This window comes from Pongo pygmaeus, chromosome 9 (genome assembly GCF_028885625.2).
Source record: "Pongo pygmaeus isolate AG05252 chromosome 9, NHGRI_mPonPyg2-v2.0_pri, whole genome shotgun sequence".
NCBI lineage: Eukaryota > Metazoa > Chordata > Mammalia > Primates > Hominidae > Pongo > Pongo pygmaeus.
The window spans coordinates 94581802-94725980 of NC_072382.2; the positions used below are offsets into that span (position 1 = coordinate 94581802).

General features: G+C 37.6%; 2 protein-coding genes across 4 annotated transcripts; both read right to left on the reverse strand.

Moving 5' to 3' along the window:
* Positions 1-9541: 9541 nt before the first annotated feature.
* SLC36A4 (solute carrier family 36 member 4) lies at positions 9542-64695 on the reverse strand. 3 transcript variants are annotated; one of them, XM_054439294.2, is made up of 11 exons: positions 64470-64694; positions 52109-52232; positions 50849-50939; positions 49237-49325; positions 48130-48225; positions 47245-47329; positions 34625-34852; positions 32520-32618; positions 28432-28601; positions 19778-19947; positions 9542-14205 (listed from the first exon to the last, which is right to left on the reverse strand). In XM_054439294.2, the coding sequence occupies exons 1-11, from the start codon at positions 64522-64524 to the stop codon at positions 13898-13900; spliced, it is 1515 nt and encodes a 504-aa protein (XP_054295269.2). In that variant the 5' UTR covers positions 64525-64694; the 3' UTR covers positions 9542-13897. The 3 variants fall into 3 exon arrangements, with proteins under 3 accessions (XP_054295269.2, XP_054295270.2, XP_063527395.1); XM_063671325.1 differs by having other exon boundaries at positions 13044-14205; positions 19791-19947; positions 64470-64695; XM_054439295.2 differs by lacking the exons at positions 52109-52232; positions 64470-64694 and having other exon boundaries at positions 49266-49325; positions 50849-50900.
* A 29314-nt stretch (positions 64696-94009) lies between these two features.
* LOC129007914 (ATP synthase subunit ATP5MPL, mitochondrial) lies at positions 94010-94186 on the reverse strand. The gene has a single exon (XM_054439296.2). The coding sequence runs from the start codon at positions 94184-94186 to the stop codon at positions 94010-94012; it is 177 nt and encodes a 58-aa protein (XP_054295271.2).
* Between the last annotated feature and the right edge of the window lie 49993 nt (positions 94187-144179).

The following is a 144179-nucleotide window of genomic DNA, read 5'->3' on the forward strand; positions in this document are numbered from 1 at the left end:
TGCATTGGACCTCCATTAATGGAGACCAATAGAGAGGAAAGGGAACAGGATGAAATTAACAAGAAAGATACAAAAGAGAAGGATGAGACAGCATTTTAAAACTTAGGCCGCCAAAGGAGGCAAATTCTCTGCTGGGAGAAGCTAATGGAAGCGAGCATGAGGACCACCATTTCATTCTGCTGGTGCCACCCTGTGCTCCCACAGAGAAGGGTCGTTAATTTAAGCCAATGACAACTATCCAGCTTGGAAACCATAGGCTGAAACTGGAAAACCCCAGAAATAATGGAGCATAATTGATGGGAACTAAAATGATCATGGAATCACCTCCTAAGTTTGATGTTTTTCAAGTGTGAGCAGATAACTAAGCTAAAGCAGTGATTGATGTTGAAATTGAGCACAAAGGAAGAGGGCTTCATCTGTGATTTGGAGGGATCTGCATCCTATTCTAAAGGTTTCGTTGCTTTCATTTTTACCCATTATGTCCAGAGATATTTATTCTAACATTGTATTAGACTATGGGTTTTACTTAAAAACATGAAATTTACAGTAACTGTTTACTTACAGCCATATCATAATTATATTTTTTGTGTGTGTAGAGATGAGGTCTGTGTTGCCAAGGCTGGTCTTGAGCTTCTGGCCTCAAGAGATCCTCCTGCCTCAGCTTCATAAATTGCTGGGATAAAAGACATGAGGCACTGTGCCTGGCCCATAATTAAATAATGGTATTTCAACTTCCAGAAGTTAAGTCTCTTTAAGTGGGTATGGAAACTCAAGACAGCAAGTTTAATGACTGACTTAATCCTTTTTTTGTTTTTTTTTTAGACAGAGTCTTACTCTGTTGCCCAGGCTGGAGTATAGTGGCACAATCTCAGCTCACTGCAACCTCTACACCCCAGGTTCAAGCAATTCTTCTGCCTCAGCCTCCAGAGTAACTGGGATTACAGGCACCTGCCACCATGCCTGGCTAATTTTTGCATTTTTAGTAGAGACAGGGTTTCACCATGTTGGCCAGGCTGGTCTCTTGACCTTTAGTGATCCACCCACCTTGGCCTCCCAAAGTGCTGAGATTACTGGCATAAGCCACTGTGCCCAGCCTGACTTTATCCTTTTAATGAAAAATGATAAAGTGCTGTATTCAGAAGCTGTCAGTACTGCACTATTATTCTTTGCATCTGTTCCTCAATTCATCAAATGTTTATTGGCACCTTGCTGTGCTTTGAAGGACTTTTTAAATTTATTTCCATGGCTGCATTTCCTGTATGCTTGCTTAATTTTGTCAATTAAAGTTTGAAGAGAAAAAGTGCATGCAAATTTCGGTATCAAAATACATGTGAGACACCATTTCACATTCCTCTCCATTGCCAAAGTTTCTCCTTTCTTTTTTCAAATGTTAAAAGCTGAATGGACCAAATTCCTTCTACCTTAAAAGAATTTTTTCAATTGGCAAATAATAATTTTACATACTTATGGGGTACATAGAGATTTTGATATATATTCTCTCTAGTGATCAGATTAGGTAGATTAGCATATCCATCATCTCAAACACTTATTGGTTCTTTGTGTTGGGAATGCTCAATACCCTTCTAGTTATTTGAAATACATAATATGTTGTTGTTAACTATAATCATCCTACAGTGGTATATGGCCCTAGAACTTATTTCTCCTATCTGTAACTTTGTATCCTTTAACAAATATCTCCCTATCCCTCCTTTCTCCCTACCATTCCCAGCCTCTAATATCCTCTGTCCTACTTTTTACTTCTATGGTATCACCTTTTTTAGCTTCCACATGTGAGTGAGAACATGTGGTGTTTAATTTTCTGTTCCTGGCTTATTTCACTTAACATAATGTCTTTCAGTTCCATCCATGTTGCCGCAAATGAGAGGCTTTCTTTCTATCTTTTTAATAGTATAATGTAGTCCTCAATTACTGTCTCTTTTTAGGTTCCCATATTGAGCCTGCTTGGTTTGGATCACAGCACTAATAAGATCAGCATCTCATCTGTTTCAGTCTCTCGAGTCATTTTCTTCATTAAGGGAATGACGGGAGGGAATGTGTGAGAAGAATTTCATTGTCTGTTAATTGTGTACCTGATTCTGGCTCTCTAATGCTGATGACTGAAAATGTGTGAACAGCTCAGTCTGAGCCCATCGCTACTAACTTCTCAAACTTCTTCACCAAAGATGCCTCTTAGGATGGCAGAGTGCAAATGTGGGTTCTCAGGATTCTATAGTATAACTTCAACCGGAATCCTTAAACTCAAAGTTTCTTTGAAGTATTAAAATTCACATGCTTTTTGGATCTTAAGCAATAGCATAATTGATTTTTAATATAAAATAATATTTCCTCTTTCTGGGCACACAGACTCTATTTCCCAGTCTCCCTTGGAATTAATAACATAGGGCCATGTGATTAGGTTCTAGGTAACAGGAAGTGGTTAGAAGTGATGTACCCTTCTTCTAGGCCTGGCCATAAGAGCTCATGCATGATTGCCTGTGCTTTTTCATCATCTTCTATGGGGGCCCTAGAGGCCACGTGTTCAGTATGGTAGTGACACAGGTGTAAAGAGCCAGGATCCTGCATCCCTATGTGGAGGCAAGGAGCTTGATAATACAGCATATTGTGACATAAGAAAAAAATAAACTTTTATTATGTTAAGCCACTAGGATTTTAGGGGTGGTTTGTTACAGCAGCTATATTAATTGTCATGATTAATACATCATAAGAACAATTTTTTTCTATCAGCCTTATTCATCAAGATGCAGTTTCATTAATTAATTTTGAAAATGGGGCTGAATTGAAGAATGTTGAACAAACTTAGTGTCTAGGAAACTTCTCTCCTCTTTCTTGCTGTTGAAATAGTTCCAGTCCCAGACTTACAAAAATACGTGGATACCAAAAATAGGGTTTTTTTTTCCCCATTTCTTTCTTTTTTCACAAATATCAATGAACTCTATCAGGGTAACCATTGAGAGAATATGCCCAGAATACCGTGGGGCAAAATGCAATATTTTAAGTTTGGGTTGAAATTTTGGCAAGTGAATCTTCTTATCAAAAATAAAAATTATTTGCATCCTTCTGCAGATTTAGAAGGTTTCTGACCCACTGCCCTTCTGTCTCAATATTAAAACATGATGACTGATGATGCAATTTATTTAACACCAGTGTAATCATTTCTATTACTTACATATTATGTCTCAAAAGATTAATCTTCCTCATATTTGTTTTCACGAAATGCAAATCCTAGGACATGTAACACTCCCACTCATGCACCTGTTCTCAACACATTTCCAATGTCCCTGGACACAACCAGGAAAAACCATTTGAGGGCGATCTTTCACCACATTCAGGCATTGTGTAGCCTAGACAATTCCCAGACTCATTCATTCCACCAACAATCTCTCATCAGCAACAACCTCTCATATTTTTGTTATCCCCAAACCACTTAGTACTTGTTAAGTGGACTCTTGGACCATTAAGTGAACAGAAAGAGACATGATATGTATTTAAATTATAAAAACTGAAGGTAATATTAAAGGTAAGAATAATTGTTTTGTGTCATTGGAAGATGGCTGATCTCACTGTTAACCTTTCACTAGGTTTTTGGCTCAATAATTGAAGCAGTAGGTTCTACATGCAGTATGTTTCTTTCCTGCCTCTTTATTGCTACTAAGTTAAATAATTCAAAATTACAATGATAGGCCATTAGGAATGTCAGCAAGTGATTGAGGGCTTCATCTGATAATTCTGTTATCAGAATGTTATCTCAGTCCAGCTCAAACATGGACAGGGAATGAATGGAGAGATTTATGAGTGAGTAGTACCTGGAAACCTCTAAGTCCACAATGGAATCAAAACCTGGAAGTTTGATTGGTTTTACTTGGGCTTAGGAAAAATTCCTAATCTACTCATTACATTGCACTCTGTAGAGCATGGGTCCCATGGCCCATTAGGAACAGGCCACATAGCAGAAGGTGAGCAGCTGGCAAGCATTACCACCTGAGCTCCGCCTCATATCAGATCAGCAGCAGCATTAGATTCTCATAGGAGCGGGGACCCTATCATGAACTGCGCATGCAAGGCGTGTAGGCTGTGCGCCTCTTACTAGGATCTGATAATGCCTGATGATCTGAAGTGGAACAGTTTCACTCCAAAACCAACCCCCCGCCCTCATCCGTGGAAAAATCATCTTCCACAAAACTGGTCCCTGGTGCCAGAAAGGTTGGGGATCACGCTGTAGAGCAATTCTTTATGCTCTATTGTGGCATCTTGATGTATTTTTTAAGCATCCCCAAGATTTCATTGTTCTGTTTTCTCTAATGAGAAAGAAAATAATCAAATACTGGGGATAAGTCAAATTCCTAATGACTGAGGCATTTGTTCCACAGCTTGTTTTGTTTTGTTTTAATCCTGACCCTTTATCCTCATCATTGGAAATTGGCAAAAGTTTATCCCCGAAGTGATAAGTTCTGGCTTGTCAAGATAATTAAGGCTATTGCTGAGATACACTACATTTGAAGTGACAGAAACGGTCCTTACTGGCATTATCAGTGTCATGGAGAAATTTTCCCATCCATGATTTTTCGGGTCCTAGGATGTTTCCCTCTGGCAACCTACATTTTTTTCAGAGAGGAAAAAATGTATCCGTAGTCACTGCCCATCTTCTGGCAGAATGTGTTGAAAGGTGTACACTCAAGAGCTGCAAGATGATCCAAATTATTATTTTCACTATTTCCTTGAACATCATATTTCAGTCAGGAGATACTATGGTAGACTGCTAGTTAACCTCTGAAAACCAATTAGTGTGTGGATTTGCATTTAGGGGCTACTCTCCTAACCTTGTAATAATCTGGGCCTCTGTCAGAATTGAGTACAACACATCTTTTCCCATCTATGTAGTGCCTCCAAAGCAATTTTAATTTTAGAAAATATCTTCTCCTATGGTTTGGGTTTTCTGTATCATAATAACCAGAAGTCATTAAGCAGTTTATACAACAGTGGCTAAAAAGCGAAATCTCTGCCAGTATGCATTTGATGAGAGCATCATTGATTATGTGTGATTTCCAGCAGTTCGTTTCAGTATAATACCAGCCATTAACACTGGGTGGCTAGTTTTCCAAGTGTATCCTAAAAAGGGTGATCCAGATCTGTTTTTGCTGTGCAAAGTGTTAATATTGATGCCTCGTCTTCTTCCAGTGGCAAAATTTATCTGTTTTATACTGAAAAGTACTAATACTGGTTGAGGTTTTTGTTTTTTGTTTTTTTTTTTCCACAGAGCACACTCTGCTGTATGTGCAAACAACATACTTGAGCAATGTCTCATGAAAGGCAATGTGCTGGAGCAAATGCATTTTCAGTTACATAATTCCCATTTCCAGATACTGTGATTCTTGTTTTTTACTTTCTGAGCTATTTCTATACAATGGCCACCTTGGCCAGGCCACATTTCCCAACACATAGAGATTCTCATTCTTGCTTTGCATTGAGTTGGGTTCTGTTTATGACATATACCAGAATGCACTCAGACAATAGGTAGGCTCTCAGAACAGCCAGAGAATGCCCTCTTTTGTGAGAAGATCCACAAAAAACTACTGAATAGATGATTCTTTTACAAGCAGGGAAACTTTAGGCATCAAAAGTTTAGAAACATAGCTCTGGGTGTTATGCTTTTGTCTTCTTAAGACAGAAAAGGATCACTTGCAGTCCAGGTTACATCTAATTTTACAAAGAATGAGTAGAAAGTATAACTGATTTATTTCCAAAATTTAATCTGCTCATGTAACATATAAAAACAGAAAGGGCTATGAGGGTTTTTAATCTTTTCCTTCTTACAGACTTCACGTACATTACTTGTGAATATGTTTTTAAGATTTGTCTGATTCAAATGATTTTCTGTAAGACACTCAGATGTGGATGTCTTTGCTTGACAGTATTGTAGCCTGCTGAACTAGCATACAAAGTGGAAAAGGTCGGTCACATTCATTCAACAAAAAGACACGGGGGCAGAGGACAGACAGCACAGAAAGCATGGCTTTGCCCCTGCACCTGACGATTTTAAGTACCAGAGCTCTAACATGGGCTTTTCTGTCAATTCATTCATTCATTCAACAAAATTTTTTGAGTGTCTCCTATGTGCCTGACATTCTTCTAGGCACTGTATTTTCAGAATTGAACATAATTGATCAAACTACCTTACTCATAGAGCTCATAGTGTCTAGGGGAGGGCAGAGAAGAAATGAAAAAAAATGAAGGAATATGTAACTCACTCCAGGTACAGGTAAGGTTGTATGTGAAGGCTTCCTAGTAGAGCCTCCTAAACTAAATCTTAACTAAGAATTGACCAGGAAAAAAATAGAGGAGGGAGAAGGAAATCATTTTAGTATGAGAAGGTTCTGGAGTCATGCAGATGAAACAGAGTGTGTAGTGTGCTTGCGGCGCTGGCAGCAGTTTAGTGTTGCTGTAACTTTTGGGGTGAGACAGGGAGTGAGGTCAGCTATGGTACCACATTAAAGAGCTCAGTCTTTGTACAGCCAAGACTGGAGAAGACAATAGATTTAACAAAGTGACAAGATCAGATTTTCAAGCACTTATTCTGTGCTCTTGTGGGGTACTGCTGGGTGTGGGAACTACAAAGATAAGACACTACAGGTCCATGATCTGAAGTGCTCACTTCTGCACTGCCCACCCACCTCTTTTTTTCTTTTTGGTCTACTTTACTTTCTTATTCGACTCTAGACCTGCTCTCCCTCGATCCACACCCAGCACACCCTTCCTCTCCCTTCAGTGCAAGTTGGGCATTTGGTGGCCAGTCCCTATCCTTTTGCACAGAGATCCAGCATGGAGAATGACAAAACTATTTCATAACTCCTCGGCAAGGCTGACATATTAGCTTTAGTTTCTATCATCAATACCTGCTAGTCCCGTGATTCATGGCACCAGAAAACTGACGACCAAAAGACCCAATTCCCTCACATTTTAAGCCATCAAACAAATCAACCTTTACAGGGAAACTTGAAACCATATCTGTTCTTTAAAAACCAATGCACAACAGACACATAAACCAATGGAACAGAATAAAGAACACAGAAACAACACCACACATCTACAACCATCTGTTCTTTGACAAACCTGACAAAAACAAGCAGTGGGGAAAGGACTCCCTATTCAATAAATGGTACTTGAAGAACTGGCTAGCCATATGCAGAAAACTGAAAGTGAACCCCTTCCTTACACCATATACAAAAATTAACTCAAGATGGATTAAAGACTTAAATGTTAACACCTAAAACTATAAAAACCCTAGAAGGAAATCTAGGCTATACCAGTCAGGACATAGGCACAGGCAAAGATTTCATGACGAAATTGCCAAGAACAATTGCAGCAAAAGCAAAAAATGACAAATGGGATCTAATTAAACTAAAGAGCTTATGCACAGCAAAAGAAACTAGCATCAGAGTGAACAGGCAACCTACAGAGCAGGAGAAAATTTTTGCAATCTATCCATCCGACAAAGGACTAATATCCAAAATCTACAAGGAACTTAAACAAATTTACAAGAAAAAAAACAACTGCATTAAAAAGTGGGCAAAGGATATGAACAGACACTTCTCAAAAGAAGACATTCATGTGGCCAACAAACATGGAAAAAAGCTCACCATCACTGATCATTAGAGAAATGCAAATCAAAACCACAATGAGATACCATCTTATGCCAGTCAGAATAGCAATTATTAAAAAGTCAAGAAATAAAAGATACTGGTGAGGTTGCAGAGGAGTAGGAATGCTTTTACACTGTTGGTGGGAATGTAAATTAGTTCAACTATTGTGGAAGACAGTGTGCAATTCCTCAAAGATCTAGAACCAGAAATACTATTTGACCCGGCAATCCCATTACTGGGTAAATACCCAAAAGAATATAAATCATTCTATTACAGAGATACATGCATGAGTATGTTCAGTGCAGCACACTTCACAATAGCAAAGACATGGAACCAACACAACTGCCCATCAATGATACACTAAAGAAAACGTGGTACGTATACACCATGGAATACTGTGAAGCCATAAAAAGGAATACCACCATGGAATGCTATGCAGCCATAAAAAGGAACAAGATCATGTCCTTTGCAGGGACATGGATGGAACTGGAAGCCATTATCCTCAGCAAACTAATAAAGGGGACACAAAACCAAACACTGCATGTTCTCACTTATAAGTGGGAGCTGAACAATGAGAACATATGGACACAGGGAGGGGGAACAACACACACTGGGGCCTGTTTGGGGGTGGGGTGGGAGGAAGGAGAGCAGTAGGAAAAATAGCTGATGCATGCTGGGCTTAATACCTAAGTGATGGGTTGATAGGTGCAGCAAACCACCATGGCACGTTTACCTATGTAACAAACCTGCATATCCTGCACATGTACCCCGGGACTTAAAACAATGCACAATCTTTCCCAAAGAAAGTTTTCTTCCAGAATTCATAAAGAAAGGTTTCTTTGGGAAATGTTGTGCATTGGTATTTAAATACCAGAGTAGTACCTTGTTCTACCAATTAAAGTAGTACCAACCATCTTTATTTTTTTTCCTCCATCAAGTACCCCACAGGGCTTTTCATTGCAATTTACGTGCACCTAGTCCTATCTCTATCTAATTTGGTGTGTGTGTGTGTGTGTGTGTGTGTGTGTGTGTGTGTTTTGCCTTTGTGTTCCTTCTGTTGCTTGCCAGAAGCACATACCACTACTAAGGCTTTATAAACTTCCTGTCCCTAAAACCATTTCTCTCACATTCCTCTCACATTCCTCTTTTCACTAGTCATTTAAAAACAGTAAAACCCATTTCTTTATCCTGACACTATGGTTCCATTTTCCACAAATCTCCTTGTCTTGGCCCAGAAGCATATTTTGCAGACCTGCTAAAATTTACGTATTTTTTAATTTCCCAAATTATCAGTCCTCAGTATACATTTGTTGTAATATAATTGTCATTGTATTCTAAGTTATCGTAATTTATGATCCCCCTCTTGCTGAACATGTAGGTTGTTTCCAATTTTTCACATTAAAACATAATGCTGTAACACACCTTTAGGCATAGCATCTCTCTTCTGTGAACTATGATGTCTTTATGCTAAGTTCACAAGAGCAGGATTGCTGATGTGAAGGTATAAATATCTTTATGATCTTTTAATACAGGATTGGCATAATGCTTTCCCAAAGCATTAATTTTGTAATGCAAACAAAATGATTGATACATATTCTTGACCTTACAAAAGCAGTAAATCATGAATGCAGCATCTGCAGATGGCTCATCCTGCATTCATGCTGCAGGAAGTTCAGGTCACAGTTTTGAGTGTGTCCTTTCATTTTTAATCAACTTCTGCTCTTAAAACTTAGAAGTACACAGTATCAACTTCCAGCATAACAGAGAATTAACCATAAAGACTGCTTAAAATGTTATTATAAGAATATTATACTAGTGCCATTTTTAGCTTATGACACTTATCAATGTCATTTAACCTTAGAAAAATGTATCTAAAAGGCAACTGCAAGCAAAATATTTTATTGAAAATTCAGAAAAGTTACAATACTTTAAGACAGCATTTTTCATATTCTGTTATAAAGAAAAATGTTAAAGAATTGACTTGCGCACTATGATATTTAGGTTTCATGCAAACTAACAAAATCATTTTGAAAAACAAAAATCCACCCACAGCTGAATTTATTCAGGGTGTAAACATATATTTTCCTATTTGTTATCAAGAAAACTCTAATGAAATATTTTTAGAGTGTTCTTTTCAAAACAGCATCTTTCTGGACCCAATTTAAATAGTAATTTAGTATTAGTGTCTAGTTCACATAGATTACTGATTTGTGTGTGTGTCTGCATATACTTGTGCACACATGCATGTAGGAACTAGCTAATTTTAATATGAAATTTTAAGAATCAGAGTGATTTGCTATTTCACTTATCATAGGGCAATAAATAGCATTTCTAGCCATTTCTTGAGCATGTTTCCTTATCTCATAGGTCAAAACCAATCAGTTTCAGAAAGTTTAGCCTAGTAAGTGCCAATGGCATAAACAAGACTAACCATAATGCTGCCAAAGTATTAACTATTACAGCCAGGAATTTAATGTTAGGAAGTATATTACTATACTTTTCAGATCCAAGTTTCTCAAATTTTCTTATTAACGGAAGCTAGGTGAGCCAAAAAGATCAGACTCATTTTTAAAAAAGTTATTATTGTATATTATCGATGTTCTATATGTTAACCAAATTATTTTATTCCTCAACAGATGGTATTGAGCCACTGATGTTATTTAAATAATTTTATTTATTATTTACACTAGCTCTATTTCAAATCATCTTCTCCCTTTTAAATGAAGAAAGAAGTGAGGTCAAGACCTAATTTGTGTATACTGTCAGTAAACAGATCCAATACTCAGATGCTGTACTGAAATCTATGAGAAGACATAAGTAAGCTATAGTAAGACTTGTGCCTTGCCACAGCTAGAAATGGCACTAATACTTTAATATTTCAAGTAATATTTTATAGTATTTTGCAGTTAAAGAGATTTTATGTAACTACTATGAAACTACTAAGATTGGACACTGTTAGGAAACTCAAAACATGCACATTGACATACAACGCTTGTAAACATGTAAGTGCATTGTCTAGGCAAGATGCAGAAATCATTTTAATAAAGGAGAATTTAGTGAGAATATGACTAAATATAATGTGGCATTTGCTAATAGACTTGTTTCATTTGGTAACATCATCTAAACTGGTTTTTAACCAAGAATACGCTGTAGCTCTTATTTTCTTAATTGTAAAGAAATCTGGCCATGTGGGGAAAAGAAGTCCCTCTGAAAAAAACATCTGAGAACCAGTGTTTTGACAAGTTGACTCCGATACTGATGAAACTCTTGGGTGTAAGGGAACAGTGATTAACTGACTTGGAACGGAGTTCATTAGAGGTAAATAAAGCTTTCCTTTCTTCCCCCTCAGTAGCAGAAAAGGCAGTCAGGCAACTGATTAACTTTAGGGAATAGTTCTTCACTGTGGTGGCTGACAAAATGCTGAAGTCATTTTAGTCACAGTGTGATGATCCAAAAGCGATGAGATACAAAATTTGACAGGTGCAATCACTCTCATTTCTCCAGGCTCCCAAAATAAAAGCAAGAGCTGGTATAATCGAAATATCGTCTCCAAAATCTTTAGGAAATTTTACGACTCATTAAAGCTAAATTTTCAGAGAAAAAATTACCCACTGGTTATTTTTGCAAATAAAATGCATCATCAAATACCCTTAATAACAATACATTTAAGCTTTCCATCTAAATAGTGTTTCTTGTTGAGAATTAAAACTTTCTTCCTTTTTAGGCCCTCTTCTGCAATTCAACTTTTTCTTGTATTTAAAGTATTCATCATTTATTGAATTTAGTACTGGATGTTGATTCACCATTCTTATTGCTAAAGGAAGCCTGGTTGATAATATGCTCAAGATGAGTTTGTGCTGAATTTAAAAATTATTTATTGCTATGATCAATTTTATTCAAATTTCATTGCATTTGATGAATTCCATAAGGAAAATAAACAATGGGCCAAAGTGTAAAAATTAAATAACATAGACTAGAAATATTATCTGAAAACAGGTGACAAAAACCTAATGCTGCTTCCTATTAAATAATAATTTTCGACTCATTTTATATCAAGCTATAAAGTTTTTTAAACATCTAATTCAAGACTATACAATACTAGTTTCAGTGAAGATTCCTTTTCCTATAACTTCTTCTGCATTCTCTTAGTATGACTAAAGGCTCAGTGTAACAGAATTGATATAAAAGTATCTCAAAAAATTACTGTTGATACCTAATGTGAATGGTTAAAAAAGTTTTGATTCTTATGACTTTGTACCAAAATAAAGCTTCTGATATATCTTTAGGATTGTATTTGATGATCAGTTAATGATATAAGCAAAAAATACTTGAACTAAGTTAACATTTACATATAAAAATAGAGAATATATACAACTATAGTGATCTTGATGATATCTTCAAGTATGGTATACTAACAAACTAGAGTATCACCAGCCTGGGTAAACAGTTCATGTTTTAAAGTATGAATTGTTTTTAAAGTCAGAAGACAATTCTATTCTTAATAATTTTCATTTTCCCCACCAACTGAGAGATTCTTTATCTTGGTTAATAACTTGAAAAATATGGAATAATTAGAAGTTATTTGTCTGAAAGAAGCCTGGAGTGTCTCAATATTTAGAAGGGAGTTTATTGATTTTTTCTAAGCATGAATCTCTTCATGGTTTATGATTCTTGTATATATTTTTTGTTGTTTTAGTTTTTAAGAGTTGGGATCTCCCTGTTAGGCTGGAGTGCAGTGGCACAGTCATAGCTTACCACAGCCTCAAACTTCTGTGCTCAAGGGATCCTCCTGCTTCAGCCTCCTGAGTAGCTGGGACTATAGGTACACGCCACATCAAGCTAATTTTTTTTAAATTTTTATGTTTTATAGAGTCGAAGTCTCACTATGCTGCCCAGGCTGGTCTTGAGCTCCTGGCCTCTCAACTGATCCTCCCAACTTATCCTCCAGAGTAGCTGGGATTATAAGCACAGACCACCACACCTAGCTGATTCTTTTATTCTGCTCATAATAAATAAAAGGCTGTGATAAGAAAAGCCACAGGGCTGGAAAGAGTCCACAAATCCTCTGTTTTCTGAGGTGTCTATTTTCTGCCATTCAGGAAGATGGTATCTATGAAATTCAGGAAAGGAAGGTAATAATAAAAAAAAGCTCAAGCCACAAATAGTATAGCTGGACACACATCTTACTAGCCAGGAGTTTCACCAGCAAGCAGGCTCTATTCTGTTTTAAAAGAACATAGCTTCTTTCTCTTGCTAAGGTTTATATGGCCACAGTGTAGGCTTCTTGGAGTTCCCTGATTTTCTGCTCAGGTCACATATACTATTAAAAATCACACATTCATTTTCAAAGTATTAAAATATAATGAAATAGATTCAACACTAAAATTAAGCTGAACATAATTTATTCTTTTTCTTGGACATGACGTGAGAAATAAAACATCCTGGCCTGGGAGTCAGAAGATTACGTTTTCTTGATCTCAAGGCTGAGTGGTCTCGACCAAGTTAGTTAACCTTTCTAAGCCTCCTTTTCCTCTGACGAAAAACAAGGGAGTTGCACTACATAACTTTTAAAGTCCCTTTTCAAATTTCATTGAAACACTAAGTCATGATCTTGAACAGTGCCTCTTGATTATGAAGATCAACTACCATTAGAGTGTAAAATTAATTCTAGTGCTTGCAATTTTCTGATGCTTATGTTAATGGGAGTTTTCTAAACTTCCAGGAGCTAATCATTAGAATTTGGCTCACTAATAAAAACATAATTGAGATTTTTTTTTTTTTACATTATACATAAAGTTTACTTTGGCATTCACAGGGATGATCTGGAGAGAGCTTTTTGTTAAACATGTTCTTATTTTATTCTCTTATTGTTGAAATCCTATTCCCTTCTCAAGTGAGTGGCAAAAGAGTAGCATAAAACAGAGGTATCCTGGTTAAGCTATTTCTTACTGAGATAAAAGAATAATAGAAGTATTTTTATTCTTTAATTTTTTTACATTTTAATTTTTTCAATTTTCAGAACTTAATTTTTTGAAACTATTGCTAACACTTAAAAGCAAGGATTTATCATAGGTTTACCACTACTGGTAAAGAGTTACGATTACTTCCAAAATATTAATATTGTGCCAAAGAAAACAGAGTTTGTTACCATTTTTATGTATATAGCAATGTATTTTACTAGTTATCTTGATAATTTTCAGAAATGAGACAAAAATAGAAGACTCATGATTCTGCTTTTGCTATTTCAAACCAGATGTTAAGCATGTTGAATTCAAATGTAGAGAAGGACTCTGTGGAGTGCCAACTACAACTCTGGGAGTAGGATAAATAATTTCTTCAACGGTTATATATGTACCTAATAAGAAGCCAACAACTCCAGTGAATGCTATAGAAATATTTTTCAGGACCATCCATATATTATAATGTTCCTTAGAAAATGTAAGAATTTCAACCAAAGGTGGCAGGATTAGGGCCAATGTGCTGCTGCTCACAGCTCCAACGAAGGAAATCACAATGTCTAAACGAGGAATAAGAATTGCTCCGGCACCTAGAAAATGAAAATACATTTATTTTTCTTATTTAAATGTTTGTTACTTACATGAATATTAAAAGTAGGTATTTTCAATACTGAAAGTAATTACTAAAAATAATTAATGAAAGTTGAACTACTAAACTATTGCTTGTGAAAAAAATCTGCCATATTTTGTTCTAAGCTAGAGAGAGACAGAAAGACCAAAATAGTGAGTGACGTTTCCTAGACTTTCACTTGTCAACAGTTTCTTATGTAAACAACTTTTAATTTTTTGCTTTAAAATTCTGGGCAAAGAAGTTTTGATAGTTTATTTCCAGAGCATTTGCATTACTTTGTCTGCCCATACAGCTCAATAATGCACAAGACATAGAGTGGTGGGACATAAATAAATGAGAGAGAAGAGATAGCTATTCCTTAAAGTAGAATTCCAATTAATCAAAATAGAAGGAACAATGGAAACAGAAAAGCATTAAGCAAATACCACAATAATCACTGGATAGGAAGAGTCACTGATGAATGCTGAAATTAGTGGGCAAAAACTGAATGAGATCTGGATAGTTACAGAGTTTCAAAATATCTTCTTTCAAGATACTTATTAATTATAAAAGGAAAACTAGTACCTTTACAGTGGAGAAATATGTCAACAGACCACCTTAACCAAGTAAACAAAATTAACATCACCAATAAGACACTGATACTATGTGATACACTGAGAAGTGCACAGCATCACTTCTGTGAGATTCTTGTTAAAAATGCTTAACTTCAACCTAATCACGAGAAAGCATCAGAAAAACTCAAATTGAAAGAAATTTTACAAAATTACTGACATTTTGAAAGTGTCAAGGTCAAGAAAGACAATGAAAGTCAAGGACAGTCAAGATTGGAAGACACAAATGAGTATGACAGCTAAATTCAAGTGGGACCATGGCTTATGTCCTGGACCAGAAAAGGATCTTAGTGGGAAAACTGGCAAGATTATCATAAGGTCTATAAAGTAGTTAATAGCATTGTATCCATGCTAATTTCTTGGTTTTAATAGCTGTACTGTGATTATGGAAGCTGTGAACATCAGAGGAAGCTGAGTAGAGGTTTATGGTAACTACTTTCTTTTACACCCTTTCTGTCTAAATTACTTCAAAATGAAAAGTTAAAAAAAAAATAGTACTCCACTATTGTCAGAGATTTCCAAACTGTTGATGAGTTTTCTGCAAGTTCTGGTCTGGCACTTTCTTGATCTTATCAAAATGCATCAACAGAAGATTTGCAAAAACTAAGACTCATATTCCTTCTTTATTTGTCCTTAAATGTTTTGTTAAATGATTTGTTGAGGGTTTGGAGTTGCCACCAGAAATAACAGCTGTGTTTGCTCATAGACAGGCTGTGACAAGTACATCACCACTGCCATCGATGACGATTATATCACCACATTTCCTCTTTGGGGACTCCAATTGTGGCATGTGTTGGAGACACATATATTCCTGTTAGTAATTTAGTTTTCAGTTTGCAGTACACTGGTTTCTCTACTTCTTAATTTTCAATTTATGACGTTTTATTTTTTCCTTTTTCTATTCTTTCTGTGGCTTTCAATATTTTCCAGGAGGTTGTGGGACCAATTTGGAACTAAGTTCCCCCCATATTCCTCATATAACCAGAAGTAATTATTTATCATTCTGTATTCAAATTATTATGAAAACTAAAGCCCTAAAAACTGTTTTGAAATTATAAACGTAGCTTTACATCTATAGGGCTGAAGTGGCATAACCCTTTATAAATGAAATAATTGACTCTAAAGAAGTAGAAATAACTAGCTCTAAAGACCTCGAAAGTAGAAATACTTTATAAAGTAGATTCTTCATCTAATAGATGCTTGTTACATACATAGCCTTTTAACTTTGCTCTCTAGGGAGCTATAGAGCATAACTCTCAAACATAGTTAGGACCTCTCAAAATTCATTGAACATAATCGTTTGTGGAGACATGTTTGTTTCACCTACTTATAGTAAGTAGTAGTATAAAAGTGAGGCCAGACAAATATGACCAGAATCTTGCCACCTGAAGAGGCTTTCAATTTGGAATCCATTTTTCTTTATCTACAATCCAAGCTGTCACTAGTAAATCAAGTGAAATACTGTTGGAAAACTATGTGGGGGAATACTATAGCATTTTAGAATTTATAGACAAAATTTCCATCTAGCAAACAGTTTTAAGTCATGAAGTATAATTCTCATCTAAAATCTGTTTAAAGTCAGATTTTAAACATTACATTACCAAAAGATATTTGCTTGTAAAAATGGCTTGAAATATGCTATTGGTAATGTTATTAGTAGACAAAGAAGAGAGGTATACATACTTTTAGCCAAACCCAACATATATTAATAAAAACTCAAAGCAGAGTTTAAAATAAGGATAGTTTTATTCATTACAAATACTGTCATTTACAGACAGCTATTATGAATAGATCTATTAAGTACTAATCAGACTTATTCAGTATTTACCAAAACGATATATAGCAAGAAAAAGAATGTATCCTTAGAGCATAAAGTTCCCTCTGATATTAAAATAAAAGCCTATTTAGGTCCATTATTTGCATCTGAAGGGTAAATGCAGATACATCAGAACACAAAACAAAGCACTTGATATTACAGCACCAAAAACAAAAATGTGGAAAATAACTTAGCACATTAATTTTAATTATACAAATAGTTAATAGTGCTCTCCACATACCTACTGACTCTAAGACAGGATATCAGGAAATAGAATGGTACTTTTCTAGTCTGCAGAGGCAACTAACTTAAATGAAGGATTTTAGTGGGTTTTCTCTACAAACTACTAAAGATGTATAGGTTTTGATACTTATATAGTCATAGTCTACTATAGATTATAAAAACAAGGACTTTTTAAAAATTACAAACAGTGGCCGGGCGCGGTGGCTCATGCCTGTAATCCTAGCACTTTGGGAGGCTGAGTGAGACAGGTGGATCACGAGGTCAGGAGATCGAGACCATCCTGGCTAACATGGTGAAACCCCGTCTCTACTAAAATTACAAAAAATTAGCTGGGCGAGGTGGCGGGCGCCTGTAGTCCCAGCTACTTGGGAGGCTGAGGTAGGAGAATGGCGTGAACCCGGGAGGCAGAGCTTGTAGTGAGCCGAGATCGTGCCACTGCACTCCAGCCTGGGCGACAGAGCAAGACTCTGCCTCAAAAAAAAAAAAAAAAAAAAAATTACAAACAGTAGGAGGATCAACAAATTAGAGAGTAACAGAAGTAAATAGTACTTAGTATATTTTGTTGATTCAATTCATACACAGAATTGAAACACCGGTCTCAGTGTTTATTCTAATACATTTAAAAATGTAATGGCTCATAGTATAGGTTTACTCTTAAAAGGTATTTATGTCCATGGTAACCTTTGGCTGGTTTCTACCCTCCCTCCTCCCTCACTTGTGAGGTGCCTATATACCAGGTAAGCACCTAAAGGGAACACGCAGGAGGAGTCTGAATCATTTCTAAAGTTTTTGAATTTCACTAAGAAGATATTTTGAGATCATGATTCAAATGCTAAATGGATACTTGGACACAACCAACATAATCCAAGCTGATAAGTCCACTTCTTTAAGGACTAATACAACAAACATGGATTCAGTACTTGTAAAGGATTATGGAACATTGAAAGACATTCAATTTTCAATGCAAATCAGGCTGAGCCTCATTGCTAGTGCTGCTGCACAGCCTACTCTACGAACATGATGAGGTCCCACCAACTGTCTACACACATTTATCAGTAAAATGCACGCCCCCAAATCTTTTCAAGTGCTTTGGAAAACAGAATAAAAAGCAGTTTTGCCACGAATATCAGTTGGCTTTTACTTTAATTTGGAAGGATATGTGCCAAAGACACAAATGAAGTTCAGTGTCCAGTGATGTGTCCCAATATAGCAGAAGGAAATATTACAGTTTTTGTTCCCTTTCTCCAAGGCATATCCCTTATATGGATGAGAAGCTTTAATGACTTTTAACTAAAGAAAGCAGCAGCCAAGAAAAGGCTGCAGTTCTCTGTGCTATGAACTAAGCCCCTGGCTTCTGGAAACAAACTCATGGAAGCAGATGTGGTGTGGTCTGTGCCTCAGCTGATTCATAACTTCAATACAACAATGCCAGCCAATGTGCAGAAATGGGTGAAGTTATAAGGAAATCCTAGACTCCTTTTCCCATTGCCCTCAAACTCCTTTACCTAAATTTCCATTACCAACTTTAAAAGACAATATACTTTCAGAATAGAATTGTCTTACATCTATTGATAAAAACTTTTACTGAAATTAGTCTTTTTATTTAGTCATTACCAAATTGACATTACCATGTCAATAAAATAAATGTATAAAAATATTTCAAAATGTCTTAAAATATCTTTTTCCTACTGAATGTTTTTTTGTTAGTCATCAGAGTGTGGGCTTATTGACTTCATTTGTTAATATGATTTCTCTTATTAGTGATATAATTCATTTAAGTAATTACTTTGAAAAATACATTTTATCTACTTTTTCAGCTTTGCATTTCCCATTTCAAACAAAATGTAATACACTCAATTCTTTAAATCTAGGCATGAGCTCCATGGCAGGCTGCTCAAATCAATTTATTGAGTTGCCCCAAATTTCTAGCTGTATCATTCTAAATAGTGCAAGATGTTTATTAATATCTTACACAAGGAATTTCCAAAGCTGCTTGTTCTCCAGAACACTAGTAATCTGGTCCCTGGTATCATTTTAGGCAATCCCAGTTTAGTTTGGTGATGTAATCATCTGTATATTTGTAGTTACAGTAATGGTTACAATAATGATCATAACTTCCAGCTATTAATACTTTGTTAATATTATTTCTAACCCCACCAAAATGCCATAAGGAAGTTTTATCTTCATTTCACAGTTGAGGAAAGAGGGGCTCAACAATGGCATGTAACTTGCCTAAAGACACCAGCAAGTAAGTGATAGGCTTGACTTTGAATCCCCAGATTTGTCTGACTCCAAAACTTACATTCTTTCCACTACACCGAACTCAAGCTCCCTTTCCATGAGTCTCTACTATGAATGCTACCTTGAGAAGACATTTTATGATGAAGAGTCTTAATAAGAGATTATATACACTACTTCAAATAATAAGAAAACAAGCCACTAAAATTATGAAAGACCAATACAAGTAAAATTAAAACACTTTCCTGTAAGTAGTTACAGAGAAGTAAACTGTTAAAATATACAAAAACAGGAATGAAAAACTAGAACCAAAATAAAATGTTTAACAAAAATGGAAGGGGTCCCATGTACGTGTTATTTTAATCATCAGTAATGTAATTTTCAAAATAACTTCATTAGTTATTTTAAGTGTGATAGGATCTGGTTTGTGTTCTTCTTACGTAGTAGTAGAAAAATAGAATTTTAACCGAAAAGTAACACAGCTGGGTGAATAAAATTGTTTTAAAAATATTGAAAAATACATCTTATGTAGCTTTCATTTTAAGAAATTACATCTTATATAGCTTTCATTTTAAGAAATTCAACAATAAAAAATTATGATATAAATATATAATGATACTTACAAGTAATACTAACCAAGAAGGATCTTATCCCAAATTCACAGATTTGCTTCCATTTAGTATGAAATTTGGATGTGATCCCAGGGATAATGATCTCTGCTGGAACATAGAACTGAATTGAATATGTCACAAAAATGCCAAAGGAATACAGAATTTTCACTGATTGATATAACCTGTTGAAAAAAATTTTCAAAATTTAGTCATTTTTAACGTGAATTTAGCTTTCCTCCTTTATTTTTAATATTAAGATAAACAAGAAATCCAGAATACCAAATTAGGCCAGAACCTTACTAACTAAAAATGCTTGTTTATAAAAAAGGCAAATTGATCTCTAACTAAATTTCCAGATGATACAAGAACAATTCATTTTGACAAGACTGGAAAGCTTGAACATGCATGCCAGGGTTTGGGATATATTGGCAAAAAGATTTCACTTTGGGATAAGCCAATATTCTGAAGGTTAGACTCAGCCCCCCAAAGAGCTAAAGTTTTCTCAACTTTATTTTTAAAAATTGAGCCTACTATATGTCTTACATCCTGAGTCATACCCTCACTGATCTTTACATAGAAGAAAAACTCACATTAAACTTAAGTATAGTTCTTGGGTGAAAATCTTTGGAGGTATGTCATTAGTTGCAGAAATGTCATCCATCTTAAGTCTAAAAGCAGGCATCTAAACAGTTTCAACTTGCAAAGTTCTCTAAATTACACATACAATCTATGTTTAAAATTACATTAAATAAGAGACAGAGTTGCTGGGTAAGGTGGTTGTTATTCTTTTGTGCAAATTAACTTATCTCTTTGATATACAGTGCTTCAAAACAGCACAGCAATTTTCAGTTTTATAAATATCTTTAGATTTCTATATTATGGATAACCTCCTGTCAAAACTTCGCATGCATGTCTTGATAAAGACTTCAGTAACTTTCTTAAGCCCAGAAAAAGAAGACTTTTTAAACGTTGATAATGACATGAAGAGAAAACAGAATTGTAGGACCTAGAGGAAGGAACATTACGGAATCCACTCTTTTGGGTTGCAGAATAATAAAATTAATATGCTGTATTTTAAAAAACATTTTAATATTTTATAACATTCAAAAGAAAAGCCCAACCATCTTGCATTTTTTAAGTAACAAAGCAGAGACAACACTGTGGGTTCAGTGTGCTGCAACATCAGGGCAGTGATTAACACATATGTCCTCTTTCAGCAGAAACATCTTCCCACAGTTTTCTCATTTAAGAGTTCTACTTTCCCACCTAAAATTCCCATGCACAGGAAAGAGTGTTTTCTTTCTCACAAAAAAATGCAATCATTTTAAAAGGATTATATTCTACTTTTGGTATATAATGTCAAGGTATATAAACCTCGACATTAATGAAGCTTTAAGTATAAATGTACTTAATATATAAGTATGCAAACATCGACATGAATGGAGCTTTATTTCTGATGTCTTAAGACTTAAAGTAGTAAGGATTTTTTAATTCGACTTTTAAAGTTCAGGGGTACATGTGCAGGTTATATAGGTAAATTTGTGTCATGGGGGCCTGTTGTACAGATTATTTCATCACTCAGGTATTAAGCCTAGTACCCATTGGCTATTTTTTCCGATCCTCTCCCTCCTCACACCCTTCACCCTCAATAGGCCCCAGTGTGTGTTGTTCCCCTCCATGTGTCCACGTGTTCTCATCATTTAGCTCCCACTTATAAGTAAGAATATGTGGTATTTGGTTTTCTGTTCCCATGTTAGTTTGCTAAGGATAATGACCTCCAGCTCCACCCATGTTCCTACAAAGAACATTATCTCATTCTTTTTTATGGCTGCATAGTATTCCACGATGTATATTGTACCATATCTTCTTTATCCAATCTATCACTGACAGGCATTTAGGTTAATTCCGTATCTTTGCTATTGTGAAAAGTGCTGCAATGAACAAAGGTATGTACGTGTTTCTATAACAGAACGATTTATATTTCTTTGGGTATAAACCCAGTAATGAGACGACTGGATCAAATGACATTTCTGTTTTAAGGTCTTTGAGGCATCGCTACACTGTCTTCCACAATGTCTTGAACTAACTTATACTCCCATCAACAGTTTATAATAAGTGTTGTTCCTTTTTCTCCATAACCTCACTAGCATGTTATTTTTTGACTTTTTAGTAATAGCCATTCTGACAAGTGTGAGATGGTATCACGCTGTGGTTTTGATTTGCATTTCTCTAATGATCAGTAATGTTGAGCATTTTTTTTTTTCCATGATTGTTGGCGGCATGTATGCCTTCTTTTGAGACGTGTCTGTTCACATCCTTTGCCCACTTTTTTTTGTTTTTTTTTTGAGGTGGAGTCTCACTCTGTTGCCCAGGATAGAGTGCAGCAGCTCAATCTTAGCTCACTGCAACCTCTGCCTCCCCGGTTCAAGCGATTCTCCTGCCTCAACCTCCCGAGTAGCTGGGACTACAAGCGCCCGCCACCACACCTGGCTAATTTTTGTACTTTTAGTAGAGATGGGGTTTCACCATATTGGCCAGGCTGGTCTCAAACTCCTAATCTTGTGATCTGCCTGCCTTGGCCTCCCAAATCCTTTGCCCACTTTTTAATGAGATTCTTTTCTTATAAATTTCTTGAAGTTCCTTTAAATGCTGGATATTAGACCTTTGTTCGATGCCTAGTTTGCAAAAATTTTCTTCCATTCTGTAGGTTGCCTGTTCACTCTGTTGATAGTTTTCTTTGCTGTGCAGAAGCTCTTTAGTTTAATTAGATCCCATTTGTCAATTTTCGCTTTTGTTGCAATTGCTTTTGGAGTCTTCATCATAAAATCTTTGCCCATTCCTATGTCCAGAATGGTATTTTCTTCCAGGGTTTTTATAGTCTGGGGTTTTACATTTAAGCCTTTACTCCATCTTGAGTTAATTTTTTGTATATGGTGTAAGGAAGGGGTCCAGTTTCAGTCTATCCCATATGGCTGGCTGGTTATCCTAGCACCATTTATTGAATAGTGAATCCTTTCCCCATTGCTTGATTTTGTCAGGTTTTTCAAAGATCAGATAGTTGCAGGTGTGTGGCCTTACTTCTGGGCTCTCTATTCTGTTCCATTGGTCTATGTGTCTGTTTTTGTCCCAGTACAATGCTGTTTTGGTTATTGCAGACCTGTCTTATAGTTTAGAGTTGGGTAGTGTGATGCCTCCAGCTTTGTTCTTTTTGCTGAGGATTGCCTTGACCCTTCAGGCTCATTTTTGGTTCCACATGAATTTTAAAATAGTTTTTTCTAGTTCTGTGAAGAATGTCAATGGCAGTTTAATAGGAATAGCATTAAAACTATAAATTGCTTTGGGCAGTGTGGCTATTTTTATGATATTGATTCTTCCTATCCATGAGCATGGAATGTTTTTCCATTTGTTTGTGTCATCTCTGATTTCTCTGAGCAGTGTTTTGTAATTCCTGTTGTAGAGATCTTTCACCTCCCTGGTTAGCTGTATCCCTAGGTATTTTATTCTTTATGTGGCAATTGTGAATTGTGGCAACACAATACCATTCACAATTGCCACATAAAGATTTGGCTCTCAGCTTGACTGTTATTGGTATATAGAAATGTTGATTTTTTTGCACATCGATTTTGCAGCTTGAGACTTTGCTGAAGTTGCTTATCAGCTTAAGAAGCCTTTGGGCTTACTATGGGGTTTTCGAGATATAGGATCATGTCATCTGAAAACAGGGATAGTGTGCAGATCTTGCAGTTCTTCCTACTTGGATGCCCTTTGTTTCTTTCTCTTGCCTGATTGCTCTGGCCAGGATTTCCAATACTATGTTGAATAGAAGTGGTGAGAGTAATAAGGATTATAAACAGTCTCTAAACTATGGCCAAGCAAGAAGAGATTCAATAGTATTCTGCTATAACATATTTATCATACAAGAGTAAGAAGAAATTTAAAAGCTGAATAAAAACAGATTTGAAGATACACATCACAATTAGGAAGGAAAGAACTCCTTAGAGCTAACAACATTTAAAACTTAATTTTAAAAATTAGCTAAGGATGTATTTCTCAGCTTGAGGCTTAAAGGTTACTCATAAATGGTCAAGTTACTGAATATATACCACATAACTGAAAGACACGTGTTTCCTATACTCTGATATGTAACTGTGGATAATTAAACAAATATTCTTGTTAGTTTATTAGTTTAATAAAAGGACATTCCTTTTTCTTAATTATCTTTTCACTTATTTTTAAAATGTGGTAATAATATATTTAATATTTTTTAAAATAAAATAAAAATACATCATTTTGCATATAAGTACTATTACTTTTTTATTGACAAAGTTACATCGGCTAAGAATCTGGTTATTATTAATATCATTAATTATATGCAAATATTACTATTTGGTGTTACAAAGAGTAAAAAGGGAAATAAAATAGTGTGGCTCTTTTACAAGTTGGTATATCTACTAATCAACCAAAGAATAGTTATATAGAAACAAGAGGGCATCTTTAAAAAGTGCCACAGTTTAATATGAACTGTTTCACTCCTACTTCTTTTCTGTTTCAAGAACCCACTTATTTCTATGTTTGGAATCTATATTTTCAATCACTCTAAACTATTTTTCTCTACAACTTTTGTATAGCTATCATCACAACCTTTTCTTCATTTTGGTTTTAAGCAGCATCTATTGTAAGGCTTCTTTTGTACTACGTTTTAGAAATGAAGAACGTTGAAAGGAAAAATCTACCCAGTAAACCCTCTTTCTAAAGAATAATAAACTTTCTTAAAGTCACAGGAATTTGTTTTGAGGGTACAAAACATCAAACAACTTTAAACAACATTTAATGTACATTAAAAGGTCTTTTAAAACTCCTCGCTGCCAAAGCTCCTAAGAGTTACAGATTGTTTAATTCTTCTCTGTATATCCCTTCAATGCACTTAGTATTAATAGGTGATTGATACTTATTAAATATTAATTATCAAAATAGATATGGTTAGGTAATTCTTAGAAACTACAACCATTCAACATGACAAATATTAATAGCACTTCAAAGAATAAAATGATTTATGCTTGGAAACAAAATCTATTATAATGACAGTAAAGAATTTAATACCTTAGTAAAAGACAGAAATGTATTTTTAATAATTATTTTTCAGCCAATATATTGAATCAGATTATAGGGAGAAAACAACTTAATGTTCCACTGAAAATATTAGTTTTGAAAACATAGATTATCAAAATTTATAATGCTTTTATTCTTTTCCCCACATTGGCTAATAAGTCAACCTTCAGGTATGAATAACTTAAAATTTTTTAAAAACCAACTTGGGAAATAAGTTGTTGACTGCTTCTCTGTCTCTCAAGATTGAATACAGAAGCTACCCTTAGAAATAACCTGGTAAGGCACTTTCCCTCTTAGATCCTTCATGATGCTCAGGTTGAGAATCTTGAGGATTTAGCTCTGTCAAGAAGTCATCTTAATTGAGAACTATCTGCAATCCTTGCCAAGAGCCTCATCTCATTCTAGGCTAAAAAATAAGACAACTATGGTTATGTAGCATTTATCACTAGATTGAATGCCTTGAACTAGTAAAACCTTTAAAATACATTATTTACTTCAAAAGCTAAATGCAATACATGTACAGTATTACTCATAACTAATTTTCAAAGACCACAGTTCAGAAAGATTAAGGGTAATAATAACTCAGAGCTTCTCTAATCCATACTTGCTTTATCCTATGGCCTCTTTCTAATTCAATCTTTTCTTGCAGAAATAGCCCTAATATACTCTGAGACTTTGCCAATTTGTACCAAAAGCCCTTTACAGCTTTTCATAGCTAGTAGCCATTAGTTCTCTAGGATACTCTTGTAACAGTCATTGGCTTTCATACTCCGCCAATAGAGTACATTGCACAATCTCTAACTTTCGAGGCCTCTCGTGTGAAGCACAGGAAAGAAGTGAAAGACAGACTCATATATAGTATATTAAGAAAGAAATCTTAAATATAATCCCATGATTATTCTAGTCCAAATTTCTCACTTTACAGAATGCCATGACTGTAAAAAGACAAGCAACTCTTCTCTTGTATCCCTCAGTTGTGACTATTATTTTAATTGTCCCACAACTGCAGAGTCCACACAGAAACAGACTATAGGCTGCATAAGGCATATCTCCACAGTGCAAAGGCATTAACCAATGCAAGTTCTCTAAAGGGAAATATGTGTCTTGACTGGCTTTCCTGTTTTTTTCCAGATTTTTGTTGTTTCTTAGGATACTTGTACTAGGGTTTCCTCTAATGAAAGGTGGTGTCTAGCTAGACTTCCTTGAATAGAAACTATGATCTAATGGTCCCTTTTAAATCAAGAGTCTCAACTAGTTCCATTCTAATTGGAAAGTCACAGCAATTAGGAATAAGGTCAGATGTAGAAAGGGGCTGTGGGAAAAGGGAAGGATTAATTGGAGCTACTGCAGGGACAGTGTCACCCTCCAAGATTGAGTTGTGAATACCAAAAGCATTCTGTCTTATTCTCGCCCACTATTTCTACACCACATTCTTATGTGCCTGGTAATACAAACCTTTCAATGTGAATGTGCACACACTCCCACTTTGGAAACTTCCTCCCTAAAATATTCCTTACGTGCTTTTGTAAATAAGACCGGGAAATAATTTTGACATTATTTCCATGTACTTTTTATATTTGACATTAATAATAGTTGTCAATTTCTAAAATGATTATTTTTAAGATTTAGTCAAAATATTATTGTTATTATTAATATTATTGAGACAAAATGTCTCTCTGTTTCCCAGGCTGGAGTGCAGTGGTACCATCACAGCTCACTGTATAATCAACCTCCCAGGCGCCAAGTGATCCTCCCACATCAGCCTCCCAAATAGCTGCGATTACAGACTTGTGCCACCGTGCCTGGCTAATTTTTAAATTCTGCGTAGATTTGGAGTTTCACTATGTTATGCAGGCTAGTCTCAAACTTCTGGCCTCAACTGATCCTCCCACCTTTTCCTCCCAAAGCACTGGGATTCCAGACATAAGCCACCATACCCAGCTCAAAATATTCTTCTAAATGAGGAAAAAATATCATTCTATTTTCCAAACATTGTATAGTATTTGAAAAGATGAACTTACTACCATATTTTTTAGCTTGATTCTCTTATACTAAGCTGTTTAAGCTTATAGTTCATTTAGCTTCGTTTAATATTATAAAAAAGAAACCAAAAAGCACATTTGAAGGCAACAAAATTATATAATTAACTATAAAGAGTTAATAAAATAAATGCTAAATAACCATATATCTTATTTGTAATAATGACTCCACCTTGAAATATATTTGCAATATTTGAAACATGTTTCCATTTTGAAATACATTTATGTTAGCTAAAGTTAAATTGTAATTAAAAAATACAGACACACCACATGTGTGCTCCTTGTGCAATCTGGAAACTATCCTAAGTCTAAACTAGAGCCATTTGCTCTGTCATAAATGGCTTCCTACAAACATTTGTCCTAGCTACATTTTTGACTCCAATAAATGCCCGGGATTCAAATGACTATTAAATGACAGACAAATTCTCACCAGGAGGCCAGTCAGAAGATGTAATTTCTGCTGTTGTTGCTTTTTCACTAATATAGTAAGACATTTAAGATTACACAGATTTTTTTAATCCAAGTAGCTAATGTAGTAGTGTGACAATAATTCAATCAGTGATTCCAAATTTATTCTTTGCGTATGTGAAAACTAAGGAGTTACCTTCCATCTTGTAAATAAGGAAGTAAGTCTGCATGGTAATCACTGCCACTATCTTTGAAAATTTTCCAAAGACAAACCTCTGGAAAAAGGAAAAATCATATACATATGATGCTTCATTTAGCAGGATATGGTCCCAATATGAAAGAGAACATTAAGATGATGCACCATTTTGTTTTATTATTTATAATGTGTCCCAACTGTGTTCTGAAAGGACTTGGAAAATATACACTATGAAGCTGACCAAAACAGCAAGGACCATAAATGATGTAATCTATTATTTTATTAGGAACCGTGAGTGTTTGGTTTTTTTGGCAATAAGGACAAGTATTAATTTTTTTATTAAAACGTGTCTATATTAAAATAATCCCTGTTCTACTCTTATACTTGACTTGGATTTGGAAAAAACTCCAATTTTAAATATTTTTTTAAAAATCCCACAAGAACCCTAAGTTCATATTTGGTCTCCTTCGAAGATTATGAAAAAATTCCAGATTGCACAAATAAATAAATCACACTAATTTTTTTTTTTGTTTTGAGACGGAGTTTCACTCTTGTCACCCAGGCTGGATTGCAATGGCACGATCTCAGCTCACTGCAACCTCCGCCTCCCGGGTTCAAGCGATTCTCCTGCCTCAGCCTCCTGAGTAGCTGGGATTATAGGCACCCGCCACCACGCCTGGCTAATTTTTGTATTTTTAGTACAGACAGGGTTTCACCATGTTGGCCAGGCTGGTCTCGAACTCCTGACCTCAGGTGATCCTCCCACCTCTGCCTCCCAAAGTGATGGGATTCCAGGAAATCACAGTAAAAATTGTAAACGTTTAAACCATAAATCCAAGAACACGCCTTTATCATCAAACAGTGGTACATTATAAAATATATAAACTAATATTGACAAATTCATATACACCTACCATATATCTTGGGGAAGATTTAAAGTTATGCTGCCTTTGATTTCATCACGGAAACACATATATCCTAAAGTAGCTAATGTTACATACAAAGTTGTAACGATCCCCATGCCAATATTCAATGCTTGAGGGAAACGCTTTGATTCTTTCATTTGGTTTTCCAGTGGAAGGACCTAAGAAAAGAATACAACACTGTTTTTAAAGGGAATACAAGTATTTAAAAATAACAGTGTCTCTTATACATACAAATTGGTTGTTTATAGCCTATACACAAATTTTTTTCCTTTAAAACACATGTAATTGTTGAAGTACACTTCCATTGCTATATATTTATACCACCTACTTTAAACTTCTTAAAAAGATTTAAACTCATCTCTTGGCAGGCAAACCTGTTAGTTTTTTTTAAATAACCTTTTTATTTTGGGATAATTTCAGATTTACAGAAAAGTTACAAAGATAACACAGAGATCTCCCATATACCCCTGACCCAGTTTCTCCTACCATTAACTTTTTATATTACGATAGTACATTTGCAACAACTAAAAATCAATATTGGTACATCACTATTAACTAAACTGCAAATTTCATTTGGATTTCATTAGTTTTTCCATTAATATCCTTTTTCTGTCCCAGAGTTCCATCCAGGATACCCACAGTGCATTTTGTCACCATGCCTCCTGTCTGATCATTTCTCTATCTTTGCTTATTGTTCATTATCTTGCCAGTTTTAAGGAGTACTGGTTTGGTATTTTACATAAAGCCCCTCCATTTAGGCTTTTCTGAGGTTTTTCTCATGACTGGACTGGTATTATAGGTTTTAGAGAAGGATAACATAGAGGTGAAGTGCCTGTCTCATCACACGTTATTAACATTGTTTATCACTGGTGAAGTTAATTTTCATCACTTGGTTAAGGTAGTGTTTGCCAGGTTTCTCTATTATACAGTTACTTTTCTTCCCTCTCATCATACTCTGTTTATTGAAAGCCAAGTCCCTAAATCCAGCCCCTTCTCTGGGGAGTAGGAGGGGGATTAGTTATATTGCCTGGAGGGAGGAGGGTTTCTAGGATTCTCATGTATGTATGTATGTATGTATGTATGTATGTATGTATGTATGTATATTAGCATGACCTTATGTATTTTTTTTAAATATTGAATTATAATCCAATATTCTGTTATTTGTTTTGTTACTCATATTATTCCACCTTTGGCCATTGTAAATTCCATCAGGTTGGCTTCTGTGTCCCTTTGACTTGCCTCCATTCTTTCGTTTCTTGAACATATTCTTACCTTCTGACGCTACAAGATGCTTTAGCCTCATCTTGCATTTCCTTGCTTCAGCCCTAAAATCAGCCATTTCTCCAAAGAACTTTGATTCTCTTGTAGAAAGGTATTCAGAAATGAAGATCTGGTATTTAGAAATCAAGATCTGGGTGTGTGCTTGTTGATACTGGGGTATCACTGCTTGCAGCCCCTCTCAGGAGACAGAACTAGGAAGTATATGCATGTATACTAACCCATGTATACACACATATCTGTAACTGGTTTTACATCTATCCACCTGTATCTACTGTCTGTCAAATTCAGTAAAACTAATAATTTTTATTTTATTGAAAAAGAACCTTTAAAGAAAATAAGAAAAGGCTGACTGAAAAACCAAGTTTTTAAGGCAAATCTTCAGAGATTGTAACCATAAAATTAGGCTATACAGTGAAAGACCTAAGTAACAATAATAGCAAGTATTTACTGGAGTGTTTATGATATGCCAGGTATGATTCTTTTTTTTTTATTATTATTATACTTTAAGTTTTAGGGTACATGTGCACAATGTGCAGGTTAATTACATATGTATACATGTGCCATGCTGGTGTGCTGCACCCATTAACTCGTCATTTAGCATTAGGTATATCTCCTAAAGCTATCCCTCCCCCCTCCCCCCACCCCACAACAGTGCCCAGAGTGTGATGTTCCCCTTCCTGTGTCCATGTGTTCTCATTGTTCAATTCCCACCTATGAGTGAGAATATGCGGTGTTTGGTTTTTTGTTCTTGCGATAGTTTACTGAGAATGATGATTTCCAATTTCATCCATGTCCCTACAAAGGACATGAACTCATCATTCTTTATGGCTGCATAGTATTCCATGGTGTATATGTGCCACATTTTCTTAATCCAGTCTATCATTGTTGGACATTTGGGTTGGTTCCAAGTCTTTGCTACTGTGAATAGTGCCGCAATAAACATACGTGTGCATGTGTCTTTATAGCAGCATGATTTATAGTCCTTTGGGTATATACCCAGTAATGGGATGGCTGGGTCAAATGGTATTTCTAGTTCTAGATCCCTGAGGAATCGCCACACTGACTTCCACAATGGTCGAACTAGTTTACAGTCCCACCAACAGTGTAAAAGTGTTCCTATTTCTCCACATCCTCTCCAGCACCTGTTTTTTCCTGACTTTTTAATGATTGCCATTCTAACTGGTGTGAGATGGTATCTCATTGTAGTTTTGATTTGCATTTCTCTGATAGCCAGTGATGGTGAGCATTTTTTCATGTGTTTTTTGGCTGCATAAATGTCTTCTTTTGAGAAGCGTGTTCATGTCCTTCGCCCACTTTTTGATGGGGTTGTTTGTTTTTCTAAAAGCTCTGCATGCAGCATCTTATGCAATCCTCACAATAACTCTTAAGAGATGTTAAATCCAGTATTTTTTCCACTTTTCATATAAGTCAGTCAGTTCCATATGGAAACATGAACTGTTAATAGCAGCAAGAGGGCAGAGAACAGTTTGGATGCCCTGGAGATAATCCAGACCGGAAATATGGGCAGTGGCCAAGAATGGTGTCAGTGCAGCAAGGGAGAAAGAGAAAGAAATGAACATTTCCTGAGGCCTTCTGTGTCATGCAGCATTATAGGTGTTTTATGTATAGTCTCCTTTATGGAATGAATTTGAGAAATATAAAAGAGTCGTCAACATGCCTTAATTATTGATTGAAACAGGGAACCAAGGACAAAGTAAAAGGAATCACTCCAGTGTTTCAAGCTTAAGCAACTGAAGATAAAACAGAAAGAAAAAGGAAAATGAGAAAGTAAAGCTGGTTTTAGATGAGAAAATACGTGTCAGACTTTGGAATTGTTGAATTTGAGATTCAGAGGAAATGTCAATAGTTAACTAGTGCTCATCAGTTAAAGACAAACATGAAAATCTGCAGTTACGTTTGCAACAGCAATAACTGTAGCTGTGAAAATTTGTAAGAATTTGGGAGAATTATCTAAAGGAGAATTCACAGAGAGCAGAAACCCAAGTAAAATGTTATAAAATTTTATTTTAGATCTATTTTGTCTGGGGTTAATATAAATAGATGTTTACAAATGGTTTTGCTCCCATACCAGATCATCGGACTATGAAATATAAACTATGGAGCAAAGCAGACAGCAAGATTCTATTTTCCCCAAGTCTACAAATGTTAGGCTTTAAATAAACTGGGAGCTACCTGAATGGAAATATTTAATATCTTAGAATCCTCAGAATCTTTGGAGTCTCTCTTGGTATGAGCTTTATAACACTGTTTCTCAAAACAAACATTATATTCATAAAACTATAGGGAGAATTTACATCCAACTTTTTATATAGCAGTGATTCTGCAACTATTCTGATTACCTTCAAATAATCTCATTTATAAAATATGCTTCAGATGTGCCTGAGTATGTGGGATATAGATTTTTTTTAAACTGGCCTTGAGTTAATAATTTTTGAAGCCAGGTGACGTTACATAGGAGTTCATTATACTACTCTCTAAATTTTGTATAGGTTTGAAATTTTCCATAATAAAATGTTAAAAATGATCTGGCTAATTTCTTCATTTTATAGATAAAGAAAAAGAGAAGTAGAGAGCCTAAGTGGTATGTCTAACATTAAGTTCTTTGTTAGTGGAAGGACTAAACTATAATTCTAATCTATCACACCAAATTGGAAATCATGTAAAGAAAATTGAAATAAAAAAGAAAAATATGCAATTTTAAATATAGGTAGGCTATATAAATCATTGTGTTGAATTAAGATTTTAAAAAATAATAATAAAGACTAAATTCTTACCACTCCTATGCCTTCAAAAGCAAATACAGCAGTACCAAAAAAGAGTGGGTATTTCTTCCAACCAGCCACTATTGGAAGGTTGTGGGGATCTGGCATGTTCTAAAGAAAGGAAGAAAAAAAGAAGACCAGTTACATCTTTACTTATTCTAAATAATTTAAAAACAAAAGAAAAATCATATAATTTTGAGCTTCACGACAGCAAAGTGTTATAAAATTGAATAATTGTTTCAATAAACACTTAAAGCATCCTATGTTAAATGTAGCCAAGCTGTTAGGATTTCACTGCCAAAAGCAATTGTTTCCCTCATGCTCATACATTCCATCTGAGCAAAATGCTCCTGATTACCTGCTTCCACCTGCAAGTCCCAGGCTGTGAACACTAGGTATGGCTCCTGCCACAACAGGAAATACATAAGCACACTCAAGGCCTAAGCTGAGAGCCATATAGTCAAGTTATCAACCACTGCTGCTGGTGCCCAACAGAAATTCATTCTCCACTCTATTTTCATTGCTCTTTCAGTTCTCTAAGATACCTGGTTCCTGACACTGGCTTTCTACCTTATAGCTCTGCTGCTGCCCAAAACAGGTTTCCTTCTTGTTTCAGTGCTTTTACTATTTGATTTGATGGTTGTCATTACCCTTATTATTTGAATATATATGTCCTGACTCTGGCTTTGATTGCTTGGTCCTGACTCACAGGCTTATTCCAAATCTCACCATCTGGACAAAGTACACATTGGCTCTAAATGGCCACTTCTTCCAGATACCCCAAGTCTGGTCCCTACTCTTCTCACCATCTTACATTCTCTGCTTTGCCTGATTGGAAGCAGAATTCAAGGCCAAGTAAAAAGAATGAACAAAGCAACTGAAGTGTGAAAGCTCTAGGATAATTTGGGGAATAGAGAGGTCTAGAACATCTGAAGCATAGATAGAATTGTGTGATATACTGGTGATACATGTCTAAAACCATATACTGGGTTTAGAATGAAAGGGTATTACAATGTTTGGCTCATTCAATACTAAACTATTATTTAAGGCAAGCAGGATGCTATTTCACTTCTCCAAACAGCAGCTCATGCTGTTCCTTCTATTTTGGGAACCTCCTTTTCCGCTTAACTGAATCTTACATGTTTAGCTAAGGGGTCATGAACTCCTGAAAGCCTATATGAACTTCCTGTCTGTTTCCTCCCACTCAGTGCTATAAGAGGAACTACAGCTTTTGAAATTCAAAGAGGAGGGAAATGAAACACAGATCCATAATAAGAATTTTTAATAAATTGCTAATGAAGATTTTACAACAATTACCTTGGAAATAATATATAAGATTAATTAGATCAGGAGTGACTGGAACAGGGATTCTCGACCTTTTTTGTGTCTTTGACACCTTTGCAAGATGAAAGCTATACAACTGCTTAACAGCAAAACACATACATACATACATACAGAAATACTAAATCTTGCAAACTATTTTAAGGGATTTGAAGAATCCCTGAATCCCATCAATAGATTATTTTAAGGAAACTGGGTTAAGAATTCCCAGACTATGGACAATGAAATCAGTTGATGTTATTGCATATACTTCAGATAAAGGGATTACAGACTAGTGTAGTGGCAGTGGATTGAAGCAGTGGCAGCAAATAAAAGTTCAGAAGTGAAAGGAAATTATAGAATTGCATATATATATATATATACACACACACACACACACACACATAATATGCATCTCTTGTGATTGGCTCAAATTTTAAAGAATAATACATTTAATGAGTACCTGGTTTCATGTTTGGCACTGTACTAAGAACACAATCCTAAATCTCATAACTCTAATAGGGTAGGTATTACTACCTTCTGAAGCACTGTCACAAAGCCCAGAAGCATATTTACCAAGATTCAAGATCTGACCACAAAGTCTGTTTAATCTCTATGTCATATACTTTTCTAACTCAGCAGCATCCCCCTAAAAGAAACCAACATTTACTGATTGTACACTGTGTGCCACATATGAAGTAGGGGTCTTTGCATATCATTACTTTTACCTCCACAGTAAACAGAATTTTACTTACATAAGAAAGATAAGAACTTAGTTAAAAACTTTTTATACTTACCCTGACAACATACTGGTAAATTATCACAAGACTGACAGCCATGGAAACGTTGGCAAGGAATGAAAGTACAAATAGATTCTTTAGTTCACGAATGAAGACCAAAAGAATTATAAATGGAAGAAAGCAAAGCATATATATCCTTAGGTCAACACTTCTTCTCTCACATGGATTTGATGAATTGGTACTATTCGAAATAAACACTTTACTCTCCAGGAATCCTTCATGAACCTATATAGGATTACCAGGAGAATAAAGAAGGGGGAAAAACTTCCATCAACTTACAATCATAAAACACATGTACAAAGAAAATCACAACACATATACTCTACAATAAATTCCTATGATATATTTTAAAATATTTACATTTACATTTTTTCAAGATACTCTGGTTTCCTAGAAACATATGTATCAAATGTAAGGATAACTGACGTAAGATAATCTTGAAAGGTAATTTCTTTTATCATACTGTAAATATAAAGTTCATTAGAAAATTATAATGATAGATTTGCTGATGTATTCTGAAGCTTTGTGACTATCATGTTCATGGTACCTCGAAAGGCTCAAGAATCTCTTTTTGAGATCATCAAATTTGGGACCATGCTTGCCTAGGATGGCCACTGAGTAGTCTCCTCTAGCTTATTTTCTTCAGATAGGAAACAAGCTCCAATGATCTCTTAGAAATATAGTCAGAGCAAAATTTTAAAATTATAGCCTAACCTTAAAACTCTTATAAAGCAATTATTTATAAATTATCATCACTATCAATAAATATTTATTAAAAATCCACTACATTCATGCATAGCAATATGGTAGACAGTACATAAATTTGTGCTAGAGCAAAAACCTTCACAAGATAAATCAACCTTATATTAAAACTTATTCAGCCATTCCTATAACCCAATTTTCAGATTTCAAAACAAGTATGATTTACAAATATGATTTACAGTCTCCATATATTAAAAACTATCTCTGATCCAATTAATCACATAACACTACTTACTAAAATAGAAATGAAATTATAGAGGACTTTAGAAACAGTCTTAAAAATTTATAGCAGAGGCAGATAATACTATAACTAGAATACCAGTGAAAACTTATTTGCCCCAAAACAGTGTACCCTCCTTCAAACACATCAATATTGTCGAGTCTCTGGATACACACACTCTAAAAATTCTTAAGACCTTGTAATAATAATAGCTAGTGTTTTTTGAGTAATTTCTTTGTATCAGGTACTGAACTACATGCTTTATATACAACATCTCACTTAATCCTCAAAATGACTCTCTAAAGTAGATGGTAATATTAATCCCAATTTATAGTTGAGGAACCTGAGGCTTAGAGAAATATATTTTTTAAACCTTGCATAATATCAAGCCAGTAAGTGGTGGTTCTAGGATTCAAACCTAAGCCTGTGACTCTAGAATTAGCCTGACCAAAATACTGCAACCCAGAAAGGAGGGCCCTGCCCAAGTGGCCACCTGGCCTCCACTCTTACATATCTCTCTCTAAATGTAGTAATTAAGAGGCCAACAAATCAGAAGATTAAAACACATTTCTGATGTAACAATTTAAGTGTTTTTTCTACTTTAGTCTTACATGTATAATCTACCATAAGCAATGTTTAGTGTCAGTATAAATGTACACATCATCTTAGACTGTAGAGAATATATCTATTAGATTTTTGCCCTATACAGCCAATTTATAACTCATACTGGACTAATAGACTCTCAAGTTGCACCATTTAAGAAATGCACAGCTCATGACTATGTTGTAACTGACCATCAAAACTTTACATTTTATTTTCTATAATCTGAAATAAAAACAAAATTGGGGATTTACATTCCTTGGTTTTTACAAACGTATTTGATTGTTGATTTAACATTCTAGTAACTAAATTAGAGCCAAATACTTCTCATGAAAGCAGTATCTCCAATAATTAGATTAGATAATGATCAAAGTAAAGCTCTAACAAGGATAACTGGCAAGAGAAACGCAGTAATATAACCAATATTTTAAAGGGCTGTTTTAATTATTATTAGGTGCTTGGGAATTTAAAATTAATTCTATCACAAACATAGTATTTTAGCACTTTTGGCAGAAAAGTGGTTATAAAAATTCTGAGGATTGAAAAATAAAATAAAATAAAAATGTAGATACATACCTAGAGCAAGATTCAGGTAAACATTTGAGTCCTTTGGTGCCCTCTAGAGACAGAGATTGGCTATCTAATAGGACTTCCTATGATCTCACATGTTTACCAAAATGTAAAACACTGAAATAAACATTATAAAATAAAATTACTAAATTCAGTTGTTTCCATTTGAGCTCAAATTTACTAAAATCCACTACTTATTAACTTTTCAATGATTCTGTAATTTAACAATTAAAATTCCAATGGCAGATTATGTTCGTCAGTAAAGCCAAATGCAGAATTAAAGTTATAGTACCCTACATTTGTATAACTTTTACATTTTACAAAGGCTTTCATAAACCTTTTGTCAGCTCAGCCTCACAATAAGTTTATGAGAAACAAGGGGATATTTTGTTACTATTCCCATTTTACAAATAAGGAAACTGATGCTAGACCAGGGATAAGCAAGGTTTGCCCAATATGTGAGTTAAAACTGAGAAAGCAGAGATTTGAACTCCTATCTTCTGATTCTACAATCAATGATCTTTGATATTGCTACATTTTTTATTTGTAATACTGTATTCCTTCCCATTCTCCATGCCTACATACCACTATTTTATCTGTATGAGATTTTCTAGAGTATCTTACAGTAAGAACAGAGAGGAACAACTGTAACCACTAAGGACTAGACTCATCAGAAGCACTAGGATTCTTTATCCCCTACTGATTGTACATAAAGACTTAACGGGACCAAGAATAGTCATGTGGCAGTTACATAGCAGGTTTCTACATTTGTGTGGCAACTAAACCCTTAATTTTGGGGGTTAATAAAATACATTTCAATTTCATGTAGACTAAGGGGAGGGTAACAATCCTATGGTTTTTAACTATAACAGTAAGTAGCAATTGGTAAGGTTTAATCAACTAGTGTGTCTACTATTGTATAATGCTATCAAATGTAAAAGAACACCTCTGTAGAGAGTGAAAATCTCTGATTGCATGCTGCTTCAGTGACCATCTCAACTACTTTCTCAAGCCTGACTGCCTTTTTTTTTTCCATGTTACTCTTTATGATTCAAAAGGGCTTTTACCTTTCTATCTACAGCAGGCATTCTCCTTACCTCCAGAGAATCACTTTTTCTACCTGATCTTCTTAGGACATGTGCAAAGTTGAACTTTTCCATTCAACCTCAGAAGCATCTGATAATATTTCATAGGAGAAAGTCACCAATTCCAAGCTTATAAGCATTAATTTTATCCACCTTATCTACTCTTTATGTCACACAAACACACTCACAACTAAAATCCAACAAGACAATGTCCCGTGGGGTGATGAACAATTAACATATCGGATGTGAGAGATCTAGGTTTCAACCTAATTCCATATGACTTAGGGCACACTACTCATGTTTTGTGAGACTGCTTTCTCATTCATAAAATGAGCATAGTACTTACTTTACAGAGTAGTTATAAAGATTAAATAATGTATATCATGGTTTGTAAATATAAAATCATAAGGCATTATTAACATTATTCTTAAATTCAAATAGAGCTTGTAACTCCTTGAGAAGATAGGTATTCAAAAAGATACAGTACTACCATGTTGCACAACCCTAGAAAGGCATAATTTCTGTCACATTATATATAAATAACTGGTAAGATGGTATGTCTTATCAGTTCTTGTTAATAAAAAGCCTCTTAATGGAGTTAGGAGTCCTAGGAATATGCAATTTATAGAATTAAATATTTGTAAAATCAAAAGGACATCATCTATAACAAGTAATGCTAATGGAAGGACTGATGCTTTATTTTGATAAACAATATAAACAGGACTCTAATTAACTCTAATTACTGTTACTCTTTTCTATGTCCTCTACAACTCCCATGGCTACTTGCTCTCGCTAAGTAAGACCTTTCACTCTATTCTGTAATCACAATACATATGAGGGAACACCTGTGTCTGATCGTTTAGATTACAGATTTTTCTGCCAGAAAATGTGTATAAGAACTTAATTATTTGCAAATATCTAGTAAAAGTTAGAAGAAATAGTTTAAAAGTAGGATATTTTGAAAAAAAAAATAAAATGAGGGTAGAAAGAAAAACTACAGGCTGGCTAAAACGGTCAGCAGTTACAACACTAATCTCTTGACACCATTCCCTTTTTTAAAAACATTTTATTATTTTATTTTTCCATAAATTATTGGGGTACAGGTGGTATTTAGTTACATGAGTAAGTTCTTTAGTGGTGATCTGTGAGATCCTGGTGCACCCATCAACGAAGCAGTATACACTGCACCATATTTGTTGTCTTTTATCCCTTGTCCCCTCCCACTCTTCCCCCCAAGTCCCCAAAGTCCACTGTATCATTGTTATGCCTTTGTGTCCTCATAGCTTAGCTCCCACATATCAGTGAGAACATTCAATGTTTGGTTTTCCATTCCTGAGTTACTTCACTTAGAATAACAGTCTCCAATCTCATCCAGGTCATTGTTAATTCATTCCTTTTTATGGCTGAGTAGTACTCTATCATATATATGAGATACATATACATATCACAGTTTCTTTATCCACTCATTGATTGATGGGCATTTGAGTTGCTTCCACAATTTTGCAATTGTGAATTGTGCTGCTATAAACATGCACGTGCAACTACCTTTTTCGAATAATGACTTCTTTTCCTCTGGGTAGATACCCAGTAGTGGGAATGCTGGATCAAATGGTAGTTCTACTTTTAGTTCTTTAAGAAATCTCCACACTGTTTTCCATAGCGACTGTACTAGTTTACATTCCCACCAACACTGTAGAAGTGTTTGCTGATCACTGCATCCACACAAACATCTACTGTTCTTTGATTTTTTGATTATGGCCATTCTTGCAGGGGTAAGGTAGTATCACATTGTGGTTTTGATTTGCATTTCCCTGATCATTCGTGATATTGAACATTTTTTCATGTTTGTTGGCCATCTGTATATCTTCTTTTGAGAACTGTCTATTCATGTCCTTAGCCCAGTTTTTGATAGGGCTGTTTGTTATTTTCTTCCTGATTTGTTTGCATTCATTGTAGATTCTGGATATTAGTCCTTTGTCAGATGTATAGATTGTGAAGATTCTCTCCCACTCTGTGGGTTGTCTGTTTCCTGACTGTTCCTTTTGCTGTGCAAAAGCTCTTTCGTTTAATTAGGTCCCACCTATTTATCTTTGTTTTTATTGCATTTGCTTTTGGGTTTTTGGTCATGAAATCCTTGCCTAAGCCAATGTTTAGAAGGGTTTTTCCAATGTTATCTTCTAGAATTTTTATAGTTTCAGGTCTTAAGTCCTTAATCCATCTTGAGTTGATTTTTGTACAAGGTGACAGATGACGATCCAGTTTCATTCTCCTATATGTGGCTAGCCAATTATCCCAGCACCATTTGTTGATAAGGGTGTCCTTTCCCCACTTTTTGTTTTTGTTTGCTTTGCCGAAGATCAGTTGGCTATAAGTATTTGGCTTTATTTTGGGGTTCTCTATTCTGTTCCATTGGTCTATTTGCCTATTTTTATACCAGTACCACACTCTTTTGGTGACTATGGCTTTATAGTGTAGCTTGAAATCAGGTAGTATGCTGCCTCCAGATTTGTTATTTTTGCTTAGTCTTGCTTTGGCTATGCGGGCTCTTTTTTAGTTCCATATGAATTTTAGAATTGTTTGTTCTAACTCTGTGAAGAATGATGGTGGTATTTTGATGGGGATTGTGCTGAATTTGTAGACTGCTTTTGGCAGTATGGTCATTTTCACAATATTGATTCTACCCATCCATATATATGGGGTGTGCTTCCATTTGTTTTTGTTTTCTATGATTTATTTCAGCAGTGTTTTGTAGTTTTCCTTGTAGAGGTCTTTCGACTCTTTGGTTAGGTATATTCCTAAGTAGTTTAATTTTTTTTTTGCTTAAATTACAATTTTTATTGTACATTATTTTATTGTTCCTCATAGGTTAGCTCAGACTGAGGGGGAGAGGTTGGAACAACAAATACCTGGAGAGTGATAACTGTGTCAGGTGCTATCCTGTGTGTTTGCAGGTTTTTCGTTTTGCTTCGTTTTTTGGGTTTTTTTTTATTATACTTTAAGTTCTAGGGTACATGTGCACAATGTGCAGGTTTGTTACATATGTATACATGTGCCATGTTGGTGTGCTGCACCCATTAACTCGTCATTTACATTAAGTGTATCTCCTAATGCTATCCCTCCCCCTGTCCTCCCACCCGATGAAACAGGCCCTGGTGTGTGATGTTCCCCACCCTGTGTCCAAGTGTTCTCACTGTTCAATTCCCACCTATGAGTGAGAACATGCAGTGTTTGGTTTTCTGTCCTTGTGACAGTTTGCTGAGAATGATGGTTTCCAGCTTCATCCATGTCCCTACAAAGGACATTAACTCATCATTTTTTATGGCTGCATAGTATTCCACGGTGTATAAGTGCCACATTTTCTTAATCTAGTCTATCATTGATGGACATTAGGGTGGGTTCCAAGTCTTTGCTATTGTGAATAGTGCCACAATAAACATACGTGTGCATGTGTCTTTATAGCAGCATGATTTATAATGCTTTGGGTGTATACCCAGTAATGGGATGGCTGGATCAAATGGTATTTCTAGTTCTAGATCCTTTAGGAATCACCACACTGTCTTCCACAATGGTTGAACTGGCTTACAGTCCCACCAACAGTGTAAAAGTGTTCCTGTTTCTCCACATCCTCTCCGCACCTGTTGTTTCCTGACTTTAATGATCACCATTCTAAGTGGTGTGAGATGGTATCTCATTGTGGTTTTGATTTGCATTTCTCTGATGGCCAGTGATGATGAGCATCATTTCATGTGTCTGTTGGCTGCATAAATGTCTTCTTTTGAGAAATGTCTGTTCATATCCTTCGCCTGCTTTCTGATGGGGTTGTTTGATTTTTTTCTTGTAAATTTGTTTAAGTTCTTTGTAGATTATGGATATTAGCCCTTTCTCAGAAGGGTAGATTATAAAAACTTTCTCCCATTCTGTAGGTTGCCTGTTCACTCTGATGGTAGTTTCTTTTGCTGTGCAGAAGCTCTTTAGTTTAATTAGATCCCATTTGTCAATTTTGGCTTTTGTTGCCATTGCTTTTGGTGTTTTAGTCGTGAAGTCCTTGCCAATGCTTATATCCTGAATAGTATTGCCTAGATTTTCTTCTAGGGTTTTTATGGTTTTAGGTCTAACATTTAAGTCTTTAATCCATCTTGAATTAATTTTTGTATAAGGTGTAAGGAAGAGATCCTGTTTGAGCTTTCTACATATGGCTAGCCAGTTTTCCCAGCACCATTTATTAAACAGGGAATCCTTTCCCCATTGCTTGTTTTTGTCAGGTTTGTTAAAGATCAGATGGTTGTAAATGTGTGGTATTATTTCTGATGGCTCTGTTCTGTTCCACTGGTCTATATCTCTGTTTTGGTACCAGTACCATGCTGTTTTGGTTACTGTAGCCTTGTAGTATAATTTGAAGTCAGGTAGTGTGATGCCTCCAGCTTTGTTCTTTTGGCTTAGGATTGTCTTGGCAATGCAGGCTCTTTTTTGGTTCCATATGAACTTTAAAGTAGTTTTTTCCAATTCTGTGAAGGAAGTCATTGGTAGCTTGATGGGGATGGCATTGAATCTATAAATTACCTTGGGCAGTATGGCCATTTTCATGATATTGATTCTTCCTATCCATGAGCATGGAATGTTCTTCCATTTGTTTGTGTCCTCTTTTATTTTGTTGAGCAGTGCTTTGTAGTTCTCCTCGAAGAGGTCCTTCATATCCCTTGTAAGTTGGATTCCTAGGTATTCTATTGTCTTTGAAGCAATTGTGAATGGGAGTTCACTCATGATTTGGCTCTCTGTTTGTCTGTTATTGGTGTATAGGAATGCTTGTGATTTTTGCACATTGATTTTGTATCATGAGACTTTGCTGAAGTTGCTTATCAGCTTACAGAGATTTTGGCCTGAGACGATGGGGTTTTCTAAATATACAATCATATCATCTGCAAACAGGGACAATTTGACTTCTTCTTTTCCTAATTGAATACCCTTTATTTCTTTCTCCTGCCTGATTGCCCTGGCCAGAACTTCCAACACTTTGTTGAATAGGAGTGGTGAGAGAGGCCATCTTGTGGCAGTTTTCAAAGGGAATGCTTCCAGTTTTGGCCCATTCAGTATGATATTGGCTGTGGGTTTGTCATAAATAGCTCTTACTATTTTGAGATACGTCTCAGAGGTACAAAGAGGAGCTGCTACTATTCCTTCTGAACTCACTGTGGTTTTGATTTGCATTTCTCTGGTGACCTGGTGGTGACACAATCTCTCAGCATCTGCTTGTCTGTAAAGGATTTTATTTCTCCTTCACTTATGAAGCTTAGTTTGGCTGGATATGAAATTCTGGGATGAAAATTCTTTTCTTTAAGAATGTTGAATATTGGACCCCACTCTCTCCTGGCTTGTAGAGTTTCTGCCGAGAGATCCGCTGTTAGTCTGATGGGCTTCCCTTTGCGGGTAACCCGACCTTTCTCTCTGGCTGCCCTTAATACGTTTTCACTTCATTTCAACTTTGGTGAATCTGACAATTATGTGTCTTGGAGTCGCTCTTCTCGAGGTGTATCTTTGTGGCGTTCTCTGTATTTCCTGAATTTGAATGTTGGCCTGCCTTGGTAGGTTGGGGAAGTTCTCCTGGATAATATCCTGCAGAGTGTTTTCCAACTTGGTTCCATTCTCCCCATCACTTTCAGGTACACCAATCAGATGTAGATTTGGTCTTTTCACATAGTACCATATTTCTTGGAGGCTTTGTTCGTTTCTTTTTACTCTTTTTTCTCTAAACTTTTCACTTCATTTCATTCATTTGATCTTCAATCACTGATACCCTTTCTTCCACTTGATCGAATCAGCTACTGAAGCTTGTGCATGTGTCATGTAGTTCCCATGCCATGGTCTTCAGCTCCATCAGGTCATTTAAGGTCTTCTCTTCGCTATTTATTCCAGTTAGCCATTGGTCTAATCTTTTTTCAAGGTTTTTAGCTTTTCTGCGAAGGGTTCGAACATCCTCCTTTAGCTTGAAGAAGTTTGTTATTACCGATCGTCTGAAGCCTTCTGCTCTCAACTCGTCAAAGTCATTCTCTGTCCAGCTTTGTTCCGTTGCTGGCGAGGAGCTGCGTTCCTTTGGTCTTTGATGATGGTAATGTACAGATGGGGTTTTGTTGTGGATGTCCTTTCTGTTCGCTAGTTTTTCTTCTGACAGTCAGTACCCTCAGCTGCAAGTCTGTTGGAGTTTGCTGGAGGTCCACTCCAGACGCTGTTTGCCTGGGTATCACCAGCAGAGGCTGCAGAACAGCTAATATTGCAGAACGGCAAATGTTGCTGCCTGATCCTTCCTCTGGAAGCTTCATCTCAGAGGGGCACCCGGCTGTATGAGATATCAGTCGGCTCCTACTAGGAGGCGTCTCCCAGTTAGGCTACTCGGGGATCAGGGACCCACTTGAGGAGGCAGTCTGTCCGTTCTCAGATCTCAAACTCTGCACTCAGAGAACCACTGTTCTCTTCAAAGCTGTCAGACGGGGACGTTTAAGTCTGCAGAAGTTTCTGCTGCCTTTTGTTTAGCTATGCCCTGCCCCCAGAGGTGGAGTCTACAGAGGCAGACAGGCCTCCTTGAGCTGCGGTGGGCTCCACCCAGTTCGAGCTTCCCGGCCACTTTGTTTACCTACTCAAGCCAAAGCAACGGCGGATGCCCCTCCCCCAGCCTCGCTGCCTCCTTGCAGTTAGACCTCAGACTGCTGTGCTAGTGAGCACTGCTAGCCCACCGTGCTAGCAGTGAGGGAGGCTTTGTTGGTGTGGGACCCTCTAAGCCAGGTGCAGCATATAATCTCCTGGTGTGCCATTTGCTAAGACCATTGGAAAAGCGCAGTATTAGGGTGGGAGTGTCCCAATTTTCCAGGTACCATCTGTCATGGCTTCCCTTGGCTAGGAAAGGGAATTCCCCAACACCTTGTGCTTCCTTGGTGAGATGATGCCCTGCCCTGCTTTGGCTCACACTCCAATGGGCTGCACCCACTGTCCAACAAGTCGCAGTGAGATGAACCCAGTACCTCAGTTGGAAATGCAAAAATCACCCGTCTTCTGCGTCGCTCAAGCTGGGAGCTGTAGACTGGAGCTGTTCGTATTCAGCCATCTTGGAACCGGTGAGTAGTTTAATTTTTTTTGCAACTTTTGTAAAAGGAAATGGGGTTAAGTTCTTGATTTGATTCTCCACTTGGTCACTGTTGGTGTATAAGAGCTACTCATTTGTGTACATTAATCCTGTATCTGGAAACTTTGCTGAATTATTTTATCAGTCACGGGACACACCGTAATGTAATAAAAGCCATCTATGACAAACCCACAGCCAACATAATACTGAATGGGGAAAAGTTTAAAGCATTCCCTCTGAGAACTGGAGCAAGACAAGGATGCCCACTCTCACCACTCCTCTTCAATACAGTACTGGAAGTCCTAGCCAGAGCAATCAGACAAGAGAAAGAAATAAAGGGCATCCAAATTGGTAAAGAGGAAGTCAAACTGTCCCTGTTTGTTGATGATATGATTGTTTACCTTGAAAATCCTAAGGTTACCATTCCTTTTATAGACATAGGAAAATGGCTGTGAAAGTGAGAAACCAAGCTAAAACAATCATGTAGAGGCTGAAAGAGAAGAGTTCACAGAGAAAATGGGAAAAATGGGTGTTTGCACAGGATGGGAGCAAGGAAAGTGGCAGAGACCATCAATGCGGAAATCAAACAAAAGGATTAAACCCTTTCAGTCCAGAAAGTTTTACTGACACTTGTGCTATCAACCAGGTGCAGTACTAGGTCTGAGAAATAAAGACATGAAAAAGGTATGATCTCTCCCAGTCCAGTGAGTTTATTTTCCTTCAGAGCCAATAACCATACTGGGTACTGATAAGCCAGGCACTCTTAGATGCTAGTTTACAGTGATGAACACAAGGGATATGGGAGTCCCTTCCTTCATGGGGCTTGCTGTCTAGTGGTGAAAAATAACTTGTAAATTAACTTCAGTACAGCATGATCAAGGCTATTTTAAAAAGTTATACAGAAGCCAGGAGAAAAACCAATAAATTCTGGCTAGAGATAAAGAAAAGGAAGGCATGGAAGGAACAGTTAAGAAAGGTTTCACAGAACAGGTGACATTTAAGTTTCCAGCCATTTAAGGTTTCAGATATAAACAAAACTTTTCTAGATGCTGAGACATGGTACACTGGAAAGAAAACTGACCAGAAATCCAAGCCCTAATTCCTAACTAACTATGAACTGTTTTATAAAAGAGGGTTTGACCCAATGACTTCTTCCAACACTAAAAATGTTAAGTGAATGGCTCAAATATAGCATGCAGGGATAGTCTAAATCAGGGGTTAAAAAACTATGGTCTGCAGACCACCTATTATTGCAAATAAAATTTTCCCTAAATACAGCCGTATCTATTTGTTTACATATTGTTGCCTATGGCTGAACTCAGTAGTTACAACAGAGACCATATGGCCTGCAAAGCAGAAAATACTTATTAACTGGCCCTCTATAGAAACAGTTTGCCAATTCTCAGTGAAATGAAGCATAGTCTATACTTAGAAAAGAGACTCAAATACACACAAATGCACAACAAACTACACATAGGTTCTTTAGAAAACATACTCACTTCATCATTTTGCATAAAAATATCTACAAGACAATCCTATATATTACTATGTAAAATGTTTACTGTACCATGGACATGTGGATAATTAATAAATGTTATTGATTAAAATAATGATTAAAGAAAAGCAGGGGATAATGTAGGAATAATGATACCAGTCATAAACGTGCTTTATAGTATTGTTTTGATGGAGGGAGTTTTTATTTCATTGCTTTCCATATTTGTCCAAATACACTGTCAATCTCTTCCAAGACTGCAAACCACTTCTTCTTAAAGCAAACCTTCATAATATGAGAAAGTTTCTCAAAGAACTACAGAAAACTGTTCATTTTTGGACACAGTATCTTTTTACACAATGGCTATAATTACTGGATTTTAATAATGAATGCTCACTATTTTTACTTGATTTTTTAGGCTACTGGCTAAAGCCTTATACAGTTCTTTATAGAATGTCAATGTAAAGAATATGCTTCCAAAGCATCTATGTATATACTTTTGAGATCTAAGTTTCAAGTAGCTAAGAATCAGTAAATTATGTCATATTCTGATCTGAAAAAACAAGCATTATCAGTATTATAGCAAAACAGTAAAATCAACAATTACAGCAGAAATCCAACTTGCAAGAAAAAAGACTAAAGGAAAATCTATAAAGGAAGATCATTTATGAAAGAAACACATTTTCAAATTCAACCATGGCTTCCACAGAAGAAATATGAAGCCATAACTAGGGCTTTAGAAGAAAATGATTTCACTAACTGGAGAAAAATACTCACTTGTTTCACATTTTCAGCTAAGAAGACAATATAAACACTACAGAATCCCAGCTGTGTTATCACCAGAAAAAAGTCAACCACACTCCTGAAAAAAGATACCACAAATGAGTATCCATGAGAGCTACTGAAATGTCAATATATTTTATTTCTCTTTTCAAGAGTTTTAAAACATTTTATTATAGCATATATTTTCCTACTCAGCATATCAGGAACTCTGAGCAGTTCATACCAAATCTAACTTCCTGAAAAATCTCCAGAAAGGCCGCACTTAACTATAAACTACTCTACTAACACTGTTCTTTTAATTCCCATCTCATATGTCATCTGTACAACAGGTAGCACTTTGCTGACTGCTTATGCTTCCTTATTTTTCTAGTCCTGTATTCATCTGACTTTGATTAGCCAGAGCCACCAATAATAAAGTTACATTTAAGTAACAGGACAATAAAATAAGGTTATGCTAAAACATAGCCATACCTCAGATAAGCATACAAATACTACAACTTTATTTGAAATAATGAGACTGCAACATTTTTCTTGTTTTCCTTTATTTAAAAAATTAATGAACACGATTATGTCATCATTTGACCAGGTCATGCTTTATAAATATCATTTTACTTCATCTACCATAATGATCCTGTGAAATGGGTATTACTGTAAACTCATTTCATAGTGAGAAAAACAAACCACAATGATAAATAATTTGATCAAGGTCAGAAAGCTGAAAAATGGTCAAGTTGAGATTAGAACCCAAGTCTGTTTAAGGGTTACATAAGTTTATTCCCCAACTTTACCATATTTTTATTTATATATATTGTTAGGTTAAAATACTTAAAATTAATATAATTTTAACAATCATATATTAATAGCAGAGTAAGTACTTACCGCCCCCATGCTGCTTGCTTCTGAAGACAACTCCAAGGACTCACTTCCATAGCAAAGCTCACAGTGTCACTATAACCTAATGTTGACTTTTTAAACCTGTAATTTAATGACATACATACAAAGGAAAAAAGAAAAATTTTAAGGTGGTCCATAAAACCACCTCTTCAAATAAACATAAAATAAATGGGAATTAATAAATGCAAGGCTATGAACTGACAAATGAGTTATCAAAATGTCAAGATCTGCATACTTCTAAAGCATGCCTCATAAAGTTTTAAATGTTTAAATCTGTCCTTTTTACCAGTATATTAATTTTATCTACTGCTAAAGTTTATGTAAGTGCAGAACTCATATAATTGATATTTGTAGTTTATTAATTTAAATATTTCAAATGCCTAAAACATCAACTACATTATTCATGTCTAAATTATTCCATTCTTAGAACAGCATTATTTAATAATACATCTGTGCAAGACTGCACAATACATTTTCACATAAACTATCTCATTTAATCTTCCCATGAGGTAGGTATTATTTCTCCATTCTCTCTCTCTTTTTTTTCCCCAAGTATACATTGTTATATAAAGCTCATAAATGATTTGCCCAAAGTTTTAAGAGTATATAACAACAACAAAAAAGAGTCAAGACGATATTAGGCTACTAGAATACATACGGTCTACTGTCCAGTAGAAGTATTTCATGATACAAAAATAAAGAAAAATAATATTGTGTTGTTGACTATCTACTAACCCATACATCAGCAGAGAGCACCAAAGGCATTATAATCAAAACAGAATTACTAACACATTGAAGACCATTATGCTATAGCTAAAAATCACACCACTGTCTCCATTACCTCTATGTATCTTTTCTAATTTTTTCCATTTATACTAAGAGAAACCATACTATTTCACTAATAAGGCTACCTTTTAAAAATAAATAGATTCTAACCAGATTTAAATTATGCTACCCTCTTCTATATTCATTACCTTAGATGTATCTATATAAGAGCTTAAAGGAAATACAAAGCACAGTAGAATATAAGACTAGCTGATGCTCTAAATAAGATAGCTTGAAAATAAATAGGCTTAACAAATCCACATTTACCTCAGACATAGAAAGTGACTGCAACGTACCAATATGTGCATACAGTGAACAGAAATAATTCCTATAAATACAAGGCTGATTGGTCCAAGCTGTGGGGAAAAAAAATTTATAAGGTTTAAATATTTAACAGAAATTGAGTAATCTTATAAGCAATGAATCAATGGATTATTCACATGCAGTGAATAAATATTTGTTGAGCAAAATGATTAGTCACTGCATAAGGAAAAACTAATAAACTTGATGCAGAAGGAATTTCAAGTAATATTTAAGACAACCATGCATAATTCCATCTTATCAACTTAGCTACTCAAACCTACGAATATGGAGTATAGATAACAAAGTAGGATAGAACACAAGATCATATTTAACATCAGATGGCAAGTCTACAACTATCAGTGACCCACCATTATAATTATATGCAACCATGCATCATTATCTAAATCCCTAAAAAGCACAATATAAACGGAGACCGTGAGCAATTTATTTCTTCTACAGACTGCTTCTTGGGTACTTACTATGTGTCAGAAACTATGCTTAGAAAATAATTATTTCAAAAAGTAGTAAATAAAATATTTTAAATATTTATTTACTAAAATTAAAGCAATGCTAGTAATTACCAAGATACAACCAAAACATTGCCAAAGTTTATTTTTATAATCAAAAGTTTTTATCATCTAAATTAGGGCAACAAAACAGTCAAATGCAGAGATAGTTAAAACTGTTTCTAGAAAGTGGTCTATTCAAAAAAGTTAAATATTATTTTATTACCTCATAAATGGGTTTCTCCCCTATCAAGGTTCTCTGTAATTACAATAATTACAATAACTGCCTCTAACAATGCTTTACATATTGGTTTTTAAAAGTTATTGTTATTACTTGTCTTTTTTTTTTTTTTTTTCTTGAGACAGAGTCTTGCTCTGTCACCCAGGCTGGAGTACAGTGGCGCGATCTCAGCTCAATGCAAACTCCACCTCCTGGGTTCACGCCATTCTCCTGCCTCAGCTTCCCGAGTAGCTGGGACTACAGGCATCTGCCACCACGCCCAGCTAATTTTTTGTATTTTTTAGTAGAGATGGGGTTTCACCGTGTTAGCCAGGATGGTCTCAATCTCCTGACCTCGTGATCCGCCCACCTCGGCCTCCCAGAGTGCTGGGATTACAGGCGTGGGCCACCGTACCTGGCCAACTTTTCTTAACTGTTATTTAAATTCTGAAAACTGTATATTTGACTCTAAAAAACTATACAGTGTCACATTACCAATAATCTGCTCTATAAATATATTTGTTGCTGTGATTACACTGCTAAATTCAATTCCTGAAAATCCAAAATAATAATAAGATATAACTATACCTGAAAAAATCAAAGACTGTTTTAGGTTTGTGGCTTTTTTTGGCTAAATATTACAAATAAGTAATGAAGTAGAAATGAATAAAGTAATTAGTATTTTTTGTTAAATATCATTATCACAGTTGACACAATTTTATCAGACAACATCTAAATGATCATCTAAATGTCACCTTACAAGGTTATATTTGACTAGGCCAGATATTAGGTTGCTATAAATGAGACTGATAACTGCATCTTAACTGGTAATTACAAAGATAAGTCTTACCACTATGCCTGCATTTTTTATTGCCAATGGAAGTCCTAAAAGGCCAGTTCCAATATTTCCTTTAAGAAGGTGCATAAGAGTTTGTACAAATCTGAAACGTAAAAGTTGTAAGACTTAAATATTTTAGAACAAAATCTATTATAACATGATCATGGTTATAGTACTAGAAGGGAACTGAAAATTAATCTAGGCAAGGAACCAAATAACATTTCCATCCCACCACTGGGCCAGAAGTCATACTTGGTTCAAGTCCTATATTTGCTATTTAAAAGTGGAATAACAAGAGTTATTGTGGATATTAAATGAGATAGTTAAGTGAAATATCCCCAAACAAGATACTAAAAAATTAAATTAAAAAAGACTAAAGGCATCCTCTTTACAGTGTGGTTTTGTACACAGTAAAGCAATAAATTTTTTTAAAAAAGTAATTTTCTCATAAGATATTTTGCTGCTATGATTTTCAAAACAATGTTGAGTATTTGGATGGTAACACAGCAATGTATTGACACTACCTATGTAACCATGATACTAAACACATTTGATCTACGATTGTCAACCTAAGAAGTTAATTTTTAAAAAATACAAGTTTTAAAACTATATGCATCAACAGGTAAGATAAACACGAATTAATTTTTAGATACTATGAATTCTGTAAGGGATTTGACCTAAGAGTAGTTTCCAGAGGCATCTGAAGGAAGTATCTTCATCAGGAAGAAATAAGTTGAAACAAAAATGAAGAGGAAAATGTTTAAACTTATGAAACGAAAGTGTTTACCTAAATATTTTTTCAGTTTATATTCTTCTTTTCTGATCAATTGCATATTACTTTGCTGAACCATTAAACTATTATTAGAATGAGAAGTTACTCAAATCTACTAATGATGACAAAATGTCAAAAAAGGTTTTAAAAAGTTACAATGCTTTCCTACCTCCATGACTTTGTTTCAGTATAAAGAAGCATGTACTACCTCCTGATAATTTCAGACATCGCTTCTCTTAACATTCCTGTTCCACTTAATCAGATCTCCCTTCTTTCAAGATCCCTAGCATTTGTTATGCATCATCACTGCAGTAATTCCTATACACTGCTCTGTGATTTAAATGCATTTCTTTCCCAAATAGACTATAAACTCATTGAAGGTGGAGACTATGCCTTATATTTGTATCTTGTAATGTAATAGAATGTCTTGCCTGTAGAAGAAGATTACAAAATACATACTGAATTAAAAGAAAAGGAGACTTATAAACCATAACACTTACGAAATGCCCTCTTGTTCATCAAGTTGGTAATGCTTCTGAACAGGCAGAAGCTCTTGCTCATGTTCTTCATCTGATGTCCCATCAAAATTCTGCTCATTTATCAAGGGCCTCATTACATCCATATCTTTAAAAAAGAAAAACAAAGTACTTCACTATTGCTTAAAAAAGTTGGATAAAGCTGGTATAAATGAATTTTAAAATATTAGGAAACACCATTTGTACTCATCTTTACTATTTCCATCCTAAGTTAGTTCATACTAATACCCTGAGTTTTAGTACATTTAAAAAGAAACAACTAAATTTATTTGCTGGATATTCTGTTCGGAATATGCAGTGCAAGGTGAAAGCTTAAGTATTCAATGCAAAACTTTTTCTGCTTTATCCACAAGAGGTTTATAGTAAATGATCATAGAATTACACCATGAGAAATGTAAAGAAATGATCAAATATATTTTCATCTCTGCTTAGCTTCAAATCATACTGTACAGGTAAATAGTAATCATGTTTTTAAACACTTGATGAAAATTACAAAGTGATTCCAATATTTAAAATTTCAGTATCAAAATTTGCCCTTTACCACTTTATCAGTGTGTATTTCCTGAGAACAAGGATATTCTCTTAAATATTCATATTATCAAATTCAGGTTAATATTGATGCAATACTCTATTTAATCTACATTCCATATTCCACTTTCATCAGTTATAACAATAAATTCCTCTTAGCAATTTTTTCCTCCATCCAGGATTATATATTGCATTTAATTGAGTTGTTCTAGTGGTTTCTTTGCCATTATATTTTTTAAGATGCCTTTAATCATCTTTTTTTCTTACTTAATTTTTTACTATCTTGTTTGACTGTTTTAAGTGGTACTCTCTGACTTCTATTACCTATATAACAATTAATAATTTAATTCTAGTTTTTCCTGTCTCTGTTCCTTATTTTCTCATGTTTAGTTGTGTTCTTTCTACTTTGACAATACATATGATGTTTTTCATACTGTCCTTCAAATTATGTCTCTACTCATTTCTTAGACCTGTTATCTACAATCAATATCAATATTCACTATCAGTTCTCTGCCAAAGTTTCCTCAATCATCCCTTGGCTGGAAAAAGTTCATCTTCTTAAAAGGTATGCATCAGAATGGCCTGCAGGGCTTGCTAAAACACACAATAATGGACTCCATCCCAAAGTTTCTCACTCAGTAAGTCCGGGGTAGGCCTGAAAATATGCATTTCTAACAAGTTCCCCAGTGCTGCTGATGTTGCTGGTCTGGGGACCACACTTTGAGAACCACTGCTCTAATGATTCCTCAGGACGGTCTCATGGGCACAGTATTCCCTGAGTTTTTACATGTTTCAAACTGTTTTTCTTTATAGCCTGGATACTTGAAGAACAACTAGATATAAAATCCTTGGTTCACACTTTCATTCCTTGAGTTTCTTGAAAATGCTGTTCCACTTTTGCCTTGCTTTTATATGCTACTTTTGAGAAGTCTGATGGCAGACTAATTTTATCTGCCATTAAGTAACTTGTTCTTTTTCCTAGAGTTCCTGAAGGTATTTTCTTTGTCTTTAAAGTCTAGTAACTTTACTACATGTCTTGGGGTTGATCATGCTAAGTCAGTTTTCCCAGGAACACAGTGGGCCCCTTTTGATATGTTGATTTAAGTTTTTTCTTATTTCTACTATAAAGTTTTCTTGGATAATAGCTTTAAATATGTATTTGGTTCAAATACTTCTTCTTTAGATATTTCAATTACATGCATATTGGGTCTTCTTTGCCTGTCTTACATTCAACCACTTTGTATCTCTGACCCTTCTGATGTCTGTCTTTACCTCATTCTCATTCATATCTATCTTAAGTGACACATTAAATTTTCATTTCAATACATTCTCCCTTACATCTTGTAATTTATTTCTTATTTGTGATTTTTCCTATTTCTAAGCATTTCATACACAGGAATCCTAGTTCAAGAGTGTTCCCTCTGTCACTATAGTGAAGTTCAGTTTATTTCATAGACAATGTTGAGCTGTTAGGGGTGAGCAAAAGCAGCTGGCATGTCTTCTAGTTCTCTTTCATTTCTGCAGGACCATCAATTTTCCCCATTACTTTGTTCTTTCCCTCCCTTGCCATCTGAGGGGCATCTCCACTGCTCTATTTATCTCCCATCTCCAGAAGCAATGTTTTGTCAAGGCTGCCCCCTTCAGTCCTGCTCAAATTCACATTCCTGTACTCAGTGCTATGAATTACTAACTTCTAGACCTGACCTCTGTTTAGACGTTTAACAGTTTAAATTAGACTTTCTTTTTCTGAAGGAGATTTTCATAGTGCTTGATCCAGTTTCCTGCTCCCTGTTCTTCTTTTCCAACGAAATACTAAAGACTCCCCTCCCCCACTCTCCATGCTTGTAGCAGCAACAGAAATTTTCTGTTTTTATACTTATAGATAATTTGAGGTTCATGGTATCCTTGATCTCCTAGCAATGCTAAAGAGTAATTTCATGAATGGTTTACTTGTGCTTCAAGTTGAATTCACAGGTTTTAGGGGAGGATGTGTTGAGAGATTAGGATTTTAGCAGCCTCCATTAGCCCAGTGCCAACTGGAATTCAGCGTATTCATCCTTCATAAGAGTAAAGTGATGCCTTAAGATACTGGAAGATGCTTGAAAACAGTCTATAAAATTATTTACATATTCTTCTTCTAATAACATAACTACTATGTGTAGAGTAAAATTCACAGAATTATCAGTTCCAAATTCCTGAAGTCAAAAATGATGAGGATTTTCTACAATTCAAAGTTCCCAACTTTTCTTTTGGCTGGTTTTTCTAACCCTTTAATCTTTAGGACATTCTCCATACATTGTTTTGTAGGATTTCCTTGTTTCTTGTTTTCCAGTTTCAAAGGTGGCACAGTCTAGAACTATACACAGTAAAAATTGTTTCCCCAGTATTAGGTCTACTGGGATATCTACTATCTCACATTTACTCTAGAAATTTATTAATTATGTTCACCTTCTGTTTGGATAAACCCTATATCCTTTTCTGTTATACTCTATACAAAATAAATTGGTACTCTTGTAAAACTATCACATTAGTTTCCTAGGGCTCTCATAATCAAGTACTACAAGAGAATTTATTGCCTCGAAGTTCTAGAGGCTATTAGTCTGAAAAAGTGTTGGGAGGGTTGGTTCCTTCTAAAGGCTGGGAGGGAAAGCTCTGTTCCAGGCAGGCCTCTCTCCTTGGTTTATGGACAGTCATCTTCAAGTTCACATGACATTCTCTCTGTAATCATGTCTGTGTTTAAATTTCCCCTTTTTATAAGGACACCAGTCATATTGGATTAGGGACCCTCCCTACTCCAGCACAGCCTCATCTTTTTTTTTTTTTAGACGGAGTTTTGCTCTTGTTGACCAGGCTGGAGTACAATGGCACGATCTTGGCTCACTGCAACCTCCGCCCCCCTCAAGTTCAAGCAATTCTCCTGCCTCAGCCTCCAGAGTAGCTGGGATAACAGGCGTGCACCACCATGCCCAGCCAATTTCTGTATTTTTAGTAGAGACAGGGTTTCACCATGTTGGTCATGCTGGTCTCGAACTCCTAACCTCAGGTGATCCATCTGCCTCAGCCTCCCAAAGTGCTGGGATTACAGGCATCAGCCACTGCTCCTGGCCATGGTCTCATCTTAACTAATTACAGCTACAATGACCCTATTTCTAAATAAGGTCACATCCTGAGGTATGCAAGGCTATGACAACGTATAAATTGAGGGGTGGGGGGACTATTTAATCCATAACAACCATCATCATTAGTTGTATGAACTTCAGTTTCAACCACCAATATGTTAATATTTTTATTCCTAAATGTACTCCACTGCCCTTGCTGACTAGAGTTCATTTGCTTTTATTCATTTTGCTTATCCAAATTATCAGTTATTTGACCTTCCTGATTTCTTTCTGTCAGGGAGTGTGCAGTATGTTCTGTGCTGTACTAAGCACACTATCTGTCCTCAATAAAGATAGTTATCACTACCAATATTTCAAAAACTGAACAATCTGTTATTTAAAGCACACTGCCCAAGAGATCACAGCAGTAAGGAAAATATGGAAAATGGTAAGTTTTTTCATATCTTTAACAACAATATGAACTCTAAATAAGTTTATTTGTAATGGCATTATTGAAGAGTTTATTTTTAATATCATTTTTAAATAAACCTGGAAATCTAGAATTGTTAAAATTACCTATAAATACTAGTTTTGTAATTCACAGAATTAAGTTTTTAAAAATAGTATTACAATGTTCAGAATCCTAAGTAAAAATTAGTTGGGACCTCCGTCACTCTGAACAAACTCACATTGTTTAGCAGCTATCATATTTATTTAACTTTGTTCAACAGTGTGATCCCTGTTATTACACTTTTCCTTACTTCTTAAAGTCATTAATTTTCAATGTTATATTGTCTAGAAAATATTAAACATGACTTACTGTGAAAAAATAGCTTTTCATATATATATTTGCTTTAAATTCATCTCATCCTTCACGTTTAAAACCTTAACAAAAATTTAATTATTCCTGGGTACAAAAAACACAGATAGGTAGGAGGAATAAGATCTAATGTTCTGTAGCACAATACGGCAACTGTAGTTAACAATAATTTGTTATGTATTTCGAAATAACTAGAGAAATGGATTTGAAATGTTCCCAACACACACAAAAAAAGGATAAATATTTGAGATAATGGATATCCCAATTATCCTGATTTGATCATTACATATGGTATGCTTATATCAAAATATCTTATATACTCCACAAATACGTACAATTATGGGCCCACAAAAAATTTTTTTATTGAATTATTCCAGGAAACTCCTCTAACTCTCTTATAATGAGATTAAAGTAAGTTAATTTTTTGAAGTTTAAATAATTTGAGATAAAAATACTTCTTAATAGTGTTAGGAATTTAAGAAGTACATATTTATTTACTATTTTGATTCTACCATTAAAGAACCATGCAATATGATGTTATTAGCTAAGTTCTAACTATGCACTTAAATACATTTTTCTTTTATTTTTTTGAGACAGAGTCTCATTCTGTCACCCAGGCTGGAGTGCAATGGCGTGGTCTTGGCTCACTGCAACCTCCGCCTCCCAGTAAATACATTTTTCTAACTGCATCTGAAAAATCTCTAAGACTTTCCCTCCAGTTTTAGTCTACATAGACAGGTAAAACTACATACTAAAAAATGTGTATCTGTTAAACTAAGTAAACTAAGAAAAGGTAAAGCAATCAGGTTTTAAGACTGAGCATATCAACTTGAATGATATAAAACAGCTCTTGAATCTAAACAGTAAATTGAAAGACACCTAACTAGAAATATCTAGGAAATACTTAGAATCCAAGAAGTTGCAACTTTAAATGGTAAGAGCCTATATATACCTAGATCTCTGAACATTAGATTAATAAATAGAGTCAACTAGTCATTTATAACTTTTAGAAGCTCCAGGTAATACTATATATAACATGCTAAATTGTATTTTTGTTTCCAATTTAGGTATACACTATAAAAAATTCAATAATATGATTTCCTTACACTTAACTCTAATTTTTTAGGAGAGCTTTTAGCCCTGGCATTGGTCACAAGGCTGAGTGGGGCATTCCAGGCTTGAATACAATTGCGTGCTTGAGAAACTTTAGGTTGGTTTAATGTCACTGAAACTGAAGGTAAATGTATATGGCAGAAGATTAAGCTGGAAAGCTTGATAAGTTTTCTAATCAGTGTTGTCGAGAATTACATCCCTTTCCTATGGAAGGTTTCTGGCTCAGATTCAAGAAAGACAGCACCCATCACTACCACCATATCCTCCCCTTGGTTATTTCACACTGTGATGTCAGATGAAAAGCAGTGAGGTATGCAGTAAAGAATTAGCATTCATACTCTCTCTGGGAACTGCCTGTGGAATTCCCTGAAAGACATATATATGAAAGTGGTTACCAGGAGTTGTTTTTCCTGGCACAATAGACTCCCATGGCTTACCTTTTAGTTTGCTAGTGAAAAGGATGTCAAAGACTATGATGGCTTTTATGCACAACAGCATTATAGGCGAACACATTATGGAAGCTGATGCAAAGAGGAATAAGCCCTTCTCACAAAATTTACTGGTTTCTGGCCCTTCTCAAAAACCCCTATTAATAGAATGTCATCCTCACTAATATCCACTAACAATAGTCCCTCAACACAAAAGCTCTCTGCCTCATAACTGAATGTATTCAATTAAATAGGTTACAGTGGTTTCCTATTCAATTTCACAAATAGTAATGAGGCCCTAACATATGTTAAACACCATTAGATGCTGAGAATAATTACTAAAACTCAAAAAAAAAATCCTGCCTTCATGGAACTCAAATTCTAGTGAAGGAAAGAGACAATAAGATAATAAGTAAAACAGAGATAAGTTGGATAGTGTTAAGTGCTAAGGAGAAACACAAGGATTGAGACAGAGAGCCTCTAACTTTGGATAGACAGCCAAAGGAGGCCTCACTGAGAAAGTGGCATTTCAAAGAAGTTCTGAAGAAGGAGCAGGAGTGAGCAGCATGGATATCCTGTGGGAGGGAGAGTAATCTAGGCAGCAGGAACACAGGCAAAGGCCCTCAGGATGGGAGTCTGTTGTGCTTAAGGAACAAGGAGGGCAGGGTAGCCAGAGAGGAATGAGTGCGGGGGAGGAGTAGGGGACGAGATCAGATCAGAGGTGACAGAAGGCAGACTGCACACCATTCTACGTACACCATTCTACATGACATGAAAAGCCACTAGAGCAGTGCCTTCCAGTAGGAATGCAATGTAATATAAATGTAAATTTACATTACACAAATATAAATTTTTCTAGTAACTTTTTTACAAAGAAAAAAGGAACAGGTGAAGTTAATTTTAATATTTTATTTAACTTGATTATCTAAAATATCATTTCAACATGTAATCAACAGTAAAAAATTAAGATATTTTAGATTCTATTCTTCATACTAAGTCTTTGAAATGCAGCATGTACTTTACACTTACAGCATATTTCAGTTTGAACACACCACATTTCAAGTGCTCAATAACCATATAACTAATGGCTATTGTACCGAACAGCACAGCACTAGAGAGTTTTGGGCCTTGGAGTGATATCATCTGATTTACATTTTAACCAGATTCCTCTGGGCCTATTTTCTCATATGTACAATGAAAATAATAACTTCTATTACATAGGAGTTTTGTGATGTCATCACAAATGATAATGTATATGAAGTTATTATATACATTACATATATGTTACATAGATAGAATATGAAGAATGAAAATTGTATACGAAGCATACAGCCTAGACCCTGGCACATAAATAAGTAATCAATAAACACTTTTTTTGTCTTCCTCCATATATTAGAAGCATATTAAGCTGTATGGGATTTTTAAATGCCAATCTTTGAGAAAAATTCGAAATAATTTGATAATAATTAATACTTCTGAGCATTTATGACCTATAAACTGTGCTGTAAGATTGAGTATGCAAAGATGGGCAAAACATGTTATATCTGCCAGAAGGAAATAGAGATTAGTGAGAGAGATAAACACTTAACAACTCAACATAGTAAACAGAGTTAAGAATATATGAAATAAAAACTGACACCCCAAAGGAATTAAAGATTATAGAACCCAATTTACATTACACATAATGTCTATTATTTTCGCCCAATGTTTTGCTGTAATTTTTGGCTAAGTACTAAATTGGGCAGCTCTGGAAAATGCTGTGATTATTATTGTAAAAATTAATGATGCCTTATAAACTAAAACACTATTAAGGAATAGGGTGTGCTACCTATTTATGAGTGGAGAAATTATATATAAATAAGAAACACTAGCTTGATTCAATATTATACAACATTTATTATACACCATATATCTGATGTTAGGTGTATTACATAGTACACCATAGGGATACATTAATGGTGCATACAAATGGAACATTCTTAAATTAGGCAGCGCTTGTATGCTCTCTTATTTGCCAAGAAAATTGTTTGAATCTCAATTTTCAAGCCTAAAACCAATACAAATTTCAAGTTGTAGACAGAATGTTCTAAAATCACATTAATTTAGCAATATCCTATGTATTAAAGTCTTAAAAATGTTTATGTCTTTCACCTAGTAATTCTACTTCTGGCAAGCTAGTGTATGCAGAAGAGGATTTTGCACAAGAATGTTCATTAAAACATTACTGATGTTGAAAATTGGGAAACAACCTAAACATACGGCAATCAGGAAATTACTAAATTAACTAAGGCACAGTCACTTTATGAAGTATTTCACTGACATTAAATTATGGTTGTGAGGTCTGAGTAAAACAGGGAAAAGTGTATCATATGCTGAGTGGGAAAAAGCTGAATATCTGCAATATGATTACAATCATGTTTTTAAAAATTAAGTAGAAATAGGGAGAAGTAAATATATCAAAATGTGAACAAGTTTACCAGAATATAGATGGACAATTGGATCATTAGTGTGCTTTTCCTTCTCTGGAAAATGCAAAAAAAAAAAACAAAACAAAAAAGTAGTTGTAGCAAACTTGCATTACTTTTATAATAAAATTTAAAAATCACTTGTATTTTGGCAATAGAAAAACTAAAAGAAAGTAGAAATAGTTTCATTTTTTTAAAATAACATAATATTGTCACCTGAATCTATAAAGTACTCTTTAGATATAAAATAAGAACCATTACTATTTTGTTCATTTCTGAGGTGGAAGAAATATACACAGCAAGAAACTTTCCAGAGGTCCCTTATGGGATATGAAATACAGTGCAGACCTTAAGCTATTTACATACCTTATGAGAACCTGTATCTTAACATCTCTACCCGTGCTTTCTACATAAATACCCATTTCTGGAAATTCTTTTTTTAAATTAAATAACACTTGGTCATTGTAGAAAATCAGAAAATATATAAACAACATTTTTGAAATTAAAAATTACTTTATTACCCACAAATTACTACTGTTAACATTTTAGAGTACATGTTCACAGGCACACACACATACACACAAACAACTCTCATTATGTTCTCATTCTGTCTCCTAGCTTTAAATACTATCTATATGCTGATAACATCCAAATTTATATTTCCAGACCAGACCGTTCACTAATGCTAGACATAAAATCCAATTGCCTACTTGACATGTGCACTTTGGTATCTAATGGACATCTCAAACTTAACATGCCCCAAACTGAACTGGTCTTCACCAGCAAGCCCTGCTATTCCTGCAACTTTACCCATTTGTATTAGTTATCTATTGCTGTATAACAATTTACGGCTATTGTCAGGAGCCCTCAGTTTTGTGCAACATGGAGCTTTCCTTAGGGCTGCTTGAGTCTCCTCGCAACATGACAGCTTGCTTCCCTTCAAGTGAGTGATTCAAAAAGAGAAGGCAAGGAGGAAGGCACAATGCACTTTATTATCTAGTATTGAAGTCATACATCATCACTTCTACCATAATCTATTCATTAGACACAAGTTACTAAGTCCAGCCCCCACTTGAAGGGAAGGAAATTAAGTTTCTCCTACTTAAGAGAAAAACATCAAAGACCCTGTAGGTATATTACAAAATCACCATAATATCCCAGTTAATAACAATTTCATTCTTCTAGATACTCAGGTCCCTGGAGTCTTCCATGTCTCCTCCGTTTTACTCTCTAACCCTCATCCATTCTGTCAGGAAACCACACTGGTTCTTTCAAAATATACCTAGAGGCTAACTATGTCTATTCACTTCCACTGCCACTACCATACTGCTCTGAAGGACACCCATATCTTTCCTGAATTACTGAAATATTCTCCTGCTTTTACTTTTGCCCCCTTACAGTTTATTCGTCACATGGCAGTCAATGCAATCCTTTTAAAACAAGGCAGATCATGAAACTCCTCTGTTCAAACCCTGCATTGGTCCCCCCTTTCCTCAGGGTAAAAGTCACAGTTACATTACCTACAAGACCCTACATAATTTGGCCTCATCGCCACCTCCATCACTCTGTTTCAGCCACTTTGGCCTCCTTGCTATTCCTTTAGTTACTCTTTCTGCCTGGAGTAGTCGTTCCCCAGATATTCATTTGGCTAATTTCCTTACCTCTTCCAAGTCTTTACTCAAATGGTACCTTTTCAATAACGCCCATCCCAACCATTTTATAAAATACTGTAAACTGCCTAGCCCCCACCCTCATTCCTGATTTCCCTTACCCTGCTCTTGTTTTCCATAGCACTTTTCACCTAACATACTATATAATTAACTGGTTATTGTCTTTACTGCTTACTCTCTGCTTCCCATTACTAAATATAAGCTCCATAAGAACAGGAATTTTTATCTGTTTTGCTCACGATGTATCTCAAGTGCCTAGGGGAAGCTCAATGAATATGTGTTGAATTAATGAAAATATAAAACTTTAAAAAACTGAAATAATTTGAAACTTTTTTTCAGTTAAAGAAAATGTACATGCTGAACATCTTTCCATATCACTTTTAATGGTAGGCAGTATAAAACTATACCACAATTTAACCAATTTCCTTTCATTGTACTTTAGATAGTTAACAGCTTTTCTCTATATACTATAATGAAAACTTCTTGATATAAGTATTGGTTACATTACTTATTTCCTTGGTTTCCTTGGGAAATATTCAGAAGGAGAATTGCTGGGTCAAACGATAACTACATTTTTTTTTTTTTTTTTTTTTTTGAGACAGAGTCTCGCTCTGTTGCCCAGGCTGGAGTGCAGTGGCACGATCTCGGCTCACGGCAAGCTCCGCCTCCAGGGTTCACGCCATTCTCCTGCCTCAGCCACCCGAGTAGGTGGGACTACAGGCGCCCGCCACCACGCCCGGCTAATTTGTTGTGTTTTCAGTAGAGACGGGGTTTCACCGTGTTAGCCAGGATGGTCTCCATCTCCTGACCTTGTGATCCGCCCGCCTCGGTCTCCCAAAGTGCTGGGATTACAGGCGTGAGCAACCCCGCCCGGCCGATATGTACATTTTTAAGGATAAATATATTATCCCTTTCCTGCCAGCAATGCATGAGAATACCCATTTCTCCATATCTTCACTAAGACAGGTTATTAATGAATGAAACCTGAGTTCACATTTAGGTTCTGCCATTAATAAGCTTAAAATTACTATATCTATAATATGGAGATCATGATAGCACCTATCTCACTTGCTGTGAGGATTAAAGACAACGTATAGGTAAAGCACTTAGCACACTGTTTGCACACAGTAAGCACGCAATAAAATGTTAAGTTTATTGTTTCTACCATTATTACGGCCTGAAAAAAATTCCATTGCAAAGTGCCCTGCAGGCTATTAGAGGAATAACAACCTATCAGTTACTTATAATACGGTATTTTTTAAAGTTCAACGGTTTTCTTGAAGATTCCATTTAGATTTAATTTTTTAATTACATTTAATCAGCATCGAATGAAAAACACTCCCAAGTACAGTACATATAACTGGGAGAGCGAGCATTTTACCACCCTGATCCTTACTTTTTTATTTTGGACAGCGGGAAACCGTAAACAAACTCGCCCTGTCGCCAAGAAACAAGATGGGAAGAAAGCAGCAAAAAACAAACAAACTTTGCCAAGTGAGCAAGCTACAGGTATCTCCTGTTCATTCTGGTCAGCACGACCTGTTCGAAACTCTGGGATAACAAGGAGTAAAATGAGGATTCATCTGGAGATTCCGAATGGGGCTGCAGCATTTGAAAAGCAGAACAATGATAACTTCCTTAAAGCATCATTGGGGAAAAAACCGTGAGTCGCGGCGCAGGCTCTCGCGTCTTTGACGCGTACCCACAGGGCCCCGCCCCACTCAACACACACACTCACCCACACGCGCGCGCGCGGAAACACACACACACATATTTCAACGCCCTATTCAGGCCTGGGCTTCGTCTGACCAAGTTCTCGGGGTCAGATAACCGGTTCCTTTGCGGATGCTGACCACGGGGTCAGTCAGCAATCAGGCCTCAACTCATTCCAAACGTCCTGGGGAGGTTTGTTTGCTGGGTTTAAATTAGAACCCGTGCTAGTCCCACAACCTCAAGAGCCTTCACACATACATACATACACACACATACACACACACACACACCCACACACACACCGCCGCCCACTCGGCCCCACGTCTTTCCCCGTGGAACCCAGATGCGGACGGGCGTGGGGCGTGGGGCAGGGTCAGCCTCCTCCCGGCCGTGGCCAAGCGCGGAGCCCCTGGACGTGTGGGCGCACCCGACCCCCGCACAGACCCCCGCCCACGTCAGCCCCGGGTCCCTGCCCACGCACAACACCGACCTAGCTCCTGGCGCCTCGCCGCCCCGGCCGCCGCCGGCGTCGCCGCCGCTTCCATCTCTCGCGGGTCTCCAGGACGCCGCCGCCCGGGTGCTCACTCTCCCGCCGCTGCGTGGCCGGCGTCAGGCCCAGGCCTACCTCCCCTGCCCGGAGGGACCCGCGCCTGATGCCCGCCTCCCTGCCCCGGCGATCCCCAACCGCGCGGCGAGGAGCATGCGCAGTGGGACAGCCCGGCTCGGCGGGCACTGCCGGCGAAGGGCGGGAGGGGCCGAAGACCCGAGGACTGCTGCGAGGCCGGGTTGGGTAACCCGAGAGGAGGGTTGGGTAACCTGAGATCAGCGAGGGTGGGACCTTAGAGCTGGCCGAGACCCGGGCACATAGCTCCCTGGGGGTTTTAAAGATGACCGCGAACTTAAATTTGGGGCGCCTGTCCGTATGCAAGGCGTTAGCGTTCTGTAAGTCACCTTGGAGAATGCGAAGAAGGACGGGATTTGTCCCCTACCCATGCTGAGGTTCTGACTACTCTGGTTATTCGTCTCCCTGTTTCTATAGTTAGAGTTACAGGAGACACTTAAATAGAATTTAATTAAGTCATATACAATTTCACTTTCAGGATATTTCAATGTCCTTCCAGATATTTGACGTTGACCGTGGTGCTGAAAGAAAATTAAGGTAAAGACTAAGTGTACTGATGTAGTTTCAAATACTCCTAAGCACCATACATACATTATCTTTAATTCTGACTACAATCTGTGAGATAATTCTAATATTTACATTAATGTTAAAGATGAAGGGACTAAGGCACGGAGGTAAGTAACGTGTCTGGGGACAGGAAGCTTGTACCTGGCAGAAGTAGAATCCTACTGCCTTCACAGCTGGAGCTCTCGAAAAATATGCAAAGCTGGCCTCCCAGATGGGTACCAATGAATATTCAATGAATCAATTGATGAAGCAAGCTTTTGGTTTAAAACGAAAATATTTATTTTAATTTTAAAATTGCTTTCTTTTTTTTTTCACTTCATAGTTCTTGGAAGTCAGTACACCAGACAATCCTTTTTATTTGTGTCAGTTTCATTCAGTGGGGTTGCTTTAGGAAAGGGCTTTTGCAGGGGAAGGGGGTCTGATTAACAGTCACTGATGTAACTATATGGCAATGGTGTTAAATATTTAAAATTCTGAGATTAAAAAGGTACGCAGTTACATACTATCTACATCTTTCCTCCTGTTGCATCCTTTGTAGGCTTTCACTAGATAACTAGTGATAATGACAGTTTGTCAACCCCCTTTTTTTTCCTTTAAGTGAACCCAATTTGTTCACATACATACACATGCAAATCCCAAAAGGTTTTATTTGAAGTGTTCCTGACAAATAAAGGTGTAAAGGAGATTTTTTTAAAAAAGAAGAAGAAGAAATCTATTCTGGAACATAACTAGAGCAATGTTCCCTAACCTGTGTTGGGGTGGATCACCTGGTTAAAGATCAGCAGGAGAGAAGACAGGCATCAGACAGAAGTTATAGGACTAAGGTAATTTTCCATAAACCACTCATTATAATGAGAACATGTGGGACAGCATCTTACAAGAATATTATCCTTTGAGTGTTAAAAGGGATCAAAAGTCATTGTCCCCTAATCTCAGCTTCAGGGAAAGCAGATCTGGCAATGTGGAAGGAAGAAAAGCTTGACTTGTAGTATAGGCCTGAAATCTTTTGAAGAGGCCTGGGCTGAGGCAGGAGGCCAGGCCCAATGTCTTTACAGTGATGTGGAGATAAAGCAAGTGATAACGATAATCATAAGATTCAGGAGAAATATGTTTTTCATGCATCTCTACTTGAGAACATATTTACTAGGACTTCTACTCCAGGTCTTATAAATTAGAAGCAGATATAAAGTACAGCTGTATCAAAATAGAGACATTACACAGAATGTTACAGTTTGAACCCTGGAAATTCATTTCTTTTCCTGACTTTAACTTCTTGGATCACATCTTAACTACTTCCTTCTTTGCAACTGCAGCACTTTGTTCATATCTCTGTTACAGCACTTCTCCACTTATAATTATTCCTCTTTCTGGGCTTTATACTATGCTGTATACTATTATGTGCAAGGCACTCTGCTAGGCCTATTGAGGAATTAACTGTATTTGTCTTTGTCCAAACAGGCCTAGCACAGTGACTTACACATACCAGTCACTCAATGAACAGTTGTTGAAAGTTACTGAATATAGCCTCATGGGTATATGATAGGAAACATTTAGAAGTCTTTAATGTATTCAGGCACATTTTACGGAGCACCTTCCATATGTCAGGAAGTATGCTAGATGCAGGGGCTAGAATGGCAAATAATGTTGTTATGGTCCCTACTGTCATGGAGTGCATAGCATATAGCATGTGAGAGAACAGAACAAAACAAAATCCTAAATATGTTATTACAGTTGTTGGTGAGGAAAATAACAGGGTACCACTAGCGAACCTACTTTAGATTGAGAAGGCAGGATAGTCTTATCTGAGGATACTTAAGCTGACACATCAAGGTAAGAAGGAGTTGGCTGGGTGTGTGTAGAGGGAAGAGCATTTCCAGCAGTGAATCTAGCCTTTCCTCTTTTACAGATAGAGGAATGGTCCTGTTTTAGACACCTGTGGAATATCTAGGTAGAGTTGTCTATTATATAATAGTTAGATCTCTAAAGTTTTCTTATGTGAAAAATAATGTCACCAACCTTACAAGTTGTGAAGATTTAATGAGATAAAGTATATAAAGCATTAACACATTGCCTGATTCACAGGAAGCATCAAATAAAGTGAGCGTATTAGCTATAGTTTTTTTTTTATTGCAATACAGAGGCCAATTCAAACTAGCTTAAGCCAAAAGAGGAATTTAATGAGGATACTGAGATTGCTAGAACAGAGATGAGACTGGGCTCAGGACAACTGATTCTTATGCCTCTGAGACTCTCTTCTTCAGTGATCGCTTTTCTCTGTGCATCTGCTTGTGTGTCTGTGCAGGTTTCCACTGCAGAACTCCTCTGCTTCTCAGGTTCACCTGGTAGGAAACATGTTTCCTAAAAGCTCTCAATTCTTTTATCTTAGAGTTTGAGTGATCCGAAACATACTGGTCTCTTTTTCTCGGTTTCAGTTTTAAACATTTCCTAGGGAAGAACTGTGATTGAGTCACCTTAGATCAGATTCCCACCCCTGGACTAGTTAAGTAAGTGAGTGTTGGACAAAGTCATATATTGTGGTAGTTCCTGATACAACCGTGTAGATGACATTGTGGAGAAAGAAACGGTTTTCCAAAGGAACAGCTGAGCAGACCAAATCCTTTGTATCCTCTCTATTTGATTCCCCTCTATGTAAAATATTACTCATTTTGTATCCTAATTATGTTTTATCCTTCTCTGTTTTCAGTGGAAATAGAGACAAGCTTCTCACCATCTTCTCATTAATATCTGGCTTAATGACTTCTTTATTCTGTTAATGAACCTAGGAAACATGCTGATCAGCACTGGTTCTCTTAAGAGGTTCTTTGTTGGGTAATTGTTCCTGACAACCTTACTTTTATTAAGAATAACTTGATTTTATTTAACTCTTTATGACAGATTTAGCAAATTGAAAAAAACTGAAAACTAAGTACCTGGGAAAGAGAAATGATTCAGATAGCAGAAGTTTAACTTCTTAACAAGCCTCTGCAATATTCTCAAGTAGATTTTTAAAAAAGATATTGCATCTATAAGACAGGAATAGACTGCCAAAAAAAAAAAAAGGAATAATCAGGGAACAAAAAGTAGAGCCAAAGGACCAAAAAAAGAGCAAATTGAAAAAAATAAAATGAAAGCATCCATCCAGCAATTCCAATATCTTAATCCAGAAAGAGATTAAAGACAGAAGGAAAAAAATCAAAGTAATAATGTGACAGAATTTCTCAAAATTGAAGAACATTTGTTTCCAGATTTGAAGAATTCACTGAATGCCCAATACAACAAATGTAAACAGACCTAAGTCAAGATATATCACTGAAAAGTTTTTAGAACATTTGAGAATAATAGGAAGATTCTAAAAGCTTCCCCAGGTGAAAAAAAAATGGGGGTGAAGGCAATCACATTCAATTGGAATCACATCTGACTACTCAGTAGTAACATCATAAGCTAGCTAGAGGGAAATGGAGCATAGCATTCCAACTTCTGAAGGAAAACACACCCAACTTGGAATTCTATACCTAAGCAAACTATCAATCAAATAAAACAGTAAAATAAATACATTTTAATATTCATAAAAGCTCAATGTGTACTTCCCATGTGCCCTTAGAAAGCACTGGAGAAATGCTCCACCAAAATTAAGGAATAAACTTAGAAAGAAGGAGACGTGGGATTCAGGAAACCAGGAATTCAGCAAAGGAGAGAGGAACTCCCAAGAAGATGCCAAAAGGAAGTTCCAGTATCGCAGTTTTGCACCGGGCCTAGAGAGCTACCAGTCCAAATTGGGTCAAGAAGATAGAAGGCACCAGGAACAGCTATCCCCAAGGACAAAAGAAACAGTGAAACTGATTGATAATCTGAAAAGGATGCAGAATTGGACACAGAGATGTTATTTAGAGCTGTAGGGAGGGTGAGAAAACTTAGCCACAGATGTGAAGAAAGCCAAGCAGATGAAAAAAAAAAAAAGGCAACTAACTCCAGTTAACATAATAGTCATAAAAGAAACAAAAGTATAGTACACCATTTTGCCTTGGCAGTGAATAATACAGGCAAAGGCATAATAATAAAAATGTGAATATAGTGGAGAATGTATTATAACTCTCTGAAGATATGAGTGGAATGAGGAGAAATTATCTGTATGAAGGATTATGTAAAAGAGCTAAATTCTCACTTTTCATAGTTGTGAGAAAATAATATCTAAAATTGAAAAAAATTAATAGTGCTATAAGCATGTCATTTAGAAATATGAAGGCAAATACCAAATGGAATTACCAAAAGAGTTCAAAATATTTGCCTCTTGAAAAAGGAAATTGTAGCAAGCTATAAGGCAAGAATTTATTTCGTATTATGTTTTACTTGATTATTTAAGCTAATGCATAATAAAAATAAATGTAAATTTCCAAAAAGAAAAAATCATAGTCTCCACCAAATACTAATTTTTATTAAGACAAATATCCAACAAAGTCATCTATAATATTTATTGTTTTTTAAAGTCACATATTTTCCTGCTCTGTAGTTGTTTTCAAGCTCTTTCTCTTTAATGCCAATCATCCCTATGACAGAGGACATAGCAGTTTTAGATTCTAAATTTTTAATGACTGGGAAAGACTATGAAGAAAGTGAATTTTCTGAAAAGTCCTTTGAAATTTCGTGGTCAAAATGAGAGAGAACCTTTTGGTTAAAGACTATTGACCTGCAAGAAATTGGTTTAAAATAATACTAATTTACCCAACTGCTAATACATTTTCTTTTAAAGTTTTTACATGTAAAAATTTATCACCAACTATAAATTATGTTTTGTTTTTCATTTGGGTTGTGACAGGGTAAATTTTTCACATGATGTGGAAGTTTTTTTAGATACTGAATGAATGAAACACTAGTTGTTTCACTAACTGACCTAAGAAAGTTTCCCTAGAAAAGTGTGACACTCTAGAGAAAAAGGAAATCTAAATTGAAAAACCAGTTAACAGAATTTACATTATCTTTTCACAGAATTTTACAACAATACTCAAGTTTATAATCATGATACAGAAAACTAAGCAAGTAACATGTTATTGGAAAAAATCCTCTAAACAATAAACAATCTAAAACATATTTCTGAAATGTTCATAAAGTTTACATTTATAGAACTTTGGACATTTCTGAAAAGCTTTTTTTTTCTTTTTCTTTTTATTATTATTATTATTACTATTATTATACTTTAGGCTCTATGGTACATGTGCGCAACGTGCAGGTAAGTTACATATGTATACATGTGCCATGCTGGTGCGCTGCACCCACCAACTCGTCATCTAGCATTAGGTATATCTCCCAATGCTATCCCTCCCCTCTCCCCCCACCCCACAACAGTCCCCGAAGTGTGATGTTCCCCTTCCTCTGTCCATGTGTTCTCATTGTTCAATTCCCACCTATGAGTGAGAATATGCGGTGTTTGGTTTTTTGTCCTTGCGATAGTTTACTGAGAATGATGATTTCCAGTTTCATCCATGTCCCTACAAAGGACGTGAACTCATCTTTTTTTATGGCTGCATAGTATTCCGTGGTGTATATGTGCCACATTTTCTTAATCCAGTCTATCATTGTTGGACATTTGGGTTGGTTCCAAGTCTTTGCTATTGTGAATAATGCCACAATAAACATACGTGTGCATGTGTCTTTATAGCAGCATGATTTATAGTCCTTTGGGTATATACCCAGTAATGGGATGGCTGGGTCGAATGGAATTTCTAGTTCTAGATCCCTGAGGAATCGCCACACTGACTTCCACAAGGGTTGAACTAGTTTACAGTCCCACCAACAGTGTAAAAGTGTTCCTATGTCTCCACATCCTCTCCAGCACCTGTTGTTTCCTGACTTTTTAATGATTGCCATTCTAACTGGTGTGAGATGGTATCTCATTGTGGTTTTGATTTGCATTTCTCTGATGGCCAGTGATGGTGAGCATTTTTTCATGTGTTTTTTGGCTGCATAAATGTCTTCTTTTGAGAAGAGTCTGTTCATGTCCTTCGCCCACTTTTTGATGGGGTTGTTTGTTTTTTTCTTGTAAATTTGTTGGAGTTCATTGTAGATTCTGGATATTAGCCCTTTGTCAGATGAGTAGGTTGCGAAAATTTTCTCCCATTTTGTAGGTTGCCTGTTCACTCTGCTGGTAGTTTCCTTTGCTGTGCAGAAGCTCTTTAGTTTAATTAGATCCCATTTGTCAATTTTGGCTTTTGTTGCCATTGCTTTTGGTGTTTTAGACATGAAGTCCTTGCCCATGCCTATGTCCTGAATGGTATTGCCTAGGTTTTCTTCTAGGGTTTTTATGGTTTTAGGTCTAACATTTAAGTCTTTAATCCATCTTGAATTGATTTTTGTATAAGGTATAAGGAAGGGATCCAGTTTCAGCTTTCTACATATGGCTAGCCAGTTTTCCCAGCACCATTTATTAAATAGGGAATCCTTTCCCCATTTCTTGTTTTCGTCAGGTTTGTCAAAGATCAGATAGTTGTAGATATGTGGCATTATTTCTGACGGCTCTGTTCTGTTCCATTGATCTATATCTCTGTTTTGGTACCAGTACCATGCTGTTTTGGTTACTGTAGCCTTGTAGTATAGTTTGAAGTCAGGTAGCGTGATGCCTCCAGCTTTGTTCTTTTCGCTTAGGATTGACTTGGTGATGCGGGCTCTTTTTTGGTTCCATATGAACTTTAAAGTAGTTTTTTCCAATTCTGTGAAGAAAGTCATTGGTAACTTGATGGGGATGGCATTGAATCTGTAAATTACCTTGGGAAGGATGGCCATTTTCATGATATTGATTCTTCCTACCCATGAGCATGGAATGTTCTTCCATTTGTTTGTATCCTCTTTTATTTCCTTGAGCAGTGGTTTGTAGTTCTCCTTGAAGAGGTCCTTCACATCCCTTGTAAGTTGGATTCCTAGGTATTTTATTGTCTTTGAAGCAACTGTGAATGGGAGTTCACTCATGATTTGGCTCTCTGTTTGTCTGTTATTGATGTATAAGAATGCTTGTGATTTTTGCACATTGATTTTGTATCCTGAGACTTTGCTGAAGTTGCTCAGCTTAAGGAGATTTTGGGCTGAGACAATGGGGTTTTCTAGATATACTATCATGTCATCTGCAAACAGGGACAATTTGACTTCCTCTTTTCCTAATTGAATACCCTTGATTTCCTTCTCTTGCCTAATTGCCCTGGCCAGAACTTCCAACACTATGTTGAATAGAAGTGGTGAGAGAGGGCATCCCTGTCTTGTGCCAGTTTTCAAAGGGAATGCTTCCAGTTTTTGCCCATTCAGTATGATATTGGCTGTGGGTTTGTCATAAATAGCTCTTATTATTTTGAGATACATCCCATCAATACCTAATTTATTGAGAGTTTTTAGCATGAAGGGTTGTTGAATTTTGTCAAAGGCCTTTTCTGCATCTATTGAGATAATCATGTGGTTTTTGACTTTGGTTCTGTTTATATGCTGGATTACATTTATTGATTTGCATATATTGAACCAGCCTTGCATCCCAGGGATGAAGCCCACTTGATCATGGTGGATAAGCTTTTTGATGTGCTGCTGGATTCGGTTTGCCAGTATTTTATTGAGGATTTTTGCATCAATGTTCATCAAGGATATTGGTCTAAAATTCTCTTTTTTGGTTGTGTCTCTGCCAGGCTTTGGTATCAGGATGATGCTGGCCTCATAAAATGAGTTAGGGAGGATTCCCTCTTTTTCTATTGATTGGAATAGTTTCAGAAGGAATGGTACCAGCTCGTCCTTGTACTTCTGGTAGAATTCGGCTGTGAACCCATCTGGTCCTGGACTTTTTTTGGTTGGTAAGCTATTGATTATTGCCACAATTTCAGCTCCTGTTATTGGTCTATTCAGAGATTCAACTTCTTTCTGGTTTAGTCTTGGGAGGGTGTATGTGTTGAGGAATTTATCCATTTCTTCTAGATTTTCTAGTTTATTTGCGTAGAGGTGTTTGTAATATTCTCTGATGGTAGTTTGTATTTCTGTGGGATCGGTGGTGATATCCCCTTTATCATTTTTTATTGCATCTATTTGATTGTTCTCTCTTTTTTTCTTTATTAATCTTGCTAGCGGTCTATCAATTTTGTTGATCCTTTCAAAAAACCAGCTTCTGGATTCATTTATTTTTTGAAGGGTTTTTTGTGTCTCTATTTCCTTCAGTTCTGCTCTGATTTTAGTTATTTCTTGCCTTCTGCTAGCTTTTGAATGTGTTTGCTCTTGCTTTTCTAGTTCTTTTAATTGTGATGTTAGGGTGTCAATTTTGGATCTTTCCTGCTTTCTCTTGTGGGCATTTAGTGCTATAAATTTGCCTCTACACACTGCTTTGAATGCATCCCAGAGATTCTGGTATGTTGTGTCTTGGTTCTCGTTGGTTTCAAAGAACATCTTTATTTCTGCCTTCATTTCGTTATGTACCCAGTAGTCATTCAGGAGCAGGTTGTTCAGTTTCCACGTAGTTGAGCGGTTTTGAGTGAGATTCTTAATCCTGAGTTCTAGCTTGATTGCACTGTGATCTGAGAGATAGTTTGTTATAATTTCTGTTCTTTTACATTTATTGAGGAGAGCTTTACTTCCAAGTATATGGTCAATTTTGGAATAGGTGTGGTGTGGTGCTGAAAAAAATGTATATTCTGTTGATTTGGGGTGGAGAGTTCTGTAGATGTCTATTAGGTCGGCTTGGTGCAGAGCTGAGTTCAATTCCTGGGTATCCTTGTTGACTTTCTGTTTCATTGATCTGTCTAATGTTGACAGTGGGGTGTTAAAGTCTCCCATTATTAATGTGTGGGAGTGTAAGTCTCTTTGTAGGTCACTCAGGACTTGCTTTATGAATCTGGGTGCTCCTGTATTGGGTGCATATATATTTAGGATAGTTAGCTCTTCTTGTTGAATTAATCCCTTTACCATTATGTAATGGCCTTCTTTGTCTCTTTTGATCTTTGTTGGTTTAAAGTCTGTTTTATCAGAGACTAGGATTGCAACCCCTGCCTTTTTTTGTTTTCCATTTGCTTGGTAGATCTTCCTCCATCCTTTTATTTTGAGCCTATATGTGTCTCTGCACGTGAGATGGGTTTCCTGAATACAGCACACTGATGGGTCTTGAGTCTTTATCCAATTTGCCAGTCTGTGTCTTTTAATTGGAGCATTTAGTCCATTTACATTTAAAGTTAATATTGTTATGTGTGAATCTGATCCTGTCATTATGATGTTAGCTGGTTATTTTGCTCGTTAGTTGATGCAGTCTCTTCCTAGTCTCGATGGTCTTTACATTTCGGTATGATTTTGCAGTGGCTGGTACCGGTTGTGCGTTTCCATGTTTAGCACTTCCTTCAGGAGCTCTTTTAGGGCAGGCCTGGTGGTGACAAAATCTCTCAGCATTTGCTTGTCTGTAAAGTATTTTATTTCTCCTTCACTTATGAAGCTTAGTTTGGCAGGATATGAAATTCTGGGTTTAAAATTCTTTTCTTTAAGAATGTTGAATATTGGCCCCCACTCTCTTCTGGCTTGTAGGGTTTCTGCCGAGAGATCCACTCTTAGTCTGATGGGCTTCCCTTTGGTGGTAACCTGACCTTTCTCTCTGGCTGCCCTTAACATTTTTACCTTCATTTCAACTTTGGTGAATCTGACAATTATGTGTCTTGGAGTTGCTCTTCTCGAGGAGTATCTTTGTGGCATTCTCTGTATTTCCTGAATCTGAATGTTGGCCTGCCTTGCTAGATTGGGGAAGTTCTCCTGGATAATATCCTGCAGAGTGCTTTCCAACTTGTTTCCATTCTCCCCGTCACTTTCAGGTACACCAATCAGATGTAGATTTGGTCTTTTCACATAGTCCCACATTTCTTGGAGGCTTTGCTCATTTCTTTTTATTCTTTTTTCTCTAAACTTCCCTTCTGGCTTCATTTCATTCATTTCATCTTCCAGGGGTGATACCCTTTCTTCCATTTGATCGCATCGGCTCCTGAGGCTTCTGCATTCTTCACGTAGTTCTCGAGCCTTGGTTTTCAGCTCCATCAGTTCCTTTAAGCACTTCTCTGTATTGGTTATTCTAGTTATACATTCTTCTAAATTTTTTTCAAAGTTTTCAACTTCTTTGCCTTTGGTTTGAATATCCTCCCGTAGCTCGGAGTAATTTGATCGTCTGAAGCCTTCGTCTCTCAGCTCGTCAAAGTCATTCTCCGTCCAGCTTTGTTCCGTTGCTGGTGAGGAACTGCGTTCCTTTGGAGGAGGAGAGGTACTCTGCTTTTTAGAGTTTCCAGTTTTTCTGCTCTGTTTTTTCCCCATCTTTGTGGTTTTATCTACTTTTGGCCTTTGATGATGGTGATGTACAGATGGGTTTTTGGTGTGGATGTCCTTTCTGTTAGTTTTCCTTCTAACAGACAGGACCCTCAGCTGCAGGTCTGTTGGAGTACCTGGCCGGCCATGTGAGGTGTCAGTCTGCCCCTGCTGGGGGGTGCCTCCCAGTTAGGCTGCTCGGGGGTCAGGGGTCAGGGACCCACTTGAGGAGGCAGTCAGCCCGTTCTCAGATCTCCAGCTGCGTGCTGGGAGAACCACTGCTCTCCTCAAAGCTGTCAGACAGGGATATTTAAGTCTGCAGAGGTTACTGCTGTCTTTTTGTTTGTCTGTGCCCTGCCCCCAGAGGTGGAGCCTACAGAGGCAGGCAGGCCCCTTGAGCTGTGGTGGGCTCCACCCAGTTCAAGCTTCCAGGCTGCTTTGTTTACCTAAGCGAGCCTGGGCAATGGCGGGCGCCCCTCCCCCAGCCTTGCTGCCGACTTGCTGTTTGATCTCAGACTGCTGTGCTAGCAATCAGCGAGACTCCGTGGGCGTAGGACCCTCTGAGCCAGGTGCGGGCTGTACTCTCCTGGGGCACCGTTTCCTAAGCCCGTCGGAAAAGCACAGTATTCGGGTGGGAGTGGCCCGATTTTCCAGGTGCCGTCTGTCAGCCCTGGAAAGGGAACTCCCTGACCCCTTGCGCTTCCCGAGTGAGGCAATGCCTCGCCCCTGCTTCGGCTGGCGCACGGTGCACTCACCCACTGACCTGCGCCCACTGTCTGGCACTCCCTAGTGAGATGAACAGGGTACCTCAGATGGAAATGCAGAAATCACCCGTCTTCTGCGTCGCTCGCGCTGGGAGCTGTAGACCGGAGCTGTTCCTATTCGGCCATCTTGGCTCCTCCCTCCCTGAAAAGCTCTTGAATTATCCACTGCCCACCCTCAAAAGGTGGAGCTATAATCTGAAACCTAGTCTGTGTATACTTTTCTTTATTGTAATTATTATGACTGTAGTTGACCTCTGAACAATGTGGGTTTGAACTGCATGGGTCCACTTACATAAAGATTTTTTTTTAATAAATGTATTGAAAAATTTTTTGGAGCTTTATGACAATTTGAAAAAACTCACAGATAAACTGTATAACCTAGAAATATTGAAAAATTAAGAAAAAGTTATGTCATTAATGCATAAAATATATGTAGATACTAGCCTATTTTATTATTTACTACCATAAAAATATACACAGATTTATAAAAAGTTAATCAAAATTTACACGTACAAGCACAGACTGTACCTGGCACATTTCACAGTCAAGAAATGTAAACAAACATGAAGATGCAGCATTAAATCATAATTTCTTAAACTTAGTTGTAATACATATGGTAATACTGTAATAATTTCATAGCCACCTCCTGTTACTATTGGCAATGAGCTCAAGAATTGCGAGTATCCACTTAAAATGCTCTGTGATGCTAATCATCGCCATGTGAGCAATTTATCTCTCTGGTAAATTGCCTATTGCTATAAAAAGTGATCTCTCATGGTTCTTGCCTGTTTTTCATCACGTTTAAGGCAGTACTATAAACCTTGAATAACACCATGGAACCCATACAAAATGCCACTAGTGATGCTGAAAGTGCCCCCAACAAACAGACAAAAGTCATGACATTATAAGAAAAAGTCAAATTGCTTAATATGTACCAAAGATTGAGGTCTGCAGCTGTAGTTGCCCACCATTTCAAACAGATGATTCATCTCATAAACAACAGAAACTTACAGTATCGACAAATACAGTATAGTACTGCAGATTGTTTTCTCTTTTTATTATTTTCTTAATAACATTTTCTCTAGATTAAGCATGTAGTATAGAATACATATAACATATGTCATATGTATTTTTATGTTATCATCAAGGCTTCTAGTCAACAGAAGGCTATTAGTAGTTAAGTTTGATAGGAGTCAAAAGTTAAACACAGATTTTCTTTTTTTCTTTTTCTTTTTTTTTTTTTGTTTTTTGAGATGGAGTCTCTCTCTCTCTCTCTCTCTGTCAGGCCAGCTGGAGTGCATTGGTGCAATCTTGGCTCACTGCAGCCTCCGCCTCCCAGGTTCAAGCAATTCTCCTGCCTCATCCTCCTGAGTAGCTGGGATTACAGGTGCATGCCGCCATACCTGGCTAATTTTTTATATTTTTAGTAGAGACGGGGTTTCGCCATGTTGGCCAGGCTGGTCTTAAACTCCTGACCTCAGGTGATCCACCTGCCTTGGCCTCCCAAAGTGCTGGGGTTACAGGCGTGAGCCACCATGCCCAGCCTTAAATACAGAATTTTGCCTGCACAGGGGTTGGTATCCCTAACCTATGCATTGTTTAAGGGTCAACTGTACTATCTGTATCAGGAAACATATTAAGTACCTTATAACCTTCTCCAATCATCTTCCATTTTTTCCTTCCAGATTCACTTTCCTTTCTTTTCTGTGTTGCTCTGTGCCCTGGAAGACTATCCTATACAGAGTGCTTCAGTAGGTTTCTTGAGCTCTAGCTTCCAATTAGGTTTGACTGCTAGAGTTACGGGAGGGAGATCATAGGACAGAGGTGAAATAAGTTAGAAATTCGTTCCCCTAGTGCTCTCCTTACCGAATCTCTACAGGTTGGCTGCATCCCTCTCTGAAGGCCACAGATTCTGTCAGGCAGCCCTCTCCTTCCTGTTGCTGTCCAGGTCTAGAAAGAGGAGTGCTCCTCCTCTCCATTGCCTGCCCTAAGATACTACATCTTTTCCTTGTGGATATTTCTAAAAACCTGGTGTCTTAGTCAGTTTGGGCTATTATAACAAAGTACCATAGATTGGGTGGCTTATAAGTGAAATTTACTATAGTTCTTTTTTGAGATGGAGTTTCAATCTTGTTGCCCAGGCTGGAGTACAATGGTGCTATCTCGGCTCACCGCAACCTCCGCCTCCTGGGTTCAAGCAATTCTCCTGCCTCAGCCTCCCTAGTAACTGGGATTACAGGCATGTACCACCACGCCTGGCTAATTTTGCATTTTAAGTAGAGATGGGGTTTCTCTGTATTGGTCAGGCTGGTCTCAAACTCCCAACCTCAGGTGATCCATCCGCTTCAGCCTCCCAAAGTGCTGGGATTACAGGCATGAGCCACTGTGCCCAGGTTTTATTTTTATTTTATTTTATTTTATTTTTTGAGACGGAGTCTCTCTCTTTCACCCAGGCTGGAGTGCAGTGGTGTGATCCTGGCTCACTGAGAGCTCCACCTCCCGGGTTCACGCCATTCTCCTGCCTCCCGAGTAGCTGGGACTACAGGCACCTGCCACCACGCCCGGCTAATTTTTTGTATTTTTAGTAGAGACGGAGTTTCACTGCCCACCTCAGCCTCCCAAAGTGCTGGGATTACAGGCGTGAGCCACCGCACCCGGCCTGATTTACTATACTTCTGTAGTAACAAAGTACCATATATTGGGTGGCTTATAAATGAAATTTATTTACTATAGTTCTGTAGGCTGGACGTCTGAGACTAGAATGCCAGCATGGTGGGTTTCTGGTGGGCCCTCTTATAGACTGCCAACTTCTCATTGTATCTTCACATGGTGGAAAGAGGGTGAGAGAGCCCTCTGGGGTCTCGTCTACAAGGTTTATAATCCCATTCATAAGGGCTCCACTCTCATGACCTAACTACTTCCCAAAGGCGCTCTTTCCTCATACAATCACTTTAGAGGTTAGCACTTCAACATACGAATTTAGGAGGGACACAAACAGATTATTGCACCTGCCCATACCATTGTAAATAGTTCCAACTCTAATTAGCAGTTTGTGTATGTGGGCCATCTGTTTCCTAGCAAGATCCTTATAAATGCACATACATAATCTCTTTGATCTATCAAAAAAAATTCAAGTATTATCTCCATTTTACAAATTAAGAAACTTAGATTAAGAGAAGCAATTTGCTCAAAATCCAATAGTAAAGCCAAGATTCTAACCCAGGTCTAAATGACTGTTGTCTCCTCTATCACATAGTCTCTAGAAACATTTATTCAGACAATAGATAATCACATTCTCATCCCAAAAAGTTCTCAAAATTTGGATTCTTATGGGCTTTCATTACCCTCTCAATAACTTTTTTGGGGATACTGATTTATACAGGTCAATAATTGTCAGATAGGGGTACAGCAGTTACTAAAGTAGCTGTTTTCTTGATTTTGACCCCTATAAACCCTGACACCAGGCTATCCCCAGAGCCCTAGGCACCAGGCCTACTTCAGTCACAGGGAGGGCCCTGAGAAATCAAGCTAAAAGCCCATTCCCTTGCCAGGGAAGCCTCTGACCAAAGGAAATAAATCATGCTGCATAGAGTGGTACATAGGTGCCAAGTGAGGGCTCTTTCTCAGATGCCATGCATTCTCCTTATCATCCATCTATCATCTCTAGCTTTTTCTCATTTCTTCAGGGCATTTTTTTTTTTTTTTTTTTTTTTGGAAACAGGATCTCACTCTGTCACCCAAGCTAGAGTGCAATGGCACAAAAATGACTCACTGCAGCCTTGACCTCCTGGGCTCAAGTGATCCTCCTGTCTCAGCCCCCCGGGTAGCTGGGACTGAGCACGTCTGGCTAATTTTTCTATTTTTTGTAGAGATGGGATCTCACTTTGTTGCACAGGCTGATTTTGAACTCCTGGGCTCAAGCTGTCCTCCTGCCTCGACCTCCCAAAGCACTGGGATTACATGCATCTGCCATCGCACCCGCCCTCTTCAGGGCTTTTTAATTGCAGCAGAATTTCCTGAAATCTCCTCCTCTCTTCTCCTTTACCCTTCTTCCTGGCCAGTCTCAGGAGGGCCCTACTGAGGATATACTGTCCCAAGACTGGGCCATCAGATTGTAAGTTATCCTGGAAAAATTGTTCATGGAGGCTCCATTTTTCTGCCTTTTGGCAGTGGGGCAGGAATGGGGGCAAAAAACAAGGTAGAATAAACAGAGTGATGTTTGTTCAGTTTAGTACTGTTAATTAGATTCTTGCTCTCTCTCTTTTCTTCTGTTAGTCATATCTAAAAGGTAATAAAAGTGGGAGTCCTCATATCTCAATGGTCTAATTAATTTTGTCAAAAGTATTAACAATAATAAATATAACAACAAAATCTAATTTGTATTGAGTAAGGCCCCATGCTAAGTGCTTTTCAGCTTTACCTAATTTATCCTGTACAACAGTAATATAAGCAGATGTAACAGTCCTTCATTTTTAGTTGAAAAAGTTGAGGTTTAGGTTTATCAGCATGACAGCAGGATTGTGGAACTTCCAGGACTTGTCCCTTCCCAGAAACATCAATTTGAATAACTGTCCACTCACAAAAATACCTTCATAAGAACCAGTAAATCCAGATGGGCAACTACAGCACTTGGGTAAAGCACAGAAATAAGAAAAGATGAAGAGCATAGGAAGGATAATTTCACATTGCCTTCATCCCTTCTCCCACAAGCCCTAGCAGCACAGCATGAAGACAGAAACACTCTGCATGGAGGAAGTAGAGTGAAGTGAGCACCCAGCTTTTCCACAGACACCAGTGCTAGCCCTGCCCCCATGAACCAGCCCCCAGAGTCCCAGGATCCAGGCCTAGCCCAATCACAGGCTGGCCCCTGCAAACTCAGGCTCGAGGCCCATCCCAGTGCCAGGGAAGCCTCTGTGGATTCAGGCTCCTCCCAATGAACCCAGGCTCCAGGCCCACCACCCACTGACCTGGGCACCAGGCCAGCCCATCAACCACTCTGCCAGTCAGTTCACACAGAATCTATAGACAGACTGAGTGGTGAAGGGCTTTCCCTGCCAAAGTTAATCAGTAAAGTTTGGAGAAGGTGCCTATGTCTTCCAATGTTTAGATACAAACACAAGGCCACAAGGATCAAGAATAATCAGGGAAGCATGACACTACCATTAAAACAAAATAAAGTATCAGTAACTGACCCTAAAGAAATGGAAAGCTACTAACTGTCTGACAAAGAAGCCAAAATAATCATCTTAAAGAGATTCAGTGAACTACATGTGAATACAGACAAACAACTAAATGACATCAGGAAGATAACAGGTGAACTAAATTTAAAGTTCAAAAAAGAACTAGAAACCATAAAAATGAACCAAACAGAAGAACCAACCAGGAATTCTGGAGCTGAAGAACACAATGACTGAACTGAAATATTCAATAGAGAGCTTTAATAGCAGATTCAATTAAGCAGAAGAAAGACTCAGTGACCTCAAAGACAGGTCATTTGAAATAGCCCAGCCAGAGAAAGAATAATAAACAACAAAAAGAATAACAAAGAGTGAAGAAAGCCTACAGGACTTATTGGGACACCATCAGGTGAACTAATATATGCATTATGGGCATTCCAGAAGGAACAGAAAAAGAGAAAGGAACAGAAAACTTATTTAAATAAATGGCAGAAAACTTAACAATTCTGGAAAGGGAAGTGGACGTCCAAATCCATGAAGCCCAAGAACTTCAAATAGGTTGACCAGAAAGAGGTCTTCAGCAAGCCACATTATAATCGATTTGTCAAAAATCAAACACAGAGAATTTTGAAAGCAACAACAGGAAACAACTTGTCACATAAAAAGGAACCCCCACATGACTTATCAGTGGATTTCTTAGCGGAAACCTTGTAAGCTGGGAAAGAGAGTGGTGATATATTCAGAGTGCTGAAAGAAAAAACATCCAAGAATATTGTACCTGGCAAGGCTGTCCTTCAATAATGGAGAGAGAAGGATTTTCCCAGACAAAAGAAAGCTGTGGGAGTTTATCACCACTAGACCTACCTTACAAGAAAGGCTAAAGGGAGTTCTTCATGCTGAAATAAAAAGACACTGTAGTGAATCATAATTTTATATTTCCTCAGCATCCATTTTAAATATAAGTTGAAGTTTCTTATACCAGAAGCAGGGCTTAGTCACCCTTAACACATAGTTTCCAGTTCTCTGCCTTCTCATAGTTCCTCAATGTGGTTCATCCAGTTATCTGTCTTATGCAATTGCTTCTTAGTGACCACTTCCATATGGAACAGCTATTAATAGATACAACTTATCTGACTTATCCTACTGACCCTCCCACCCCATAGGAACTGCTCACATATTCTGCAGTGACCACCTCTCAGTCACAGCATGACTCCATGGAACACTTATCTACTTGCTCCAAACTCAGCAATTAGAACTCCTCATGGAAAACCTGGTTAGGTAGTGCCCTGCACCCTGGTAAAGGTTTTGGCCCACAGTTCCCTCTCTTTTGCTCCCCACTCACTGCTTGAGTGAGAATTTCCTCAACAGCCCTCTCCTTCCCATTGGCCTGGATTTGTAAGTAATACACTGCTTCTGTCATTTCATGGGTTTTGTAGAATTGCCTCCTCTGTGTCTTAATTGATTGGTGCACCTGAAGCATAAATTCTTTTCTGTTCAGGGCTTTCCTAAAGAGTGGCTATCTTGGTAGAAATAAACAGAACACAGGTCACAAGAGCCATAAGGGTATCTGCCAGTATAAAAAAGTTTCCTAGTAGAGAGACACATGATCACAGGTAGGACACTTAAGCATTAGGTCATCTACCAGAACAAAGAAGTATCACATGAAAGACACACTGTTAGTATCCATAACCAAATCCCCTGCACCCTCATGGCAGGGCTAGAGTTTATAGGCACTCTCACAAAAGACCTCAAGACCAATCTAGAAAGAAAAAAATACAAGTTTTTTCTAGGTGCTAATTAGTAACATGAAAACATGTAAAAGTATAAAACTCATTGGTAAAAGTGAGTATATTGTCAAATCCAGAATACTCTGATACTGTAATAGTGGTATATAAATCATTTATAACTCTAGTATAAAGGTTAAAAGACAAAAATAATAAAATAACTATAACTACAATAATTAGTTAACAGATATACAATGTAAAAAGATGCCAATTTGTGACATCAAAAGCAAAAAAGGTGGATAGGGAGTAGACGTGTAGAGTTTTTGCATGTAACTGAAGTTATTATCAGCTTAAAATAGACTGTTATAACTATAAGGTGTTTTATGCAAACCTCATAGTAACTATAAGACAGAAACCTATAGTTGATACACAAAAGATAAAGAGAACAGAATCAAAGCATACCATTATAGAAAATAACCAAATTATCAAGAAAGACAGTAAGAGAAGAAACGGACAAAAGATCTACAAAACAGCCAGAAAACAGGTAACAAAATGGCAATAGTAAGTCTTTACCTATCAATAATTAGCTTGAGTATAAATTGATTAAATTCTTCAATCAAAAGACAAAGGGCAGCTGAATGGATGAAAAACAAGACCAAACTATAAGCTGCCAACAAGAGACTCACTTCACCTTTAAGGACACACATATACTGAAAGTGAAGTGAGGGAAAAAGATATTTCATGCAATGGAAACCAAAAGAAAGCAGGGATAACTATACTTATAGCAGACAAAATACACTTTAAGTCAAAAACTGTAAAACAGACAAAAAAGGTCATTACATAATGATAAAGGGGTCATTTCATCAAAATAATATAATAATTTTAAACACATATGCATCTGATATCAGAGCACCTAAATATGTAAAGTACATATTAATAGATCCAAAGGGAGAGATAGCAATGCAATAATAGTATGGGACTTCAGTACCCTACATTTTACAATGGACAGGTAACCAAATAGAAATATAAGGAAATACTGGACTTGAACTATAACTTAGACCAAATAGGCCTAACAGACATACAAAACATTTCTCCCAACAGCAGCAGAATATATATTTTTCTCAAGTGCAGGTGAGATACTCTCCAGGATAGATCATATGTCAGGCTACAAACCAAGTCTTAACACATACAAGAATTTGAAATCATATCAAGCATCTCTTCTGACCACAATGGTATGAAACTAGAAATCAATAACAGGAGGAAAATTGGAAAATTCATAAATATGTAGAAATTAAACAACATGCTCCTGAACAACCAAAGGGTCAAAAAAATCTAAATGGAAACTTTAAGATATCTTGAGACAAACAAAAATGGAAACAGAGCATACCAAAATTTATTGGACACACCAGAAGCAGTTCTAAGAGTGAAGTTTGTAACAATAAATGCCTAGATTAAGAAAAAGAAAGATCTCAAATAAACAACCTAACTTTATACCTCAAGGAAATAGAAAAAAAACAAAGCCTAAATTCAGTAGAAAAAAGGAAATAGCAAAGATCAGAGCAAAAATAAATGAAATAGAGCCTGAAAAAACAACAGAAAAGCTCAATGGAACTAAGATATTAAAAATTAAAATTAAAAACAGAAATAGCACATGATGCCACAGCCCCACTATTGGGCATATATCCAAAAGAAATGAAATCAGTATATAGAAGAAATAGCTGCACTCTCATGTTCCTTCCAGCATTATTCACAATAATAAGATGTGTCCATTGATGGATAAATTGATAAAGAAATCGTGGTATATAATATGCATATGTACACACAATGGAATTTTATTCAGCCTTAAAAAAGAATGAAATCCCATCATTTCTAACAATATGAATGAACCTAGAGGCCACTTTGCTAAGTGAAATAAGCCAGGTATAGAAGACAAATACTGCATCATCTTACTTACGTTGGGATCTTAAAAAGTTGAACTCATAGATGCAGAGAGTAGAATGGTAGTTGCTAAGAGCTGGCGGTGGAGGAAATAGGGAGATATTGGTGAAAGAGTACAAAGCCTCAGTTATGCAGCATGATGACTGCAGTTAATAATTCTGGAGTTTATACTTGAAATTTGCTGAGAGTAGATCTTAAATGTTCTCTCCACACACTCAGCAATAAAGATAACTATGCAAGCTGAGGGATATGTTCATTAGCTTAATATTGGTCATCATTTTCACAATGTATGCATATAACAAAAGATCATATTGGACACTATAAATATATACAGTTTTCATCAATTATGCCTCAATAAAATTTGAAATGGAAAGAAAAAAAGACAAGCTTAGACAGACTCAGAGACTTGCCCAAAATTTCACAGATGAAAACCAAATCTAATTGCAACTTTAGGACATATACTATTATCCACTCTGCCTCATGGCTTCTTGAGATCCTAAGCAGCTAAGCTGACAGGTTGTGAGAGCCACTCACAGTTCTGACCATTGGTCAGTGTTGTGATTTAGTCATTACAACATTGTACATTTCTGTCTATCCATTCTCATATAGCTAATGAAAGATTCAGAAGATCAGCCTGAAATCAGGTAACTGAGCTTCACTGATGGCGGTTAATTCCAACATAAATGCCACAACCAACATATTAAGCATTGTCTTCTGAAAATACTACTTTTTGAAGGACAATAAAAAAGTGACTTGGCCAGGCACAATGGCTTATGCCTATAATCTCAGCACTTTGGGAGGCCGAGGTGAGTGGATCACGAAGTCAGGAGATTGAGACCATCCTGGCTAACACGGTGAAACCCCATCTCTACCAAAAACACAAAAAATTAGCCGTAGTGGCATGCACCTGTAGTCCCAGCTACTCAGGAGGCTGAGGCAGGAGAATCGCTTGAACCCGGGAGGCGGAGGTTGCAGTGAGCTGAGATCATGCCACTGCACTCCAGCCTGAGGGACAGAGTGAGACTCTGTCTCAAAAAAAAAAAAGTGACTTATGGCAAGTGCTGGAAAGGACACTTTTATTTTCCCACATGTAAGTTATTCCCTTTGGTATTTAACATGACTGGTAAAAGGCTTTAAAGCTTATATTATAATAAATCTCAAGTGTACTCCGAAACGCTCAAAAGAAAAAGAGTGCTTTACGAAATTTGCTTCTTTCCATTCTAAGCATTATGTATTGGTTAGACATTAACTTGCAAGGAAATTATTTTACTTGTGTTGTCTTCAAATAAAACTATTATCATGCCGAGTACAAAAATCTGGATTTTCTCTTGATGCTAAGGACTCATGATCCTCACATGTAAATTTAACTTGATAAGTCCTCTCTATTTCAGGATTTTAACATCAAGGTCTAGTTTGGGCTTTAATTTGACAGGCTGTACCTGTCAGTTTTTGTATAGCTTACTTTCATCACAGTTCAAAAGGAGTGTGTGAAAGACTTACTTGTGGTAAGTAGGTCACCTGAGACACATGTTATGCATGAGAAATCCTGGAATTCCTGCTACCTGGGACACTTTTCATGATTATTCAAGGAGCTTGCTCACAATTTAATAACCTTGTTGACAATACCAACCACATTGGGAAAGAATAGTTCCATACTCATTTGGAAAATCTGCTTAAGAGATATAGATTCCCCATAGAATTGATCAGAGAAAATAAACACCAACATATATGTGCTTTTTGGTAATAAAAAGAAGTGGTATGGAAGTTAGAAAGCTTCCATTCAGGAAAAAGGAGAAGTTCCAGTTGGAGGACTACATTCTAGCCCAGGAGGTCCTTGGAAAAAGGTACCATTTAAGAAAATGTCACCAACCCATTTTCTTTAAGACCAGGCTGGTAGCCAATCACATTATGCTTCATTTATGGGATACTGTGCCTGTTAATTTTGTTTTTTAGTGATAACAACACACAATTGTTCCTCATCTGATTTTTCCCTGGTAAAACAGCTAAGCATTTTGATCTGACTTTCTCAATAGACCGTATTCATTGTATAATAAATTAGATCAACGATTGATTACTTAATAATAGGCCATTGTATTAAGTCAAAGAAGTGAGAAATTGACCAAGGAACAGTTCATTTTGTGTATTATAAATGGGCACTAATCCATCCTCTATTTAGGTCTTTGGGTTCCATTACTTATGTCAGGAGACTATTTACCATCTAACAAGTTTGACCTAATCTCCATTGGTGATCTTTCAAATGCGGCTCTTTAAGGAAACCAAAATACCCAGAATTACAGGATTTGGCATACTCTAAAACAACATCAGTGACCCATTCAGATTGAGAATTATTTAACATTCACTGTTCTAGACATCATGCTTAGTGTTTTCTTATACGTTATCTCATTTAATCTTCACAATAACCCTACAGAAATAGATATTATGATCAATATTTTACAAATGAACAAACTGAGGTTCAGAGAAGAAGTAAATTCTAAGGCTTAGTAGTCACAAGAACCAAACCCAGGGTCCCAATTCCAATCTGATGAATTTTTCTTTTTCCCCCTGATACAGAGTTGCCCAGGCTGGAGTGTAGTGGTGTGATCTCAGCTCACTGCAACCTTCACTTCCCAGGTTCAAGCGATTCTCCTGCCTCAGCCTCCTGAGTAGGTGGGATTACAGGTACACGCCACCATGCCCGGCTAATTTTTGTATTCTTAGTAGAGACAGAGTTTCACCATGTTGGCCAGGCTTCGAACTCTTGACCTCGTGATCCACCCGCCTCGGCCTCCCAAAGTGCTGGGATTACAGGCACAAGCCACTGTGCCTGGCCCTTCTGTGGATTTTAACACTCTATTCATCCTACCACTTCTGCTGTATACTTTAGGCTTCTAGCATCACCCTTGTGAGTTAAAATATTAATTCATCTCCCATTTCCTCCAAGAAGTCTGATGTAAATTCCAGATTAGTAGGATTTTTTTTTTTTTTTTTTTGGTGATATGGTCAGAAATGAAGGGAAAGTGCAGGTACATTTTGGTAACATAAATAGCTCTTTTATTCAGAACAAAACCAAGATGGTTCAACATACAAAATAAGATTTTCAAAATCAATCAATAAGTATTCATTGATAATTGAGTAATGTGGATGAAGGAAGAACAATAATATATGACTTATATTCTCAATCAATTTGGGAAGACAAAACAGTCCAGGTAAAAAGAACAACTAACAGTGCAAGGCTATGTATCACAAGGGCAAAGTGGACTCAACAACTCAATGCTAGAGGGATTCACAATAAGTAAAGATTTCTTTGAGCTAGGTTGGTAATGATTTTCAGCAGGGCTGTATAAATGTAAGTCACAACTTCGGTAGTAGAGAGGGTGTATCGGTTCTAAGGAAGGAGAAAGCAATGGTATTGGAGGACAGTGAGAATACCAATAGAGACATTCATCGCTCAGTGAGCCTTGAAGGTAAGGTAGGACTTGGAGAGGGCTTCGCTGGACAGTCCAGAAAACAATGGATGCAATCAATAAGACTCTTAAGTTCAGGCATCAGCCTCTGTATGCAGGCGAAGTCCATACCTGCCCCCTCATCACACTGTGGTATTTAGAGGAGAGGCCTAACTTTCCTCAGAAGCCCCCAATGCGTGATTCCCTCTTTCAACTGAGAAGCCTGCTCTTACATTAGGCTGCAGTGCAGAGATTTATCAAATTCATGCCTTAGCTTTGTTCAGTCACTTCAGGATGAATTCTGCACATCCAGAGGATCTTTATACTTACTCTCAGGGTTCACACCCTCTCTTTTAGCATTTTATCTGGAGTTGAAAGAAGCAGCTGTCACTGACTCCATGCCCAGCATGGAGGTGATCTGTGCTCTGATAGCTGAGGTCCCAGTTTGCCTGGGATAGTCCTGATGGATTCTGTTGTGCTGAGCATCCACTGTTTTAACAATAAGTTATATAGCCACCTGTGTTATAGTCCTAACTACCATTCAACATGAAGCATGGGATCAAAGAACCACTTTAGTCCCTTATCTCACAAAAGAGATCTACATTTCTGCTGCTGTTCACAGGGACATCATGCCATGGGCCAAAAATCCCCACTTCTCCTAGGAGTATGGATTTGGGGAAGGCCTAAAATTATTGGAAACTCATCCTCAATCTAAAACCATTTAAACAGCCACCTGGCTGATGGTAACAGCAAATTATCCAGATAGTCTAACACTTAACAGTACATCATACTTTTCAAAGAGCACCACTAACACGTCAGTTACTCAGGGTTGAGTGCCTGGCATTGCCACCCAGAGAACTGTTTCCTCTTTACAATGCTCAGAAACGACTTGAGAGGCACATTAAGCAAATATCAGACATAAATGTTACCTTAAGCAAACAATGGGAGGGAAGAATACAGAACAGGTCAGAAGCAGCCTCCTGCTACACAGCTGTTCCAAGGGCAAACACACTACAGTGTCCTGGCAGAGTATGCACTCAACAAATGTTAACGTCTCCTTTGCTGAGGCTCTAATTGAAAATTCTTTTGCCACTTAAATACATGTTTAATTTAAAGGGCTCCAAGTCAGGTTTCTCCCCTGCTCAGCTCAGAGACAAAACATGCTGAACAAACAGGCAGGAAGTCCCGCTGAACATCTGTTTCTGGCTGGGGTGACAGTTCATGTAGATCATTTAGAACTCAATTTAAAATAGTAAAAATGTATTGAGCAACTGCCGTGTTTTTAATATGATATAGTACCTGACCAAGATAGAGTTCACCAACAAGGTTGCACTTCACCAGGACAGGGAAGACAGGTACAAAAAGCAAAACAGAATCTAGCAGATACCCTAAAAGGAATAGAAACAAAGTGCAATGGAAACACAAAGAAAGGAAAGACTAGTTCTGATTTAGGGGGTGGTGAGGACTTGGAAGTATAAGGTATTATTTATCATCATCATCATCATAACAACATTAACTGCTATTATAGAGGGCTTATTATGACCCCATAACTACTCTAAATACTTTCAGTGTATTTTATTCTAAATTAGTCAAACTTGACCTTGAAGGAGGGTGTAATTGAGAGAAATAGAAATGGAGAAGAAAGGATATTCCAAGTGGTAAGAGCAGACTAATGAAAGGCATGATGTCAGGAGGCACTCAGGAAATAGTGACTACTGTCATCATTATTTGTCAGACTTTGGAATATGTAAGGAATTAAAGGAGACAAGGCTTGAAGCAAAAGTTGGTGCCCTAAATATCACAGTGAGAAATCTGAGATCTGTTCAGTAGGCTTTGAGGTTCCATTAAAGCAATGACACTTAACTGTAGGTCTATATCAAAATCCCTGGGTGGGGTGGGGGGATGAGGTTCTCAAAATGCCCATGCCTTATTTCTGGAAACTGACTGAGGAAGTCTTATTTGCAGCCCAAGAATCTTCACTTTTTCAGAACTACTCAGCAATTTTTATGAACATCCCTTGGAGAAACACTGAAAGGCTTATCTTCTGGGAACTGTCATGATTATATCTGAGTTTTAAAAGACTTAAGCAGCCATGTGGAGGATGACTGGGTAGGGCACAGCCAGATAGTTGGGCACTGAGTTAGTAAACCCCTGCAACAGGAACGGAAATGTAAGGAGACTTGATGGGGGGTGCCTGTGGGCGTGTTCTGCTGAGGTGAATGTGTGTCAGGGTCAGAATCAGCAGGGCCTGTGCATTGACCAGATGAGAAGAGGGAATAAGAAATGACTCTGATATTTAAGCTTATGCTGGGAGGATGGTACTGTTCTTGATTGAGATTGGAAAGATATAAAAAGGATCATATTTGAGGGCAAAAATAATGAATCTAGTTTTAAGCATACTAAATTTGAGATAGTAACAGGTGATCTTAGGTGAGTTGAATCAGAAATATACATTTAGATAATCAGAAATGTACATCTAGAACTTGGATGTCTTGTTGCTTGACTGTGCCAATAGAATATGACCATATATATAGTCATGTTCTCTAGACTATGTCTTCAAAATATTCTGAATTGAGGTGGAGTGTCTGGCTCATTCAAATTTTGTTTTGTTGATTTGAATAAGTGAGAACGTAAAAAAGATTCTCATAAATAATATTTTAGGAAGGGCCGGGCGATGGCTCATGCCTGTGATTCTAGCACTTTGGGAGGCCAAGGCGGGCGGATCACCTGAGATCAGGAGTTCAAGGCCAGCCTGGCCAACATGGTGAAACCCTGTCTCTACTAAAAAATATAAAAATTAGCTGGGCGTAGTGGCATGCACCTGTAATCCCAGCTACTCAGGAGGTTGAGACAGGAGAACCACTTGAACCCGGGAGGTGGAGCCTGCGGTGAGCCAAGATCATGCCACTGCACTCTAGCCTGGGTGACAGAGTGAGACTGTCTCAAAGCAAAACAAAAAAATTTTAAAAACATTTTAGGAAGCAAAATAAAAAAAATTTTAAAACATTTTCGGAAGCCTTTCATTCAAGGGTAAGGAAAAGAAGAGTGACAGTGGGGCCTGAGAAAATGCTGCAGGACAAGGAGCCACAAGAATGCAAAGGCAGCAAAGACACAGAAAAACAATTTCAGCAGGGAAGGGGATTCTTCAGTGTTCAATGCTTCTGAATTGTTAAAAAGGGTAAGAGAATTAAGTGGTTAAGAATTAACCGGTTAATTAAGTTGTAAAGGATTGAAGCTGACTGTCACTAGCTTAGACAGAAAGAAAAAAAGGAATTTAATGGCAGTGCCTAAAGGAGGATTCTAGGAGAGCTCACAGAGAGTCAGTGGAGGAGATGAACAACCAAGGTTCGGGAAGGGTAGGAACAAGGGCAGCTCTGGGGGCCTCCTAGGAATCTATGACCCCTCTCCCAGGTAGTGCAGCCATTAATACAACTCTGCTCCAGAAAATTCTGCACCTCTCCAGTTCATGCTCCATATCCTAGGAGAGGGAAGTAACCTAGCTTGAGTGTGTGTCCCTATTTTAACTATGGCCAGGGAAAATGTCAGCAAAGCCAGACGTTCACCCCTTTCGGGGGCTAGCACTAGACCCCGGGGAGAAGAGGTCACTGAAGGTTAGCACTACTCCAAGAAGCAAGTTTCACTGGAGTGTGGAACTTGTAGGAGCCAGTTTGCAAGGTGTTGATACATGGAAGAGGGCAATGATGCATGACAGTGCTGTTTCCAGTCCCTCGACCATGAAAGGAAAGTAGCCTGAGAGTTGCAGACTTGAGGGCAGGGTTTTGGGGGCAGTGGAGACTTAACTACATTTGTAGACTGAAGCTGGATCCAGTGGAGTAATAAATTAACATACAAGAAATAAAGGAGGTAATTAATGGCACAGAGACCTAGGTGATGACCAAAGACTTCAGTCAACCATATACTGAAAAGAAGGGATCCTGAGGAACTTCATGGAATTACCTATGTATTATATACAAGATAAGATGAGTGTCAAAAAGCAGGGAGATTGGATAGTTGCTCTCTGTATATAGGGGTGTCAGTGAAGTGGTCAGAAGAACTTGAGATGCTTGCACAAGGAGAAACAATGAAATCAACAGGCTACAAAATCAAAGCAGAGATACACAAAAACTCTTTAGAGATGAAAAACTGGCCTGTGGGCTTGCAAAAGTTTTCTATAACCAAGGTAGATATATTAACTTGACTAAGCAAATAATGCATACATTAAAAAGTGATTTTTGTGACTTGGGCACAGAAAAAGCAGGAAAAGTCACTGAAGCAAATGTTAGTAATTTCCATCTTAGCACTGTCCTAGAGAGGCTGTGACCTGGCCAGTATTTCCAGTTCCGTGGGCCAGAAACTTTCTTACCCTGAAGCCATTAAACAGTCAACTTTCTTAGCTTATATTCTGCATTCAGGACAACCTTACTCTTGATTATGGTTAAGCTAATCTCTTAAGGAAGACTGTGTTTGTCAAATAGACCTATGCAGTAATTTCTTCTGAAGGAATAAATTAAATGGTTTCTGATTTTGACTGGACTTTTCATGGCACTTGGCACTGATCATAAAGACTCCAGAATTCTTACAGTAATTTATTATTGAAAATTAATAAACTGATGCCATGGTTGGAGCAGACACTGCTAATTGCCTATCCAATATCTGTGTTTAGTAACACACTGTCACCAGTGGCCCATACATGGCCCTCTTTTATTGATTGATTGTATTAAATTATTGAAAAATAAAAATAATAAAAATTTAAAACTACAAATAAAAGATACACTGGTTTGTATTCACTCTTGTAAGTTTGATTATTGTGCAGAACTAACACCTGAGATAAGTGTTTCTTCCTATGGCTGAATAAAATTACAGTTCCTGGCCTGCATGGGTAATTTCAGGTTATGATGCTACCTTGCGAGGCCTGTGAGAGGTCATTAGTGGTCTCTTCCTGGTATATGTGCCCTTGACATCATTGTTTGTTCTCTAGCCACTGTGGAAGAATGCTGATCTTTCTATACTGGCCATTTGGATCAAAAGAAATTGTTGGTGGAACAAACACAACTTGCACAACTTTTATTCCCAGTAAAGAAACTCATTTTTTGACTTTTGTTCACTGGCTTCTATACTAGAGGAAATTAGTTGATTAGCTTTCAGCGGTGCAAAAACTAAAAATAAGTGATAGTAAGCTTTAACTATGTGCCATGTAAGAACTCTGCATCTATGTGCATTATCTCATTGAAGCCACAATAACTGTCCAGCATCTAGGAAGAATAAACTCCCAGTGCCTCAGCCATGTCTCTGGCCTGTGTACTAAATCTTTTGAGTTTACCCATCAATGACCTCTGTTTCCCACTGTACTCCCGATCTTGATCTCTCTTTTTTTTTTCAGTGAATTTCACAGATCCATTTATTCATGCCACGAAGTAAGCGATGCTTATACAAGTGTACAGTCTAACACAGCTTGCTTAAATTTATAAGCTGACTGATGTTTCATTTCATGGGTACTCCAGGTAAAGCTGGTTAGTGATGACCGTGAGCAGGCACCGGAGCTTTCAAAGCTTTCCTTCTTTTATTAGCACTCTGGATTTTACAAACGATGAGGCTCATCAGCCCCATTCCTACCCAAATATCCTGGTAAACTTGAGTATAGTAGAGCTTCATGGGGATCCACACATTTTTAATAATACTTTGAAGCATCTATACCTTTTGCCCACACCTGCCCGTACCTTGCCTCGTGCTCTGTGCACAGCAGCGCCATAGCCCAGGGCGTGTCCCCCTCGGCTGTAATTACCTGATGCTTCCGTGTCCTCCTGGGCTATAATTACTCCCACTTGTCACAGCATTCTGGGTGATGACTCAGCCAGGTTCAGGCCAGAGCACAGGTGGGTAGCAACTATCCTGGCAACAGCCCACAAAGCCAGCATCCCCTCCAGGCTTGCCCCAACCTTTCTAGAGGGGAATCACCTCACTTTTGCACCTCTTCCTGTTACTCTCACACCCAGTGTGGGTCTATGTCCACACTTCCTTCTGTAGATCAGGAGCACCAGATTTGTAGTATCTGAATTATGTCAAGTACCCCAGCTTCTCTTTTCTACCTCCTGCCCCATTGGAATAGCTACTTTCTTAGTGCTCTGTTACCATCCAAAGAGTAAATCTTTTGTGAAAATCATCCCAGTAGTGTTTGTCTTGGTTTGCTAGAAATTTCCTTAGAAAGAGATAGTTTCCTTCTAAATATGGCTTATTATTATAGTATTATTATTATTACTAAAATGATGATGGTGATGTCAGTTCATCAGCAGGCCTTTAATAATTTTCTTTGAATGCTATTTTTGTCTTCTGGAGGAGCCTGCCTGCTCAGATGCAAACAGGAAAGGAGTCAAATATCACCATGATCTAGGTGACCAACTTTTCCCAATTTACCCAGGACTTCTCTGGTTTTAGCACCGAAAGTCCTTCATCCTGGGACACTCCCCTATCCAGAACAAACATCCTACCACCTCTAAAGAAAAGACCACAGTGAACTTAAGATAACCCTAGAATCACCACTGTCATTAACTGAAAAGTCTTTTCTAAGGAGATTTTTCATTCTCTTATTATTACATGTGATATATTTAATATATATTATATTTAATATCTATATCTCCAATAGGATCAGAGAGTGAAATATATATATTATCTATTATAATAGCTATAATAATACATTTATTGAATGCTTGCTACATTCTAGGCAATAAATTAATGCAGCAACTCTGTGAAGTCAGTATTTTTAATTCTAATTTTCAGATAAAGAAAGTGAAATTCAGAATAGTTAGCAAGGCCCCACAACTAGACTTAAACCCATGCACTTAATGATTTATGGATTTAATATTTTATTGTAGGTAAAAAGAGAAAGAGCTGCAACAGTTGGATATCTGAGTAAAGCAAAGGTATAGTTCCATTGCCATTTATCTGGACAAAACAAAGATCAAGATACTGACAATTTATTCTATAAATTACAACCAAGGTAATTATTTTGGTAAGCTTAGGAGGATACTTCCTTCACACAAAGTCCAACCTTAAATCACGTCATTTTAAGGGTGAAATACTAGAAGCATTCTATTAAAGTCGGTAAGAAGACATGCTTGCTATCATTGTTATTCAATTATACCCTAGAAGTTTTAGGCTCTAAAATAAAAATTTTCAAAATGTTAAATAAATAAATATTAGGTGTCAGTATAATTACTACTTGCAAATCATGATTGTTTACCCAGATAAAACTAAAAAAAATCTGATGAAAAACAGCTAGAACTAATAAAAGACTTTACATACGTATCCAGAAGAATATGCTTCCAAAATTATTAACCTCTGGAAATTTCTAGTTATTATAGGAGAATTTTGTTTTCCTTTTTTTTCTCATGAAAATGACATGCTAGGGATTAGAGAGTGGCCAAAATAAATATCCTGAGATGTTTATTACGTATCTCAGTGGTAAACTACGTTTGAGCTACTGAGCATCAGGCTCATTGGGAAAAAGAGGCATAAGCATTTAGGGTATCCAACCCTCCGAAAGGTGGCTGGGGAGTTCTGTTGCCTGAACTGGAGGTAGAATTGGCCCTTTTGTGCCCCAGAAACAAGAGACTGCTAGACCCAGAACAGACCCTAGGGAAAGAAAATGGTTGCAGCTTTGGGTCTGAAAGATGGTAGACACCTGACCCATCCTAACTCCATAATTGGTCCAGCACCCTGGAGAAGTGGCACGGCGGGGGGAGATGATGCACAGGGGAACTGTATTTAGAGAGATCACGTACTTTATTGACAAACTTGGGACAGTTCTTGAGATTGGAAAAGGACCCTTTTAACAATTATCCCAGGTATAAACTGAGGCGGTCCTGGGTCAACCAGCACACATGCTCACCCTTGTGAATGCACCTGGGGCCAGTGTCATGGGCTGGGTCATGGCTTGCCTAGGCTGGCTGCCACTCTGCAATGGTTGCTGCCTCTTGTGGCTCAGCTGACATTGTTGGATAAGATTGCTGGTGACCTTAGGAGTGTCAATTTCTATCTTCTGGAGGCATTGTTTGCTGGTTCTTGGGTTGCTACGAGACTTGGAGACTGGGGCTTGGGCTCCATATTGCAGGAAAAACTGTTTTTTTAATATATATATATATATATATATACACTTAAATAGTGAGATATACTTACCTATATTTTTAAACTTTCATCTGAGAACATATTTCAATAACAATAGTACCCAACTTCCCCAGGCCACACCAGCCTGTGGGTGCAAATAAGGCCATCTTGTTATGAATTCCCGAAGTTTCCTGGCTCATTTTCCCACACGCCATGTGCCCCTAGTCCCTGAGCCTCAACAGGAGGTGTCACATGTGCTTAACTCACTCTGCAATCTGAGCTACTCCTAACTGCTCCCCCCATCAGCAGCCAGCATCCCTACCACTGTCCTGCCAGGCATGGAATCCCCAGGCTGCTGAGGCTGAACATTACTGGAAACTGGTAACTGTGAGAACCAGTGGTTTCCTATGGGGAACAGGTGTGGGAAGTAAAACTTACTTTTTAACTGTGTGCTCTGTTGCACCTTTGAAAATTTCATCTCATGCATTTATAGCATACTTTCAGAGATAGTAATAATTAAAAAGAAAAGAAAAGCAGTATGGGTAGCTGTAGAGGAGCCAACTATGTAGCTCCCTGGTTTTTATGTTATATTCTGATTGAAGAAAACAAACTAAGCAGGGCTGCCTGTGAATTAGTGTGTTCCAGAAACAGCTCTGCCATTTTACTTCTCAGTCCTTTCTGTGCTTAGAACCAAGGCAAGCATTCAGAAGCCAGGGGCCAGGGCACAGAGTCAAATACCAGCCATGCCCCCATAATTCCCACTTCCTTCTGATGGTTAAAGGCTTTGTACCATGATGAGTCAAGCTCACTCTGCCTGGGGTCTCCGCCTTAGACCCTAAAAAAAAGACTCCAATAGGTTACCGCAAACTCAACACAGTCCCAAGATGAATGAGCCACCAACTTGGAACCCAATGAAGGGTTAGCATAGGTCTAAGAGGGGGAAAGTTATTTTTAAAAAAGATAAATGCTCTGAGAAATACCAATTATAACTGAAAATTGTTCATAAAACCCTGTAAAGGGCTCTTGACTAAATCATTAATATGCATAACCAAACTCCTCCTCTCCTGGGCAGGGTAGTTCAGCCACAAGCATGTATTTATGTAGTTAGTGTTATGGTTACAGAAGTGGCCCAGGGAAGACTTAGTTCTTTATTAAAAGAGGGGACTTGTGGTCCCTGTGAAACCTCTGAGAAGTTGGGTAGTATCAAGAGCCATACGCATTTATAAGAGTGCCTGGCACACAGCAAATGTTTAACACGTTAGCTTTTTAAATTATTGTTGCAGTTGTTTCTATAAATTCAAGTGACTTAGAATGTCAAAAACTAAAATTGTTTTTTTAAAAACTGGAGTTATTTATCTCAGAAGAGTAACGACAATATCTCAAGGCCATATGTCATAATTTTAGCAATAATTACTCTCTCCAGAATAGCAGGATCTGCTGCTTTCGGAAGATTCTCAAACACTATTTATTCAAGAGGAACAATGATTTAGATCATATTATGGGCTTTGCTGTCACCTAGTGGAAATTTGATTATTATAAACAATTCTCAATAACAAACTCATTCTGAGCTATGGAACCCCCAAGTTTCAGTGATTGCCAGCTGGCTTCCATTGGCTTGCATTCTACAGTTAATTATAATACCAAACCTCTGGTGACAGTCCATCTCTCTGTGGATGCACTTGTTTCTGTTTTTGTTATTTTTAAATCCAAGACAGCAAATCCTGTGTGAGCTGCCTCATTAGAAGCCAGCAGTTGCAGAAAACATTCTTGGCAACTTCCAGGTCTCCTGGTCACTGGAATATTGCCAGATCCTAAGAGCAGGGGGACAAACAAACAAACAAACAAACACCTCAAAAAAGCTACCTAATCGCAAGTCCCTTTCTAAAGTGTTTTCATATATTGTCCTACTTTATTACATGGAGTACATTTTTTTCATTTTAAAGATGAGGACATTGCTGCTCAGAAAGGATAACACAGTCAGGAAGTCAAGCAAAAAACAAGAAATCAAAGCTGTCTTCCCACTCCAAGTTCAGAACTCTACCTAAGTCAATACGCTGCCTACCAGGATCCTGTGGTTGGCTCATCAGAAATATTAGGAAAGAGGATAACAGTTTGGTTTCTTTTGAGAGAGGTCAAGACAGAAGACAAGGCCCTAGGGTTCATAGGCCACTGGGTGGGAAGATACATTCTTTCCCTACTCAGGGTTAGTCCCACCACTCTACCCCTGATCTCCTGCCCTCTGGTTCCTCTGGGCTCTTGCTAATGTAATTATCCCCCTTTCCAATTCTGTAACCTCCCCCTCTCCATGGGCAAATCCCTTCCAGCTCTAAAGACCAAACCCAAAAATCTGCCTTCATCTATATTTCTCTCCTGCCCCTCCAAATAGGCTTATCGGAAGGTATATTCTTATCACATTTCACCTCCACAATTACTTTTTGTTTTTGTTTTTGTTTTTGAGACAGTGTCTAGCTCTGTCTCCCAGGCCGGAATGCAGTGGCACAACCACAGCTCACTGCAACCTCCACCTCCCAGGCTCAAGAGATTTTCTCACCTCAGCCTCTCGAGTAGCTGGGACTGCAGACACACACCACCACCAGACATGGCTAATTTTGTTGTATTTTTAGTAGAGATGGGGTTTTGCCATGTTGCCCATGCTGGTCTTAAACTCCTGATCTCAAAGATATCCACCTGCCTTGGCCTCCCGAAGTGCTGGGATTACAGGCCTCAACCACTGTGCCCGGCCTACACAATTACTTTTTTTTTTTTTAAGACAGAGTCTTGCTGTGTTGCCCAGGCTGGACTGCAGTGGTGCGATCTCAGCTCACTGCAACTTCCACCTCCTGGGTTCAAGAGATTCTCCTGCCTCAGCCTCCCGAGCTGTAGCTGGGACTACAGGTGCCTGCCACGACGCCTGGCTAATTTTTGTATTTTTAGTAGAGATGGGGTTTTACCATGTTGGCGAGGCTGGTCTCAAACTTCTAACCTCAAGTGAACTGCCTACCTCGGCCTCCCAAAGTGGTGGGATTACAGGCATGAGCTACCACACTTGGCCACACAATTACTCTTTAATGCACCCTGGTGTGGTTTCACCCAATCCCACTCCTCAACTCCCTCCCCCATGGAAGTCATTCAGGTTACCAAGGACCACCTACTTGCCAAATCCAGGGGACTTTACAGTTGTCCGCTTTACTCCTTGGGACATTTCAGGCTATGGACCATGGTCTTCATATGAAATGTATCCTTCCACAGCTGCTGAGCTGTGGCTCCCCTTGGTTCTCCCACCATTCACTCTTAGTCTCCTTTACAGTTGCCATTCTTATTCTCCAAGCTCCCTCCAGGAGAACTCTCAAGGGACTAATATCACCGGATTCCATGTCTTCGGCTGGGACCTCTTCCCTGATCTCCCATCACATTGGATCTCTCGAGACACATTGGATCTCAAAGACACAGCGTCAAATTGTACCCATCACCTTCACCCAAACCTGCTTCTCCATCAGCTGCCACAAGAGGTGACTAGAAGTTATCAACAGGAAAATGTAATAGTGACAAAATTAGTGGAAAATCCCTGGGCTTAAAGGGAGAATAATTTTTTTATGCCATTTAGTTGGGGAGAGAGATTCACCTAAAGATTTTCAAATTTGTTTTATCTTTTTATTTTGCAGAAGTTTCACATTTATAGAAATGTTGCTAAATTAGGACAATAAACTGTCATATATCCTTCACTGAGATTTCCCAATTGTTAATACTTTGCCACACTGGCTTTATCTCTTTCCATCTATAACTATGTTATTGTTGTTGCTATATTATTGTTGTTGCTCTTAAAAGATAAATACTAAAGTATTTAGGGCCTAGTGAAAGGGCCTAGAAGTAATGCAACCCAAGTTACAATGAACACACCTAGCACCTAGATCTTGATGCCTACATATAATTCCCCTTTAAAAATAGCTGATTCAAAAACACAACTGAAGCCCATTCACTCCTAATACTTTAGTATTTGTCTTTTAAGAACAGGGACATTGTTTTACATGGAGCAATGATTGTTCAAAAAATTTAATGATGATACAATAATACTACTATGGAATATGCAATCTCTATCCAAATTCTATCAGTTGTCCTAGCAATATCCCTAATAGCAATGTGTTTATTTTTTTTCTCATCAGACATTCAGTAATGAACCATGCTTTTCATTTAGTTGTAATCATTTTTCAATGACCTTTAATCTAGAATGGCTCCACAGCCTTTCTTTCTTTCTTTCTTTCTTTTTTTTTTTTTTTTTTTTTTTTTGAGAGGAGTTTCACTCTTGTTGCCCAGGCTAGAGTACAATGGCGTGATCTCGGCTCACCAAAACCTCAGCCTCCCAGGTTCAAAAGATTCTCCTGCCTCAGCCTCCCGAGTAGCTGGGATTACAGGCATGCACCACAATGCCCTGCTAATTTTCTATTTTTAGTAGAGATGGGGTTTCTCCATGTTGGCTAGGCTGGTCTTGAACTCCTGACCTTGTAATCTGTCCACCTTGGCCTCCCAAAGTGCTGGGATTACAGGCTTGAGCCACCACGCCTGGCCTTTCTTTTTCTCTTCTGACATTGATATTTTTGAAACATTCAGACCAGTTGCCTTGTGGCTTATCCTTCAATTTGAGATTAACTGGTGGTTTCCTCATAATTAAGTTCAGGTTATACATTTTTGGCAGGAATGTTACGTAAGTGATGTTGTATTCTTAGCCTCTCTTATCAGGAATCATAAGATATCAGTTTGTCCCATTGTTGGTGGTCACTTAGCTACAGTGTTATCTGTTATGCAGAAATACTTTTTTCCTCTTGTAGTTAATGAATAATCTGTGAGGAGAAATTTTCAGGCTGTGTAAATATACTCATTCCCAACAAACTTTCACACAATGGTTTTAATATTCCTGGATGAGTCTTATCTAAACAAAATATTACTATGATGGGCGCAAAATCGTGATTTTCTAACTGTGTTATTCCTTCTACATTTACTATTTGATGTTCTATTACAAAGAAAAGCTCTCCTGTCATTCTTATTATTTGTTTTTTTCTTCGTTTAGTATCATTAAGGGCACTGGTGGATTCTTAGGTTTTTCTCCACAGTGTTATAAATCCAGTACTGTCATGATTCTTTGGGATTTTTTTTTGTTTGTTCTGTTTTGTTTTGTTTTGTTTTGTTCTTGAGACGGAGTCTTGCTCTGTCGCCCAGGCTGGAGTGCAGTGGCGAGATCTCGGCTCACTGCCAGCTCCGCCTCCCAGGTTCACGTGATTCTCCTGCCTCAGACTCCTGAGTTTTGGGACTAGAGGCGCCCGCCACCACGCCCGGCTAATTTTTGTGTTTTTAGTACAGACCAGGTTTCACTGTGTGGGCCAGGCTGGTCTCAAACTCCTGACCTCAGGTGATCTGCCTGCCTCAGCCTCTCAAAGTGTTGGGATTACAGGCGTGAGCCCCTGTGCCCAGCAGTCTTTGTTCTTTCTGTTTATTTATTTTGTTTTTGATCATTGATTGGCTAGAGGTCTCTTTGAGATTCTTCCTCTTTGTAATATCCTTGGGCCTTTTTATTTTTCAAATAATTTCTTTATTTTCTACTACAACAAAATATTCTAGTCTTATCTTGTACTTATGTTGTATTTTAGAATCAGCTATTTTTAAAGGGGAATTATCTTTAGACACCAAGATCTAGGTGCTAGGAGTGCTCATTGTAACTAGAGTAGCATTACTTCTAGGCCCTTTCAGCAGAGAGAGCTAGGAAAGATATATACATTTTTATTATTTTTTATTTCTTAGAAAAATCATGATTTTATGCTGACACCTCTAAACTTCCCCCATTCCATAAATTATGTCACCTCTCTCTCATGGTGGGAAACCTGGCTACCAGAAACATTAGTATATTTACTAATTTACTCAGTCCTAAAAGGCACACCAAATAATTTCAGAATTGCTAAACCCATATCACTAACAAAACAATATTTGTTTGAACTTCTTTTTGTTTTTAGACTGAGGGTGTACATCTAAGTATTGTGTTCCAAGTGACTTGGATTCGGCCGGGCGCATTGGCTCACACCTGTAATGCCAGCACTTTGGGAGGCCGAGGCGGGCAGATCACGAGGTCAGGAGATCAAGACCATCCTGGCTAACATGGTGAAACCCCGTCTCTACTAAAAATACAAAAAAATTGGCCGGGTGTGGTGGCAGGCCCCTGTAGTCCCAGCTACTCCAGAGGCTGAGGCAGGAGAATGGCGTGAACCCGGAAGGCGGAGCTTGGAGTGACCCACTGTACTCCAGCCTGGGCGACAGAGCGATGCTCCATCTCAAAAAACAAACAAACAAACAAACAAAAAAACCAAAGTGACTTAGATTCATTCTATTTTTTTCCCTGTAGTTCTGTCATCTATTTGATATACTCTTAATTTTGTATTTTTTATTCAATTCTAGGCTTCTTTCCTCAGACTTGATTAAATGTTTTAAATATGAAAACACTAGCATGCTTCCAACAGTCAAAACTATATATATATATATATATATATATATATATATATAGAAAAAAAATGGTATACTCAGAGAAGTGTGTCACTCTTTTTCCTGTTCTTTCTACCCCATCGTATGTAAACAATTCTATCAGTTTCTGGTTTATCTTTCCTAAGTTTTTTGTTTGTTTGTTTCTTTTGCAACAACAACAAAACATGGATATACATGTTTATATTCTTTATTTCCTTCTCTTTGTTACCAAATAGTCAGCATAATAAATTCTTTTTTGCCTATGTAATTTGATCCAGAAAGGCTCTGTAACAAGTATAATTTGAGGGCGTGGCACAGTGGCTGATGGTTGTAATCTCAGCCCTTGGGGGGGCCAAGGCTGAAGGATTGCTTGAGGCTAGGAATTCAAGACCAGCCCGGGCAATATAGTGAGCTCTCATCTCTACTAAAAAAAAAAAAAAAAAAATATATATATATATATATATATATATATATATATATATAATTTGAAGCTTCTACCTGTTTCTAAGGGTGGGAAGCCAAGAAAAACAACTTCATGGAACTTTTTGAGAATGGAAAACACGATCTAGGCCAGTGGTTCTCAAAGTGTGATCATTGAACCAGCTTCATCACAGTACTTGGGAACTCGTTAGAAATGCAAATTTTCTGTCTCCATCCCAGACCTATTGAATCAGAAACTCTGGGTCCCAGCAACCTGACATTTAATAAGACTTTTAGATAATTCTGATATATGCTAAAGTTTGAGAATCACTGGTCTAGGGTAGTGTACGAAGGAGGAAGTAGAGAGAATAATACCTACATTTCATTGAGTGTTTACTTTGTATAGGACAGATGTAAGCATCTTATTTATTTGTATTTATCATATAATCCTCACAAGGGCCCCAGCCAATAGGGGCTACAACCATTCCAAGTTTACAGATGGGGAAACTGGTACTGAGAGGATGAGCAACTTCTTAAAACCACACAGCTAGTAAGCAATGAAGGCTAGATTTGAACCAAGGTAGGCTGGTTTTAAAATCCATGAGCTTAACAATTGCTGTATGCTAATTCTACCTTAGCAACAGATAAAAAGGAGCTAAATTTCCCTTCATGATAGAATTACAGGTTAGCTACCTGGAGGGGGGCAGTGGGGACAGTCAATGAGTGTCTCTGGACTGAGAAAGTTGACAGAAGCGTTTGGCTAGAAGGAAATAAAACAAGTCCCAGGAAATGATGGCTTTGTGAGAAAGCTGGGAATGTCACCAGCAAGACAGTCGCTGTGGTAGAGACAGCTGAGGGCCTTTGGCCAGTGCCTTCTGCTATTTGATTTCGTTGTTTCCCATCTTTTTTATTTATTTATTTATTTTTTGACACAGCCCCTCATCATCATCCCCTAACCTTCAGTAAGAGTTTGCTACACATAACAGCAATGTGTTATGGTGCTTTGAGACTTGCAGGTAGAGGGATGGGGTCCTGGTGTATGGACAGCAGTGTGGATAAAGCTCAGTAGCTGCAAGAAACCAGGCAGTGAGCAGGGATAAAGAATTCACTGGGCAAAGGAACTTAGATCCAAGTCTTCCTGGAGGGTATTTAGTGAAGCCATGAGACTCGCCAAAGGTATGATGAGACAGGTATCATGCAGATATCATTTCCAAGGCCTGAGCACTGGCAGACAGAGGTAAAGGCAGAGAGCAAAAGGAAAACAGGGTGTGGGGGTCCCCATATTTCTCATCTGGACTGTACTGGGAACAACTCACTAGGTCGGTAAAAGATTTACAGCCCTTGCTCATTTTGGTCTCTGGGGCAGCTCTTACAGATCTAACGGTGTGGTTTGGTCCAGCAGAGAGAGGCCCTGAGGTTTAGCTTTTCTGAGTCCCTTCAGTTCACAAGTTGAATAGGTGTGGAGTAGAAAGTCAGTAGCTCTGCTACTGGCTCAGCCATTGCAGAGTGAGGTGACTCTCACAGTAGAGGTTAGGAGTAGATTGTCAAGCCAACAGACTGGAGAGCAATTGTGGCAGATACCGAGGTTTTGCAGCTAGCAGATGCAGGCAGGGGACCAAGCCAGCCAAGGGTCAATCCCAGGATCTGACAGAGCCAAGAGAGGGTCTGAGTGACACTAGCACAGATTTTACCAGCACATAGCAGGACAAGAGGCACTTCTCTGGAGACCAGAAGACAGAGAGGACACATTAGAGGACCCCAACTCTTCCCTTGTGCCTCATGTCCTGGAAATGACACCTCCTCCCTGCAACCCCCTACTATCCCCCCATAAACCGATATGCTAGTTTTGGAACCAAAACAGAAGGAGGGGAGGGCTGCAATAAACATACGTGTGCATGTGTCTTTATAGCAGCATGATTTATAGTCCTTTGGGTATATACCCAGTAATGGGATGGCTGGGTCAATAGCAAAGACTTGGAACCAACCCAAATGTCCAACAATGACAGACTGGATTAAGAAAATGTGGCACATATACACCATGGAATACTATGCAGCCATAAAAAATGATGAGTTCATGTCCTTTGTAGGGACATGGATGAAATTGGAAATCATCATTCTCAGTAAACTATCGCAAGGACAAAAAACCAAACACCACATATTCTCACTCATACGTGGGAATTGAACAATGAGAACACGTGGACACAGGAAGGGGAATGTCACACTCTGGGGACTGTTGTGGGGTGGGGGGAGGGGGGGAGGGATAACATTAGGAGATATACCTAATGCTAAATGACGAGTTAATGGGTACAGCACACCAGCATGGCACGTGTATACATATGTAACTAACCTGCACATTGTGCACACGTACCCTAAAACTTAAAGTATAATAATAATAAAATAAAATAAAATAAAATAAAAAGAAGGAGGGGAGGGCAACCTGAAAAGCTGAACATTTTGCTGGGGATTCTGAGCATTGCCTGATTGAGAATTGTATAAAATATTGGATTGAATGGAGTTTAATGACATTGGACATTAGTTAATTTTCCCACTAGCAGTTGAGGGTTCATGAGGACAAGAGGATAACAACAATATTAAACATTTTCTTTTTTCCTGTGTCCTTAACGAGAGTTTAATGTTGCCACATACACACTGTATTAGTCCACTCTCGCACTGCTATAAAGAACTATCTGAAACTGGGGAATTTATGAAGAAAAGATATTTAATTGACTCACAGTTCCACAGGCTGTACAGGAGGCATGGCTGGGGAGGCCTCAGGATACTTACAATTATGGCAGAAAGCATCTTCTTCACAAGGTGGCAGAAGAGAAAAAGAGTGAAGGGGGAAGTGCTACACACTTTCAAACAACCAGATATCTTGAGAATTCACTCACTATCATGAGAACAGCAAGGGAACATCTGCCCCCATGATTCAATCACCTCCCACCAGGTCCCTCCACCAACACTGGGAATTACAACTGGACATGAGATTTGGGTGAGGACAGAGCCAAACCATATCACACACACATAGTTATTCATATGATTAGTTTTAAAACTCCTACCTTCCTCACTAGACTGTAAACTCCTAAGGGCTGGGACTGCCATTTTACTCCCTGCTCTAGCCCCAGTGCAGGAAAGCAGGGATATATCTGCCTTAATATCTGTGGTATCTCCAGCACTGAGAACAGCTCCTGGCATATTGTAGGCACTCAATCAATATTTTTGATGTTGAATTTTGCTCATAACTGCTTTTGAATGAATTAATCAGTGAAAGAAATGAGACAATCAAGTGAAAGGAATACTAGTCAGTGGTTTCCCCAGATTAACAAGGAGAGGCAGTGAGGATTTCACAATGTGAAAGTACATTTCTATGGAATCATTATTTTATACATTTTCAGACATATTGGACATAATAATACTTTGCATGTGTGTAGTGCTTTAGGGTTCACAAAGGGCATATTGTACCATTCCGCATATTGTACCATTTGATTCTTCAACAGCCCTGTAAGATAGGTCAGGTATATTAATATTTATTTTGTAGATCAGCTAACTGAGGTTCAAAGAGATTAATCAACTAACCAAAGGTGTAATGCATAGGAATCAGCAAACCCAGGGTTATAATCTAGATTTTCTTGCCCCCAGTTCATTGAGCCACACAGTAACGGCCAGATAGAAGTTTGGGGGACTGGCTAGGAGACCAGTGAGGAAGGTGCCCTGAGTGCTGGTTATTATTCCTTTCCACGATGCTGATCAGAATTCACCAGCATTTAAAGCTCCCTGGAGAGAAGTAGGGTCGCTAAAGAGGGGAATATTTCAGCTAAAGCATTTCCCTCCTGTGCTGAGGTGAGTGCAGGCTTCATGCTTACCCCAGGTGGCTCTTCCAGGGCAATGGGAGGGGTGGGGTAGGGGCTGGATTCCTCCTCTCCAACCCACACACAAGGAAAAGAATGTGACTCAATTCCTCTGTGTCCCCAAAATTATGCCATGAAAGTGAGGTTCGGTTTCCTTCGCTAGCCTGCACTTTTAAGAGAAGACTTCATGCCCTTACTTTGCAGTAGGGACTGAGGGCTGCCTGAGCAAGGAGGACTGTGACAGCATTGAGAGACCTTTCCTTCAAAGAGGAGGCTGCATTGCTAGTGCTTTCACCAGCCTGAAGCTGAGAACCAAAGCGGGCATCAGTGTCCTGTCCAATCCTGGCACTACCCAGACTGCCCTCAGAGGGGCAGTGTAGCCTTAATTAGCGGATGCTCAGCAACTGGCTGCCTGGAGGACACAGTAGTGACACTGCTTAACTAGAATGCAGCATCCAGCCTGCACCCTTTACAGATGAACACTGGCATTTCTACCATATAACGCAATTAGATCTCCCATCATTCATCATTCATTCATTCATTCAATTTTTGTGTTGCTTAGCAGCTATGCATTGAAAGCCTACTAAGTGTAGGAGCTCTACCAGAGGTGCTGAGGATACAAAGATTTTTTTTTTTTTTAATAATTTACATGATGCTCTAAGACCTCTGGGAGCTCAATGCTTAGTGAGAGAGAGATTTGAAAATAGCAAATACTATGTAACTGGGGTAAGTGCTTAGCATAGCAGTGGTGGGAAGGAAGTGTTGCATGATGCAGGACAGGATCCTTCAGGTCTCAGCTTAACTGTGACTTCTGCAGGGATGCTGTCTTTGTCTCCTAGACTAGATTATGTAACCCCTTTTTTCTGGTGTCTCAGATCCCTGTCTTTCTCCTGTTCTAACACTCAGCACTCTGGTTATTCCTTGTTTAATTGTCTATATGTCCATTATAGATGTAACAAGCTACTCAAAAACAAGATCCATCTCTTTATTATTCTCCCCTATATCCCCAACACCTACTAGAAAGTCTGGCTCACAGTAAGTGCTCAACAAATGCTTGTTGAATGAAGATTAACAGATGTACAATCATTCCATGACATCTCAAGTATAAGAAACATTGTATGTCTTTATTTTTCTATATCAAATCAAATCTTAATTTGCCAAGATTAGTAACAATTCCAATATTCGCTTTTTAAATTTTCTTCAATCTCCTATGGATCATACCAAAATCCCAGTAGGTAAGCAGTTGACGAAAATGGAAGTGAAAGGTCTCTGTCCCTTACATCTGCCTCTTGGGCAGCACAGGCTGAACTCTAGTCTATTGCCACCAGTCAGGTTTCTTGCGCCAGGCGGGTTATAGTTATACCTCTCACAGCAATCGCTCTACCCCTACCAGCACCACCACCCTCATCTAAGTTGTGTCCTTCTCTTGTGATGCTTGCAAGCAGTGCACAGGTGCAAAGTGATACCCAGAACACACTGAACATCCCACCCTTCCCAGTCCCTGGGAAGTCACCTCCAGGATGGGGCCACTCCCCACTTTCCCACCAAGCATCATCCTCCTTCTCCTTGGAAAACTGTCCAAAGCACCTTGGTGGCTCTCCTTGCTATTATCTTGGAAGGAGGAGGTAAAGACACTTTCCAAGTTAATACTGATAAATTCACAGCTTTGAAAAGACAATATATCATTTAATTCTCAACAACTCTCCCTGTTACTAAATAAATGAATATGTTATTTTGTGGAGGAATCTTTTAAAGGACATTCCATCTCCCTGTTTGAGGTAATGGAACTTCTATACATCAACGAGCATCCATTATTTCTGAGCTAGTAACTTCCTTTGAGTCCCAGAAAAGAATACCTACATGCTTGTGAGAATTAATGGAGATAATGTCTTTGACTGCACTTTCAGAACTAGAAGTACTATACAAATGTAGAGTATTGTTGTCATCAGCTAATGATTTCTATAGTCTGCAGCCAGCAGAGAGACGACATGATAAATAACCTTCTTGGGGTCTGTTCCAATTATCCCATGACAGCTTTCCCCCGCTCCCCGCAAACAGTCCTTCAGCCATCCATTATTCTAGAATGCTTTTAACTCCCTAAAAAATCCATGTGTCGGTGTTGCTTTCTTTTTCTCTCTTTCTTACTGATTCCTAATTCAAACCTGAGACTGAGGTACTCAAGCCCAAACCACTTGTAAGGGGAATAGATTTTACTGTCCCTTTTAATCCTAAAATTCCTTGACTTCTCAAAGCTCCTATATGTGAATGAAAGCAAATCCGTTGTCTCTCCTCTTTTCATTCATTCACTCATTTGGATAATATTTATTTAGCACCTATTCTGTGTAAGTCACCATTTTATGCATTTCTCCTGTTTATAATTGCCTACACACACACCTATTTGACATTTCTACTAACGCCTGAAATTTAGCACAGTGTTTGAGCTTGCAGTGCTCTCCCACAACTACCACTGTCAATTCTTCCCTCCGAGCCCCACCCACCGGCTACTTCATGTTTTTCTCTGCTTTATCTTGGCATCCTTGGATGCCTTACTGCAAATGTGTCTCCACTTCTATGTCAAGGCTCTTGCCTGTTACAGTGTTTATTGTGTTTATATTGTTTGTTCAAGGAGAACATTCAGAAACCCTGAGATAAAATAGTGAGAAACAACGCATTGAGATAAGTGATGGGATTAAAAACCCAGGGAGGTACAAAATAAAATTAAAATGTTTATCTCTGAAAGTGGGACCTGCTTTGTTTTATTTCTAGCCAAAGAAATACCAGTCGTGACTTATCTAAGCAGAGAGTTAAATCTGGGGCAAATACTCAGGCTTAATGTACACTTCTACATTGTGTGTATAAAGGCACAGTTTCATTCATTTTGAAGAAAGGCGGATCCACCAATATGCTATTTGTACTGTACTCCTCTTGATATCATTCAAATCACTCCTAGCTTGTTTGTCTGGTAACTGACCTGCCCCTTTTGTTGAATGTCTGACTCCCAATTCACATGGTTTGGTGGGAGTGGTCACTTTATAGAATGTGATCCTGTTCTCTAGTCACAGCTTTTATGGACAGGAAAGGTATCTGGCCTGGGAACTTTGGAACTAGGCCTAGGAAGGAAGAGAATGGTTTCCCCTGCTTTCCTATAAAACATGTGAGCAGTAGACAGCGATGCTCTGGTATACAGATTGTGAGAGCAGAAAATGATGCAGATGTAGTCGTTGACACATGTTGAGCCCCCAGCATGGGACAAGCACAGCTGGGAGTTCTTGACAAGTATTACATTGTGACTTCTCAGGTGCATTTCATAGAAGAGGGCCTGAGGCACAGAGAGGTTCAGGAAGCTGCCCAGAGTAAAACAGAAGTTAATGGATTTGAGAAATCAACCCAGGGATTCTGGCTCCAGCATCTGTGCATGTAACGACTGTGCCCCATAAACTCTCATCTCCAGATACCAGCTTTCTGGGGCTTAATCCCACCAGTCTCTGGCCAATTTTTCATCATCTGATTATGGCCTCACTTTGCTTGGAACTGTCTTTCTTCTTCAAACTTTGGCTTTTCCCATTTGAAATGTGATTTTGTCCCTCCCCACATATACATTAACACAATCTCCAGCTACCCAGGGAGAAAAACCTTCCTGGTTCCGCGTGACCCCCAGGAATGGGGAGGAGCAACTCCCCTGTGAAAGTGGGACCTAAATAAAACCTTGGTAAATGCAGCAAATGGATAACTTTTATTAAGAAAAACTCTTTTTTGTGAAAATGGTGCATAAATCCTAAGTGTATAGTTCAATAGATATCACAAAATGAACACAGCTGTGAAACCAAGTCAAGATATAGAATGTTACCAGCACCTCAGAAGACCCCCTCATGCCCTCTGCCAAACACTCTCCCTCTCTCCTATCCCAAAGTGAACCACTTCAAAACTCTGCATTAACTTTGTCTAGTTTTGAACCTTATGTAAATGGAACCCATTATGCATTCTTGCTTATCTGGATTCTTGTGCTTATTGTTAGCTTGTGAGATTCATCCAAGTGGTTCAGTGTAGCTGTGTTTTGTCAGCTTTCATGATGTATAGCATCCTGTTGTAGGAATATACCACAATATATTGATCCATTCTCCTGTTGATGGACATTTAGGTTGTTTCCAATTTGAAGCTATTATGAATGGTGCTACCATGAATGTTATCCTCCATGTCTTTTGGTGAACAAGCATGTAATTTGTGTTGGGTATATACCTGGGAGTATAAAAGGAGAACTTTTAACCTACAGAACAGGGATTTATGCAGGGATGGTGAATGGGATATACTTGATGGTGAGATCATAGCGAAAACAAGTTCTGACCAAGGAGGATATCTTCAGGCTATTGCTCCAAAGAGAGATTTTTTTTTTCTTCCATTTAATTCAGGGAAGCTTATAAAAGCCCCCTTGGAAAAAAACGATCTTTGCAGAAGGTGTTCATGAGCAGAGAGCATTTTCTTTCAGAGTACAGTCATACTTGAGGGACACTATACCTGCCATTATGTGGGTTTCTCTCATAGTGAATAGGAACAGAAATAAAGGAATAGAAGTGCACGTGATGGAATGTGTGTGGTTACCATGCAAAGGTTTGAAATTTCAGCCACCTTAAGTCTGAGAACTCTACAAACCAGCCTAATTACAGGGAAGCAATTCATCTGCAGTGGAATGCTGAGGACTAAGCTAGAGCAGCACTTTTAGTGAAACAAAGGAGTATAACATCTAACAGCAGGATAGGAGAAATGAAAAATTCCAGAAAAGTACCAGCACAGGCAGAATGCTAGACATTCTGGCTAAGGCATTCACCAGGTTTCGCTCATCAGAATGCAATGTCCATGAAGGCAGGGACTTTATCTCTCCAATCAACATGGTAACCCCAGCATTTAGTCAGGGCTTGGCATAGAAAGGGAGCTTAATATTTATTGAGTGAAACATGAATAGTATGTTGGTTCAGAAGGGATGATTATACCAAAACCATAGCTAATCACTTACAGTGCATGTCTTTATGTTTAAGTATTAGTAAGTACTCTATAATTCATATTGAAGGATAAAATGAATATGCCAATGATTGATACTTGTTATATTAGGTAGGTTACTAACTCAACTAGCAGAAAACTTCTGAATCTGCTTCTTTCTATCAGACTCTGTGTAATCTTCTAAAGGTAGATGACTTTGAATAGCAGGCTTGTTTTCTTTTCCTTCTGTGGTTTATAAATAACTGATTGCTCCTGAATAGCACTGTTAGTTTCAACATTTCCTGGTTGGAACCACTTCCACTGATAAGGGAAAACCAGAAGAACTTTCTTCTGAAAACTTAATTTTTAGTCATAGAATCTTGAGTGATTAAAGAAAATACAAGGCCCTCGATAATATAATTTTTATAATGTTGTTTTTCTTCTTTTTGCTTTTTTACTTTCTTTCTTTTGGTGAAGGGGTATATAATAGGGAGAATATATGGCTGTTAGGAAAAGATTGGAAATAGTATAATTTTGTATCCCGTAAAATTTTTCAGTATTCCTCTGGCAAGATGATCTCTGCCAGACTCTCTATATATATGTTTTAAATTATCTCAGTGTTCTAGGTGTTATAGGTCAGAGGAATGTGTTCTTATGACATAGATACTTCATTCTCCAATGAGGGGCTGCTATCTTTCTTCTGGGATTATCACACTGATTGAATATAAATCTGTACTAGTCAGGGATATTGCTGCCATCACGTGGATATGATCTCACTAAGAATGAAACCAACGTAGAAGAAAGCAAAGATAAGAGAGGGGAGAGCAAGCACACAAGTGGTATTGTGTATGTAGCACTATTCAGCCATAAAAAAAAAAGGATGACATCCAGTCATTTGAAATAATAGAAATGGAACTGGAGATCATTGCATTTAGTGAAATAAGCCAGACACAGAAAGACAAACATCTCAGGTTCTCACTTACTTGTGGGATCTAAAAATCAAAACAATTGAACTCATGGACATGGAGAGTAGAAGGACGGTTACCAGATGCTGGGGAGGATAGTGGCAGGCTGGCAGGGAGGTGGGATAGTTAATGAATAATAAAAAAAAAAAGAATGAATGAATATGACCTACTATTTGATAGCCCAAATGGGTGACTATAGTCAATAACTTAGTTGTACATTTTAAATAACTTAAAGAGTGTAATTGCATTATTTGTAACTCAAAGGATAAATAGTTGAGGCAATGGATACCCCAATTTCCATAATGTGCTTATTTCACATTGCATGCCTGTATCAAAACATCTCATGTACCCTATAAATACATATACCAACTATGTACCCACAAAAATTTTAAAAACTAAAAAAATTAAAATAAAAAAGTAGTATTGATTGACATCCTAGATGAAGCTACACCTGGATTCAGCTGTGTCTGTTCCTCCTCAACTTACCAGTTTCATGTGCAAAACAGTTTGAACTAGGTTTCCTGATGCTTGTCTGCAAAAGATTATTCACTGATATAGAGAGATATGTTACTTGTTGAAGTGAAGAGTGAAGATTTGTTCTACATCCTATTCTCTTACCTCCTGTGCTGCACTGAAGGAAGGGGCAGAGCTGGAAATGAATGTGGTAAAATACACAAGATTAAAATTATTGTACAAAAATAAAATAGATTTGAGGACCAGAGGAATGTCCAATGCTTATGATGAATCTTAGATAAATAATGGCTGCTAGACAAATAAAAAGGACAATATTCTGAAAGAAAAATGTCATTTTATTCCTTCTACATGTACACAGACATCGCTTTGCATCACAGCCTTTTTCATCTAATGTGGCAACATCTGTGTCTCTCTAATGTATTTGCGTGAAGTTCTCGGGATAGAGACGTTACTATGGCCAGGTGATATAAATCAATGATTCTTAACTTGGGTACTGTATACTATGCAGAGAGGGCTTAAAAATGTTGCCTGGAGTTGGCTGGGCGCGGTGGCTCACGCCTGTAATCCCAGCACTTTGTGAGGCCGAGACGGGCAGATCACGAGGTCAGGAGATCGAGACCATCCTGGCTAACAAGGTGAAACCCCGTCTCCACTAAAAATACAAAAAATTAGCCGGGCATGGTGGCGGGCACCTGTAGTCCCAGCTACTTAGGAGGCTGAGGCAGGAGAATGGCGTGAACCCGGGAGATGGAGCTTGCAGTGAGCCAAGATCGTGCCACGGCACTCCAGCCTGGGCAACAGAGCGAGACTCCACCTCAAAAAAAAAAAAAAAAATTGCCTGGAGTCTATGAACCAATAGGCATTGTGTCAGGCTAGAAGTAGATCTCAATAAAGCTTTGTGATTGAATGAATGAATATACATATAAGGCATTGCCAACGACATTACAAATGAAATACTTGACACATACGAATACATTCTTTTATTTTACAAGTAGAAAGATGTGTTGTAATTAATAAAATAATAAAATAAAAATTCACTAAAGAACCTTACTGATTTAATAAAAGCTTCTCCCATCTCAATTAATAGACACTCAAGTAATAGCTACCAAAATAATTGCTGGTGTTTGACACTTTTCATGTTAAAAACGCAACATCAAACTTGAAAAGTTTGGAAACCACCATACAGATTATAAGTTTCTTGAAGTCAGAAACACATCCCCCAGCACTCCTACTATAGTGTTTCGCATGTACTCAAAATTATATAATACACAGAATACAAGGCTGACAATAAATCATATTACAGGAGAACACTCACTTCCCCTACCATTTTAAATTTATGATTGAAAACATCATTTTATTATTACATACAATCTATATTCATGTACATTTTTACATATGTTTATAAAGTGGACATCATAGTGTCATTTGCAGGATAAAAAATAGAACATTGCCAGTTCCAAAGCCTCTGACCAAATGTGTCTTGCCCTGATCACAAACCTTCCTTTTTCCCAAAGGTAACTGTTATCCTATCTTTAATGATAATGGTATCCTTGCTTTTAAAATTGTTTAACCATTTATATATGCATCCCTAAACGAGGTAGTTTAGTTTTGCCCACTTTTGAACTCTATTTAAATGGAATGTACTATATGCATTCTTTTGTGTCCTGTTTTTGGCTTAGTATTTTTTGTTTGATTCATTCATGCTGTTGTATATGGCTACAGTTCGTTGTGTTTTATTATATTTGCAGTAATATTCCATTGTATTTCTATGCTACAATTTATCCATTCTACTGTAGATGGACATTTCAGTAGTTTTCAGTTTGGACTAACAGTTTTACCAGAAGCATTAAGTTACGTTTCGTGTAACCAGCAGTATGTTTCATTTTAAATTTATCAGCTGATTTTGTGCTTCCATGTGTCCTACCTATCCTCTTTATTATTCCCCTTTATCTTTTTTTGGATTATTTTTTATCATTCTATTTTTCCTTCTACAGTTTAGAATATATACCTGCTATTCCTTTCCTTTAGTGGTTCCTTAAATTATAACTTTATGCTTAAGTTATCAAATCCCCAAATTAATCAATACTTTGCTGCACCACGGACAATGTTAGAACCTTAGAACATTTAACTCAATTTTCTCACCCAATCAACTTACATGTTATTATTGTCATGTATTTTAATGTATGAGTACTATTTGAATATACTCGTTTATCACTTTATTTGTTCTTAATTTCTTCTTGCTTCTCAGACCTTCCATTTGATATTGCTTCTCTTCTGCCTGAAGTATATTGTTTAGAATTTCCTTTAGTGAGAGTCTGGTTGTGTTAAACACTAACAGATTTTCTTAGTTAAAAATATTTGTTTTCTCTTCATTTTAAAAACCAAATATTAACTGGGTATAATATCTAGATTGGCTGTTATTTTCAACACATTGAAGAAATTCTGTCTTCCATTTTTGTGGCTAGAAGACACCTTTTGGTCCAATTGTTGTTCTTTTAAAGGTAATACTTTATCTCTGTCTGCTTTTAAGATTTTTTTTTCCTATCTCCGGTACTCCATTGTTTCAGTGTGATTTGTCTATGATGAAATTTTTTTTATCTTTCTCGAGATTGTTTATGCTTCTTGCAACTGTGTATTATTTTCTTTAGTTTTAAAAAACAACTCTAGCTATTAACTCTTTAAATATTGCTCACGGCCCCGCTTTCTGGCTCCTTTTTCTAGGACTTTAAATGTATCTTAGACTTTCTCACTCTACTCTTCATGTCTCTCAACCTTTTTTATGTTTTCTATCTTTTTGTCTCTGTATGCTTCATCCTCATTAATTTCTTCAAATTATCTTCCAGTTTACAAATGTCATCTTCAACTGTTTTCAATCTGTTGTGAAATCCACACATTGAGTTTCTAATATCAGACTATTTTTTCTAGAAATTCTATTTAGTTCTTGTTCAAATATGTTACATTATTCTTCACAGTTTCTGCTCCCTGAAGATGTTTTCAAACTTGCCCTTGTATTTCTTCAAAAATCGTTAGCATAGTTTTGTGATCTCTGTCTGATAAGTTCAATATCTGAAATCCGTGTGGGTCTGTTTCCCTCTGCTGCGTCTAATTCATAGGGCCTTGTTTCCTTAGATATTAATTTTTTTTTACTCCATGCTGAACATTCTTCTTGAAAAATTATTTGTGGAGATTCTTTGAGACTAGGTTAAAGATGTCTTCCTCCAGAGAATATGTGAAATTGCTCTTTCCTGGTGGCTAGGGATTTACTAGCACGGGACTACTTTTATTTTTTATTGCTAAATCATAGTTATAAATATTTATGGGGTATAATATGATATTTTGATATATGAATACAAAGTTGCATTATTAAATCAAGCTAATTAACATATCTATTGCCTTGCTTACCTATCACTGTTTTATAGTGAGACATTTCAAATTTATTCTCTTTGTTATTTTAAAATATATTACATTATTATTGACTATAGTCACCCTGGAGTGAAATAAATCTCAAAATCTATTCCTTCTGTATCTGAAACTTTGTACCTTTTGATTAACAACTCCTCATTCCTCTGTCTGAAACTTTGTACCCTTTGATCAGCAACTCCTGATTTCCTCCCTCCTCAGCCTCCCTCTCCACCCACCCCCCCAGCCTTTGGTAACTATCATTCTACTCTCTACTTCCATGAGTTTAACTTTACTAGATCCCACATATAAGTGATCATGTGGTATTTGTCTTTCTGTGCCCACCTTATTTCACTTGGCATAATGGCCTTCAGATTCATTTATGTTGTTGCAAATGACAGGATTTCCTCCCTTTTAAGGCTGAATACTATTCCACTGTGTACATATACCACATTTTCTTTATCCATTTATTCACTGATGGACACATATTGTTTCCACATCTTGGCTATTGTGAATAATGCTACAATGAACATGGGAATGCAGATATCTCTTTGATATGATTATTTCAATTCCTCTGGATATATAGCCAGAAGTGGATTACTGGGTCATATGGTAGTTGTAGTTTTAGCTTTTTAAAGAACCTCTGTACTATTTTCCACAATGGCTTATATTATTTTACATCCCCACCAACAATATATAAGAGTTCTCTTCTCAGGTATTCAAATAGGAAAGGAGAAAGTCAAGTTGTCTCTGCTTGCAGATGACGTGATTGTATATTTAGAAAACCCCACCATCTCAGCCCAGAATCTCTTTAACCTGATAAGCAATTTCGGCAAAGTCTCAGGATACAAAATCAATGTGCAAAAATCACAAGCATTCCTATACACCAATAACAGAAAAACAGAGAGCCAAGTCAGGAGTGAACTCCTATTTACAATTGCTACAAAGAGAATAAAATACCTAGGAATACAACTTACAAGGGATGTGAAGGACCTCTTCAAGGAGAACTACAAATCACTGCTCAAGGAAATAAGAGATGACACAAATAAATGGAAAAACATTCCATGCCCATGGATAGGAAGAATCAATATCGTGAAAATGGCCATACTGCTCAAAGTAATTTATAGGTTCAATGCTATCCCCATCAAGTTACCACTGACTTTCTTCATAGAATTGGAAAAAGCTACTTTAAACTTCATATGGAACCAAAAAAAAAAAAGCCCACATAGCCAAAACAATCCTAAGCAAAAAGAACAAAGCTGGAGGCATCATGCTATACTATACCTGCCTTCAAACTATACTACAAGGCTACAGTAACCAAAACAGTATGGTATTGGTACCAAAACAGATATATTGACCAATGGAACAGAACAGAGCCCTCAGAAATAACACCGCACATCTATAACCATCTGATCTTTGACAAACCTGACAAAAACAAGCAATGGGGAAAGGATTCCCTATTTAATAAATGGTGTTTGAAAAACTGACTAGCCATATACAGAAAACTGAAACTGGATCCCTTCCTTACACCCTATACAAAAATTAACTCAAGATGGATTAAAGACTTAAACATAACACCTAAAACCATAAAAATCCTAGAAGAAAACCTAGGCATTACCATTCAAGACATAGGCATGCATAAAGATTTCATGTCTAAAACACCAAAAGCAATGGCAACAAAAGCCAAAATTGACAAATGGAATCTAATTTAACCAAAGAGCCTCTGCACAGCAAAAGAAACTAGCATCAGAGTGAGCAGGCAACCTACAGAATGGGAGAAAATTTTTGCAATCTACCCATCTGACAAAGGGCTAATATCTAGAATCTACAAAGAACTTAAGCAAATTTACAAGAAAAAAAACAACCCCATCAAAAAGTGGGCAAAGGATATGAACAGACACTTCTCAAAAGAAGACATTTATGCAGCCAACAAACATATGAAAAAATGCTCATCACCACTGGTCATTAGAGAAATGCAAATCAAAACCACAATGAGATAAATCAAAACCACAATGAGATACTATCTCACGCCAGTTAGAATGGTGATCATTAAAAAGTCAGGAAACAACAGATGCTGGCATGGATGTGGATAAATAGGAATGCTTTTACATTGTTGGTGGGAGTGTAAATTAGTTCAACCATTGTGGAAGACAGTGTGGCAATTCCTCAAGGATCTAGAACTGGAAATACCATTTGTCCCAGCAATCCCATTACTAGGTATATACTGAAAGGAATGTAAATCATTCTACCATAAAGACACACGCACACTTAGGTTTATTGCAGCACTATTCACAACAGCAAAGACATGGAACCAACCCAAATGTCCATCAATGAGAGACTGAATGAAGAAAATGTGGCACGTATACACCATGGAATACTATGCAGCCATAAAAAAGGATGAGTTCATGTACTTTGCAGGGACATGAATGAAGCTGGAAACCATCATTCTCAGCAAACTAACACAAGAACAGAAAACCAAACACTGCATGTTCTCACTCATAAGTTGGAGTTGAACAATGTGAACACATGGACACAGGGAGGGGAACATCACACACTGGGGCCTGTTCGGGGTAGGGGGCTAGGGGAGGGATAGCATTAGGAGAAATACCTAATGTAGATGACAGGTTGATGGGTGTAGCAAACCACCAGGGCACGTGTATACATAGTGCACATGTACCCTGGAACTTAAAGTGTATTTAAAAAAGAGTCCCCATTTCTTCACATCCTTTCTAACACTTGTCTTTCCTTTTCTTTCCTTTCTTTTTTCTTTTTTTTGATAAAAGCCATTTTAATAGGTGTGAGATGATATCTAATTGTGGTTTTAATTTGCATTTTCCTAATTATTAATGATAACTGAGCATTTTCATGTACCTATCAGCCATTTGTATGTTCTCTTTTGAGTAATGTCTATTTAGTCTTTTGCCTGTTTTTTTTAAATCAGGTTATTTGTTTTCTTGCTATTGAGTCATTTGAGTTCTTTACATATTTTGAATATTAAGCCTTATCAAATGTATGGTTTGCAAATATTTCTTCCCATTCTGTGGGTTGTCTCTTTACTTTGTTAGTTGTTTCCTTTGCTTAGTTTCATACCATCCCATTTGTCTATTTTTGTTTTGTTGCCTGTGCTTTTGGGGGTCTGGGACTACTTTAAACTAAATTCATGTGTTGGGGGTATTTTGTACCTCCTAGTTGAAATAAATTTGGGCTGCAAAACTGTTTGAAGGCCAATTACTCTGGGACTAATTTCTCCTCCCTTTTACCACATATTCACATTCTGATCAGCACCAAGGCAGCCTTCTTTGTAGTCCACAGGGAAAGTGATGAGGATGAATTTGCTGTGGTTTACTCTTATTTTGAAAGTATAAACCTTTGGCATTCCAACTTAATGTTGGAGCAGGTTCCCTTTAAATCCCACATTTTAGGTAGGCTCTGGGCTTTTATTTCTGTTTCCTTCATTCCGTGATACATTAAAAGCAAAGGTCACATTTTTCTGGATTGCCAAAAATCCTTAAGATAGAAGTGGCTTCCAAGTTCTGCCAATCTCTCTGGGTTCCTGTTTTCTCATAGGCTTTTGTCTGGTAATTTTTTATAATCCAGTCAACTCTTTAATTTAAATAACATTTAGCAAGCCATATCTAGCATTTTTATTTTCAGTAGTAAGATTAGTATGAGTAATTTATTCACTGTAAGAGGTTTCAAACATAACGACAAATTTTTTGCAATCTATGGAAGTCCCTTTTTAATATGTATTTGTCAATTTTCCCATCACGAAATGAAGTCTATTTTTCTACACCTTGAATCTAGGCTTGGCTATGTGGCTTGCTTTGGCCAATGGAATATAAGCAAAAGAAATGGAAGCAGAGACTCAAGAAGGACTTGTGCATTGGAACTTTTCCTCTCTTGGTTCTCTTGGGGACTCTTTGATCACTACCATGTAAATAAGCCTAAGATAACCTGCTGGATTTTGAGTTACTTCCATCACCTCTGCCAACAGACAGCCATCATCAGATACTTGAGTGAAGAGGCAGCCCAGCCAATACCATGTGGATAACAGACAAGCCATCCCACCTGAGCCCAGACTGCCGACCCATGGAATTGGGAGCAAATAAGTAATGTAAGTTGCTTAGTTTTAAGATGAGTTGTTATGGAGCAAAAGCTAACTGATATGCCCTCTAGTGTCTGAAAGGGAAGTTCCTACTTATAATTTTTTAAAGTGTTCAATAAGTACCACATTACTACCATAGAAAAATTGAATACATCACAAGAAAATGTTAAGCATATCTAAAGTCCTACTACCCAGAAGTAACCACGTTGATGTTTTGGCATATCAGTCTGAGTCTCTGCATGCACTCTACAGTTGGCCCAAGCCCCATCTACTCTCTATTGTCTTCCTCACTTGGAAGCTCAGTCTCTGAGGCTGTGTATGATATTTCACTCAACTGCTTCCTGCACCTATTTTTGCCTATTGGATTCTATATTCATCTTACCTGGCATCTCTTGGTCTAAATGTTTGTTTAATTAGTAAATAGAACCATAGCCAGCTGTTTGGTACCCCAATCCCTCATTCCTCAGGCTGCATCCTTCCCTTTGAGGGTTGCTTCTTCTTTTTTCTCTCTTTGAAAGCTAAAATTCAGAGTTCCTTTCATCTAGATTTCAATGGCATGAAAATATGGGCTGTGAAGAAGCCCACATACTGTGGTTCACTCTGAGAGACCTGAACCTTTAAGAGACAGCCCTGTCATTTTTTTGACGACTTCTTGGGGATTTATATTATCCCTTGCACGTGCCAACAGAGTTACATGGATATGGTAGGCATCTTCCCAAAACAAAGAAAACTAAGAGAGTAATTTTTTTTTTAACTTTGATGTTTACTTCATGTGATCGTTATTCAGTCCATTATACACTCCAGGTAATTCTGTTAAAAGAAATCTGACTCTGACACCCTGCTTGTTCCTTGACCACCGATGAATCACAAGAGTGGGATTCAGCTTTGTACATGTTACTATTTTAGAACCGGGAAAATATTTCTTAAGCTTCCTTCCATCTGGGCATATTGTTGGGCAAGGCAACACAATCACCATAAAACAGTCCCCTGACCTCTGGCTTTGAAATTGTGTATAGGACGCCAGAAAATACAGAGCTGTTTTTCCTCTGCATTTATATATTCAATTTGAATCATATTATTATAGTCTAAGTACATAATCTATTATTTTCTTTTGCATTCAAGTTGCTTCATCATTGCATGTTTTATTTTCCTCCTGTGACTAGCAGCTGCATAGTAGAAAGCACCGTTATAGACCATTGGTTTTTCTCAGGACTCTGAAAGACAGAAGTGAGAGAAACCTGAGGGGTCACTGGCAGGAGACTATTGTAATAGTCGAGGTTCGCAGAGTCATGAAGATAGGCCAGGCTTAGAGCAGTGGGAGTGAAAAGAAAGGCAAACATCTATTATGTAATTGAAGGGCAATCAATTAGAAAAATGTTTGAAAGCTGGAAGCCAAGAGGAATTCCTTCAAGCATTGAAAGAGCCTCAGCCAAAGTTTGTTCTCTAGAATCATAGTTTCTTAAAATACGAAACATTTTGGAAATACTGAATTTAGGAAACAGATTGTTGTACTGTAAGTCTTTTCTGAGATTTCAATATGTTCCTGTGTTTTGTGAGTCTGCAAGAGTGAGATAAATTATACCACATTTCCCAAGTTTGCCTGACTATGGAATTCTTTTAGGGGGAACATCTCTTAGCATTACTGTTCTAATACTAAATGGAGTGAAATGCATTTTGAGAAAAAGGAAAACAGTCAAGATGCTGAGGACTTGCTAATAAGGTGCTAGCCTGGACACTGAGAAGAGAATTTTCAGACAATACTTAAGTGCCTCCAGAGAATGGGCTTTTGATACTGTAGTATCTGCCATGAGACAACACCCAGATGTCCCTTCAAGATCAAGGAACCCCCCAGCTTTGGGTAGTGTCACCAGCTGACAGCTTGCCAGCCTTCTCCAGAAATTGCACTCAGTTGAAGGTAGCTGCCTTGCTCAAATGTATGCCCCCACCACACTCAGAAGCAGCCTGTATTTAGTCACTATGGGGATACAAAGGCTTGGTGTCTTGCTTTTATTCATATAATCTCTGAAAGGCCATTCTAGTTCACAGCCAATTTTCAGTCAAGGAACCCACTGGATGAAAGAGAGACCAAGTCCCCATAAGGAAAAAACTTGCAACACTATGGCAAGTATATGAAGGTAATCAGTCTCTCAGCCCTTCCTCAAAGTGACCTATAGCCATTTAGTCTATACTGAAAGGACAATATCCAGATGTTTCAAAGACTGTTGAACACTGAATCTATGTTGACACTGATACCCATATGATCCACTGAAGCCTCTGTTGCAACTATAACACCATGTCTCCTTCATTAGATAGGGGTCATAAGGGGATAAAGTATAAATGGAGTCATGCTGCAGGTCCTGGTTCATTGTGTGTTCACTGGCTCCATGGACCCACCCAGTGGTCATTTCCCCAGTCCCTGAATATAGAATTGAAATTAGTATCTTTGGTAATTGCTTGAACCTTCACATTTGTTCTTTTCTCTGTGAGGTAACAGCTATTGTGGTGGGGAAAGCCAAACAGGAGCCTTTGAAACTTCCTTTCTCTCCACCTAAGATTGTAAAATCAAAACAATATCAGTTGATGAGGAGAATGGCAGAGATTAGTGCTACCCTTAAAGACCTACAGGATACAGAGCTCTCCATCATATCCTCATTCATTTAATTCACTAGTCTGGTCCCTATAAAAAACAAACAGATCCTGGAGAATGAAAGCAGACTACTACAAACTCAACCAAGTAGCACTGGTTGACATATTCTTGGAATGGGCTTACCCTTCCTGCCTGCTTGGCTTCAGCAAGCACCACTATCTGAGGGAATGGAGTGAACTGATCTGTTGACATGGGCTCCTAAATAATGTTGCAACTGACCAAGGGACCCATTGTATAATAAAGGGATATATATCATGGGACCTATTGGTCCTATTTCATATTGCCACACCCAGAAGATGTTGACCTGATACAGCAACAGAATTGCTCTTTGAAGGCACAATTAGGCACTAGATTAGAGATGATGCCGTATGCGTATAGGGCTCCATCCTTAGGGCCCAGTATATACCCTAAACCAATGACTATTATACAGCGTTATATCTCCAATATGCAGACTGCATGGGTCCAAAAAACAAGGAAGGGCAACAGAAGTAGTCCACTTATCATCACTCCTCGTGACCCACATGGGTAATTTATTCTTCCATTTCCACAACTCTAGGCTCTACATGACTACAAGTTCTGATTCCCAGATGTAAAATGCTTCTATCATGGAACAAGCAAAAGCGCCAATGAACTTCAAGCTATGGATGTCACCTACTGTCTTCAGGCTCCTTTGCTAAGGCCAGTAGGCAAGGTAAGGAGTTGCCAGCCTGGAGGTAATTCACCCTCACCATCAGGAGGCAGGAGGACTGCTCTTACACAGCAAACGATCATCACAGCATGCCAGAGCTCCTTTGTGCTTCACTGGCTAAGGGAGTGATAAGATTTCAAAGATTAACTTTGACTTCTTTCTCTAAAAGGAATTATAGGCTCTTGGAGAAAAAACTCTAAGTCTTATACTTCACTTTTTATTGATATCTAATGGTTGCACATATTTACAGGGTATGTGTGATATTTTGATACATGTGAACAATGTGTAATGACCAAATCAGGGTAATTGTGTTATTCATCACCTCAAATAATGATCATTTCTTTGTGTTTAGAATGTTTCAAAGATTCTCTTCTAGCTATTTTGAATTATACAATTGTTTTTAACTATGGTCTCCCTACTGTGTGTGCCATTGAACACGGGTACTTCTTCCTCCTCCGATCTAACTGTATTTTTGTATCCATTAACCAACATCTCTTAATTCCCTATTTTTCCTACCCTTCCCAGCCTCTGGTAACCGCCATTCTACTCTCCACTTCCCCAAGACCACTCCCACATATGAGTGAGAACATGGAATATTTGTCTTTCTGTGTTTGGCTTATTCAACTTGACATAATGTCTTCCAGTTTCATACATGTTGCTGCAAATGACAGGATTTCATTCATTTTATAGCTTCATAATATTTTATTGTATATATATAGCATTTTTTTATCCATTCAGCCTAATCATCAAGGAAATGCAAATCAAAACCATACTGAGATACAGTTAAAATAGCTATTACCAAAAAGACAGAAAATGCTGGCAAGGATGTGGAGAAAGGAGAATGCTCACACACTGTTTGTCAGAATGTAAATTAGTATGGCTGCTCTACTTTATATTTTTTAATTATTATGTTAGTTTACTACTTTTAAACCTGACTTGGCTAAAGATTATGTATTTTTGAGTATCTTAAATGCAGAACTCTGATCCTAACTAAAAAATTCCCATTAGCCAGCAATTTCATCTTTGGTAAAGACTCCTTTACAGACTCTAGTATATATTGTGAAAGCTATCAGAATCAAAGTGTAGTCACTAATGTTAAGAAAACTCTGACACATATAGCCAGAGAAGGCCATGAAGAGAAGATTCTCATGATTATATGCCTAATAATGAAAAAGACTCCACAAAAACTACAGCATTGCACAAAAGCCATTGCAATCTTAGATCAAAAATACTTCTGCAAGGATATCTGCCCAGCAATGTCTTACTCAACCTTGGACTGATGTCAGTCTTGTTATTAATCTTTGTAGCTAAGAATAATTATTTCAAAACAATTATGTAATCTTCCTCATTTTTTCCCTTTAAAAACCTTTGTCTTCCTTTACCTCCCTGAATATACACATTGTTTACTATGGCATACGTATTCCCATTGCAATACTGTATTCCCAAACAAACATATTTTCTTTTAGAGAGCCTCTTCTTGTTTGTTATTTAGGTTGACAATATGAAAGAATATTCATATAGCAGCATTGTTCACATATTGAAACTTTGAAGCAGTACAGGTATCCCTTAAGAGAAAAATATATGAATATTCATATAATAGAACATTGTTATATTCAGCAATAGAATATAGCAGTTGGACTGAATGAAACTACAATGAAATGCAAAAAACATGGGTGAATCTAGCATTATAATATTCACTGAAAAGTAAGCACCAAACGATTATACACTTTATTCTTTCATCTTTATGATGGTAGAGATATAACTAAAATAAATAGTCTGTAAGAATACTTAGAGATGCAATAAAACATGAAATTCAGGGTGATGCCATCATTCTTCACAGAACTAGAAGAAACAATCCTAAAATTCCTATGGAACCAAAACAGAGTCTGCATAGCCAAAGCAAGACTAAGCAAAAAGAACAAATCTGGAGACATCACATTACCCAACTTCAAACTATACCATAAGACTATAGTCACCAAAACAGCATGGTACTAGTATAAAAATAGGCACCTAGACCAATGGAACACAATAGAGAACCCAGAAATAAAGCCAAATACTTACAGCCAACTGATGTTTGACAAAGCAAACAAAAATATAAAGTGGGAAAGGACACCCTGTTCAACAAATGGTGCTGGAATAATTGGTAAGCCACATGGAGAAGAATGAAACTGGATCCTCATCTCTCACCTTATATAATAAAACTCAACTCAAGATGGATAAAGGACTTAAATCTAAGACCTGAAACCATAAAAATTCTAGAAGATAACATTGGAAAAACCCTTCTAGACATTGGCATAGGCAGAGATTTTTATGACCAAGAACTCAAAAGCAAATGCAACAAAAACAAAGATAAATAGATGAGACTTGATTAAACTAAAAAGCTTACTATGCACAGCAAAATAAAAAATCAACAGAGTAAACAGACAACCCACAGAGTGGGAGAAAATCTTTGCTATATATACATCTGACAAAGGACTAATATCCAGAATCTACAAGGAACTCAAACAAATCAGCAAGAAAAAAAACCAAACAATCCTATCAAAAAGTGGGCTAAGGACATGAACAGGCAATTCTCAAAAGAAGATATACAAATGGCCAACAAACATAGGAAAGAATGCTCAACATCACTAATGATCAGGGAAATGCAAATCAAAACCACAATGCAATATCACCTTACTCCTGCAAGAATGGCCATAATCAAAAAAATAAAAAAATTTTACATGTTGGTGTGGATGTGGTAAAAAGGGAACACTTTTACACTGCTGATGGGAATGTAAACTAATACAACCACTATGGAATATAGTGTGGAAATTCCTTAAAGAACTAAAATCTACCATTTCATCCAGCAATCCCATTACTAGGTATCTACCCAGAGGAAAAGAAGTCATTATACGAAAAAGATACTTGCACATGCATGTTCATAGCAGCACAATTTGCAATTGCAAAAAGGTGGAACCAGCCCAAATGCCCATCATTAATCAAAGAGTGGGTAAAGAAATTGTGGTATACATATACACACCGTGGAATACTACGCAGACATAAAAAGGAATGAAATAATGACATTCACAGCAATCTGAATGGAATTGGAGACCATTATTCTAAGTGAAGTTACTCAGGAATGGAAAACCAAACATTGTATGTTCTCACTTATAAGTGGGAGCTAAGCTATGAGGATGCAAATGCATAAAAATGATACAATGGACTTTGGGGCCTCTGGGGAAAGCATGGGAGGAGGTGAGGGATAAGACACTACACATTGGGTACAGTGTATACTGCTTAGGTGATGGGTGCACCAAAATCTCAGAAATTACCACTAAAGAACATATTCACCTGTTCCCCAAAAACCTATTGAAATAAAAAATAAAACAATTTCCTTTGGAAAAAAATAATAAATTTTCTTATCTCTTCTTTCCTAAAAAAAAATTCAGGGTGATGTTTCCTAGGGCAGCGGATATATGGGGATGTTTTATTCGCTATAGGTTATTGTCAAGGACCTAACTTTTATTTTAGTGATGGGTAGTCTATGATGTTTATTATATTATTAATTAATTAATTTGGTGGCCATATATCAATCAATGGTACAAGAATTTTATTAACCAAAGACTATACTTAATGTAATTCCTGTCCTGAAAGGGGAAAAAAATTAAACCCAGAAAAATAACCATATCTGATTCTAACGTTACTCAAGCTTTCAGTATTACCCAGTTACATATCCATGGCAAATACTCTAAATTAACTCATTCGGCCCTATCCTGGCTCCCTTTTAGCAGGCAGAGGCCAGAAATCTAAAAACTATACTTCTCAGACTCCTTGCAGCTAATGTTGCCCCAGGTATAATCAAATGACACTTTGATTTAGAGCTAAGCAGCATGGGAAGAGGGACAGGATGTCACACCATTTTGCTGGTGTGGACAGTAGCATTGGCAAAGGAGGCAGTATGGCTCAGGAGCAGATGGTTGGCATATCAGCTTCCTGAATCTTCAGTCTCTTGACCATTGCAGAAGCAACCACTCCTTTGACTCAGTTCCACACACTGGTTTTAGAAGTTGTTCTTAGAAGGTCAGCCTAGAGGGCAATTCTTTGCCTTCCAATGGTACAATAAACCATACAATACCTTTTAATAAATTCCTTTCTCTTGAACTTTCTGAATGGATGCTGTTCATTACAACTTAACTCCAGCTGATACATTATCCATAATAGAATATTTCCTATTTCTCAATTAGTTAGATAATCTTAAGAAACAACTGTCATTGATTAATTTTTATTTTTTGCTCAAAAGCTTCTGATCAAGAAAGGGCTGAAGCTTTGCTGTTCTTCTTTTAAATAGGAGTGATACACATGTAACTTGAAAGTATGACAGATAAAGGGTTTTATTTCTCAGAGTTCATCTTATTTGAGATAGAGAATATATGTTTTAGTAATACCAAATTGCTATACACCCATCATATTTATAGTGAAACAATATTGTGCTTATTGAGTATTAAAATTCTACAAATGTAGAAAGGCTTGTGACAGTGTGATAATTAAATAAATTTCAACTTACTATTAAAGTCACATCTACTCAAATGTTTCTAATACATAATCATTAATGAAGAAGGCTTATTACAATCCTGAAGTGACAGGAAATGTATGTGATGTGGATACTTACGCAGATAGGTCACACATCCTGCAAAAAGGACTCAGCGGGGTATCTGTTCATCTTTAGAGAATAGCTTAGTCTCTAGGCAGGAGTCCTGCCTGATTATGTAATGTGGCTCTTCACTGAGAGATGCCTAAATTGCATATAGTTCCCGCAAATGGCATTTCCCAGGGAAGAGGCTTCTGTTTCCCACATGTTGCATATGTAGCAAGATGACAATCAAGAGAATGAGAAATTATAATGATGTAATTATAGTAAGGCTACTACTTGCTGCTAAGTTTATTCTTCCTATTATTGTATTCTGCCATGTGTGTAATAGACTCCTATTAAAACTACATAGTAGAAGACATTTCATCGGCTGCCCCACCACATCTTGCAGAAGGGTCAGAGCCTGCAAGGGTATTAGGGAGAGGGAAAGATTTTGCTACAGCTAATTGGATGTATGTTGAACACCTGACTAGAGGATGCTGTAGCAAATGCTTAGGAGAGAATTTAAACTCAAAGCCACGAAGATTGAACATCAGTGGTAGATCTGATGCTGAGTGAAGGCTGGAGACTATTGGGCCATGTGCAAGAGATAAGCAAGTAAAAGAAGTTTATGGAGAAAAAGAGCCAGAGTGAAACAAACAGAAAGAAAGAAGTATACACAGGAAGAGGCTGTCAGTCTCAATTTCCATTCTGCTAAAAGAATATAATCTATTCTAAATAATACCTCAAAAACGCATAAACACACATCAAACAACCTTCACAAGGCACCTGCTTAGGTACTGACAAAGCACCATGTTGAATCAATAATTATTCCCAGGGCCCCATTATGACTTTCATGGCACTTTGCCTTCATGGGTCCCTTCTTTCATTAAAAAATTTATTAATTATATTTTACAACTGCAATGACATAAAGCAAGTACAGTCCAAGCTGGATACATTATTATACATTCACTATTATTCATTTTTCTTCTGCTTTTAAAAGAAACTAAAATTAAGACATCTTCATGGGCCCGGAAAGTATTGTGAGGCATATGTACATAGGAACACTGTGTTATGTACCTAAATGGGTAAGTCAATTCTGTGAATTTCTAACATCTCAGAGGATTAGGCATAAGGAACTTTTGTCAAGCAAATGGTGAGGGTTCACCTTTTAACCCTCACCATTTCTTTTACGAGCTTTTCAATTTTCTTAATGTGGGCTTTATATTCTTCATGTACATTGTTTTAAAAATGCTTGACTTCGTTGTCAGCTGGTATTTCCCATTCCAAGTACATCTGCAATTTGCCTGTCGGTTTTAAGTGGTCATCATTCCCATCCTAAAAATTGATGCATTTTACTGTCCTGTCTCTCTTAGGGAAGTACATGACTTTGAACTGATTCACCTTAGGGACATGATTAGCTTTCCAAAATGGGCTGCCTTCTCAGAGCATCAACAGAGGAGTATCAGAGAAAACATGGAGAGTACAAGAGAGGAGACTGCAAAGGACTCAGTGCAAAACTTACAGGGAAAGTGGAATATATGTGACCAATTTATTCCAGAGCTGACAGATTTGGATGAAGTGACTTGGCCACTTTTCCTGCTATCCTTTAGAAAGCCAACTTCCTTGTGAGTCCCATTCCAAGGCCTGGAATCAAATAAGCAAAGGCCACTTAGCACTATTTACAGAATGGATAGATAGTAAATATCAATGTGGCTATATCTTGGAATCCTATATATTAATAAAATAATTATAATTTTTATTTGTTTGATAATACTTTTTAATGTTAATTTTAAGTTATATTCAGCAGTTTAACTTTCCTTTCCTGCTCATTGACAGACCTCCTTACTCTGTCAGGCAGAGTTTCTTAATATTTTGAGAGTCACAGATCCCTTTGAGAATCTGAGATAACCATGAACTCTTTTCCTATAAAAAGGCACACACAGATCTCCTGAAGTTTGCCCATGGATTATCCATTTGAAAGCCTTAAAACAAAGAAGATAAATAATTTAATTAATGTGGTAATGTAATAAGTATATACAGTATGTAGAATTCTGCACTATGAAAATGTAAATATTGCATTTTTCCTTTTCGTGTACTCACAGAAATATTTAAAGAAATTGATCATATAGTAAGCCACAAAGAAAATCTTAATTAATTCCAAAAAGAAAAATAAACAGAAAACTTGCCATTGATATTTTCTGATTACCATAATATAGAGGTAGAAATTATTAACAGAAGTATAAACAAAATAATCCAACTTCCTGAAAATGTCAAAACTTTTTCCTAAGTAATTTAGATCAAAGGGAAAATCAAACAGTAATTACAGACTACTTAGAAAATAGTGATAATAGCAATACACATCAAATATTTGAGATATGGCCAAAGTCACACTCAAAGGCAAATGTGTATTTTTAAGTTATTTCATTGTTAAATAACAATGAATGGAAATAGATGAATAAAACACTCAATCTAAGAAATAATAAAAAGAGCAAAGTAAGCTTCAGGGAAACATAAGGATGGAATTAATAAAGATTTTAAAATAAATTAATGAATTATAAAACAAACAATTAGCAGAATTAATATTTAATTTGCATAATTTGTGCATATTCAGTGAACATTAGGGAATTGCTTTGACTGCTATCATCTTTACTATGTTTCTGAATATTTATCTTTTTCTTGTTTCTGTTAGTACTGAATGAAATTATGGTTTACATTTTGAAGCCAATAAAAATATTATGTAGTATTTTTAAGCACTTCAGTGATTCACAAAGCACTTTTTTTTAAAGAGATGGAGTCTTCTTGTGTCACTGCAGCTGGAGTATAGTGGTATGATCATAGTTTATTGCTGCCTCAAACTTCTGGGCTGAGAAGATCCTCTTGCCTCAGCATCTCAAGTCACTGGGACTACAGGTATACACCATCAGACCTGACTTACAAAGCAATTTTGTATGCATTTTCTCATTGAACATTTATGACAACTCTGGGGGTAAATGTCAGCATTATTAGTTATTCCCACTGTAAAGGTGAGAAAATCGAGATTGAGAAAATCTAACAGACTTTCTGTATAGAGTATTTCTTTACATTTCATTTGTGATTATCTAACCTTAGAAAATGAAGAACGGTAAAAACAGGTGTGAGTCAATGTTTGGGAATTTCACTATGCCTAACATTATTTTATACATTACTCCTGGAAAGGAGAATAAAATGCATGCTATCATATTTAGAATTCAGCCAGTAAGTATGTTTGAGTTTAAAACCTGTTAAGAACCAGGTAACTCAAGTCAACCAGGGGAATGATATGCTTTATTGGCTTTGACTTCCTGAAAAGGTAAAAAAAAAACCGTGAGCCCGTAAATATTAGACCTTTGCTTTTTTGGTTGGGCATAAGGAGAAATACACCGATGATAATTGTGCCTCTACTTATGATATTGCAGTTGTGCAAGAGGGGGACCAGTGAGAGGTTACCCCGAATCTGGTGGTTAATACCTGGCCAGGCATGGTGGGAGGAGAGCTCCACAGAAGCTCAGCAGTTGTTCTTTTCACATCCATCTTGTTCTGAAGATACCCTGAGACACAGGCTAGCCTATTTCTGCAGCTCTTGTGGAATGGGAAAGTTGGGTTTCAACTTAGTTCTGGAGGAATTATTACATCCATTTCCATCCATCTCAAAAACAAAAGTGTACCCTAGAGACAGGAGTGGAAATATACATCACTTGGCAATTAGTCCCCTTTCTGTTTATTCCTTTTGTTCATATCACCCAGTAAGAAAACATACTCTCTTTCCTTTTTTAAAGCATCTTCTCTACAGAGGGCTTACTGTAGTGACAGCATACGGGTGGGCTAAATAAAAATTTAAAAGCCTATCTGAAAATGATTTGCATGAGACCAGAAGATATTCTATCCACTTACCAGTGATCATACTGTTAACAAAAAGGTGTTCTTAGTCTGAATCTGACATTCCTTTCACTCTTCTCCTATCCCACTACTTGAATAACTTTAGCCCAGATTCAATGCTGACCTTACTGTACTCTGAGTCCCAGCTTCCTGCTATCCCTCTCAAATTTCTCATCACTGGTGCTACATAAAGATTATTAGAGGTGCTCTCACCATTGCTCCACCCGTGAGACACACCCTTCTATAGAAGTAAAATTGCCTTGCTGAGAAAATTAATGTTCGAGTGCTATTTCTTTGGCGGCACTGAAAATTTATTTCTGACAAATTTGGGGACCCATCCAGAATTCCCATTCTCCTCTGGGGAGGGTCTAGACCTCTGCCGTGATGATGCGCACCCAGTTGCCTCATTGCAGCGGCCTCAGAGGTAAGGAATTGAGACCCACCCAGTGTGATGGATAAACCCGGACCCAGCAATGCAGGAAGAAACAGGCCAGCAGCTTGGGAAAGGATTTTCACATACCGTGGTGACCAGGTAACTCTGTGCACAGACCAATGTAAGAAACGTAGCAAAAGTGGCAAAGTATTTCCTTGGTGGTTGGGACCAAGGTAAGAAAAGCTGCAGGGGAGGTGAAGTATTTCTTGGTCAGGACCAAGGTAAGAAAAGTCGCAGGGGCAGTGAAGTATTCCTTGGTCAGGAAATACCAAGGCAAGAAAAGCCACGGGGTTGGTGAGGCATTCCTTGGTTGGGGTGTCTTGGAGGTTAAAAAGAGGTGAGGAGTCTCCACTGGGGGGGACTGAGCCTCACACAAACCTCCAGTAGTAGGGAAGGTGAGAAATTTCCAGTAAGGGAAATTGAGCCTCACCTCAAAACCATCAAGATGGGAAATACCCCAAGTAAGGTAAGAGATAAAAAGAATAAAGCTAGCAACAATAATATTCCCCCTAATAATCCCGTAGGCCTAATGTTAAAATATTAGAAGGATAAAACCAAAAACAAGAAAAAGCAGCTGCAGTCCCAGACCCTTCTCTTGTCCCTGTTGTCCCCCTCCTTATAATCCTGCTTCTTGGGAATCATCCCAAGAGCCCACTCACTACCAGCCTAAGTACCCTTCCCTAAAAGGACTTCAACATGAGATAGAGCAGTGTAAAAAGGATATCGAGAACTTCCCTTTCCCCTCTTCTCAGGGGGAAGAAAGAGGCATGATCTGTAAAGCTGCTATGGGAGCCTAGGAACATGAACACCTTCCTGGCCAAAATGTTCCTACAGCGGATCAAAAATTTCCCACCCAAGACCCCCGGTGGGATAATAACAATGCAGCCTACCAAGAAAATATGCAGGACCTTAGGGAATTAATAAAGGGGATTAAATAATCAGTACCCCAAACCCAGAATCTTACCCAAACATCTGATACACAGCCAGGGAAGGATGAAGGATCTATAGAATTTTTAGACAGATTAAAGGGACAAATGAGAAAATATGCTGGTCTAGGTCTCGAGGATCCTCTTGGGCAGGGAATGTTAAACTTCACTTTGTCACTAACAGTTGGCCAGATATTAACAAGAAATTACAAAAGACAGAGAACTAGAAAGATAAACCTATAGAAGAGCTTGTAAGAGAAGCCCAACAAGTATATGTAAGAAGAGATGAAGAAAAACAAAAGCAGAAGGCAAAAATTCTGCTGTCCACCATATAATGAACTACCCAGGGGGCCAGAAGCTATAAAAAAAAAACCTAGACCCCCACTTTCCAGGCAATATAAAGGGTACAAAAGGGTAAAGCCAGGAGACTCAAGGGTAGAGAAAAGAATTCTAAGAGGAGAGAGAAAGACTGACAGAGGGAACAGAGAGAGTCAGAGAGACAGAGAGTCAAAGAGAGAGAGAGAAAGAGAGAGAGAGAGAATGACAGAGAGGCAAAGAGGGAGTCAGAGAGAGAGAAAGAGAGAGAGACAGGAAGAGGGAGAGAGAGAAAGAGACAGAGAGGCAAAGAGAGAGGGAGAGGCAAAGGGAAAGAAAGAGGACAAAACAAATGTTTCAAATTAAAAATAGGTCACTTCAAAAGAGAATGTCCCAAATGGGAAAAAGAACAAAAGTCATACATAAAAGCAAATCAGCTAATATTAAATTTCTGTTAATTCCGGTAGCAGGGGGAAGAGATTTAATGCTAGAATTAAACTTAGGCCTCCAAATCAATCATGGAAAATTCCTCCCCTCCCTAAACTTGCTCACCACTGCAGACGAAGAACACATTCATCCCGAGAATTGGCTAAAAGACAGGAATCAAGGAAAGTTACAGATTCGTCTGATTCATGTTAAATTAAAAACCCCTGGGGAAATAGTAAAGTGAAAGCAATGTACCCTATTCCTTTAAAAGCTACGGTAAATTTAAAACCTATAATTGATAATTGAAGCTCTTCTCCATGATGGGCTTCTTAAACCCTGTATGTCTCCCTATAACACTCCAATACTGCCTGTAAAAAAGCCAGATGGGTCATACCAGTTAGTGCAAGACCTTAGAGATATTAATCAAATAGTCCAAACTACACACCCTGTTGTTCCCAATTCTTATAGTATTATCAGTAAGATCCCAAGCTGTCACCAGTGGTTTACAGTAATAGATTTAAAAGATGCCTTCTGGGCTTGTCCGTTAGCAGAGGACAGCCAGGACCTATTTGCCTTTGAGTAAGAAGACCCTCACTCCGGTCGAAAATAGCAATACCGATAGCCTTACCCCCAAGGGTTTACAGAGTCTCCAAATTTAGTTAGTCAAATATTAGAACAAGTCATTTAATTAGCGAAGGTAAATGGAAAATTGAGCTTGAATGGATTGAAGGCATCATATCCTTGCCTCTGCCAGAGACTAAACAAGAACTTAGAAAAGTTTAGGATTAGTCGGGTACTGTCATCTTATGGATAGACTCTTGTGCCCTAAAAACAAAACCCTTATACAAAAAGCTCACGTAAGATGGGCCAAAACCACTCATTTGGCAATTACCAGAAATCCAACAGGTAGAAAGGTTAAAACATCTATTAGTAACAGCCCCTGTCCTAGCTTTACCCTCCTTAAGCAGCCATTCCATCTTTTTGTCACTGTAAACAAGGGTGTAGCCTTAGAAGTACTTACCCAAAAGCACTGAGGCCACTGACAACCCGTAGCCTTCCTATCAAAAATCCTTAACCCAGTAACCCATGGATGGCCCAAATGCATTCAATCTGTAGTGGCAACTGCTTTGCTAACAGAAGAAAGCAGAAAAGTAACTTTTGGAGGAAACCTCATTGTGAGCACACCTCACCAGGTCAGAACTATCCTAAGTCAGAAAGCAAAAAGGTAGCTTACTGACTCAAGAATCTTAAAGTATGAGGCTATTCTTTAGAAAAAAGATGCTTTAACATTAACCACTGATGATTTGCTTAACCCAGCAAGTTTCCGAACAGGGGATCCAAATTTAAAGAGAGAGCACACATGTTTAGATTTAACTGATTATCATACAAAGGTCCAACTAGACCTAGGAGAAACTCCCTTCAGGATGGAATGACACTTATTTATAAATGGTTCCTCCCAGGTGGTTGAGGGAAAAAGACACAATGGATATTAAGTAATTGATGGAGAAACTCTTACAGAAATAGAGTTAGGAAAATTGCCTAACAATTGGTCTGCTCAAATGTGTGAGCTGTTTGCACTCAGCCAAACCTTGAAGTACTTACAGAACCAGGAAGGAACCATCTATACCGATTCTAAGTAAACCTTTGGAGCGGCTCATACATTTGGAAAAATCTGGACTGAATGAGGTCTTATTAATAGCAAAGGCCAAGACGTGGTCCACAAGGAATTAATCACCTAAGTATTACATAACTTTCAGTTGCCAAAAGAAATAGCTATTGTCCATGTTCCCAGACACTACAAAAGCCTTTCTTTTGAAAGTCGAGGAAATAACCTAGCAGATCAGATAGCCAAAAAGGCTACTGTTTCTTAGCTATACAACTGGCCTGCTTTGCAGCTAGGACACATGGAGTTAAATGCTACAATAAGCCAGACCTTATCCAAACTTCTGTTAGGTCCTAGGCTCTATGCCTAGCACATAATTAAAATCTCAAACTTACAAGATTTTCAACAAAAGTAAAGTTTGCTAAAGTTTATGACAGTGTAACATGTATTATCTTAACTTCTAATCTTGGGGCCTTAGGCAGTCTAGTCCATAGACATGAAGGAAGTTTGCTTTGGGAAAGAACGGTTATCATCTTTGACATTAAAAAAGGAGAATTTATGTAAAAAGAATTTTATATGGTAAATTCTTGTCCTAAAGTAAATTAACTGGTTGTTTAAAGAAAGGGATGTTTACAACAAGTCAGAAAGTTAAGACATGTCAAAGATTGTCTGTGAAAGTAGTGAAAAATGTTATAAAAGGGAATTTATGCAAGAAATGTTCTATAATTTAAAAGTAATTAGGTCTCCTGAATGTAAAACTATTGAAGAAATAGTTTATTTGCAAGGTGTGTAAGGAAAGTAAAATATACTTTTGGTAACAGCATTATAAGGAGGCATAACAATGTGGATTTTTACCTACATTAAAAGGTTAAAAAAATTGTTTTGAAGGTTTAAGCAAGTTTTGAAACGTTAATTGTAAAGAAAATTCTGTGTGTAAACATATTGGCTAAAATTAAAGGGATATCATCCAGTTTTTCTGTAAACTGGACATTAAAATGAAAGCACAACTGGTTTTTCTTAAAGCACTAACCTGATCTTTAACAAAAATTATAAAGGGTTAAAAAGAGTCTATAAAAATCTTACCTTATGGTCAGACATTAAAATTGGATAAATGAGTCTACAAGGTTTTATTAAAATTGAGTTTAACTTTAATAGCACACTCATATAAAGGTGAAATTTAGCTTATCTGGTATAAAATCATACAGGAAGCATTGTCAAATATAAAATGGTGTTTGGCTTTCTTTGGTCTAAAAACTAGTAAAAATAAGTGCTAAAGAGAATTCAGAAGGAAAATGGATATTGCCAGACCAGAGAGAAATGTTATCCAAACCCCTTATAAGGGAAATCTTGTTCCAGCTGCATCAAGGGACCCACTGGAGGCCCCAAGCCATGTGTGACACAGTCCTCAGAGTTTATGGGTGCATAGAAATTTATACCTGGCCAAACGGGTTACAGACAGTTGCTTAGCAGATAAGAAAACCAATAAACAAACTATAAAAAGATTACCCCTTGGGAGAAGGAGTCCAGACTTAAGGCCATTCCAAAGTATCCAGATTGATTACACAGAGATGACTCCAACTGGTCATCCAAAGTATTTATTAGTAATAGTAGATCATCTTACTCACTAGGTAGAAGCTATTCCCTTTTCATGTACAACTGCTAATAAGGTAGTCAAGGCATGAGTTGAAAATATTATACGCAGGTTTAGATTGATAGAAAACATTGATTCAGATAATAGGACTCATTTCACTGCACATGTCATTAAGAAATTAGCCCAGGTACTGGATATAACATGGGAATATCATACTCCCTGGCACCCACCTTCATCAGGAAGAGTGGAAAGAACGAATCAAACTATAAACAAGGCACCTAACCAAATTAGTCTTAGAGACTCAGTTGCCATGGACTAGATGCCTCCCCATTGCCCTGTTGAGAGTCTGAACTACTCCTCGGAGAGATGTTGGTTTATACCCTTATGAAATGTTGTATAGATTCCCTGTTTGCTCTCCACTGCTGACATTCCCATGTTCAAAACAAAAGATCAGTTTCTCAGAAATTATATACTTGGTGTATCTTCCACCTTCTCTTCCCTCAGATCTAAAGGTCTTTTAGCACAAGCGCCACCTCTAGAGTTTCCAGTACACAAACATCAGCCTGAGGACCACATCCTTGTCAAAAGTTGGAGGGAAGTAAAACTCAAACCTGCTTGGGAAGGACCCTACCTAGTGATTCTAACCACCGAGACTACAGTTCGAACAGCAGAAAGAGGATGGACTCATCACACCTGGCTCAAAAGAGCACCACCCCCTCCAGAATCATGGACAGCTATTCTAGGGCCAACTCCAACCACGCTAAAGCTAAAATGGGGTTTGATCCTCTTATATTGCATCTTTTTCTTTTCCCTTTCTATTGCTAGTCCTCCCATTATTAATGTAACTAGGTCAAGTTCACCCCAAATTATTAGTTTTGATGTTTGTCTTGTGATGTCCTGTGGAGATTTGCCAAACCAGAGGCAACTCTCTACTTCAGAAAAGTATCTTTATCCTTCCTAGCTCTCCTCAGACTGGAAATCTGTTAACTGGGATAAGTTAGTTTGGGAAGAGTTTCACAAAGATTCCAGTATAAACTGTGAATCTTGTCCTCCTAGAGCAGAGCTTCTCTGCTGAAGTTGGTCCAATGCTCTACAAAATACTAAAGAGCAAGGATGGACCACCCCAACGAGTACTTGTAGTTTCTTAAAACCATATATTCATTTCACTAAAGGAGTTACCCATCCCCATGGTCAGCTGAACCAATGTAATCCAGTACAGATGACCATCTCTGCTCCCCAGAGTTCTTCCCCTTCATTAAGCTGTTTCTATGGTATAGCAGCAGAAGTCTCAGGGAAGGACCCCATAAGAACCTTTGAAATGCACTTCTTTGACTCCTCACCTCCTGCACCTACTTCTCCCTCTCCTAAGTTCTCTGCTAACCAGACCTTCTCTCGTTATATACCCAATGATAAAACCAAAGTAGCTGTTGTAGAGGTTAAAGATCTGAAACAAACTATAGAAATTGAAACAGGGTATCAGGACACAAATGCTTGGCTGGAATGGATTAAATATTCTGTTTGCATACTAAACAAAAGCGACTGTTACACTTGTGTGACAGGCCGGCCAGAGACACAAATTGTCCCCTTTCCACTTGGGTAGTCCTCTCATGGACCAGGCATGAGCTGTATGGTAGCTCTCTTCCAGAACCCCACAGCCTGGGGCGATGAGTCACGCAAGACTCTTTCACTGCTGTTCCCTGCAGGTCAGCCCCTGAGGGCCACCCAGCCTCCAGCCCCTGATGTTAACTTCACCTCTTGCCTTTCATGGCAGGGGGAAATGTTAGCATTCCTTGGAGACTTAACAAGGTGCAGTGAAACCAAGCCTTTTCAAGAGCTTACCAATCAATCTGCCCTTGTTCATCCCTGAGCAGATGTGTGGTGGTATTGTGGGGAACTATTGCTGGGTACTCTGCTAAGTAATTAGAGCAGCACTCGTGCTCTAATCCAATTGGCCATCCTTTTCACCCTAGCATTCCGTCAACACGATAAAAAATAAAATTGTAAAAGAGGTAGTGCGTCACATGGGTCCTTTGACCCCCATGTTTATATAAACGCTATTGGAGTTCCACGAGGAGTACCAGATGAATTTAAAGCCCGAGATCAAATAGCTGCAGGATTTAAGTCAATATTTTCATGGGTGACAATTAATAAAAATGTAAATTACATCTATTATAATAGATAAATTACATCATTATAATCAGCAGCAGTTTATTAATTATACCAGGGGTGCTGTCAAAGGCATAGCAGAATAATTGGGGCCCACTAGCTAGATGGCCTGGGAAAAGAGAATGGTCCTAGACATGATACTAGCCACAAAAGGTGGTATTTGTGTTATGATTAAAACTCAGGGTTGTACCTTTATCCCAAACAACACTGCCCTCACTAGGAGTATAACAAGGGCCTTACAAAGACTTACCGCTTTATCCAGTGAACTAGCTAAAATTCTGGAGTTGATAACCCTTTCTTAGGGTGGCTAGAAAGGTGGTTTGGTAAGTGGAAAGAAATCATAGCCTCAATTCTTACTTCTCTTGCAGCCATAATAGATGTATTGATTCTTGTTGGGTGTTGTGTCATACCATGCATCTGTGGGCTAGTACAAAGACTTATAGAAGCAGCACTTACTAAAACCTCCTTTAGCTCTCCTCCACCCTATTCAGATCAGCTTTTTCTTTTAGCGGATTAAGTCAAGTAGCAAAGCCAAGACACGTTTAAAAAGTTTGAAGAGGAAGTACTATGAAAATTGAAAGGGGGGAAATTGTAGGATACAATAAATTCCTCTTCAAAGGTTTTAGCCTGTTAAGTACAATGAGTTCTGAGATCCTCTCCAAAGAACCAATGTATCAGTATGTTCAGCTCCCCTGTTCTTTGTTCTTCATTTTAAAGTTTAACTTCCTTGTTTTTTACGTCTCCTTGCCCCTAGTTTCAGTAAACAATTCCCTCCTAGCCTCTACCACCTGCTCTGAACTTAGTTATCCTTGGTCACCTGCTCTGTTCTTAGTCATCCTGAGTCAACTGTTCTGTAACCATCCTTCCTGCCAAACTACTCACCCTGCCACTCCAGCTCATACTCCTGCTCTCTTTAAAATAGCCAATCGGAATTAGCTTAGACTGTGCAGTCCAACCCTAGCCAATAGGGGAACGACACAGCAGTAGGGGCTACCTGTGTCAGGGATAAGAACCCCTTCCCCTCCCTTGTTCAGGTGTGCTCTTGCCATTGTTCCATTGGTGAGATGCACCCTTCTCTAGAAGTAAAATTGCCTTGCTGAGAAAATTTTTTTAAAAAAGGATCCTAGAAAGGCTTCCTGTTCCCAAAACATCTCCTCCATTCTCTTCCTAAAATGCCACAGCTAGAGTCATTTTGATGAGGCAATTGGAATCTAATTTTGACTCTTGAAGCATCAGAAAATTGTATAATGGGGAGGAGATAGATATGACGAAATACAGAAATAAATAATTGCATAACAGAAACAATAAAATGAGAATAAAATAGAAAGAATGTGAAAACAGTTAACAAAACAGACACAAAAAATTAAAGTCTGCACTGAGTTTGATGGGATAGTTAATATAGTAATCAAATTATTATAGTTTTAGAAGGTAACCTGCCCATATGTACTAAGATCCATCATACTTTCATAATAATAACTAACAATGATTTAAATTCTATACCATCACAGCACAGAGAAGTCAAGAAAGCTGCCCCAAACCACACAGCCAGCTGGGATTGATCCCAGGTGGTCTGTTTCCAGAGCCTGGGCTCAGCATCTATACTCTGTGCCTCTGATGGTCTTTGACCTAATAATACTAACCTTAGAGATTTATTTCAAGAAACAAATCCAAACCTAAAACAAAAAAAGCCAAATGGTTTGCACCAGCATATCTGAAACAAGCAAAAAACTAGTTATAAACTAGATGTAAAAGGAACCAAGAAGTATTAATAATAAGCACCCCTATTCATTGAGCACATATCCTTACATATTCGGCCCTGTTCCTTACGTATACCTGTTTATCTCATCCTCACAGCATATTGATCCTCCACACATTATCAATGAAGAAATGAAGGCTTAGGAAGGTTAAGTCACCTATCGAGGTTCATAGAGCAAGTAAGTGACAGAGCAAGAATTGAATTCAGGCTAATTCTAAACACTCTGTTTTCAGCCTTCACTTGTCTTGTCTGTAAGACCACTGAAGAGTGTTCACATCTTTCCCAATCTTGGCCTAGTGGTAACTGACTAAAAATACCTTAAGCAGAAAATTTAGACAGGTAGGGCTTTGGGAAAAACAGAATTACAACCAGGTCTCACAGGTCACTTCCACTGTCCAGAGGCAGAGTCATGGACATTACCCTGTGTCCCAGCAGGGCTTTCCTATACCTTTCTGCAACTATGTATAGGGAATTTTCTGTGTCAGCAGGTATGGAGAAGGGTAATGTCTGTGGTGAAAATCCCTGGTGGATAGCAAGAACAGGCCTGAATCAAATAATCAAGAGGAGAACAGAAGAGAAAAGAGAAGAGAAGAGGCATCTACGCTTCTGATCCTTAAGGAGAGCCATGTTTTTCCTGTCTCTATGTCATTCTGAATGTGTGGGGAGAACTTAGCAAAGGGTTTCCAGATCTAGCAATTAAAAAAACAGGAGGCCCAGCTAAATTTAAATTTCAGATAAACAATGAATTTTTTTTTAGTATAAGTACATCCCATGAAATATTTTATCTGGCAATCCTAAGTGGACACTGTTTTTATTTTGTAAAAATGGGACTTCTACTTTTAGGTCATTTGTCTGCATGATATTGCCCTGTGATATTTAGCTTTTAAGCCTGATTTCCTCATTCAAAGGTCAAGGGTGATGTCTTACTCCTTAACTTCACCTCTGGGCCTAGCAAAGGGCCTGACCCACAATAGGCATTCACTAAATTCATTTCAACCCTAAATATATGTCAAAATGAATGAATGACAGAGAAATGTACAATGTGCAATTATAGAGTAGATTATTTATAAATAGATAATGTATTATTTCAACATCTTTCTGAAAGGTGATGTCCTCTAGGAAAACTTCCCATATCTGTATTAGAGTTCTTCAGAGAAACAGACCAATAGGATGGAGCGATATACAAACACACACACACAAACACACACACACACGATGGGTGGGGTGCGGGGGTATCTATTATAAGAAATTGGCTGACATGGCCAGGCTCAATGGCTCATGCCTGTAATCCCAGCACTTTTGGAGGCTGAGGTGGGAGGATTGCTTAAGCCCAGGAGTTTGAGACCAGCCTGAGAAACATAGTGAGATGTTGGCTATAAAAAAGTAAAAATTTAGCTGGGCATGGTGATGCATGTTTGTGGTCCCAACTACTTGGGAGGCTGAGGTGGGAGGACTGCTTGAGCCTGGGAGGTTGAGGCTACAGGGAGCCCTGATTGCACCACTCCAAGCCTGGGCAACACAGCGAGACCCTGTCTCAAAAAAAGAAGAAAAGGAAATTGGCTGACGTGATTTTGGAGATTGACAAGTTCCAAGATCTGCAGTAAGCAAGCTGGAGACTCAGAAAAGCCACTGATAGTTTCAGTCCAAGTCTGAAGGTTCAAGATCCAGGAGAGCCAGTGGTGTAGTTCCAGCCAAAAGGTCAGCAGGCTTGAGACCCAGAAACAGCCAATACTTCATTTTGAGTCTGAAGGCAAGAAAAAACAATGTACCAGCTCAAAAGCAGTCCAACAAGAGAAATCCCCTCTTGTTTTGTGGAGGGTCAGCCTTTTTGTTTTATTAAGGCT

What these genes read in the sequence shown, in the direction of transcription:
- LOC129007914 (XM_054439296.2), bottom strand. Translation starts at nt 94,186, where the DNA reads ATGCTTCAAAGTATTATTAAAAATGTGTGGATCCCCATGAAGCTCTAC.
- SLC36A4 (XM_054439294.2), bottom strand. Translation starts at nt 64,524, where the DNA reads ATGGAAGCGGCGGCGACGCCGGCGGCGGCCGGGGCGGCGAGGCGCCAG. An exon ending in AAGCAAGCAGCATGGGGGCG is followed by an intron (nt 47,330 to 48,129) that starts GTAAGTACTTAC and finishes ATCTTTTTTCAG; the next exon opens with GAGTGTGGTTGACTTTTTTC. An exon ending in CTTCTTGGTTAGTATTACTT is followed by an intron (nt 14,206 to 19,777) that starts GTAAGTATCATT and finishes TTCATTTTCTAG; the next exon opens with GTGCCGGAGCAATTCTTATT.